Genomic DNA, 104,994 nt, shown 5'->3' with positions numbered 1-104,994 from the left:
ACTCAAATCCGAGGAGTAATAGTTTCTTTCTCTGTTAGACATCAAGCTTCATAAGATGCAGCAAGCTTTTGTGCTGTTGTAGACGCTCATTAATTTTACAGGAGGCTGACTTGAATGTCTACCCATCATCAGTCATTGCTGAACAATAATTGGTTACTGAATATTCATAATAATAAGTTAATTCACTGTGTGTGTGTGTGTGTGTGTGTGTGTGTGTGTGTGTGGATGGGTGGGTGGGTGGGTGTGTGTGTGTGTGTGTGTGGGTGTGTGTGTGTGTGCGCGCGTGTGTGTGTGGGTGGGTGTTTGTTTGAGTCAGTGAGTCAGTGAGTGAGAGAAAGAGAGAGAGAGAGAGAGAGAGAGAGGGACATATATGTAGAGAGGGAGATAGAGAGGGTGTTAATGAGAGAGAGTGGAAGTAGTGAGAGAGAGAGACAGAAGGAGGGTGGATAGTGAGAGAGAGATAGGTAGGGAGAATGAGAGAGAGAGAGACAGAGTCAGAGAGAGCAGGAGAGAGAGAGAGAGAGAGGGCATGAGAGAGAATAATAAGTATAAGATTGATATAGAGAAGGAGAGAGAGAGTGTGATTATGAGAGAGAGAGTGGAGGTAGTGAGAGAGAGGGACAGAAGGAGGATCGGATAGTGGGAGAGGGTGATAATGAGAGAGAGAGAGAGAGGTAAGGAGAGGGAAAGTTAACCAAAGAGAGCAAGTGAGGGGGAGAAGTAGGGAGAATGTAGTGGAAAGGTAGTGAGAGAGAGGTAGGCAGAGAGGGAAAGAGAGAGAGGGCCTGAGAGAGAATAATAATATACAAGATCATGTCAAGCATTACCCTTCTTCTGTGGTGGGTTCACTTCGGACGGCCTCTCCACGGGTCTCTTGGGTTTCTTGGGCACATCGAAGGTGTCCTTCATCTGAGACACTTTGGTGCTCTGGCTGTGCTCCGCCACTGCCGGCGGAGGCCGCCCACCTCCGTCCGGCCTCGATCCGCCCGGTCTCCGGCGTCCTTGGTGAAGCTGGTTGGTCTCTTTGATGAGCTCCGCCACGGGCTTGTAGGAGCTCCCCTTGTCCTCGGGTTCCACATCCACCCGCGGCGGCACGATGCCCTCAACGGTCCTGCGGCGGTCTCTGGACCTCTGCACCTGTGGGACGTCACACCCCGGCTCAGGCTCCATGCCCCGCCTGCCCGAGACCACTGGCAGCCTCGATGGCGGTGCTTCTTCGTCCTCGGTAGGTTCAGGATGCGTCGGTGTCTCTGGGGGGGTGAGCGGCCTCCGGGCTGTCCTCCGTGCGAGACAAGGCGGAGGAGAAGGAGACCCTTCGTCTCTTTGCAACCTGTCCTCGAACAGCTCTTCTTGCAGCATGTCGATGTTCCTCAGCTTGCAGTCCGGGGACAGCTTCTCCATACGACTGCAATAGTCGAAATTGATCATGTCCCTGAACTGATCGTTGATTTTCCGCGGCCTTTGGCGTCTCCCGGGTTCAGGGTGGCAGTCGACCGACTGGCGTCGCGCGTCGGACGGCATGGTGTATGTGCCCATGTCGTCCCAAAACAAGGCCATATCCTGATTGGTCACCACATCCCGCGGAGCCATGCCTGTGTTGAAATCCACCGTGTGCCTCCGCTTCACCTTCTCGTCCTTATCCGCGTGGCTCCTGCCTCTCCTCTTGACCTCGCTGGTGTTCAGCTGGGCCATGCGGAGCTTGATAAGGGAATTCTTAGGTTTCTTGGGAACAGGTGGAGGCGGGCCTTTCGCTTTGGCCTTCTCTCTTATCTTGTCTTGCGAGTCAAGTGAGGTGTCTGCATCCCCTGGTGTTATCACTAAACCGTTCTTATCAACGACTGTCGGACGCAGCTCGTGAACGGAAGGTGGCTCGGTCACCATCGCAGAGAATACAACAATGTGGCCCTCCTTCTTCAAGCTGGCTGTCTGTATCTGCTCAGTCCAGTTCCCATCACAGTGCTCTGGTAGTGGACATACAGTGAGATGGCCTGGTTTGGATGAGGATGTAGGATGGCCTGATGCTTGTGATACAGAACAGCTATTGCACTGAGCCAGAGGAGGGTGAGGGTCGGCTCCACACGGCCGAGGCTCATCGCTTACCTCCTCTCTTTCCCTCCTGCACAAACTCATGCTCCCCTGAACGTCCTCTTTGGCTCTCTTCGAGACAGCATCCGCAAATGAGCTCCTCACGCATCGATTGCTTCCCTCGTGTTGTTGCTTGGTTCTACCATACGACTGATGACTGTCTCCTCTTTTCTGCTGAGCTTCGCCCAAAGAATCCTCCAAACTTTCCGAGTGGCCTTCAGACTTCTCTGTGGATGCGTGTCTAATTTCCCCATCCTGATCTGAGGAGTCAGTGCTTTTTAATTGCGCTATAGTGTTTTCCATATCTTTGGAACTCTGCCTGTGGGTTCTGGCCAACCCCCCTTGCATCTCTGTTGATTGGCATTTCAGAACCGTCTTCCCAGAAGCAAGTCCCTGGCTGTGGATTGTTGGACCCTGCTGCGTGCTGCATGGTGTATCTCCTCCACCACTATGTTTCTGAACATGGCCAGCTCTAGTATTATTGGCCCTCTCCGTCTGACACCCGATGCCCATCTCTTCAGACGAATTTAGCTCCATTACGGACCGTGAGGTCAGGCTTGTAACATTTTCCGCCATACAGTTGACCGCGGTCGAAATAGTGTCAGATCCCAGACTTTGACTTCCGTCCCCATCACCAGTTCTGTGTAGTCTGTTTCCGTTGGATTTTTCAGCACACCTCTGGGAATGACCGGATTTTAATCCACCTGCTTGTGGAAGTCCATTCTCGTCCCCTTTTGAAGGAAGCGACTCAATTTGTGAATCAGCTTGGTGACTCTCCGGTCCGTTGTCATCACTACAATCACTCTCACATTTCCCATCAGATGTAAACCGAATATCATCCTTCTCCAAAACCACAAAGTCCTCTTCGTTAGCATGGTCAGTGGAAGCGCTTGGATCTTTCTTGTGCATCCTGCGGGTCAGACCCCTGGCTCCCATGGTGCCATGGTGGGTTTCACCCTGCTCCTCCATTTCAATCTTGGTGGTCCTCGCTCTGGCAATAGCCAAATCCCAAGTGGTCCGCGCTTCCCTTCCCGCAGTCCACCCCAAATGTTGCGCTGTATCCACTGGACGTAAAACAGTGCCGGTCCCCCGTGCTGCTGGTGACAAGGCAGGACCTTCTCTGACCCCACCCTCATGAACTCCTCTAGTTTTGAAAGAAAGGTTCTCCCTGTGAGCTGGAATAGATTTCATTGGCTCCCTGCTTTGGGGGTCTATTCTTGCAATAGGGGCTATGAACTCGGCCTGCTCAATGGCTAGGTTACTGACACTGATCCCGCAAGTGTGGCCCGGAGACGCCCCATAACCGTTGTTGCCCTCTGCCTGACTTGTGGCCTCTTCTCCTCCTTCTTCCTCTACATGCAACGAGGGTTCTGTTTCCCCCGACTGCTCCAGACTGTCTGAAACAGCCATGGGCCGCCCCTCTCTCGCCAGCCCCTTGTCCAGTTTCTGCCCCATTGGGGTGGTTGATGCGGCTGCTGCTACGTTCTCTGCTCACTGTTAGAAAAGGAGAAAGACAAGTGGAAGAATAAACATTCGTATTTTTCATAAAACATTAACATGCTCAGTGGGATATCGAGAATACTATGTTGTATAAAATAAACCTAATTATCGACTTTACCTTGATGTATCTTTTAATATTCATTTTCAATATTTAAAGGTGAAATTGGTCAAACTCGTTTAATTTGTTCCTGAACAGGTCTCCCACTTTCCCTCTCCACACCATCCTCTTTATCTCTTCCCATTCTGGCCTGGTGGAATGTGGTGGCGGCTAAAATTAACGCTGGTCTGATGACCCACCCCCAGTGAGTCACACTGCCAAAACAGAACCACGACAAGTGGAAAATAATAGACCAATCCTCAGGTGTCAAGGTCATATTTTATCCTGATTTCATCCCCACAAATACCGCTAGACTAAACAACACCAAATAACGTGTCCTTTTAAGGGTGCAAAAGTGAATACGTTTCACAACTCATATCTAAACTCATCCTGTAACATAATCAGAGCTAGTCTGGTCCAGGGCATCATGCAATCCCAATTACTGCTTTGAGGATCAGGGCGGTCCGTCCTGTGTCCGACTCTTTTAATTGAGTGCTTGTGATTGTTTTGTTTACTGGCGACTGAAGAAAGTTTGCCTGGAAAACTGAATCCGAGTCACAAGATAGGTTTCGTTTGGCCGGATTGTCCTCTGGTCTCAGACTTGTTGAGAGGATTCTCTTGCAACATGATTCATGGTTGACGAGTGATCATAGAGGAAAAAAGATTCCCAGGCTTAAGACAGGTATGGAGTAGATTAAACCCCTAGGTACTAAATGTTCTAATGTTAGTTGTATGGAGCAACACAACCGCGTCTCCAAATAAACAGTCAACAGTTAGGTTGACTTCAGTGTACCACCGTTTGAGACAGACAGTAATCAGGAAGCAAAGGCTAAACATTCTTTGTGGATTACCGAGGAAAGATGATAATGATAATTATGAGAATTTATCTTGTCTGTTTGGCTCTTTTTTGGTCCAGAAAATCAATAACAAAAAATCCTTGAAAAGCTGTACGATTGAATCGAAATGATCTTCTCTCCTCTGTCTAGTAAAACCCACATTCTATGTTGAGTGCCATTTTCTGAATGGAGACATCACTTTCTCTCAAAGTTAAGTTTAATCGTGTTTAAGATTTGAAGCAGGGTTTTATAGTCAGCAGGTCAGAAGGTCATATGCTAACCTACTTCTATTTTTATTGATTCAACTTTCTTTATTTCAATTGGACAGCCAGGGTCGTAAATGGTGAACACCCCCCGACTAAAAATAGATCAAGTGTTTGCATCTGGTATCTCGATGACATCATTACAGTATGCCGCGAGCCATGCAGGCCGGACTCACGCCTCACCCTATCTAACTGTTATTTTCGGATGGATCTCTTCAGGCTCTTACAATGGGCACAGCTGTGCATTTGGGAGGCAATGGCATTTCTGGTCATTTTGTTTCTCTCTCTCTCTCTCTCTCTCTCTCTCTCTCTCTCTCTCTCTCTCTCTTTTAACCCTCCCCTCTACACTCCCTCAACCATTATGTGCACATTTATAGGAGACTTGTGACTTGACTACATGAACTATTAGCCACGCCAAGGTTATCTTTCTTCAGAGGCTAAAAACAACAACACCGACACTTTGGAGGGGGACTTGTTAGGTCTGAGTACAGCTCACAGGCAAATGACAGAGGCTGAAGAGGAGATATGCAGATGCTGGGTTCAGCTGGGCATTAAAATTGTTACACAAGATTGTGTGCCCTGAGATATCGATGCAAATCAGTGTGCCGGGAGGCAATTGAGTTTGAAAACATAAAATAAGAGTAAGAGTTGGACCACACTGCAACATATATTCCTAAAATCTAAAATGTGAAATATATTGTGTCACAGTATTTTGCATTATATTCTATTTTGCATTAAGTAGAAGACAGAATAAGAGTTGGATATCGTCTCCCTGAAGATCAAAACTGACCCTTTAAAACATAAAGTGACAATAGAAAACTAATTCAGAAAGATGCAACGCACCTCGTTATCAACAGAGTTAAACCCTCCATAAGAATGCTACATGGAAGCTCATTAGAGTCTAATTGAGTTTAAAAATGATTTTCTAAGCCACTAATTGTAATGCTCTTGCAAAAAATTGCATCACATAAAACTCAAGCATATGACTTCACTTGTATTCTACAAAGAAGTCAAATACATCTTCTTAACCTTCCATCATGTTTGCAATTTAACCAACCATAACCATAACCATTTAAAATCCCTCAATACATTTGGCATGATATCCTTACATCTTCCAATGTGGCAGAATGTTTTGAATCCTATATTCATGTTAATGGTACATTTAATCACTGTTTGTATTGATTTAAAACTGCTTACCTGTGTGGAAGGTGTGGCTGTGCTGTTCCTCTGGCCCTGCTATGGTCTTCAACTCCTGCTTTCCTGCGTTGCCATGTTTAAAGCTGCCCCGTGATGTCAGCACTACTTCATTTGACTAACTCAATAAAAGAAGCCTCATGTAATCCAGCAGACAACACTCAGAAACAGACACAGTCAGGTCCTGAGTGAGTGAGTGAGTGTGTTTGTGAGATATTGGGTTTGTGACTAAGTGTGTTTGTGAGTGATTGTGTTTGTGAGTACTTGTGTTTGTGAGTGAGTGTGTTTGTGAGTAATTGTGTTTGTGAGTGAGTGTGTCTGTGAGAGAGTGTGCTTGTGAGTGAGTGTGTTTGAATACCTTTAAACAAGTCTTTATCCGTTTCATAGGACTTATATACTTTAGATTTCACGTGTTGTTATCTTTACTTTAAAACAGTTTATGTCGACACTTCATAGCAAAAGGTAAAATTTATTAAAATGTTAAACTTTGTCCTTCACTCGTCCAGTTCAAAGGTCAAATAGTAACCAATGTTGTGCAAATGATTAAATTACTGATGTCTCAATTTGTTCTCCTTCAGTCATTTTTATTAACATTTGCATTAACTGTGTTTTAAAAGAAACAAAACACAGACTTGAACAAGGAACAGCACAGTGCACATATAAACAAACTGAATAAAAACCCTTTCTTTAACGCCTGACACAATCCACTCTAAATAAATCAAACCAAAGCATCTGTGGAAAGAAGACCGTTTTCAGAGTCAATATCTTCCCTCCTCATATGTCCCACAAAGTAGCTTTGACCTCTGGCTTTTAATAGGATTGTCAGTAAACGCATTTCGTCCTAGTAAAGGCCTATGAAGGAATATAATTGGGGACATTCTGAATGAGGCCCAAAATACCTATCTCCCCGTTCAAGATCTGCACCACATGATGAACACAGATCTAATTAATACAATTAATTAAAAACTTGCTTAAGACCATAGCTTTTCAACTGATCTTTCTGACTTCTGAGGCCATGTGCCATCAACGTAATCGTTGTAATTACAAACCAATGTAATGTTCGGGCCAGAACAATGCATCACAATTTTTACAATTTTTACAATATCAAACAGATACAATACTGATAGAGGCTATTCATAAATTGCAAGTGTTCCAAATACATGTGCGTAAGGTTGTATGATCCAGGGTTGTGTTTGCATACAGCAGTCGAGACGAACACTGTGAGAACGTAGCGGGGTGATTTTGTGGGGTTGAGAGGGCAAGAGAAGCACAGTCACAGCATTCACAACCACTCTAGGAAGCCTGTGGTCCAACGTAATAGCATTAAGGTCAAGGTTAAGGCACTTAAATACTAACCCAACACAAAAAACATCTCATTAACGAAACACACAAAACAGCAGCAATCCGTGAACAACCCTTCACTCAGGAGAGAGGTTTTGATAACCCATTCATAAATATGAATTAGATGAAGTGGCAGCAGAGTAGGCCGATAGCTTACAGCTCCGCATAATTACGTGGGTGATCAGAGGATAGGGTCAAAAGTATCAAACCTGAGCCCCAAGTAGGTGACTTATTCAACTTATCTCATTCAAGTCACAACAATAAATTGTAGCAGTAGCAGGGGGTATTAAACGCAAATGATAAGTATAACGCCATAACTTATACTTAGAAAGTGTGCTTTCAGTAAACCTTCTTACTGTGCATGGATAACCCCTATCTCATGGATCCCAGAGAGCTCAGGCGTTACATCTTCTGTTTTGATTTGAACTGCTTATTTAAAAAATGTGTTTTGATATTGATTTCCTTCGGCCATCTTGTTTCAACACTTGTTTCAACACTCCTGCTTGTGGTTAATAAGTTGCCTATTACATGTTTTATTATGAAGTGTTTGACTATATCTCAAAACAAACATGGTATATAGTTTCTAGAAAAAATAAAAAGAGACATTCTTCTTAAACCCCTTGTCTAATAATGTACATTTGAAGTACATTATGCGAGTATTGATAAATCAAATTTGACAATATTCGAAAATGATTAAGTTGAAATTTACATTCCCTTCAACAAAGAGCATAAAAAAGGAAGTTCCTGTGAAATACTTAAATAATCGTATTTATTCATCACCTTCATCATCCTCTCCAAAGACCACAGCATGCATATGATGCAAGGATATAAGTGAATTATCAAGGTATACAAAAGAAACATGATGAGGATCATCATGGCGTGCTCACTACTTAATTAACATCTGGGATATGGCGACATGACAATAGTCAATATTTCAATTAGGAAAAAAAATCCACTTCAACGTGAAGTGAAGCCAACTTTCTCAAGCAGCTTTCCCCTATAAGTATATCCTACTTAGGAAAGGTAACACGACTCGCGGTATTCAAGAGTCCCAATATACTCCAAACGCAAAGTTAAATTGGCGAGTTTGCCACTCTTCAATCGCCTCAGTGTGTGTAGGGCGCTCAGCTGAACGAGCCAACCACTCCCACATGTCCCACAATGCACTGCTGGTTGCAATCGGTCGACAATACCACATGAAGGATTACATCCCCTGTTTTCCCCCGGGCTGGGCCCGCACGACAGTGTGTTCGATAGCCTACAGAACACGCCAATTTGGATTTAATTAGTTTATCGGGTTGTTGACGTACAACGCGATCACAGTTGATACATTGATGGAAGGAGCCGCCTAAGAGCCACACAGAAAGCTTAGACACAAGAGGACCTTTGTCGAATGGTTGACATCTCATGGAGAAGGATGAGGGCGTCCGGGAATGACTAGATGATCACAGATCACTGGGGATGCTGGGATGGGCTCGCAGTTCAACGCCACTTTCGAGAGACTACTTCTTTTTTCAACGTTTTGTACACAGTACACGTATCCGGTATACAGCCAGAAACGTTCAGCCTCTTTGTCGTCGTCGGGCGGCCAAGGAAACGCTCTCATTCGCTATCAAAGTTTTGACAAAAAGTGTCTCTTCAAGGTGGCAACATGCACACTCACACGCTCACACCCAGTTGGCTCTACTTGACGAGGGAACAAGACAGGGAGCCGTCCTGGAGGGCGGAGTGCGCCGCTGACCCCACACACACAAGCCGGTCGCCAGCCAGCTCCGTGCGGCCTGGACCTCCCTCCTCCCCCTCGTACTGGATCTCCTGCGCTCCGTCAGGGACCTCCGGCCGGGACGACGCGCCTGCGGCTGACGCTGATGCTGCTGCTGCTGCCGTTGCCGGGGAAACGCAGACGCCCTGGACGCACGTGGTGCATCTGCAGCGATGGCCGCACGGCAGGGTGCAGCTGACGGAGATGGGCGCGGCGGCGGCCGCGGCGGAGGAGGAGGTGGTGGTGGTGGTGGTGGTGGTGGTGGTGGTGGTGGTCCCGGGGGGGTCCAGCGTGATGGAGGGCACGGCGCCGTGGCGGGAGGTGTAGAGGCGGTGGGTGCGCCCCGCCCCAGGCCGGTCGCACAGCCAGCCCTGGGGGAGGCGCAGGCACTCGGCGCACGACTGGTAGGACGGCTTCACCTTGAAGGGGTTCTGGGAGCCCAGGCTGTCCTGCAGCCCCCAGGGTAGGGGGGGGGGGGGGGGGGGGGGAGAACACGCAGTCAGCCACAGGGTGAATAGCGTGGAGTTTGTGTGCGTGTTGATCAGGCTGTCGCTTGTAGTACTCTAACCAGTTTCTATTTCGGCTCGTTACAACAACAGCTCTCCCATGATGCGTTTGAATAAAAGACAGAATAGGATAAAATAAAATAGTCAGCAGGGCTGTACTCACGTCGAAGGCGGCGGGGCAGCTGCGCTTGCCGGCCAGACGGTTGCTGTTATTGGTGTTGAGGTTGGCCAGGCCCAACCGGCCCTCCGACTCGCCCCCCCCCGCCGCTGCCCCAGACCCCCGGGCCAGGGCGGCCATCTCCTCCTCCTCCTCCTTCTGCGCCTCCTCCTCGTCCTCCTCCTCCAGGGTGCTGAACTCCAGCCGCAGCCTCACGTCCTCCATGGGGTCCAGGCGGCCGCAGGAGGTCTGCGCCGCCGTGCCCTCGCCGGCCGGCGCCAGGTGGGCCACGGGGAAGCCCTCGTCCTCCAGCAGGGCGTCGCGCTCCACGTCCTCGATCTCGATGAAGACGCGCTCCATGCCCAGCAGGGGGGGGCCCCGCACCGGCGTGGAGGGGCCACTCTCCAGCGCCGAGTCCGACAGCCGCCGGAAGTAGTAGTTGTAGTTGAGGGGGTCCAGGGGCTCCACCTCCAGGCTCATGCCACTGGAGCAGCCCCACGCCTCCTCCTCCTCCTGGGAGGAGCTGGTGAGCACCGGGGTCTCCTCCCCAGAGACCTCCAGGGCGTCGCCGCCCGACGCCTGCCCGTCGTCGGAGGTCTCGGGGTCCGCCTCCGACCGCCAGCCCTTGTTGCGCCGCTGCTTGCTTCAGGCGGGAGGAGAAGGGTTAGCTGATTCCTTTGTAAGCTTGGGATGTGAGGTGTTGCTGTTTTGGTGACCCAAACGTCAGGCTGAAGGGGTTGAACCTGGTCTAGTCAAACCAGTTGTCGATGAGGGTACGCTTACACTGGAACCTTTATGATTACGCGTTGGTGTGTGTTGTTCGAAAAATGAAAGGAGCTTTCTTGACGGGTGAACCTCATGACTGCCTCAAGTTCATTTAACATCTCTGCGTTTAGATCCATGTTGAGGTAAATCTAGACAAAGGTCCACGTGAAAGATCTGAGTTGGGACCATTAAAGATAAAACACTAGCTTTTTCCAGGAACTTTGTGTATGGAATCATTCTTGAAAATGACCAGTGACAAGATATCAAAAATCAGAGTTAAAATGTTGTCATTTAAAATACCCCTGCAATTAAACAATAACACATCCATATCAACCGGAAAACACTTAAAGGTCACATATTTAACCACCAGGTGTGAGTGTGGTTAGACGTTACAAGCCGTTTTGAAAATCCGCCTCTTCTGACATCACAAGTGGGCGTGTCCACCTCCATGTATGAGGGATAGATGAGCAACGTTTGCTACAGTCCACTGGGTAGACTGGTAGGCTGATCTATCCAGCACACATCTAGGTGGACACGCCCACCTGTGATGAGAGGCAGATGTTCCAAACGGCTTGTAACGGCTAATCACACTCACAGCTGTGGTACAATATGTCACCTTTAGAGTCATTTGGGAAAAGGCAGTGGGAAATGCAGTGACGTCAGGTCCCTGTCCCCACCGCGGGGGGGTCATGTGATCACCTGGGGTTCAGGATCCCCTCGTACTCCGCCAGCTGCCTCATGAAGGCGGCGTTGGGCTGGGCGGCGGCGCGCTTCTGCTTGACATAGTTGAAGGCCTCGTCCAGGGCCCAGCCGTACTCCTTCATGGCGTAGGCCACCACTGTGGCCACTGAGCGGCTCACGCCCATTTTGCAGTGCACCAGGCACTTGGAATGGTTCTTCCTGCAAGGAAGGAAGAGATGCGGGAGATCCTGTGAGTACTTTTGTGTTACGTTGCCAGGTAGATCCCGGTGTTACAACATCCAGCCGGTCCTGGTGAATGGAGGAACCACGCGTTGGTAGTGGGTAACTTATTTTTAGCTTTGTCGTTGTGTCATGTTCTAGGAATCGGGCACACACTGTACGTTGGGCAAGCTACAGATGAATGAATGGAGTCGGCCATGAAAACAAAAGCACACACTCGGGATAAACAGATGTCTGAAAACAATATCGAAGTGAATACATCGATTTGGTTCGATGTTACCATTATTTTCATTTCTTAATACATTTCTTAATTGACAAACTAACAATATAATTATTATTCAGGTTTTTTTATATACTAAAGATGAATAATTGTAATCAGCAATGAGTGCCGGAGACCCATGTCCAACCCCTGGGGATCATTATGTCAGCTCTCACCTGGCCTTGGCGATGAAGCTGTAGGTGTCATTCCAGTGCGCCAGCAGGTCTGTGGACTCCTCGTCGTAGACCAGCACGTTGTGGTAGCACAGCGTCCCCGGGAAGAAGTTGTCAATCTCCCGAGCAACGTTTAAGATGTACCCAACCCTTGGGAAACAGACACACACAGGCAGGCACACACTAAGTCAATGCCATTTTTCTAATCAATCTTTACACTCCTGTGAGTTGGCTTTGCTTTCATAAACTACTTTGGTGAATTGAACCGTCATCTAAATCAAACTATTAACGCTAAAGCGATCGTCAAGCACTATGCCCTTACAGGTGTAAAGATAGATCCCTGATTGTGAAACCACTTGCTTACCCACAATCTTGAAGTTCTTCTAGGTTGGAGGCGTTCCACTCTGATCCCTGTATGAACGGAAAGAAGCCGCCCAGTATGGTTACGTTGAAAACCTTTCATAGTAACAGATGCATTGCGCTGGTCAAACTTATCATAGTGCTAACAGCAGCACCTCGACAAACTAGCATTACTATGGCATTTACGTTTGGATGCTGCAGCCAGTAGGGTTCTCACCAAGTAGAGGTGGTCAAAGATGAGCGTGGGTTTGTCCAGTTGGCCCAAGACCAGCAACATCTCCTTATCCATGAACTCCTTGAACTCCTTCAGGCTGAAGCTCATGTGCTGCTCCAGCAGGCTGCGGATCTGAATCGCATCATCATCGTTTTTAGCATTATATAGTTTCTCACTCATATGTATACCAAACAGTTAGACAGTACAGTAGTTGCATTTTTAACTATTACTGCAAATTGAAAGGATTTTTTGATTGAGTGAAAGCAATTTTATAATTAAATTCAATATTTATTCATTAACCCTATTATTTTATGATGTGGGTTTTTGTTATACAGTTTGAGGGAACTGATTTTCAGTGGTAGGAAACAAGTGGATCATGGAAGATGCAGGTCGTTGTGTGACCCTCAAATGTCTTTGTGTTCATTAACTACAGACTCAGGAGCACAGTGCTCACAGTGCAAAGTCAGCTTGGATCCCTGTGGGTGGATACATGGTACGACCCCATCAATTACCACAACACAACACTAAAAGACTAAGACTATGTTATGTCCTGGCGCGTGTGGCAGTCGAAGCATCGCAATGACACTACATCCGTTCAACAACGAGTATTTTGTTGCTACGTACCTCTTTAGATGTAACATTCTCCAGGTCTTGGTCCATCATGATGCTACGTAGCTTAGCTTTGATCAAACACTCCGCCCTCTCCCTTTCGGTGGGCCTGTGGTGAGCATCACAGTGCAACACACAATCAAGGATTGTGTGATAGTGTGGACAAAAATAACCCAAAGTGAATCATATAATAGTTATCAAAGCATTCCATCTTCAATCCAGTCCCATTTGAACACCAACACTCAATGCTACGATACAGCTCCTTTGACTTGACATCCCCAGCAGTAACACTGGTCATCATCCATCAACAGCACTCATAACGTCATAGGTGTTATTCAGTACACTCACAGCTTGCTCGTGAAGACAGTTGGTCTACTGTGTTTGTCTAGGTTCTACTCCATCTGCCAATTAGTCCAATGAGTCCATGCAATAATTCTGGAATGAAGGTTTAAATGCTATTGGCCTACTATTATCTTATGAACTGCTAGATGTGATCCGTGATCCGCTCATTGAAAATGTAATAACAGTCAAATGTTTGTGAAACAAAATGTGATCGTATGGTATGTGTGTGTGTGTGTGTGTGTGTGTGTGTGTGTGTGTGTGTGTGTGTGTGTGTGTGTGTGTGTGTGTGCGTGCGTGCGTGCATGTATGGCACGTGTGTGTGTGAGTGTATGGTATGGTGTGTGTGTGTGTGTGTGTGTGTGTGTGTGCGTGCGTGCGTGCATGGCATGTGTGTGTGTGAGCGTATGGTATGGTGTGTGTGTGTGTGTCTTACTGGTCCACCGCCATGGCGGGTGAGTCCGGCCGTATGGACTCCAGACCCGTCGTGGCGTTCCACTCGTTGACGCAGCTCTGCTCCGAGGACACGCGGCTGTCGTAGAAGGCGGTCCAGGCGAGGGCCCCGCTGCCCGGGTAGTGGTGGTAGCGGCTGGCCGCCTCCTGGGCCTTGTGGAGGACCTGCAGGGCGGACCTGGGGGACGCAGAGCAGAGAGACACAAGGTACCCATGGGGGGATTGGATGGGTGATATTCAGAGCTTCATGGTGGTTTAACAAAGGGATTGTTTCCATACGTGCACGTGGACGTAGACAACATCGCAAAAAGGTTCCGATCGACAGCAGTACGAAAGGAGCAGCGTTTCTTACTGTTCATTTCTGAACAGTACCAATATGTTCATATCTGTTTGTGAGGAGCTGTGTTGCTGTGAGGGATGCCAGCCACGTCTTTACTTTAGGTACAATTACTTATTTACTTGATTATTATTAAAGCACCAGTCCGATTTTCAGATCCCTGGCACAACCTGTTTTGAAATATGACTTTTTGAAACTGATTGGTTTCCTGATATTGCAATTACACTTCCTGGACTATTCAGACACTTTTCTGTCTGACTACCAGATGGTAATAAATTGTTGGAAAAGATTTTAAATGAACTGTAAACTCTCACCTTTGTGTCATGGCTTGTCCCAAGTTTAGTTCGACAAACATTACATAAAAATGTCCGCCCCTCTTCTACACCTCTTCCCAGTGTGGGTAGAGCTGGAAAACACCGTAGAAAACACCAGAAGGAGGTGTACACAAAGAGGGACAGCCATTTTAGGCAGAGAAACTAGACGGACAAGCCACACAGCAATAGGATGTTGATTTCAACCATTGGTTTAAAGTGTAAGCATTCACCAGGTTCAACACATTGCCAAATTATCAGGATTCCTTTACCACCTGATGTCTAAATCAAGAAAATGGTTACCGTGTTTCCAACATCCCACAAAGTGGACTGTAAACTACAAACACTGAGGAACATTTACTTCGGAAACCAACTTAGATATGAATCCACTTCAAAAGCCATCCAACCGCAATTTGTTAAGTGCATGGTTGTGAGAACCATGTGGAAATTGGTAGAGAACAGTATAGAAGGATACAACAAGGACCGACAAGCAGAACATTTCATTCATGTTCTGTCGGTGTACACCACACCAGTCAGGTTCAACACCATGAGAGACACGGGTATCCAAGTCAACCACAAGAGAGGGACTTCCACGAGAGACAGAGACCTCCACAACTCACCACATGGCTTGGACAGACACAGGCTTGAACAGGTGCGACCGCCCCCCTGCGGTGTTTACACTGAATCCTCTGGGGGGGAGAAGAGACAGGGGCAGAGGTTAGGGGCTGTCTGTCTCTCCATTGGGCGAGGTGCAAGGTTACTATCGTAAACGAAAAGTGACAGATTACCGAACTAGGTGCGAGAAAATATTTGCGATATCTGAAATAAAATAAAAAGTTGAGGCTTTACAAAAAAGAAAACAGCGCAACCGTATGGTGTGTTTAGAAAAACCTTTAGTGTGAATTTCTATTCTGTGGATGGCAGTTCATCTCTATGACATTCGGTGGAGTTTTTATGACCTTTTTGAATCTTTAACTAAACTAATCTCTTTAAAAACTTAAAAACTTAAAGTCAAAATGAAATAGAAATAAAGCTGAGTCAGAGTGTGTGAACAGCACAAAGCCCAGGGGCTAGTTCACCAGCCTGGGCTCCCATTCATAACACCAGAGACTAGAACATTCCTCCAGCCCACACACACACACACTTTCCACCAGCTCAGCAATAACTAAACTGACACACACACACACACACACACACACACACACACACACACACACACACACACAATTTACTCAGCTGCTTTCAAACTGAAGGCAAACTGAAAACTCTAAACAGCCCAGTCCTAATCCTTATTTCATGGCATGCGATAAAGAAATATTAGAGCATCCTCGCCCAAAATGTATTTTGTTATACAAAACTTTTAATTATGAAAATAAAAAAAAGGTAGCCTTTTTTTCTAAGTAAAAGGTAATTGGTCGACTCGTCGGCTCTCATTTGTTTTCTTTAAAAAGTAAATGCGTTGCCGCGGTGACGGGTCTCTCCCGTCAGCAGGGCGCCACGTACCCCTCCCCCTCCAGGCGGACCGCTGTGTCGCTCCACAGTGGCAGCACCAGGCCCACGGAGCACGTCTTACTGTCGGGGACAACGGCAGACACACACACAATGTCCCTTTGGATCAATCCAAACAAACACAATGCATCGATCGGGAAATCCTCCTGAAAGGGTCAATCGGAAGATGGGCACGGCCGGGGCGGGGGGGAGGTCCCTTACCTGTCTGTATCCGACAGGAAGTCCATGCCCAGCAGCACGTTCTCCTCTGCGTCTTGACAGCCGTGTGTGTAGACCACCAGCAGGTAGCGCACGCGGTCCGTCCAGCTGCTCTCCAAGCGAACGGCCTGCAACGGAAATGCAACGTTAACCCGGAGGGGAACCCCCGTGGGGGTCGAGCACGACGCAGATGAGAAGCGCCTGAATGGCACAACGTTATCATCTGCCAGGGGCCCGGGTACCAGGAACATAACACGGTGTGAGAGAGAGATGGTTTATTGAGGTTTGAGGGCACGTCTGAGTCATACTGACCAGTCTAACGCTATCTTCAGACCGAAGCATCTTCATCATGACTTCCAGGTGTTGAATTAAGTCACCTGAAATTATGTAAAGCAGGAAGTTACAGAAGTCCCAGAATTTCCTGCAACACTTCCATTTCTCCAGGCTGGAAAGGGCGACACTGTAATCATTTGCAGATCCATACTGCAGTGTTTCCGTGGGAGGTCTGTGGGGGACCGTACCTGTAAACGAGTGGTGCGTTGGGGTCGGAGGTCGGTTCCCACAACCCTCCTGCCGCAGGAAGAGAGCGGCTCCCTTGACCATGACAAAGCTGGTCTGGAGGAGGCTGTGGAACACATGCAGGTGGGGTTCACTGTCAGAGCGCCTGGCTTTGGTACAGAAACAACGTAAGCGTAGTTTGGACTGGACTAGCCTCGGAACACATAACCGGTCCTTGGTCAGAAAAAAAGCGCATCAATAAAAATTGCATTCTCCTTGAACCGCAACGGCTCTCTCTCTGGCAAGAGAAACTGTCCTCGAACTATTCTGTTGGAATTCTGTGGATTTTTTTTATAGCTAGAACCATTCATTCAAATTTGTTTTCTTGAGAGTGCATATGTGTACTGTTTGGAAAACAAACACACCCAATCCAAACTAATTTCAATATAACCTTTCAAAACTTGTGATAACATTTGAGGAGAGGGAGGGTGAAAAGTCCACCCACTCATTTGACCAGCTACTTAACACTAACCCTTTGGGCCTAACATGCAAGTAAATGCAAATACAGACACTTGATTCTTGCGTCCTAAAGTATGGCTCTCGTCTATTCGACGTCTCTAAATTCCTCCGAAAAACATTCTGCCATCAGTGTTAAAGGTGGCAAACCTTGCATTAGCAACGGTCATAACATAAAAACTTTATGAACTGAACTATGGCAATCTTCTCTTATGATGGCGTGACCTTTCCTAGTAGAAACAAATCGGAAGTCCAGATCTCATTGGCTCTGAAGGATCTCAGCTCTTCTGCTGTGACTGCTACCCACAGACAGAAGCTTATCTCTCCTTCCCAGCTCGTGCTCGGCCAATCAGCCGCCCGGCTACCTCCTACTCCACAATGGGCCTTATTCACCTAGCATCCATCTTGGTTCTGAACACTTGCTGGGTGGGAGGAAACTGAATGCAGAAGTTTGTAATCAGGACCCCCACACTTGACTGTAAGGCAAAGTTTAAAGCTTCCAACTCTGGCTCGCAAGATTTTATATAACTAAACTTCAAGTAAAATCTCACCGAATTCAATGCAATTAAATTCAAACTTACCTCTGGTTATTTGTCTGGTCGTCATCATTCCCAAAACCCTAAAGAGGCCAGAGATATTTAATGAGTAATCATGAGGTTGAGCAAAGCCATTTTATAATAATGTTTAGTTGACATTGATGGTTCACATGGCGCCAACAGCCCAGCAGGTGAGCACACCTAGTATGAAGTAAGTAGGAAGGACTTACAACTCGTCGTGGGGTGTAGTTGTAATGTGCACTTATAAATCTCATGTGATTAAATATTGCTTAAAAAAGGGTTCAATGTTGAAAAAAAGAGTAAAAACATTGTATTACAAAGTAATACAGTGTGATCAAAGCTCTGTGACACATTGTTGCACAATTAATGAAAAACGTCATAAACCTTGATTCAGTGTGGATAATTAGCACGTATACAATCAGGTAATTATCTGGTTTGGACTATTGGACTATCAACTACTTATACATTCGCCACTGTGCTGTTTAGAAAAATGTTTCAAACTGAATATTATCCTACCATAATAAGCATGCATTACCAAATGCCATACTTGTTATCTCCATGTAAATAGACTCAATAAACCCAATACGTTTACAGTCTAATTTATTTTTCTTTTTTGAATACGATTTAATGGCAGATGGAAAATGCATCAAATATGAATACAATTCACCATAAACCTTTTAATTTAACATTACAAAACCAACATAGACCAATCACAACTCAAATCAAATGTGTTGACTTTGTACATTGTCGTTTGGAGGATAACATGGTCTGGAAATACATGCTTGATGACAAGGCAAAGTGGATGCAAACGCTATTAGAAAGGGCTGTGATGCACACAAGGTGGATGTATGGGCGCCACCTAGAGGCGATCGATGGTCAGTGCCCCAGCTCCTATCTGCTATTCGGGCCACGTGACGCAGAAACTTGAACCCGTCACCTGCAGATGGCTACTCAGCAGAACGCTCTTCTAGCCCAGAGATCATGACATCACCTGGGCGCACTTCACAGGACATTGCAGCTTACTACTTATTTCAACGGTGACGTAAACGTTGCATTGACTGAGGGAAACGGGGGCGAGATTCTTTTTTTTTTACTTTTGGGCTGTCTTTTAATTAGGGCAACTCACCCACTGTCGCAGAAGGTAATTGCCACTTTGTTTTGGTAGTCCCTCTCTTGGTATAATTCTGTTTAAAAGCCACACTATAATTTCCCTGCTGCCAAATCGGTGCACAATTCGCCCTTTTTCTTTTCGTTGAACATGTGTGCCCCTACTCTGGTTCAAACTCTATTGTATAGCTCTATGACACCCGCCGACAGAATGATATTTCCAAATAGGATGTTTATTCTCTGCTAGTAACGGAGTCACGACTTGCCCAGATGACTTGGCGCTTGTGCGGTCCACTCACCTCCCCGGTGTTACTGGTGCTGATGCTAGCCGAGGATGCTGCGTTAGAGACGGGGGTGCGCTGCAGCGTCACCAGGGCCATGGTAGGGAAGCGAGGGCCAGTGAAGATGTGCGGAGATTGTCTCTGTCACCGGGGAGAAAATCCCAACCCAGGAAAGCATCAAGTAGTACCTGAAGAGAAATCCCTTATTTTTCGTTCCAGTACGGTAGACGCGGTGTTCACAAGGTAGTCCTGATCAACGCATACTTGTGTAGGCTTTCGATAATTTCTCCATTTGTATAGCGATGCTTTCAAATAGAGAAACAAAACATTGCGGGTTGCATGCGGCGCATAAATGACATGCAGCTTTGAGGAACGCCTGCGATTGGCTGGCCGAAAGTGCGCGTGGGCTGTCATTGGGCCAATGTCGTCAAGGTGACTGTGGACAGACTAGATACCAGATAAATAATAACAACGCTAGAGAGGGATGAAAAGTCACATAAAAACATGTTTAAAACGCACAAATATCGCCAAATGCACCCAAAATTTATGGTCGTTTTTTCAAAATTAAGCATCACAATTTTCAATCCATTTTCTATAATAATTTCTTTAAGAAAGCGTTAATGCAGATAACGCAGATAAATCCACCAATAATATATTTATAATTATAAAAACAACAAATGATTACAACAAAACATTGATGAAAATTGTTTATTTCAGATTGTTTTAAATATGTTAGTTCATGATAATAATAACAAATATATACAATCGGGTTTGTGTCAAAGGGATCTCTCCAGGGCTCACAGGAAACCATTCGATATTTAACAGAAGGCTAATGAGGAATAACATAATTGAACCAAATATGTTATCTTGTCCCATATTCAATCAAATATGTAAGGACGCTGTGGGCTCCCTGGTTTCTCAGTGGCCAGTGGAGCCAGAGCTGTGGTGTGGCATTGGTTGTCATGTTGCGTTAGCGTGTGGCCTATGCATCAGTGTGTTGGTCCACTGCGGGTCATTGTGAGACTCCTGCAGAGTCAGACCCCGGCCGGTGGTCCCGACGGGTAGACACACCGACGCCCGTCCTGGTGTGTAATGTAACCCGATTTGAACAGGGACAATGTACAAAATAAACATTAACCTTGTTTAGAGCAAGGAGAGAAACATTGCACCAGATTTGAGCAAATTGAAGATGTGCTGATCAGCACCTGCATGAGCCAACGCATTCAGTGATCCTATATCCTTTTTTTATTCAAAAAAAAAAATCGATCTATATTTTCTATGTATCCATATGGCTTCTGTACCCCTTCTTCAACACAAACCAGAAACTACCCACTGGATCCTTGCTAATGTCTTGATAGCTCAGGAGAGCTAGGTGGTGGAAACAGACTTTTAATACCCGTTGGAAGGTAGCTTCTTCAACAGCTGGTGCACATCTGTGACAGCCCAGCGACAGTGCAGCTCTCTACCAATATTTAATGTTAAGTACAACATACTGCACTTTATTCTACTGTCATAGTCAACAAAATAAATGTAAAATATTTAGATGTTGATTGTATCAGGACAATGATTCATCCATCCAAGTGAATATAGAATCAAAATATCAAACACATCAACTTTACTTATCACAATCTATTAAAAGACAACGAATAAGCCAACATGCAGAGCCCATAGGTAATCATCAGGAAGATGGTTCTGTGTACAATTTAAAATGATGTGGTGTTCCTAATTAGATTTTTCATCTGCATGCAACCATTGATGGACAACTGAAACTACACCATATTTTTCTTGTGTGGTTTTGGCTCACATGCAACAATCCAATTGAAAGAAGGTGTACTTTGGTTTGTATGTGTGAGGTGCTACCAAAGCAGAAGGCGATGTAGAGCACAGAGGGTTCAGTGCCCAAGTAGCCATCTTCAGCCCAGAGTGGCCATGAACAACATGGCCAGAACCACCTCGAACATTGCACCGTTGGCCCAGGAGATTTGGAATATTCAAGGTAATCAATGAAGACATTAAGTAGCGTAAAAAGATTTCCAAATTATAATCCATGAAGTACTAACCCAACGACCACTGATCACTGTGCTCAGTATTGTGAAGATGGCTCTCGACCTCTTGGGGTGGGATTCAGAGTACAAGGTCACTCTGAAAGTAGGGTTCCATAACTCATTAAACACAAGCCGCCTGTTTGTCTTTATACACAAATACAGAATGCCAGTAAAATCCTATATTGGTGGGTTTTCCTACTCGTAAGACTGAATGATTCTGACTCGTAAGACTGGACGAGGAGGTTATGTTAACATTTAAGTAATTTATAACCTTAAATCTTATTCATAAATCTTTTTAATCAGTCCATTTAGGTGTAGCTTCAACATGGCAGAGCCGAGTCCTCAAACTCTGAAAACCTGGAGCGTAGTTATATAATAGTCAGCTCATGTCGTGAGTGCGTCGTGCACGCGTTGCCAGGGGTTACAGACTTACGCCTGTGGGACCGGTCTGATCCCCATGCCCACCAGGCCTTGCGGAACCAGGATCCAGTTGTACATCGACGCAAAGGCACTGAGCAGTCCATAGTAGAAGGTCCACACCAATTTCATCGCCAGGCCTGGTTTAACAGGGAGGGGAAACACGACGCAATTGTAGCCAATTCATGGCCATGGTACAATGATGCACTGAATTTAACCAGGAGCCGTTCTTGGACACAGGTTGTAACGACTCTTGAACGGTAGGTAGTTAGAGGCAGGGTCTGGAAATCGATGCTTAACAGATGGGCAACCAAAAGTCTTCTGGAATGAAAGACCTGGTGTTAATATCGGGTTGCATATAAAAGCAGAAAACGCTTGCTGAACATCCATAGTATCAACATTAGCATCCATGCAACCTGCTGAACCAGCAAAACAACCTGATAGGCTGGCAGCGACTCTGGAAGCGACACATGATCTGGTTATGGACCATTTGGATAGTTTTGCTGGCTCACTAGTTGGAGCTGTGCAGTCAAGATTAGGCTACAGCCTCTTCCTCATCCGGATATTCATGTCTGCGTTTCTAAGTGAAGATCACGAAATGCAAAGGAAAATGTTGGGTGCTGGGTCAGGATGGTCCCGCGTGGAACAAGCACAATTGAAAAGAGAGAATGCAATGCAGGCCTTAAATGTAATGTTTAAGGAGTGTTCATATTTCCAAACACTGGAACACACAGATTTTTTTTATTTAACTTAACTTAATGCAGTGCTATAATCTAGCCCAACAGCTATCATTCGTCATGGAATTATTTCCAAAGTACTGTATATACATGAGTTATAAGACTCATTCATGACCGCTGGCTCCAAATCTGGACAAGATAACCTAAAACTAACAGTCAGTAACCTATTTGTGGAGATCTGGTGTAAGTTGTGTCTATGTCTGTAACACTCCTCTGCACCCCTGCAACAAGAAATTAGGTTAACCTTAGAAAAAAACAAAAAAGAACAACTGAAAACGAGGACACCACGACGGCATGCAGGGGCAGTTACATTATGGGATGGTCATGATGCAGGTGTCCTAAATGGTAAGGTAAGTCCCCCCTCGGCTCTCTGCTCTCTCTATCCTTTCTCTCTCATCCATGTCCCCTTCTCTCTTGTGTCCCTCTCTTTCTCAGGTCTCTTTCCTATGTCTCCATCTCTTCCCCCTTTCTCTGTCTCCCCACTCTCTTTCTCTCTCTCTCTGTCTGTCTGTCTCCCCACTCACTGTCTGTCTGTCTCCCCACTGTCTGTCTCCCCATCTGTCTGTCTGTCTGTCTGTCTGTCTGTCTGTCTGTCTGTCTGTCTGTCTGTCTGTCTGTTTGTCTGTTTGTCTCCCTGTCTGAGAGAGAGAGGATCTGTCTATCCTCCCTCTCTCTCTCTCTCTCTCTCTCTCTCTCTCTGTGTCAATGCGACGCTGAGCCTTGCCAACTTCTTCAATGCTCCAACCTGCTGGGGTCCGTCTATCTCTGGCCCAGACCACCGCTCCACGGTCCCACCCTGGTCCCACCCTGGTCCCACCCTGGTCCAAGGACGACTGGCCGACATTGAGCAGGAAGCAGTGGGGGTAAAACCATTTGCAAACCAGCATCAACAACATGTACAGGCTGTACTCAGAGGTACGTTTTGATTATTATTATTATTATTAGTAGTAGTAGTATTATTATTTATCATTGGGAGTATTGGAAATGTTGGTGGTACAAATTATGCATGATTAATTATTGATTAAAGATTGTATTTATAGAAAAGCATATCTATACAGGTCATGGCCCTCAGGGTCATTATGCTTGTTCCGATTTATCCAAATAAATGAATAAAGTATTAGCGGTTTGAGACGAGTGGAGCCATAAGATACCAATTATTCTTGTTATCCACTTTGTTCTCAACCCATAAGTTGCAAATGCTCTTTCAGTCAGCCAAGTATGATGACCTCGTATCTAGTATTTGTACAACACATCACTGAGTGTTATTTTACAAAGCTGAGAATTTCCTTCCTGAAAGGATTTAATGAGATTTGAAATCTATACAAACAAAACAACATGGGCCCTTTATGGTCTGAGATTACAAAACATTAACCATTGAACCATTTAACCATTTAAGTGTGAGTGTGTGTGTTTGTGTGAGTGTGTGTGTGTGTGTGTGTGTGTGTGTATTATGTTTATCGCTGCAGCAATGATGCTCTATTATCATGATTGGTGTTTTTAAAAGGGTTGTGGGTTTGATTTCACCAGTAGCAGATACAGATAGCAGGGTGTGTTGAATCTAAGACAACAGCGCTCCATCCTAGATGAGTTCTGTGTTTGTAATTAGTTAGAAATGCATCCGCCTAATCAAAGATCAGTAATACAACACCTCCGGCTGTAACGCTGTGTAGAGGAGCTGGAGGAGGCCGGGGGCACGTGTGAGGAGGGTCTGCGGACAGATTGGGTTACCGCATCCTTGTGTTACATGCAAACACACACGCATACGGACACACACAAACCGCATAATGTATGCACATACGGGCATAGTCGGGCGCGCACACACACCTGTATGACACGACACACGCACACACACATACACACACACACCGACTACACACACACACACACACACACACACACACACACACACACACACACACACACACACACACACAAACACACACACTCAAGCACACACTCCACCTTAAACGGTCCAGGCTGGTGGACTAAGGTGGATTGCTGGAACAGCCTCCACTGCCGGCCGGTCATGAATGTTTAACCACCGCCGGGCTCCCAAAGCCAGAGACGGCCTCACCTGCTCATTACCGGCGATGTGGGAACCCGTTCCGGAGGTCCCGTCCCGCTCCTCCCATCCTCTCTGCTCCGTCCACACGGACAGACCTCCGCACGCTAACGGGTCGGGGACTCTACTGATACGAGAGGTGAAGTGCGACGCAGAATACCCGGAGCTGAACACCCGGAGCTGTACACCCGGCGGTGAAGGGAAAGGGGACGGGTGCTAGCATGGGAAGAGTCTCTTTTTGCTTAATCCAGCCCTGAGGAGTGCTGTCTACACAGCGGGATCTATAAAGTTGGGATTTATAAAGTTGGACACAGCAGAGTTTCCACCATGACGCACAAGCCGTTGGAAAGGAAAGAGGTATGCCTTTTATGGTCTCCTTATATTTTTTAACAGGATAAACATTTGTTTGTAAATTGCTGCACTATTTAGATATTTAATAGAGACTATACTGACATTAACGGTTTTACTGGAAGGCGTTTCTTTTTGGCCTTCTCACGCTGTACACACACGCATAGTCACACAAACTGAACTGCCCTGCAATCTTTACCAATTCACCTCTTGCGACCCCAAGCGATTCTGCAGCACCCGGGCTGCAGTTCCCGGGTGCTGCGGTTCTCTGCGTGGTTCCTCTCTGCGTCGCCACCGGGGGGCCACAGAGGGGCCGTGCCGCTGTACTGCTGCCGGTGCCGGGGCCTCGCTCAGGTTGCCCCAGACACCTGGAGCCCCCTAAACGCGTGCGTTGCCCGGGGTGACGTGGTGACAGGCGGAGGCCCCCGAGGAGCGCTATCTCTTTCAGGAGCCCGACGGCCACTTTGTGGTGGAGTAACAGGATCTGAGCTCCATAGTGGAGCCATGGTGTGATGGGTGGGAGGGGGACAATGAGGCGACCGCTCGGGTGATGGGCCCTCGTCTCTGATAGATTGTCCTGTTCGCGTATTGGCCCTCCTGATTATTTGGGGTGTTTTGTGTCTTGTGGACTGGGTTGGCGAGTCTCCTCGCTCTTCTGCTTGTTGGTTCCCGTCCTTTTTTGTCCCATATCTGTTGTCTGGTTTTCTGCTATTGGGCTTGTACATCGTGACTTCACATTGCAATGTATAGGAGCATAGGAATGTTGTTGGTAATAGTAATGGTGTTTTTGTTCATTGTTTAGTTATTAATCATGAATGGATTTGACATCATTGGGAGTCATTGTTGCTATTTGAAACAGCCAAGGCGTTTCTCATTAAAGATGTGGCAAACAAAGCCATTTGTTTAACAAAGCCACTGTAACCAATGCCATTGTAACCAATGGCATTGGTTACAGCATATTTACATTTATTAAGGATTTTACATTACTATGTTTCTCTTGACTCATCACAAAAAGGAGAATTGCCATTTTGCGTTCTGTAATGCATCCTAATGTACAACCCCTGCAGCTGGTGGTGAATTTTAGTCCTATTTACCATTTAGCAGACCACTGAGATACACATCATCAAGCTGCAGCAGTAGGGGTTAGGCCTCTTGCTCAAGGATTCCTACAGTTAGACTATGTACATCAAGAGGTTCAAACCCACAACCTCACGTCGAATACTCGCAACCTCACGGTTGGCTCACATTACATCTGCATTTACATTTAGGGCATTTAGCAGATGCTTTTATCCAAAGCGACTTACAATAAGCACATTTGTCATAGAAAAGTGAAAAAATATATCGCTGTCGGTAAAGTACAGTGTCACATGCCTCACTCTCTGCTGCTGTCAGGTTAAGGTCAGACGTCCAGGTTTGCAGGAAGAGTCTCCTCTCTTGTCCTTCTGACCCGGAGCCAAACTGTCCATTACATTGGGCCGCATCACTTCCTTCCTGGTCTGTCCATCATGGGGATGAGGTCATGTTTCCCCTGGACGTGGACCACGGAATCTGTGCCATGCTCTCGGGTACCCTTCCAGCCGAATGCCCAGAGTCCCCTGGCACTGAGGGGTGAACAGTAAACCAAATCCCTTGCTCGACATAGTCCACTATCAGATTTTATAAAGCACTGGGGGACTCATTTAGTTTTTTTACGTTTCTGTTCAGGCATTTCACTGTCTTCCTATTAGGCTAGCGCATATAGACAATACCATTGAAGATAAATTAATAAATTGAATGAAATAGCATCCATTTGGACACAAAACATTCATTCTTGATGATTATCTCCCTAAGCATCTAAGTATCGTTAAGTAGGCTTACATCCCAAAAGATAATAATTATATGTTCATTGTTTTTGTTATGTCATTGTATATTTAGAATTTCTCTATAATATCCCGCTCTCTGTATTTAGTTCTGATCGCGGAGTTGAGGATGTAGAGGATGTCATCTTTTGGACACAAAAAAAAAGTCCTCTCTGTCACCTTTCTGTCACTCCGTACCAACAATGAATTTCTCCTGAAATGAACTCATGAAATGAAGTCATTTTCAGGTTTTAAAGCCATCATTGATTAAAAATGCAAGCAAAACAGCAATCCTGAGCACAAGATTTGAAAATTATGTTTCTTCTGAAACATAATTTAAACCAATACGATACCACATTATTCCATCTATTCCAATATGATCGCACAAATGACCCAAAAAAAGACACATGCTCAACTAATAGTTCTAGGTGTAGGCCTAAAAACACACACTCAGGCTCACACACACACACACACACACAAACACACACACACACACACACACACACACACACACACACACACACACACACACACACACACACAACACAGAGAGCATACCTTCCGATTATTTCCTCCTGTCACCCTTATCCACAGAGTTATTTTGGAGGAAATGGTATGGATATCAATGTTTCCTGTCAAAAAGACCCTCCTTTCCCCTCAATATAAGCAGATGTGCAGTTCTTTAGAAGAAACTTGGACATCCAGCTGCCCCGAAGGTATGGAATGCATTCCTGAAATTAATTCTTAAATTTCTCCAAATGCATGTTGATTATCTGTTATTATTACCGTTCTTCCGTCTTGTGTTGATAATTTTTGGTCGTCAAGAGGAAAACGCTGTTGTTACTCAGAAACCCTTTGAGATTAACTGCGAGAGAATCCTCTCAGAGTGTTTTGTGTCGCTCTTTTGTTCTCTCTGCCAACTTGGCAGCCGAGCTCCTGCCACTGAGGTACGCTGTCGAGTGGCGCATCCATAGCTCTGTAATTAAAGTGCAAAGAGTCGGCCGATGATTTGACCTAATACATATTCAATAGCGTGCCGCCAGCTACACAAAGAGGGACAACTCCCCCGAGAGGGGGAGTGTGTTTCCATGTCATGCATTTTTATTGAATTTTGTATATTTCGGATATCTTACTTTTTACTTTTGTTTTCATTATTTTTAAAAGGCCGAGAAGTTAAGGGAGGTTGTATTTCAGAATGTTTCAGTCCCTGATTGTGACTTGAGAGATGGGTCGCTGTACATTGTGGAGGATGGGGAAACAGATGAGATAGTGCTGAGTGACATTAGATCGGTGATGTGGAGGATGTGAGCAAGGACATACAGCGTCCCACTCGTGGGAAGGAAACTGCTTGGCGACTGGGAATAAATGGCTTGTATGGGTACGTAAGGTTGAGGACAAACAATCTCACACACTCACACAGACGCACACAGACACACACACACAAACACATACACACACACACACACACACACACACACACTGCGTATCTGCGTGTCAACTAAAAAATGCCTAAACAGATAACCACGAAGAAAACAGGACAGAGAGAGGGATTTGTTCTCTCCCACAGACATGAAGCCAGATAAGCCATACACTAAAATAGATTCCTCTTTTCATCGACGACAGCGTGTGTACCAGACAACAATGGCACGAGCAGTAACCCACACTGTTGTTCTGTCCGGCCGTAGACTTTACCGGACATGTATCATTACTTTGTCGTGTCGACGGGCCAAGCTGACCTTTGACCCCGCCCCTTGTTTGTTCCAGAGTCTGGAGGAGCGGTGCAACCGGATCCTGCGGAACATGGAGGGCGCGCTGACTGCTAGGGACCGCGTGGGCGTCCAGGACCTGGTCCTGCTGGACGCCCACACCAGCGAGAACGCCTTCCTGGACAACCTGAGGAAGCGCTTTCACGAGAACCTCATCTACGTGAGAGTCCGGTCCGCTCTTTTCCCGCGAGGGACACTGTACCTTTATTATTTTACGCCAATTGTATCATTGCTGGTTCCTTGTCTTGATGTAACAAGACAAGGAACTTGTGTTGAAAAGTGCTTTACAAATCACTGTATCCCTGTGAAACAAGCATGAACTAACATTCTGACGGAAATGCTACTTGAAACGCCCTCTGAAGAGACACAGGGACAGCAATTACACGTCGTAGAAATATATCTCAACTATTATAGTTGGGATTTTTGTTCTGAATGTGTGCAGTGCACATGGCTTGTGCTTACCTGTGTCTTGTCCGTCCCGCACAGACCTACATCGGAACACTGCTGGTCTCACTCAACCCTTATAAGGAGCTGGACATCTACAGCAAGAAGCACATGGACACTTACATGGGGGTCAACTTCTTTGAGCTCCCACCTCACATGTGAGACACTGGAGAAAATGTATCATCATCATCATGTGTTGACATGTGAACATAAATGAGACTCTGAATTTCTGGTCTACAGCACACCTACTCATAAAAAACTTTTATACTTGAAATGTTTCATTGAAGAGCCAAAGAAGAGTGTACATTACTCAACCTTGTTTGGAGAAGATATTCATTTCATTGAGATCTACTATGTAGCCTTGCAGGAATAATACCTTTTGCTTTTCTGGCATTTTATTATATTCTAATTTTATATACTCTGATGCCCTATTGTGCTAAACAGATAAAATTACCCTAGCTTGGTGACTGATTTAATTGATGTAAAACAACCTATATCCAGCCTTGTTGGTCAGCCACATTCAATCACTGAACGAGATGATGGCTGGCCATGATGAAGTATGTCTGTGAGGCTCAATAGGTTGCTGACCCCTGCCCTGTCCCCGCTCTGTGTGTTGCTTCCAGCTACGCTCTGGCCGACAACGTGTTCCGCACCATGCTGAGCGAGTTCAACAACCACTTCATCCTCATCTCGGGGGAGAGCGGCGCGGGCAAGACGGAGACCTCCAAGAAGGTGCTCCAGTACTACGCTGTCAGCTGCCCCAACACCAGCCTCCTGGACAACGTCCGCGACCGCCTGCTGCTGTCCAACCCCGTGCTGGAGGTCAGAGGGGTCATCAGTTATAGAGTGTTAGCTAGCTCCCATGTCAGGGGCTGAGCAGCCGCCTCCTCACAGCAGGAAGCTCGGTCCTGGGTTCGAGGGTGACCACTGCCCACTAAGGGTGGAGGTTCTGGGTTCGAGGGTGACCACTGCCCACTAAGGGTGGAGGTTCTGGGTTCGAGGGGTGATCACTGCCCACTGAGGGTGGAGGTTCTGGGTTCGAGGGGTGATCACTGCCCACTAAGGGTGGAGGTTCTGGGTTTGAGGGGTGATCACTGCCCACTAAGGGTGGAGGTTCTGGGTTCGAGGGGTGATCACTGCCCACTAAGGGTGGAGGTTCTGGGTTTGAGGGGTGATCACTGCCCACTAAGGGTGGAGGTTCTGGGTTCGAGGGTGACCACTGCCCACTAAGGGTGGAGGTTCTGGGTTCGAGGGTGACCACTGCCCACTAAGGGTGGAGGTTCTGGGTTCGATGGTGACCACTGCCCACTAAGGGTGGAGGTTCTGGGTTCGAGGGGTGATCACTGCCCACTAAGGTTGGAGGTTCTGGGTTCGAGGGTGATCACTGCCCACTAAGGGTGGAGGTTCTGGGTTCGATTGTGACCACTGCCCACTAAGGGTGGAGGTTCTGGGTTCGAGGGGTGATCACTGCCCACTAAGGGTGGAGGTTCTGGGTTCGAGGGGTGATCACTGCCCACTAAGGGTGGAGGTTCTGGGTTCGAGGGTGACCACTGGCCACTAAGGGTTGAGGTTCTGGGTTTGAGGGGTGATCACTGCCCACTAAGGGTGGAGGTTCTGGGTTCGAGGGTGACCACTGCCCACTAAGGGTGGAGGTTCTGGGATGGAGGGTGATCACTGCCCACTAAGGGTGGAGGTTGTTGGCTATAGAGGCTTTTTTCACCTCTGGTCGTTCTGTGTGAAGTTTATTTTTCTTGAGTTTTGAGTCGTAACAAATGTATCTTCTTTTCTTTCAGGCTTTTGGAAATGCCAAAACCCTGAAGAACGACAACTCAAGCCGGTTTGGAAAGTACATGGACATCCAGTTTGACCATCAGGTAGGTTTGAATACATGACGTGAAAACACAATATACAACTTGTTGCCAGATTTGGGATAAGAAGACAAAAGTATTGCTGACAGGGAGGAGCCGTGGGGGGCCACATCCTGAGCTACCTGCTGGAGAAGTCGCGGGTCGTGCATCAGAACCACGGAGAGAGGAACTTCCACATATTTTACCAGCTGGTGGCTGGGGGAGATGACGAGCTCCTTCGCTGGCTGGGCCTTGAGAGGAACTGCCAGACCTACAGTTACCTGGTACAGGTAAGGATAACTACATTGACCATGGTTCCCCTCCAGCCTCCGACATGGTTTTCTCTTCCTCATGTATTTATAACTGTTTTAAAGGCCGGTTCTTTTCTTTTTTCTATTGCATGTTGTTTAGTGATTTTGGCGCTATGCACCCTTTCTGATAATCAATTTGTAATTTTTTGCTTGAAAAGCAATATATATATATTTTTGGGATTTATATATAAAACATTCCTTACCCATGTTCTAATCCCTAGATCCCAAAAATGAGAGCATTCACTTTCTGATGTTATGATGGTGCCCAAGTCAATAAGCCTGTATTATTGGCAGTACTGTAATCCTGTTTGAACTGCAGGGGGATTGTGCCAAAGTTACCTCTATCAATGACAAGAGCGACTGGAAGATCGTCAGGAGCGCCCTCTCCATCATAGAATTCAGCGAGAAGGATGTGGAGGTGATGTTTTGCATTAAATTAATTAGTAATTATTATTGTGTAGTTGGCAAAAAGTAAAGGGGAAAAATGCTCCCAATGCATGCTTTATCAATACCCATGACATGAATGTGTTGTAATGTACTTGATATTACTCTTCTCTCCTGATACAGCAACTGTTTGCTATAATTGCAAGTGTGCTTCATCTGGGGAACGTGAAGTTTGCAACTGACGCTCTGGGATACGCTGTTCTCAAAAACGTTCCAGAGCTACACTGGCTGTCAAAGGTGAGACTAAGACTAAACATCCAGTTGTTAAAGGTGCTGTAGGTAAGATTCGAGACTTGTACAGGGAGAGGGCAAAATTGAGTAGAAGACATAGGGATTCTGAACCCTAACAACTCCCGACGTTTCTCTGCCATTCAGAAGGGTTGTATTTTACTCACCTGTGATTGACATGCAAGATGGATTTCCTGAACCAATCGGGGATGAGATGCCCTGATTGCTCAGAAATGAGAAATCACTAGAAATAACCTCACGGCGCATTTCACTCCCTAATAGCCGTTTAAGTAATTTATCACAAATGATACTCAAATATTATCACTTGAATCTCCCCTACAGCCCCCTTTAAAACAACCATTGAATAAGTTTGTACTTATGCATGTATTTTTGTGTTCTACTCGGCAGCTGCTGGGGATTCCTTCACAGGTGCTGCAACAGGGATTAACTCACAAGAAGATTGAAGCCAAAATGGAGGAGGTGCTGCAACGACAACAACAAGATTGTCTTAAATAACAAGTACCACTAGATGTGAACATCCTTCACTGAGTAAACGTTGTTTACAGGTGTACAGTCCTTTTGCTGTTGACCACGCGCTGTACGCCAGGGACGCCCTCGCCAAAGCCATCTATGGCCGAACCTTCAACTGGCTGGTGAACAAGGTCAACGAGTCATTAGCTAATAAGGTGTGTGTGTGTGCACAACTAGTACATAATTAGAACATAAATGCTGAGACAGCGTTAATGATAATCAATCAGGACATGAGTAAGGATGGATTAAAGCATACAACTATATCAAAATGTTTTTAGCTACTCCAATTGATTGCTTTTGCTCAGCTCCATTTGCATGTTGTTTGTATAGAAGTGTAGACTGCTAAATGTAAATGAATGTAAACAAAAGTGTAATCTTTAAGATTAATTCTTGCACAGGACTCGTCTAGGAAGACAGTGATTGGCCTATTGGACATTTATGGGTTTGAGGTTTTCCACGTGAACAGGTAAGCACTTACACGGAGGAAGCTCACCAGTAATGAGTGGAAGGGAACGGACCATAAATGTATCACCTGTATCCTTATTTTTGTTTAGCTTTGAGCAGTTTTGCATTAACTACTGCAACGAGAAGCTGCAGCAGTTATTCATCCAGCTGACGTTGAAGTCCGAGCAGGAAGAGTACCAGATGGAGGGAATTGAGGTAAACAGTACCCCGAGTCTTCACTCTTATATACCATAAATGAAGACCCTGTATTAGTCTATGAGTCTTTACACTCTTTCTTTTTCTTTTCTAATCTCCAGTGGGAACCTGTGCCATATTTCAACAACAAGATCATCTGTGACTTGGTGGAGGAGAAGCACAGGGGGATCATCTCTGTATTGGTGAATTGATCAGCAGAATTCCGCACATAATAATGCAAGAATGCAACACCAAAGCCAAAATAGGTTGATGGGCTCATCGTGGTCATGATTGATTCCCGCTGTGAACCAGGACGAGGAGTGTCTGCGTCCTGGGGAGGCCACAGACCTCACATTCCTGGAGAAGCTGGAGGAGAAGATGGGAGGCCATCCTCACTTTGTGACGTGAGTTCCTCTGCAGATGCTCTGTATCCCGGTACAGATGCTCTGTATCCCGGTACAGAATGTCTGTACCGGGATACAGAGTGCCTGTACTGGGATACAGACGCTCTGTATCCAGGTACAGACATTCACTTTCCTGGTACAGAGTGTCCGGGTACAGTGTCCGGGTACAGACTCTCTGTGTCCAGGTACAGACTCTCTGTGTCCGGGTACAGACGCTCTGTGTCTAGGTACAGAAATGTTGCATCCGGGTTAAGAGTAACAAGAGTAAAAAAGTAACAAATTGGCTAAGGCCGTCAGAGACAAAGAGTTCAAGCTTCTCCTCAAATGCTCCTCCTCCTCCCTGTCAGACTGGCCTCAGAGTTGAACTGCTAGTGAGACAATGAATGTTGGCTCATATGTGAGAACATGACAGTTGTTATTATTTATTGTAGACATAAACTGGCCGATCAGAAGACCAGAAAAACCATGCAGCGAGGGGACTTCCGCCTCCTGCACTACGCAGGGGAAGTGACGTACTGTGTGGTTGGTGAGAGATCAATTCCAGTACTGTGATACTGTTCCAAAATGTTAGTGTCCTTTCTTGATGTTATTTTATTATGATTTTTTGATTCATTGTATTTCCAGGATTCCTGGACAAAAACAATGATCTGTTGTATAGGAATGTTAAAGAGGTAAGTTTGCCTATGAGTTTGCCTATGACACATTCATCTAACAATAACACATTCCCTATTCAAATCAACCAATTTGTTGAGGTTGTTGAATGAAATGATTCAAAAGACGTAGATGTATCATCATCATCATCATCATGCATGACATTTGATTGGATGTTTTTTCAAATGTGTCCTACACCTTGAGTGCTAACAGTTCTAGCATTGGCCCCATTAGGAACCAAAAGCCTTAGCCGTGGTACTCTGTATAATGATTGGCTCTACCAGTGGAGTGAGACAGGCTCACATACTCCATTGCACTACGGCATTACTGACTTGATGGATGGTTGACAGACAGGTACATGGTACCTGTCTGTCAATCATCCATCTACTCAGTGACTCCGACATGCCCCTTCAGGTCATGCGGCAGTCCAAGAACGCCATCATCAAACACTGCTTCCCTTACACGGAGCCGGACAGCAAGAAAAGACCAGAAACGGTAAGATTGAGAACCCGTTGACAGCTCCAAGCACGTCATGCTGTATTATGGGATGTGCTGGTGAGCCCATATTCATAGTAATCTGATGCCACTCGATCAGGTGGTGACCCAGTTCAAGGGCAGCCTGGCGGGCCTGACCGACGTCCTCATGAGCAAAGAGCCATGGTACGTCCGTTGCATCAAGCCCAATGACGGCAAAAAAACAGGTGAGATCCGGTAGGACCAGGTGAGACCCTGTAGGACCATCAAGGACCACATACATAACTAATGTACTCATAATGATTATCAAGGGGTGCATAAAAAGATGATGCTCTATGAATTCCATTGCAGACTCATGTCATTTCAGTCTCTTCCTTTCAGTCTATTCCTTAAAGACAATGCAATGCGCAGAGTCAGTTTTCCCTCCTGCCTTGTTGCCCAGCTGGGGGCCGTCGATACTGTTTAGCTAATGAAGATTTGTCGTCCTTCGGACAAAACCCCAGCTGTTTTGACCCATGTCTGTTCAGAAGGCATTATTAGGGCGGCTCCATGAATACTGCACGTTGACGCTTTGTCCGTGGCGGTGTCTCTTGTCCAGGCCGCTTCGACGACGTGTTGGTGAGGCATCAGGTCAAGTATCTGGGCCTCATGGAGCACCTCCGGGTCAGGAGGGCCGGCTTCGCTTACCGCCGCAAATACGACATCTTCCTCGCCAGGTGACTAAGCTCAGTGTTTTTGATCTAAACTGCCTCGTCTCGGTTGAAACCGTAGACTTTACTAAATATGGACTTAGTGGCCATCTCGGCAGCCGTTTGTTTACACACACCCGTTATCAAGCACTAGATTTCACTTCATGGGAGCTGCCAAGTCTCATTGAGGAATGTCTCATCATCACACTGGAATGTGTGTGTGTGTGTGTGTGTGTGTGTGTGTGTGTGTGTGTGTGTGTGTGTGTGTGTGTGTGTGTGTGTGTGTGCCTTCAGGTACAAGCCCTTGTGTCCGGACACTTGGCCCAAATGGAAAGGTTCGGCCTCTGAAGGCGTGCTCTGTCTGGTCAAACACCTGGGCTACAAACCCAATGAATACAAGATGGGCCGGTAAGCACTTACATATTTCTTGTTGGTGTATCGGTGGGGGAAGAGTGCTCTCTTTTCACACTGCTTTGTTCTCGACCTGTTTAGGACCAAGATTTTCATCCGCCACCCCAAAACACTGTTCGCTACGGAGGACGCGTTTGAGCTCTGCAAGCATGACCTGGGTGGGCTTTTGTTTTGTTTGTTTATCAAAGCAATCAATACCGATTTTGATAGCTACAAAACCGATTTTGAAATATGGGTTAAAATATAATTCACTGCTACAGCGACACGGATCCAGGCCAAGTACAAAGGTTACCGGGCTAAAGGAGACTACCTAAAGCAGCGAGAAGCCGGTGAGTATTTTTTATTTGTGCTTTTTGCCTGCTTTATTCAAATGACAGCTATTTAAAGAAAGCTGTGGACCGTGAGGATAACCACTCCTGCTGGCTGCTAGTCACCTCCTGTAGCCTCACCGCTAAAGGAGGTCATGCCACTCAGGCACGGTACTGCAGTCTGTTCTTCTTTTAACGGCCAGCGGGCGTTTCACATCTCTCGCTCTGTCATCGCTCTGATGCTACCAATGTGATTTTTCTCTACGATACAAATTGACCCTGTGGTGTTCCCAACACAGAATATTAACCAGCAAGGACGTAGTAACCTGGGGGGACGGAGGGGACATGTCCCCTCCAATATCGGAGACAGGCACATTTGTCCCACCTAAAAATTATACCGGATCTGTCAGGTTTCCGATATGTGTCCCCCCCAATGTTAAACTCATTCCTATGCCCCTGTTAACCAGTATGGTTTATCAGTTTTGTATGTACACAGATCAATGTGATTGGTACTTAATAAGGTGGCGGTCATCTATTGGGTGTTCCTGAAAAAAATAAATATATGGCAGAATCGCCAACAGAGGACTCTCCTGGTACTCCGTTCTACCCTGGAAAGCTACGTGCTGTGTTGTTACGGTGTTAGAATAAATGATCTTACGTTATAGTCATAAGTCTGGCGTGTGCGCTTCCAGTTGTCTGCTAAAACAGTTAGAACTATATAAATACACAAAAGACACAGTAGTGTATACTGCCCGAGACTCTCGGTTCTGTACCCAATATCCTCAGCCCTACCCGGAGGCCTTCTTGAGAAGGACACCCGACCCCCTGCCAGCTCCGACTGTATCGTCTGTCGCAGTTGCTTGGTTTCAAAAAGCAACCATAGTAAATTGTCTGTTTTTTTGTATCTTCTAAAAAAGCCACTAAAATTGAGAACTGTTGGAGAGGGATGATGGCCAGGAAAGAGAGGGACAAACGTGCATGGGCTGTCAAGGTGATCAAACGGTAGGTGGAGAGATGCGGCCAAAGACACGATGGAGATCCATCCACATAGTAAGGCCCTGATGCCTTTGTGACACGTTGCAGGTTCATCAAGGGTTTCATGATGAGGAACCAGCCGGCTTGCAGTGACAACACAGAGTACCTGGCGTTTGTCAGACAGAACTACCTCACCAGGCTGAAGGGCAACCTGCCCAAAACGCTGTTGGACAAAAACAGCTGGCCGACCCCTCCTCCCATCATGCAAGAGGTACGCGGTACATTGGCGTTTTATTTACGTTTTTATTATGCATCTATGGTTTTAAGAAACAGCTTGCTTGTTGTGGAGGATTCACACATTTATTCGGAGGATGTCATTTTCAAGGCATTGATGAAGTTGAAAACAGGCAAAGCAGTAATTGATATTTGCTTAATTCTTTTTTTATATACAGGCTGCAAAACTGTTGCACATGCTTTACATTCGCCACTTGGTACGGAAGTACGTTCGCAGTATACCTGCCCAAAGAAAGACTCAGGTATTGGTCGCGGCAAACTTTAAAATGACATCATGTGCACTTTCCATTATCAATCTCTAGTAGCTAGAGTTGTAGCTGTTTTAGCTGTACAATATTATTAGAAAGAATAAAACAAATTATAGAGAAAAATGTGGATGGGCGCATTTAATTAACATTTTCTGTTTTTTAAGCTTCAATTTAAAGCGCTCACCAGCTCCATGTTCAAAGGGAAGAAGGAAAACTATCCTTTCAGTGTTTGTAAACCGTTTCAGGACACCAGGATAAGTAAGTAGGCATACATTTTTGTTTATATAAGATTATCGCAATCCACAGGTACTTTTTTTGAGAAACTAGTCGTTACGATTCACAAACTAAATCAATGTTTAGCAATAACCATTTCCCTGCCACAATATGCTGCAGTATTTCAAATCTTTGTCAACATCTCCACCATCCAATCATTTAGTAACTCTTCTTGATTTCCTCCAGGTGAGGGAGACATCAACCAAAAGGTGCTGCAGACCATTCGCCACGAGGGCATCAAGGTAGACGGTTGGCCAGGGCTTAACGTACTTAACACAACCTGTGTTATGTAACAGAGGTGACCTGTGTAATGTAGCACTGACCTGGGTAATGTTATGTTTGTGACCTGTGTAATGTTATGGTGGTGACCTGTGTAATGTAGCACTGACCTGGGTAATGTTATGTTTGTGACCTGTGCAATGGTATGTTGGTGAACTGTGTAATGTTATGGTGGTGACCTGTGTAACGTAACCTGTTATATGTAACAGGTTACGTGGTGAGCTGTGTAATGTTACAGTGATTTGTTTTATGTAACGGTGGTTAACTGTGTAGTGTAGCCTTCAAACAAAAGCTCAGCCCACATCACTGATTGACCCCGCTCACCCCATCCCCGTGGCAACCCTCTGGCTCCCTACAGTACAGCGTGCCCTTGGTGAAGTACGACAGGAACGGCTTCAGGCCTCGTCTGAGGCAGCTAATCCTGACGCAGGCCGCCGTCTACCTGGTGGAGGAGGCCAAGATCAAACAGAGGATCGACTTCAACTCTCTTAAAGGTGAGATGGACACAGTGGAGATAAAGGGGGACATCAACTGTGGTCAGCGTGTGTGTGTGTGTGTGTGTGTGTGTGTGTGTGTGTGTGTGTGTGTGTGTATGTGTGTGAGTGTGTGTGTGTGTGTGTGTGTGTGTGTGTGTGTGTGTGAGTGTGAGTGTGTGTGTGTGTGTATACAACAGGATCTCAAAACACCTTACGTCGCCTTAATGGAAGTTTGCCGGAATGTATTTACTGTCACATACAAGACATGCATAAATGTATATAAATATATATATATGCTTATATATGCCCTCATAATCAAGCAATGCCTTTTACTCAGGTGTGTCAGTCAGCAACCTGAGTGACAACTTCCTGATTGTCCATGTGGCGTATGATGAAACCAAGCAAAAGGTAAATCAAATCATTAACTTTAATATACAAGATCTTCATACAAGTGTACCAATCCATTGGTGTGTATGTCTACCAATAGCAGAGATAGAAATTTGTATTAAAACTCAATGCTTTGAAACTCAGAGCAAAGCATCTCCAAGAACAAATAATAAAGAATAAAAAATAAAAAAGGCCCAATGTTGAGGTGACAAAATTGCCAGTATGATCTTCGACCTGGGATTTATATCCACTTTGAATTGAGCCTGGCCAAGGAAAACGGAGCATAGATGGATGGATATTAAAAGTAACAGTCAATACCAAACATTTAAGGTTCAGGACTGCACAAAATAAATAAATAAGAAACATAATGGCAAAGTTGTTACGCTGTGATTCTAAATAGCTAACAGAGCTCTACTTGTTTTCAGGGGGATCTGATTCTACAGTGTGACTACCTGTTTGAAGCCTTGACTAAGTTGTCTCACATTAGCAACAAACAAAGCTGTATCAAAGTGATCCAGGGAAGGTACATGCTAATGTTTCTACTACATTGTTAATATGGCACAAAAAGTTTGATTCTTACACACTGTAATGTTTCCATTTCACTAATTGTGTGTGAACTCTTGTAGCGTGCGTTTTGATATCCAGCCCGGCAGAGAGGGGTTCATTGACTTCAAGAGCGGTCAAGAATCTATGATTTACAGGTCGAAGAACGGCCATTTGATGGTGGTGCGTATGAATGGTGAAATCGCATTATTCAAGTTGTACACCAATACGACGGGGCATTTCAAATCTCATCGATTCTCCTGTGTCTCAGGAATCAACCAGAACCAGGTCAAGATGATCTCCATGACAACAGAGGGATGGAGCTGCTCTTCTTCTAAGGCCACCACCAACTTCAGAAACAGCCATGTTCACTCTGCCATTCTGCCCAATAGCTTGTACTGCTCAAATGTAAATCCAAAACGTGTAAACAAAGTAAAAACCAGTGTAAAAATGACCACCAGTAGCTTAGCTATAGATGGGCAGAGAAGACTTCCATAAGTCAGTCTGATCCGACAAAATTACTCTTCAATGTATCCTTACTATTACTATTCAATTACTATTCAATGTATTCTAGACACTTATGCTTAGTAGCCACTCCAGCATCACAGTCGGCAGAGTTTAGGCGTCATTGGAAGCAGAGTATTTTTTTTTTTTACCTTGGAGAAAAATAATGAGCAGTGATATCAATGTAGAGATACACAACTGTGTTTAGAACTACCTTAGAACCTTTTTGATGTCATTTTATTATTTTATAGGACTAAGTAGTGCTGGATAATGTTAAAAAGTAGTATGAAGCCACATTCGACAATGTTAAAACTTTTGTAACTGCATGTTCATCTTTACATTAAACAATACTAATACCTATACATTAGCACCTATGTGAGTTGTATATTACGTCATTCTTGGAAATGCGATTAGCTTTTTAAAATGGTATTGGACATGGAGAGCAACAGTGTTTGGGCTCTCAGATTACTTTTTTATGTTATAACAAGTAATGTAGCGTGTTAGCTTTGCAATTCAAGTAATCAGTTATGTAGTACCCTGTTCAACCAAACAATCCCAGACGCATTTGCACTGTTTCCTTCAGACTCCTGGTTTGATGGCCGCGTACGGTGCATGTGTAGTGCCGTACCATTTCATAAAGCAGTACAAATACAACCATGTGGCACTTTAGTGTTTTTTATTGGTGATGTAGGGGTTAGGGTAAGGAGTAGGGTTAGGGTCCATAGTGCAGTAGGGTGCATTGGAGTTAGGGTCTGTGGGATGAGTCTGTGCAGCAGGCTTGGTTGGGGTCTGTGAGGAGGGTCTGTGAGCAGGCTGGTGGGAGGGTATCCAGCAGGCCTCAGGCTCTTGCCATCCTCCTACAGGTGATCGTCCTGCCTTGGGTGGGGGTCCCGCAGTGCTTTTCACCTCTGAGGGTGAAGGAGGCGGAAGGGAACTGTCTTGGTTCAGGAACATGTCTGCCTACTTGGGCTGTGGGCCAGCGTATGACCTGACCGAGCCCTGAGCCGCCAGGCCCCGATGCACTCCCCCATATGCTCCGACTCTCTGAATCTGTCTTGTCCTGGCTTGACAACAATGAGGGAGGCTTGTGGTGTCTGGTCCTGATTGGCTGGCCTACGACTAGGGGTTTTGAACCACTGAAGGGAAGAGCGGGGCCAATAACACGGCGTAACCCACCCATACCGAGTCCTTCAAAGCCTCCGCTGGTTTGCGCCTTGCGAACGCCTTCAGCCAGCAGACCCAGCTTGAACAGCGCGGCGGGCATGAGCTCTAGGGGGGGCATGATTAAGGGAGGCGCCACCTTCTCCTCAGCCCCAGGTTCCCACACAACCCCACACGCACATCTTAGGTTGAAAAGAAATCCAGATCTGCAGTTGCAAAGACATCTAGTGGATGGCAGTGGCATGCGCAACCCTTGGACCAGCCAGGTTCGCTTCCAGATCCTGGCTGGTCTGGGCTCCAGCGGCGGGAGGAACCGCGCACAGTTATTTTGGTTTACAGCCCTGACCTCCAACCCATACACTTTGCTTGCTTCTACACCTAGGCCCGGGACTCCTGTGAGGTCGCCACGGTTTTCCTCTGGCTGGGGGCAAACTGTGTCGGCAGGTGGACCACGCTTGAAGAGCATGGCTGGTATGGAGCCCAGGGGCGGAAGGCACCAGGGAGGCACCCTCTCCCTTTCAGCCCCAGAAGAACCACTCACCAGCCGGGCACGCTTGAAGAACATTTTGACCTGGGCTGGTCTTGGTTCCTTGGGCGGAAGGAAGCAAGGAGGCGCTGTCTTCTTGACCGCTGGCTGCTCCTCTCTCTGCTTTGCTGGGCCAGCAGCTAGAGGCGTGATGGTCATGGGCCAAACTCCTGGGGCTTGTGGTCCATCTGGGAAGGCCTCAGTGGCTGCTGGGAGCCTCATCGTGTTCCTGTCAGTCCATTGGCTTTCAGTTAGAAAAACAACCTTACCATTGCATCATTCATAGAACTAAATTACATTTATTGGTCATCTTAATTCAATTTAACTTGGGTTATTTCCTACTACTTTATATACTACCGCATATATTGCATAAAAAAATATAAACTAACTTAATTAACTCGATTGACCTACTGTTTAATGCAAATAGAAAAATATCACAGTAAAATTGTTATTTTAGAGTTATTTTTATACAAAATATATGTGACTTCTTAATTCAGAAGACGCCTATTAAAGAAAAAGGTCACTTTATTCGGGAGGATTACCACTGCTTACCAGCCGCCCGTCACGTCGCGATGTCTTCAGTGCTGGTAGGACTGCTCTAAAAAGCAGGTCATACTAAATCTAACAAATGTTTATTGGCAAATAATTGTGTATGCACAAAAACCCGTGGATTGTTGTTATTTAAACATAAGACTTTTCAAATAACAACAATTGCTATTGTTATTATTTTATATATATATTATAATATATATTATATTTATTATTATTATTATTATTATTACCCATGCACAGTGATTTTTTATGTATTTGTCAGCTTTGTGCTGAATAATCTTTGGACGCATTTTGTCTGTTTTTGCGAAAAGTACCAGAGCCGTGGACGGGGTCAGAGAGCATGGGTTGCTCGCTGCTGCTGTCATAATGAATGGTTACCGTTTGAAATGATACTGCATCACATTTCTTGAATATCGCGCCACCTTTCCACCTGTTCCCTTTCTTCTCAGACAGGGGAGGAGCGTACTCTGGTTGCGTCGTCGCTGTATCCTGGAGGTTATTAGCCTACTTTTCGGATTCGTTTCTATCCTAGTATGGCCGGTGAAAAAGGAGCATAATGTCGATTGAACACATAAAGCTACTGTTAGCAAACGTGAGAAACCTAACAACAATATTGAGATGAGATCAACGTTCATTCCATGCAGAGGCGGGGATGCCCAATCAAAGAGTTGGGGTATGAATGCTATCACTCATATTATTGTATATAATTATATATAAACTCAATGTGAACATTTTGAGATGAGATCGACGGCAGAGATGTCTTGTAAACTATTAGGTTGCTTATTGCACAGAATTGTGATAGCATAACATAACTTCATACACTAACATGAAGCCACTAAACATAAGTGAAACATCAGATTATGTTACATTCGATTAGCCTGTTAATCCTTGGCCGGCAAGTCATGCAAATGTATTATGATCTGTCAAATCACAATATAAAGGAAACGCTCCTATTTCAGCAATTATCAATAAATTATAATTGCTGAATTTGATTCCGATATAGACTACCACTAAATTATACGAATGAGTCATCAGAGACAGAGAATAGCGTCACAGTTGCTTTGATAGGTCCTTCATATATCCACATTTCCACACCGAGAATAAAAAGTGAGAAGTTAAGCACCTGCTCTGAAAGTTCCATATATTCATATACGAATACACAAACACACATACCCATACACTATACTGTATCTATATAACATTTCACTAGCCTACAGATCCATTGTGTTTATGTCTTAGGTTTGACTGCAGATAAAGTAGAGAAAAAACATTGGATATCTTCCGACTGACCGCTGCAGTTTCACAGTACCTCCAGATGGGGACACTATAGTCCACGGAATAGCCTAATCACTGACGCGTAATGCTCCCAGGCCAAGAGGTCGCAGTGTCTGTTGTGGCAGTGGGCTCAACGAGACCCCAACTGAGCTGAAGTAAAGCAACACCTGTCTCATTCAATCTATACTCAATAGTCACTCGGACTTCCTCCATGCTTACAATTATCTTGGGTGACACCATCACCCCGCCAAGGTTGGACGTCACACATACACAAACACATGCACCCGCACTCGCACACTTACACACACGCACGCACCCACGTACCACACTAGAGCCCCGTGGTCAGAATGCATGGGCCACTCGTTGCTGCTGTGATAATGAATGGTTACCGAGTTAAATGACACTGCAACAAATTTCTTGGTCCGGATATCGTGCCACCTTTCCACCTGTTCCCTTTCCTCTCAGACTGGAGAGGAACGTCCTCTGTTGGAGGTCTGTTGGTGTCATCGCTGTATTCTTTGAGGTCATGTAGCCTACTTCGATACGTTTCAATCTGAGTATGGCCAGTGAAAAAGTAGCATAATGTCTATCGAACACATAAAGCAACAGTAGATGAAACGTTGGAAACCAAACAAAAATATTGAGATGAAATCAACGTTCAATTCATGGAGAGGCGGGGATGCCAAATCAAAGAGTTGGGCTATGAATGCTATCCTTCATATTATTGTATACATGTAATTACATATAAACAATGTATGTATTAAATTCATACACTAACTGATGAATGAATTAACATACGATACATAAGTGAAACATCAGATTATGTTACATTCGATTTGCCGGTTTTAAGTCATGCAAATGTATTATGATCTCACAATCACAATATAAAGGAAACAGTCCCATTTCAGCAATTATTAATGATTTTATTCAGATATAAACAACCATTCGATTATACAAATGAGTCATCAGAGACAGAGAATGGTGTCACAGGTGCTTTAATAGGTCCTTCATATATCCACACTTCCACAGCGAGAATCAAAGTGAGAATTTAAGCACCTACTCTAACAGTCCCCTATGTTCATATACGATTACACACAGACACACAGATACGCCCCCCCCCCCCCCCACACACACACACACATACACACACACATTAGGTGTGTGTACTGTATATATATATTTAGTATATGCTACACGTGAAACCTCCTATATATTTTTCCTATATAATTTATGTGATAGTACACAAACATAACACTAGCCTACAGATCCATCATGTCTTAGGTTTGACTGCAGATAAAGTAAAGGAAAAACACTGGATCTCTTCCACTGACCACTGCAGTTTCACAGTACTTCCAATGGGGGGCACTATAGTCCACTGAATACCTTAATCACTGACGCGTAAAGCTCCTAGGCCAAGAGGTCGCAGTCAGGGGCGTAGCCAGGATTTTATTTCTGTGGTGGCCAGCCCGGGCCAGTCTTATCTTTGGGGTGGCACTTGATTGTCAAGGGAGGCAGAGATTTTAAGTGCAATATTTATTCATAACATTGGTTTATAACACTTTAAATAAGAATGATAAATCAAAGTTAAATCACACTAATAGTGCATATATTTAAGCTTTTTTTAGACTGTTTCCGTTCTGTTTCCCCCCACGTACGCCTCTGGTCGCAGTGTCTGTTAGGTCTGGTCTCAAAGTCGGTCACGAGACCCCAGCTGACCTGAAGTAAAGCAACATTTGTCTGGGTCAATCAATACACAATAGTAACTCGGACACCCTCCATGCTAACAATTATATTTGGGTGACTCCTCGACCCGCAAAGGTTGGAAGTCACAAATGTACATACGCACGCACCCGCACTCGCACTCACACACGCACGCACGTAACACGCTGGAGCCCCGTGGTCAGAATGCATTGGCGGCTCGCTGCTGTCATAATGAATGGTTACCGATTGAAATGACACTGCAACACATTTATTGGATATCGCGCCACCTTTCCACCTGTTCCCTTTCCTCTCAGACAGGAGCGGAACGTCCTCTGGTGAAGGTCTGATGGTGTCATCTCTGTATCCTTGGAGGTCATGTCGTCCACTTTTCGGATATGTTTAGATCTGAGTATGGCCAGTGAAAAAGGAGCATATGTAGAATGAACACATGGAGTAACAGTAGAAAAACGTTTGAAACCTGACAACAATATTGAGATGAGATCAACGTTTAGGTCATGGAGAAGCAGGGATGCCAAATCAGAGAGTAGGGGTATGAATGCTATCCCTCATATTATTACATAAATATAATCATATATAAACTCAATGTGAACATATTGAGATGAGATCGACTGCAGAGACGTCTTGTAATCTATGAGGATGCTTATTGCACATAATTGTCATAACATAACATAACAAAATACACCAACTCATGACCAAACTAAACACTAAACATAAGTGAAACATCAGATTATGTTATATTCGATTTGCCTGTTATCCTTGGACGGCAAGTCATGCAAATATATTATGATCTGTCAAATTACAATATAAAGGAAACGCTCCCATTTCAGCCATTATCAATCATTTTATTCAGATATAGACGAACACTAAATTATACAAATGACTAATCAGAGACAGAGAAATAGTGTCACATTTGCTTTAATAGGTGTTTCATATATGCACACTTGCACTGAGAATAAAAAAGGGGGGAACTTAAGCACCTACAATAGTCCCATATATTTATAAAAGATTACACACACACACACACACACACACACACACACACACACACACACACACACACACACACACACACACACATATATAGATATACCGTGCATATATACATATGGGGCTTATGTGATAGTACACTGAAATTACACTAGCCTACAGATCCATTATGTCTTAGGTTTGATTGCAGATAAAGTAAAGAAAAAACATTGGCTATCTTCTACTGACCACTGCAGTTTCACAGTACCTCCAGAGGGGCGCACTGTAGACCACTGAATAGCCTAATCACTGACCCGTAATGCTTCCAGGCAAAGAGGTCGCAGGTTCGGTCGGCCAGTGGGCTAAAAGTCGAGAGACCCCAACTGACCCAAAGTAAACAACACCTGTCTTTGTCAATCAATTCACCTCCATGAGACCTCCATGCTCACAATTATTTTGGGTGACACCTTCCCTCCGCAAAGGTTGGACGTCCCACACTACACATGCAGCCGCACCTGCACACGTACACATTTTAATACTTTTATTCGGATCTTAACTTACATGGAAAGATCACTGATCCAAACATTGACGGAAGTATGTTACAGTTTTTAGTAAGGGGCTGCCCAAACATAGAAAACTTTATGCCAATCAATTTTTATCTGCATTATTTGTTATGGATAAACATTGCACCTTGGTCTTCAGATTGATAGCCTATTATGGCAGAGATGGAGCAAGACTTTTAAACTCTCTTTGCATTTGGTCACCTTAGTCCACAGAGTTGTAACCCATGCAATACCAGTTTGTATACATGTCCAAGGCTCCCAAAAACAAGAACAATTAATGTGCAATTAAAACATAACTTTGTGATACTGTTTAGAGTGGTTGATATTTTAAAAGCTTAGCGTTAAAGTCGATGTCTATATACAGGTCAAAGCAACATCCCAACTCCACATTAGTCACATACTTACTAGAAACATCTACAATGGTGATATCAGGGGTACTTGGGATATTACTGAAGTATGTAATATTCAGATATTCACAGTTGAACCAGTCCATTTTTACTGCTGAGTGTTTGTGTATCTTTGTTTCCAATTGCACTTCTTTGATGCCGTGTTACTAGGTCCACTAATCTGTAATGCCTTACAATGTAAAGGCCTTTGTAAAAATTGTGTCCGTTTAGGACATGTGCTGTGGTCTCATTTTATCGGTGGTAGGGTGGAGAATGCAGTGTGGACCGTGACAGGGGTATCAAGTAGACAAGTTGGATTTCGTTGGAAGAACTTGGAGGTGGGCTTTGATAGTAAAATTGAAAACATCCTTGCCAATTGACACTATGGGGCGAGAAAGGGAATGATTTGCAGATGGTAAGCACGCTAATTTTCCTTGGAGACTTTTTCCTTGTCCAGTGTGCACACCTGCACACACACACACCAACACACACACACACACATACACACACGCGCGAGCGCTCGCACACACACACACACACACACACACACACACACACACACACTCACACTCACACACACACACACACACACACACACACACACACACACACACACACACACAATCAAGGTTTTGCTCAAAAGGTTTACTCAAAATAATATATCTGAATAACCTTTATAATATATGAATAGGCCTAGGCCTATAGGACCATTCCCCTTCACGCTGCTTATATTGTTATAACAACAAGTAAGTACGTCAAGTAAAACAGTTTGCGCTCCATAGCCCAATGCGTCGGATAATATGCAGATGGAAAGCGACCACTAGATGACACCACACAGCAATAAGTAACTGCGGCTATTTAGGGTGACGTTTCAATTTTGACCGTGCAACTGCTACATTTGAATTACCATGTCTTTGGTTGCGTGGAAATAGGTGTCTTAAATGGCTTACATTGACCACTAATAACTTTGGAACGGGACAGGCTGCAAAGTCCAACAGGACGTTTCTGTCATAGCTGACGGTCAACACCTCCTACCACTTGCCATCCAGGGTAGACCGTCAATCTATTTTGTACGAGCGTATTGCTATCTCAGCTGGCGGCCCTCCACATTCCTCTGGGTTCTGGCCGCGTGTGAACTGTTTACTGCGTGCGTTATTATTAGACATGTTCAAATTGGCAAGCTTCTGCAGTGCCGAGGCTGAAGCGTTCAAAGAGGAAATTAGTTATCCACCTTTGTTTCACCCCTCATATTTAAGATAATGACCGGAATTATTAGGCTACGAAACGCTTTCCTTTTTTAAAACTTAAAAAAAATATTTATATTTCTTATTTTCTATTTTTATAATCCAGAACGTTATAATCTCCCCTAAAAGCATCCATAATCGTAATAAAATATATTAGCCTGTGCATTCAAACATAATTCACAGTAGCCTATATTACACCAGAGCTAACCCCATAACTATCCTTGTTTTTCATTTGCTTATTCACTCATTAATTTGTTCCTCCATGCTATCCTTAGGTCTAACAATAGCGAGGTGTGTTTTGATGAATGGCAGATTCCCATGGGTTTCTGTGCACTCTCTCGTCTCCACGAGACCTTTGTCCCATAGCTTAATAGTGTTGGTAAGAGCTAGTAATAAACAACGGGTCAAGGTTTGTGAAGTGCTGAGTCCTCGCCTCGGGCTCACACGCTGAACACACATTCAAGTGAGCACCACGGGTTTGATCCGGCGCTGATTATCCAGCTGCACCAGCTCACCATGGGCCCACATGCCGGCCACGCACTGACTTTTATTCTCCTGTTGTCATGCGTTGTCACAGCGCTGGGTATGTATTCTCCACTTCCTACAGGGGATCGAACAATCAGGAAAGATCGAAGAAAACCCGGTTCAAATAGCACACGATTCAGCCGAAACAAAACAAGTTTTTTTTTTGTTGACACTAGTGGTGGTGTTGTTTCAACAGGCCAGGCCTGTGAAGGCCGGTGTGGAGAAAGGTTGGAGTCCTGCTCTTGCCATCCAACGTGTGCGTCTCTGAAGACATGCTGTGGAGACTATAAAGTGTACTGTGTGGAAACCCAGCCTTATTCAGGATCCAGTTTTGGTGGGACAGATTTCACTATCCTGCATGCAACTTTCAATCAAACTTCACAGATTGTATGCCGGTATGTTATATTCTTTCCCCTCACAATGTGTCTGAAGTCCTGTTCTTACCAGAAGTTTTCTTTACACGCCGTGTCTTGTTGGTTGCAGGTTCAACGATGCCGTCAACACGGTTGGATATGTGGACGAACACAGCCGTGCTCATTGCATTTCGCCCTTATTGTACCAAACTGGATGGGTCCCCTTGCATATCTCTGCAGATAATGGCACAACCTTTACACAAACTGGGGCCTGGCTGTTAGGTACAACACACACACACACACACACACACACACACACAGACACACACACACACACACACACACACACACACACACACACACACACACACACACACACACACACACATAAAACAAACAAATGTACATATGATGACATCCCCAAAACACACACCAAATCATCAATCCATTATTCCAAGTAACTCTGCATATCACATTATAGTCTTGGGATAGTAATGTTGTTCATAGCTATTAAAAAAAAGTATGCATGTGGTGTGTATATATGTATAAATTCATTTATTGGTTCCTACAGTACATACCGGCAAGTTGGATGCTGGCTTCAAAGCCGTGTTGGAGAACGCAACCCAGTGGCAGTACTATGGGACCCCAAATGTAGGAGGCCCCCTGAAGATGGAATGGAACTCATCTCTGGTCACAGCAGAAACGGTCAACATAGAGCTATGGGGCTACAGCGAGACAGGTGAGCGGGTCAGCACCAAACAAGACACCCCTATCTATACAGCTCTAGAATAGATATAATAGATGACCCTGTGTTTGTGTCTCGGTGTTGGTAGGTGAGCCGTACTCTGAGGCCTGGCAGGGGAAGTGGGAGTACCTGTACTCCCTGGCCAAGAGTCAGCCCAACAACGGCGCGTTTAGTTTTGTGCCTCAGCCGGCACAACATGGTTTCTCTGCCTGGGAGCTGGGCAGCGTACGCATCAGTCCCAGCACCTATTCGGACGGCATGTGGTGAGTGTGACCACATACCCAAACACACACACACCCTTTAGGGCTGTGTTCCCATCTAAGCCGGAGACAGCTATTAAATATTTAGTTTTATGTTTTGGCACTTGCTTGCTTGGTAGTAGCCGGGACACATGTCAGCAAGCATATCGGATTTTAAACAGCACGTGTTCGGAATACATATTCCATGTCAACAGCAGGGGGGGTATGGATATCGCCACTAGCATGGGGGAATTTAGCTTGCAGTAGTCAGGACAGCAAGGTTAAACCCAAGGTTCCGAAACCCCATCACCAGCCGAAAACATGATATTACCTCGTTAGTATTACCGTGCATAACATTACATTATAATGTTATGCACGGTACTAGCATGGGGGAATTTAGCTTGCAGTAGTCAGGACAGCAAGGTTGAACCCAAGGTTCCGAAACCCCCTCACCAGCTGAAAACATGATATTACCTCGTTAGTATTACTTAGTGTTCAGGTGCAGCCACTTAAAGGTCAACTGTGGCTGAAGATGACTGGATGGTTCCGTGACCCAGGAATGTGCACGCCTTGTGGACCGAGGACCACGCTCTGGCCTGGCACCTGGGTCAGGAGTTCAGGCAAAACTCAGCCGACTGGGCCCTGGGGAAGTGTCTGGCGTGGGACGCACTGGAGGGCCGGCTGCCTAACTTCCTGGAGGAGACCATCGACTGCCCCTGCACCCTGGCACAAGCCAGGGCCGACACGGGCCGCTTTCATGTAGGTATGGGGAACGCCGAGAACAGTAGACTGAGAAGGAGGGGAGGAGATGTGCTTTATTAATCCCTGTGTTGCACGAGGGCCTGCAAAAGCTTGAGGCATGATGATTGAAAAAGATCCATATTAGGTGCTTCCTGCTCTATGTAATGCCTGGTGCATCCCTTGCACATCAATTAATGCTTGGACTATGTAATGTTATGCACGGTAGTCATGTTATGTCTCAGAAGGTTGGATGAACTACAGTTTCTAGTTCATAGCAAGGATGTAAAAAGTTTTACACTTGCAGATAACCTTCTTTTAATCACACTGTTGTATACATTGGTATTGCATACTTTACCCTGGGTCAAACTATGTTGCTGCACGTGCTATTCCTTTATTGAAACGCAACTGCATTATCTTTATTGTATACACCATACGTCCATCTATTCTGGTGTTAAATGATTTATGAATGAATACTGGTACTTTATAATGTGTCAATTTCTCAGACCGACTATGGCTGTGATTTGGAAAAAGGAAGTGTGTGCACTTACCATCCAGGAAGTGTCCACTGTGTCAGGGCTATAAATGCGAGGTGGGTTCAATAGTTTAACTAAACACAAAAACTCATATTTACCTGCTTAGTGTGATCACACAAGTTAACATACTCATATTTACCTGCTTAGTGTGTCCAAACAAGTTAACATGCTCATATTTACCTGCTTAGTATGATCTGACAAGTAAACATACTCATATTTACCTGCTTAGTGTGTCCAAACAAGTTAACATACTCATATTTACTTGCTTAGTGTGATCTGACAAGTAAACATACTCATATTTACCTGCTTAGTGTGTCCACACAAGTTAAAATACTCATAATCACCTGCTTATTGTGTCCACACAAGTTAACATACTCTCTTTACACTAGTCTAAGTCTGTACACTTGTCTATGTCTTATCTTATACTAGTGTTGTTGTTCTTTACTCTGCCCTGTAAGGTGACCTTGGGTGCTCTGTAAGTAGAAGTAGATAGAATAAATAAAATGAACTATTATTATTATTATGCTACTCTGAGTCTAATTCTATGTGTCTTTCTGATAGTCCAAAGTATGGAGCAGGCCAACAGTGCTGCTACGACCACTCAGGGGCCCAGGTCCTCACGGCCGACTCCATCGGGGGGAGCACCCCGGACAGGGCCCACGACTGGGGCTCGCCCCCCTACCGGAGCCCCCCCCGGGTCCCGGGCGTGTCCCACTGGGTCTACGACGTCCTGAGCTTCTACTACTGCTGCCTGTGGTCGGACCACTGCCAGTACTACTTCAAACACCGGCCCTCCAGTGACTGCAGGACCTACCGGTCGCCCCGATCAGGTGACGGCCCCACTCTGTACGACCGTATTGTTTCCCCTACCTTATACCACCCGCAGCATTTTGAAACACATGACCCTGGACTGGGGGTCACCCTAGTCATTACGTTCCAATGGTGTCCATTATTTTGGAGTGTCGGGACACCTCTGCCTTTTTACGGTTCAAAATCTATCTTCCTTGACAAACCTTAATAAACCATGAATAAACATTGCGTATTCATGTTCATGTTCTGCATATTCACATGAACTCATGGATTTGAAATCCTCATTCACACCACCATGCACACTAGCACCGCCAGGTATTATCTTCTTATCAACATGAAATGCATTTAATGACATTCAAATTTTACCGGTAGGTTTATTATTTGATTTGATATATTGTTTATGAAGGAGTATTTATATTGTAGTTATTACCATTTATATTCTCGTATTCTTGTATTCTTTTGTTGTCTTATATTTTCGACGCAAAAACAATATGGCCGATAGTAAATAGATGAAAGTAACTCATATCTAATCACGGCGGTTAACTGTGGCATACGTCTGTGCTCTCCTGTTATTGGAATGTAAACCATGACACGGGTGGTGGTCCTTCAATCCCCTCCAGGGGTATTCCATACACATTATCGCCATGGATATTAATCCTGTTGCTGTGTCCCATGGACATGCCCAGGCGCTGTGTTCGGAGACCCCCACTTCATAACGTTTGACGGGGTGACCTACTCCTTCAACGGCAAGGGGGAGTATTCCCTGGTTGTCTCGGAGAGCAGGGGGCTGGTCATCCAGGGTAGGACTGCACCCGTCTCGCTCCCGGACGGTAAGGCTGCGCAACACGCTGAGTGGGTAACCAGTAACCAGGGACACTGAACCAGTTGCAAGGAACCAGCAACCAGTACCTAGGAACCAGTAGCCAGGAACCAGTAGCTAGGAACCATGAACCAGTAGCCAGGAACCAGTAGCTGGGAACCATGAACCAGTATCCAGTAACCAGTATCCAGGAACCATGAACCAGTAAGCAGGAACTATGAACTAGTAGCCAGGAACCATGAAGTAGTAGCCAGGAACCATGAACAAGTAGCCAGGAACCATGAACAAGTAGCCAGGAACCATGAACAAGTAGCCAGGAACCATGGACAAGTAGTTGGAATCATGAACCATTAACCAGTAGCCAGGAACCAGTAGCCAGGAACCAGTAGCCAGGAACCACTAGCCAGGAACCATGAAACAGTAGTGCGGAAGCAACCACTAACAATTCCTGGCTGGATGGGAGCTACAATCAAAACAAGAATACAAAATCATCATAGCATAAGACCTCCTAAATAAACAATGCATATTCATGTTCAGGTTCTGCATATTCACATGAACACATAGTTTTGAAACCTTCATCCATACCACCGCAGGGGCCTCGAGGTATTATCTTCTGATCACCATTGAAATGCATTTAAAGACATATTCTAAGTTTACCTTAAGTTTATTATTTGATTTGATATATTGTTTATGGAGGTATACTTATATTGTAGTCATTACCATTTTTATTCTTTATTGTATTCTTATATTCTCTTGTTTATGCTGCTGTAAGAAACTTCTGTGAACGCGACAAAGCTGTCAGCCGTGGCCATGAGGGAGGCCTCCTCAGATGTGATCGAGGTGCGCCTGGGGAGGGTCGGGGACCGGCTGGAGGTCCTGCAGAACCAGAGGGCCCTGTCCTTCACCGAGCAGAGTTGGATGGACCTGACTGGTGAGAAGCCCCGGGCTCCGGTTCTGTCTCCCTCTGTGTCGAGCTCGTCTGTCACTATCGGATGCTGTGGTGAGGGTAGTTATAAGGGTAGTTATAATTCAATAGTTATAAGAAGGGAATCTGCCATTGCCAGTGCAGACTCAACACTAAAATTGGCTTGTTTGATCAGATGAATGTCGTGGTTGGTCTGGCTCACATCAGACGGCACCCCAGGCAAGATTATCAATAGCGCCTCCAAAATATGTGCCTTTATTCTGAAGTGTCAGAGCAGTGAAGTTCCCATTCCAGATCCAATCGTTAATCATTCACTGCTAAATGCAATTGTGAAATGTGACAAATGATATCGAGATAAGCACTTCACTAAAAGGACGTTTGATAATCTTCATTTCAATTGGCATCATTAACCTTTGGATCATCGGTGACTCATCAAGCTTGTGGGGGATAGCAGGGAACAACAAACATACACACACACTCTCGCAAAACAGTGCACTCAAATCATACGGTTAATGGAAAAATAACTAAGCTTAACTAACAAAGTAAAGCCAAATAAATTTAGATGTTACATCACTATGGTCCTTTCCACTTCTGGAGAATCAGTCGCCTGATTAAACTTGGACCTATCACTGAAACCCTGACATTAACTGTGTTCCAGGAGTGTTTGTGTTTTCTCCCAACACCAACAACGTGACGGTGATGTTCCCGTCCGGAGCCGGGGTGGAGCTACGCCTCCGACAGGGAACCTTGACGACCACGGTGCTCCTGCCAGAGGACTTCCAAGGTGCCACGCTGGGCATGTTGGGAAAAATGAACGGCGACCCTTCCGACGATCTGACCACCCCCGACGGCCAGACCGTGTCCATTCAGAGCACTCCCCAAGAGTTGTTTGAATTTGGACGCCACTGTGAGAGACTTCTAGAAGTATATTTCAGATGAGTTCTCATGTTCTCACGATGTAGGTGTCATATTTCACTCTGTGTCGTTGGTCTTTCTCTGCATGTGTTTCCAGGGGCTATTGCCAACGAGTCTTCGTTGTTGACCTACGATTCCAACTATCTTTTGGACACATACTTCTACGCTCCCCGGCATGACCCTAGTTTTATTCCTGCGTTTTCTATCCCCGATAATGAACATGATCCCCTGAAGGAACAGGCTTCCAAGATATGCACCGGAGATGGTGATGCATATTGCAGGTATGACATCACTGTCCACGAAACCCTAGGGCTGTCCTTCACATTATCAGTTACAAACTATCACTGAACGCTATTGTTTCAGCATTGAACGTTACCACGACATTAGCACGGAAATATTAACACCCTTCAGTGTCTACCTTTTTCTTTAAAAGCAGATCTACATAATCTAAACATAATGATATATAAATATACATACCTTAGCTATACCATTGACAAGGGCTCTGTTATTATCTGTGCTGTAGGTATGATGTGCTGGTGGGCCGCAGTCCAGCTCTTGGGAACGCCACTAAGATATCCTACATGAGTCACCTGGCCCTTGTGGATGACCTGAAGCCAGGTGACCACAAAGTGTTATGGTGCATTGTGACTGACTCAAGGTTGTTTGAGCCAGTAGCTGCGTTTCCATCCCCCTGATTTTATGCAAATTTTGAAGTATCGAATCAGTATACGTGATGGAAACACCAAAATTTGCATAAAAGTTTATTCGCTCGCTTGAGGTGGTTTTTGAGAAATGCGAAAGAGAGTAAATGCGCAAAATTGGAGATGGAAACACACTTTTCGAAACAGCTGTGACGCAGCGAACATTGAACACACAGGACTTATGGTGCTTTTTAGTATTCTCTGCGAACCGACTCGGACCTCGGATGTGACGTCACGCGCACCCTTCAATCGTTTTATTATGTTTCGCTCAGCCGTTGGAGAAAACTATTGGACTGAACTATTTGGAACAGAATCTGTATGTCTGTTTTCTTTGCACTTTTCTGAGTATTGTTACAATTTGTGTTATTTTTGTGTGTTCTACCCCCTGCTGTGGTGCACACTTGGCCAGGTCATACTTGCAAAGGAACCAAACATTAACAAAACGTATATTTTTAAGCCTTTAATTATTGATGAATCATAATCATTCACAATGCATTAATACACATTTGTAGATGAATAATAAGTGCTATGTTAAATGGTCCCTAGTTTACCACCAGGTTCGATGTTGACTAGCCGTTAGCCTCATCACAAGTGGCAGTAATCACCCAGATGTATGATGGATAGATTAACCTACCAGTTGGTACAGCACTCTGGATATGCTGGTAGGCACTTATTTATCATCTACAAATATATCTTTGTTTTGTAAATATTACGTTCATCGTTAACTAAGAGCTTATAAACAAATTATGACTGAATGTTTCTAGTCCACGTTGGCTGGCTTACCAGAGGAACCAATCGTCTCGTGTTGTTTGTGTAGTGGTTTCCTGTGGCCATCTGTCCCCGCCAGCCAATGGGAAGAAGTTAGGGACCCGCTACCTGGTGGGAGCCACGGTGAACCTGTCATGTGACGAGGGCTATGGTATGAGGGGCTCCGCACAGCGAACCTGCCAGGAGAACGGACTCTGGTCGGGGGACACCACTACCTGCGTGGTTCCAGGTACTGATGTACCATGTTCAGAATGATGTAATCTAAAAAGTAATCTGACTCGTGTCGTAGAGCGGCCAAACCGCCCAATCACAGGTCAAGTGCGACCCGGCCAGCCTGCCCAAACTCTCAAGGTTTTCCATCAGGTTTTATGCACAACTAAAGGGTCACAAGAGAGTCTGAAATCAACACTAGCTGATCAGTGAAAGTATGACTGGATGACTTAGATTTAGGAAAGAAACAAACTCATACACAAGATGCTATGGATGGTACCAGACAGGAAAATGGTTACAATTATTTTTCTTATTTCAGATAACATCACTGGAATTGTGGTTGGATCAGTCATAGGAGGAATCGCACTGATCCTAATAGTAACAACACTCATACTGAAATACAGAGAAAAAAGGTATGGTAAACTTTATAGCTCAAAAAATACAGTTATGTTTATATAGATACATCAATACTAAGTTCTCTATATGTTCCGTAAGTTAAAAAATATATATACAGTATATATTAAAACAGTTAGTCAATAATATTGTAAAAGAATATAAAAAAAACACTTAAAATGTATGGTTCCTCATGTGTTTCTGTTTTTTGTTAGCTCATTCTGTACGGCAGATCCGGACATGGTTGTGACTGAGGCCTTCTAAACAAGATAAGAACATGTTTTTATCTCACACGTTGAAGATGAAAACTATATGCACTGTTTAAAGTTACGTTTAACAAGCTGGTGGAGAACCGAAGTGAACGTAAGGCATCTGGATATTGGATAAAATATCCTCCACGTCTAGATTTACTATCATTAACACTCACTGATTAATGCTTATTTATTTAATATCAGCATATATTTCTATATTTCTTGGTATGAAAATAGCAAAGAACTATCTCCGTAGCTATTGGAGCTTTTGGAGTTTCTGGAGAAGTATCACTCTGGTTTGCTTGGTCCGATCTACGATTTGAGATTCATTGTAAAAGTTTAGAATTTTCTACAAATGGTTAATTAAGGCTTTAAGGCTTTTTTTTTATAAAAATGAAATAAAAATATATTGAATGCTTATGTTTTGTATTTTTTCTGACCAGCTTTATGTGAAATCAGTGAAATCAAGTGAAATCAAGTGGAATCAAGTGAACACACACTGTTCAGAAAGTGTGGAGTGTTTGTTCGAGTAATGCCCAATTGTGAGTCCCATGTCTGAACTCAATCAGCCATTTTCCATGTGGTTTTCTGAAGGCATCGGCTCACCTCAAAGCACCTCGACGACCTTTGCTTTACAACGTTTATCTTACTCAGCGATATATTTCACACTCCATCTTGATCTTCCAGATATAAGAGGTGCCATGCCCAGCCGTTAAAATGAAGATTAATACTGTTTTGTGAAGCAGGTATACAGCTTTCAGAGGACTGACCGATCCACATTCTGATTGACATATGGCCTTCACTTAAACACATAAAAAAACAGATTTATTATTTGTATTACACTACCCAATGTTTATACTTTGCATTGTCATCAATTTTAGTTTCAATGCAACAAAGTGTAATCTGTCTATGGATTGCTTCAGGTTTTCATTGTGATCTCATAAGGGTAAAGCAGTCTCTCCATATATTAACATACATCCAAACAGGCTGTATGATAATTTACAGCATATTGGTACACATTAAAACGTTCATTGCTTTATCGCTGCAACAACGAATGACGACAGCATTGTATAAGATCTCTCTCTACCTGATCAGACTGACTCAGATGCACTGAGATGTTTTTGCCCTGAGCTACAGCTCTCCATAACAAATTCCACACAACCTTTCAACCGCGTCAGCTATCCCGCCTCAATTCTTTCACTCGTCCACGATGTCACCCAGGGGTGCTGTTGTGTGTATAACCCGACCCCGACCTCTTCCGCAAGATGCCTAGCACATGTGGGGTGTCAACCGTGTTCAGGGATTCAGGATTAGTATTGTACATAGAAAGGTGCTCTGTTCTTTTCTCTGTTGTGAGGCCGTTAAACTGAGTGCATACTCTGCTCCTTCACAGAGCACCAAGACCAGAATTGCTATGGCAAAACAACAAAGACCGCCAGTATGTGACCGGACTGCAGAGGACATGCACTGAATGCGGTTCCTTAGTCATTCAGCAACAATTTGCCATGCACACCCTAGGGTTATAAATATAAATAATTAGCATTATCCCATTCTATGTGGTCAATGGAGGAGTAATGTGCGAGCCCATGACATAATACCTTATGCCATAGGTGAGGTTTTCTGCTTCAATTCTACGTGTTAGAGTAGATTGGTTATATAAAGAGTGGTTGTCATCTACAGTGCACAAAGCTGGCCAGAAACCTCTCCATTCATTATGTGGTAGTTTCAAAGGACTGTTTGGGAAAGAAATATAGCTGCCTGGTTTTATAGTGTTAGGGCGTTAATCTACGCGAGGACATTCTGTTGATCAGGGTGGTGCTGGGACATCTAGCAGGTCGTGTGTTGTGCTATCGTCCAATCCTCACGGTTGTTCCCTGAACATGGGGGAGCCACAGAACAAGGTGTTATCCCGTCCCATATTTCGCCGTGATTTGGGCTGGGAGCCTTTCCCAAACTGGACGCAGCCACACCGCATCTTCAATCAGGACTTTGGCCTGCCGCCGCTGCTCGAGCCCAATGACCTGACATGGATCGACTGGGCAAAGAGGAGGCTCTCCACCTTCTCCTGGCCCGGGTACACACAGTCCCCCATGCTGGCCCCATTCAACGGCCAGCCTCCACTGCAGAGACAGCTGTCAGGGGGGTTGTCTGAGATCCAGTCAGGTCAGGAATGCTGGAGGATCAGCCTGGATGTCAATCATTTCTCTCCTGAGGAGATCACCATCACAACCAAGATGGGATACTTAGAGGTATCAGGTACTGGAAATCACTTTCTTTGTACTTAAACACAAACATAAATTGACATCAGTGTGAGCTAATTTCATGCTGTTAATTTCAATGGATCAAGACTATAGAAATATTAATAATTGTATGTAATCCATTATCGATGACCCTAATGTTGAGTTGTTTACGATTTTTGATTATCATATATTATGATCAGGAAAACATGAAGAAAGACAGGATCAGCATGGATCCGTTTCGAGGAATTTCACCCGGAAATATAAGTGAGTTTAAATAATGCAACAAACTGAAAAATCTAAAAAAATATTAAATTCAACAGTTTTAAAGTACTGCCTCTTGACGTGTACAATGCATGATGTCAAACTGCCTGTCAAGTCGATGGTTGTTGATCTTCTTTTGGATGTAATTCCTCAAGGCTACCACTGGGGGTGGACTTGCAACACATCAGTTCCCTGCTCTCTGGAGACGGAGTGCTGTCCGTGGAGGCTCCGGTTCCCGGGATAGCGACCAGTCACCCAACCACGGAGATAGTCATTCCCATACAGACCAGTGAAAGTTGTAGCCAGAATATGTAGCTATAAACCCAGCGCGGAAAGCCAAACACAAAACCCAACTCACATAGCGGTCCGACAATACACCACTTAGTGTTACATTTTTACTAGAACTTTTGAGTCAAAATTAACTCCTACTTAATTATAATAACTTGCTCTTATGTTTATTTCATACTAGCACCAGTAGTTAATTAGGATGTAATGCTTTATTTCACAATGGCATTGTAATGCACTTTTTCTTTCATTAAAATTACAACATTAAGACATATTGTTTCTTACAAAACTAAGAATGTGTGTTTGAAAATACGTCCTATACAAGCTAACCATCACAGATTTGAACACTTGTTTATGATACATCTTAAGGTTAGGCCTAGCAATGGAACCAGTTGGACCCAAGAATGACTCTTCTGGAAATTACGTCCTAATTTTATTAAATTAGAAGAGATTTGTCAATGTGATTGTTTAAATAAAACACACAAGAGTGACTGATGCACATACATAGTCTTAATGTTAGGCCTCCTGTACAACATAATATTTTGATATTTGTATTGTTTGTGACTTGACTGAAAGAAGGTATTATGCAATTAAATAATAATTAATTCAGTTGGCTAAGATATCTGTTTGGCAGTACCCTGTTCTGATGAGGAAACATATCATCCCATGACTTAACTATAGCATTGGGTGTTGTTTACTCTGAGCCGAAGAAAGAGGACTAACATACTCCAACTCCTTAGCACTGAGTGTTCTCAGCTAATAAAGTATGAAATACATAACGTGCCCGTGTTATCTAATGCCACGGTGTGAAGGGCTGCCCAGGGTGCCTGGGTTGAGTCCCGTTGGCCCCAAAAGGCCCCTGGGCCCGGGCCCAGACTGAACAGGAGACGCATGGGGACGAGGACATTGTCCCCCTCCACAACCCCTCTCCACAACGAGTGTATCAAGTAGCAATGGAACACGGCCACCACCGGGTGTGGCCATTGTAATTTAATACAGTTGTTGCGCCTTCTATCACATCAGGTTGTTCATGCTGCCCCTAACATTGATAGGAGTCTGCACAATACCCCAAACGGCGTGTATGGGGGGGGGGGGGCATGCAATTCTATATTTAACGAGCACGGCTAAATAGTTGCTATCAAACTATGGCTAGATATTGAATACTATAAAATATTTTGTCATATTTATCAGAAATGTATGCAGTAGGTTTTCATAATTAAAGGCGCAACGACACGACGCCTTGCACTGTTAGTAAGCTGCATGGAACTGATAGTCCTTACCACATAGTGAATGAGACTGTTCACCGGGCGGACAGGAATAGCATGTCTCTTCACTGGCTCTCTGGATGGCAGAAGGGTTGGCAAGTGTCCGGTTACTTAAATAAACAAGTATCACTGACGTCTCGGTATCTAAGTTATGCAATGCTTCAGACTAGAAGAGGACAATTTTCATTCAGAATATAACTTACATGTTGATTTGACAAGGTCATAAAAACCTTTGCCAGAGTATTTAAGCTTCTGGTGGACCATTCTCCGATGTCTTCCAGAGCCAGGGACACTTCTCGGCCCTCTAACAACAAGATGCAATACTTCTCCATGAGCAGTAGTGCAGTTGTAACTGATGAGAGATGATATTTAATGAATAATTATGAATGCATATATTGAAAAGAAGCATGTTTGAGAAATCTACAGGTAAACAGACAGACAGATTTGTAGATAGATCAATAGATTTATAATTGATAGATCGATAGATCAATCAGCAGATAGAAATCTCAATAGTAGTTGATTAATCAATAAATAGATAAACCAATAGATTGATCAATCAATGGTTAGAGAGATTGACTGAAAGACAGATAGATAGAAAGATACATCAAGACATCCCACCATCTACCATAGCCCCTGCTGGTTCTCAGTGGCAGAAGTGATATGGCGCTTTTATGGATGTTGGCAGTGGCACCAGTGTCTTTATGGCTGTTGGCTCACACCCGATCTGTCCCAGGGGCTCCAGAAGGTTGCAGAATGCCACACGGACATGGTGGTGTGTATGGTATGCCATTAAGGGCTTGGATTAAAGTCCCTAGAGCACATTGTGTGATCACTGGGATAGAAGACTAGGCCATTAAGCGGCCAGTAAATGCCATCTGTCAGCAGAGACAAACTTCCTGAAGAGACAACTTGGACCCAGTGGCCAGATTCTCATGTTCATGGCTGGTCTCGGCGCGCACGTCAGTCCGAACACATTGCAGTCTATTTTTGAGATGCTCCAGATTGGAGTCTCTTGAGATTGAAAAAAAACAGTAGGATTTTAATAACCTATATCTTCTCAAGTCAAGTAATGATTTTTCAAATATGGTATCATGATCTCCTGATTTCGAGTTGCAGAAGCTAGAATATGTTTGAATTGAGGCACACATACACACTGGCACACACACAAGCACACACGCAGTTCTTGGGAGCAGTAGCTGGCTAGTTATTTGGCAAGGGGGCGAAGAAATGATCTTTGGGGCATAAGTTTCAATTTGTAAAGTAGATGAAAGTAGATGAAAGTAAAGAACAAGATTCATTACAAATAAATACATTAAATTCACTAAAAGGTATGCCCTTCCATGTATAATACCTTTATAGCAAATATACCCTATTTTCGGTCTGTCACTGTTGGCGGGGGATCGCCATCCCCTCTAATGGTGACAGACCCCTTTCTTAGGGGGGAAACAGGGTCCAGGAAGAGCATGGCGTTTGTATTCCAGATTTCCTATGTTATCTCACATTGTTAATGCTGACGAAAACAATATTATATTTCTTGAATTTCCTCCTAATTCCAATATCTCTATTGTTGTTTGGTAGTTTCCATTTTTTAAAGGATCATACAAGTTAAGACGATGATAACTTATATGATTTCAATATGACATAAAGCAACATATAGTATTTGTATAAATACATCTGAAAAAGTAATGCATTCAGGGCTTTAGTTGAAAAATGTGTGTGTGTCATCTGTCCAATTTATTTATTTTCATATTCTTTGTATATTCAACAACAACTCTTCAACATTAGTTAGATGGTGACATCTGAATGCCATTCACAGATTGAGTAATGGGATTTTAAAAAGTATATACAAAAAAAGGGTTTGTCAGGTGCAATGGTCACCTACTAGAAGCCTAGAAGCTACTTATTAACCTAGCTCACTATTTTACTATCTTGTAAGATCTACATGCAAGTTTTATTCAGAATAAATAGCCATCAAACATTAAAATTGATGCCAAAGGATTGGATATGGATTAACAAATCCCAATTTAGTATTGCTACTCATATTGATTAATTATCTTATTTTGACATGTAACTTCAAATGTGAAAACAACAGTACTTTTAAAGAACAAGGGAGTGGCCACGATAGAAGACATCTATAAATAAAGGCAATATAGGAAATAGTTTGGTATGCTTGGAAGTTTTATGACACCATACCAAAACGATCAACTTCCACCAGGCACCTTTCTGAGAGGCTTATATTACATATTATGTATTATGTTTTTACATTATTTGTTACCTTCCATGTATGCTATACATCTACTTTAATGTTACACAGTGGATAATATGCTTGTATTTACTATAACAACTGTACATCATAGCTCTCTTCATGTGTACAAACAGCCGAAGACAACACTTTTGTCACGTTTGTTGACTGTTTGGAAATAGGTCAAATATTAAATAAGGTTGAAGGAAATATTATTTAAAAAAGTGATGCCTATGGATAAATTGTCAAATCAATTCTAATAAGATTATTTCCAATAAATATATGAATAGACTCATTCAATATGTTTATTATTGTCTCTCTAGAACTACAGCAGCACAGTTATGAATCATTGATCACTATCTGCTCATACATATGTATTCAATCCTACAGCAATCAGAGCCACCGGACTTCTCAAAGGTCTGTGCTTTCATTCATATGTATCTTCATAACCTGATGAGCCTAAGTTAAAACTTTGACTTTTGCGCATAACAAGATCTGCACATAATTGTATTTTGTTTCATTATTACCCTGTAATTTTCAAATAGATTTTTTGTACATGTATCTTTATGAATATATAAAAATTAAATATCTAGCATTTTCTATCTTCCTAGAATATTATGTCTGACTATGTTCTGTAGATCTGACAATAAAGGACTTGAACTTGAGCTGAAACACATATCCTAAGTAAAGGAACATTTTAAAAAATGTGCTCACAACTATTATGAACTTAAAATAACAGCCATCGGTTCAGCTCAGTTTTCAGATCAGAGTTTAATATTTCCAGTTTAAATTTGTTCTAAATGGTCTTGACTTTTTGACTTTACTTTTTGACTTTACACTAACCAATGCACGCCTTGCCTACAACAAGAAACCTTGCACAATTAGACCATCGTTAATTTATGACAATCATATTTTTAGCCAGGTTCAAGTGAGTTGGCTGCCAAAAAAAAGAAGAAAATGGTGAATGAGGTGCATATTGATGTTGTAGCCTCTATGTGTGTGCCCAATGTTTTACAATTCTACCAGGGGCAGTTGGCATATTATTTTTACCATATCAAATAGCAACTATAGTGTACTAGCAAGAAATTCTAATCTGTGCCAGCTAGATTACTAGCTATATAAAAGTTACTTAGTATTATATAGCTTAGTATTATAGATTATATTATTTTATACATTTATAAATGATATAGGCCTACAGGTAGACATATCTGTCATATGAACATACGCTGTATGTAGTATATGTATCCATATAGTAGATGTCATTGCAAACACAGACCTTCAATATTGTATTTTGTTGCGAATGCGAGACCAAACACATTATGAAGATATTGTCATCCTGATCAATGCAAACCAGTCAGTTGTTCTCACACATTTATATCCAAAACAATTCCAAACAATCTTTTGTTTTAGTTTTCAATTTATTGCAGCTCAAAATAACATCATTTTATGACTATTTCTGATGTGATGCCTTGCAAAATATTCCAAACAAACTTTAGCTGGAGTTTTCGAATTATTGCAACTCAAAATAACATCATTTATCGGCTTATTCAGATTTGATGCAATGCAATACTTATTCAGCAGGGTCCTTTCCCTGTAGGAAGAAGAAATATTATACCATAGTGTGTCTTGTTATATTGGAGTTATTTCTGAGTTCCTGTGTAATAGTTGAATCTACCTTGCCACCATCACGGCTCTTAGACCTCAGCTTGTTGACCTGAGTCTCAGCGATGTCAGCACGTTCCTCAGCCTCCTCCAGCTCATGTTGAACCTTCCTGCACTTGGACAGGTAAGAGTTGGCTTGCTCCTCCTGTTGAAACATTGTGTTGTGTGCAGTGTTATGTGATATACACAAAATAAGTTATATTTTTTCGTTTGTATATTTAATGAACTTACCGCTTCCTCAGCCTGCCTCTTGTAAGCCTTCACCTTCAGCTGCAGCTTGTCTACAAGATCCTGGAGTCTGGCACCATTCTTCTTATCCTCCTCAGTCTAAAGTAAAGAAAACGATTATGCATTACAATTTGAGTATACTATTTTTGAATATTCACTGATCTTTTAACACATACCTGGTAGGTGAGTTCCTTCACCCTCCTCTCATATTTGCGGACACCCTTAACAGCATCTGCTCCACGTCTCTGTTCACCTTCAACCTCTGTTTCCAGCTCACGCACCTTAAGAAATCAAATATATTCAATAAATATACTTTACTTTTAATGAGCTGGAACTGTATGGATATCCTTTTGTGACATTATCTTACTCTGGACTCCAGTTTCTGGAGCTGCTTCTTGCCACCCTTCATGGCCAGGTTCTCAGCCTCATCCAGGCGATGCTGCAGGTCTTTCACTGTGACCTCCAGGTTCTTCTTCATCCTCTCCAGGTGAGAGCTAGTGTCCTGCTCTTTCTTCAGCTCCTCAGCCATCATTGCAGCCTAGAAAAACCAAGGATTTCTTGATTCATTTTCTCCAATGAGTCAAACTTTCCAATATGCAGACAATAAAATAAGAATGTACCTATTTCAGATAACTTTTAGAGAGAGGAACATGACAGGGGAAGTGTTTCTTAGCTATTAATATTTAAATATGAAAAATCTATAAAATATTTATGAAACCTATCAAGAATTCCATGACAAGAAAGATCCAATTAAAGCAAACTTACATCAGTGATGGCCTTCTTGGCCTTCTCTTCAGCATTCCTGGCTTCCTGGACGGTGTCGTCCACCTCACCCTGGACTTGGACCAGGTCAGTCTCAAGCTTCTTCTTTGTGTTCAGGAGGCTTGTATTCTAAAATCATTTACAAAAAAACAATCAGCTTGTATAGTTGTCATAATGGCATGTGTGTATATATATATATATATATATATATATATATATATATATATATATATATATATATATATATCAAATAAAGTTTATTAATTAATTATTGGAAAAGTGTTCTTGTTTGTTTACCTGAGAGTGCAGCAGTCCAACACGCTCACTGGCATCAATCAGCTCTTGCTCAGCCACTTTGCGGCCTCTCTCTGTCTGTTCCAGAGCTGCCCTCAGCTCCTCAATTTCAGCCATCATGAGACCGTTCCTACGATCCACCATGAGAGCCTGCTCCTTCAGGTCCTCACCTCCTCTGACAGCATCATCAAGATGGAGTTGGGCATCCTAATATCATAAAATAAATACGTAACTCACAATGTGGTTGTGATTCAACACAATTTGCCAATAGAGTGAGACTGCGGTTTGGCCGTACAATACAGCAGTTTTGAGATGTACCTTCAGTTGTCCCTGGACATTCCTCAGCTGCTTCTGGGCCTCAGCAGCTTGGCGGTTAGCATGACTCAGCTGGATCTCCATCTCATTCAGGTCTCCCTCCATCTTCTTCTTGATTCTCAGGGCATCATTCCTGCTCCTGACCTCAGAGTCCAGTGTGCTCTGCATGGAGTCCGTGATCCTCAGGCTGTTCCTCTTGATCTGCTCCATCTCCTCATCCTTCTCAGCCAGCTTCCTGTCAACCTCACCCTTAATCTGGTTCAGCTCCAGCTGGACACGCAGAATTTTTGACTCTTCATGCTCCAGAGTTCCCTAGGTATTGAAGCAATTATAGACTCAGTTCTTGCAAGGACATATTTTAATCCAGTAAAAATCCAATGAAAAAAATTATATAAGAGCATTAAAACATGTTTATTGTATTATTTTCACCTCAGCTTCCTCAAGGGCAGTTTGGATCTCAGTCTTCTCTGTCTCCACTTGCTTCTTGGACTTCTCCAGCTCATGGATGCTCTTTCCAGTCTCACCAATTTGTTCACTCAGGTCAGAAATCTCCTCTGCAGTGAGTTTCATGTTAATATACATAATTTCATTTCATTCATTGTAATGGGGCTTTATTAAAGTAAAATTATTTAACTCACGTTGGAGGTTCTTGTTTTCACGCTTCAGGGTCTCCAGATGATCCAGAGCTTCTTCATAGGAGTTCTTCATCTTGAAAAGTTCAGTGCTAAGAGAACGAGCCTCTTTCTGAGTTCCTTCAAGCTCTGCCTGGCCCTCCTCGTATTTCTGCTTCCACTCTGCCAGAACCTGTCCATTGTCGATGTGAAAAATGTGTCTGGGTTTGTCATGGATCAATGCAAATGTTCAGCATTCCTGAATCTCAAAAATATCCGCAGCCACACACCTTATCAAAGTTCCTCTGTTTCTTGTCTAGGTTTGCAGCCAGTCCATTGGCCCTCTCCACATCAACCATGAGGTCCTCCACCTCACCCTGGAGTCTCTGTTTGGTCTTCTCCAGAGATGCACACTTTGAGTTCACAGCCTCAATCTGTTCCTCAGCCTCCTGAAGGCGCTGGGCAAGCTTTTTCCTATCAAAGAAAAACATGGCTCAATTTGTGTGCATTTATCAAAGAGAATGTGCTCTTTAGCGAAAGTATTAAATGTGTGACTCACTTGGACTCCTCAAGCTCCTCAGTGCGCTGGATAGCATCAGTTTCATACTTGGTCCTCCACTGAGCCACCTCACCGTTGGCCTTGGACATTCCACGCTGCAGCTCAGCCTTGGCCTCCTGCTCCTCCTCAAACTGCTCCCTCAGAAGGTCACAGTCATGGCGGGCTGATTGCACACCATGAGCAAGAGCATTCTTTGCCTACAAAAGGTAATGACAGAATTCTCTAATTTAATTAAACTGAAAGTCCTAACTTGCAATGAAATAATGCAACCATCATCTAAATGTTTTTGTATGATTGTATACCTTAACTTCCTCCTCAATTTGCCTCTTCAGCTCCTCGATCTGTTGAGTATAAGCCTGCTTGCCTCTGGTCAGCTGGGAGACAAGAGCTTCTTTCTCCTCAAGTTGACGACCAAATTCACCTAGTTTAAGAAAAATGCATGAATTATATTAAAATGTAAGTAACTATGACTTATGTTCGAGTGCCATTCTGTGTTTCTTTGGCCCCCAAGCTATGTGAATTTTGCAATTAAACATACAATAATAATATAAAGAGTCCATTTGACTTGAAAATAACGAATCAAACTTTCACTCCTTAAAAAATGAAGGGCAGTGTCATTTAAAATTATGAAAAATCCCTTTAAATAATATCTTCAATCAAATTTTTTCAGTTATCAAATAGTCCAGAGAAGTTATTTACTTCATATCTCCATTGACAAACCAAAGTCAATCCATACTTGCCATTTTCTGTCAACAGCCTTGCTCTCTGAGCACTGATGTCATTTATCTGGCGACTGTTCTCATCACTCTTTGCCTTGATTTCACTCAGCTGGTCCTCCAGGGTACGGCACATCTTCTCCAGATTCCCCTGGTGTTTAATTTTTTAAAAGTTAGCAAAAGTGCTTTCCTTCTAATTAGGTTCACACTATATAGATATTAAAAAAATATTTCACCTTGGCCTTAGCAACTGCTTCCATGTTGCTTGAGAGGTCGTCAATCTCCATCTTGTACTCGCTCTTCTCCTTCTCAAGCTTCTGCTTGACACGCTGGAGGTTGTCAATCTGCTCTCCCAGCTCTGCTACACTGTCAGCCTGCTTCTTACGCAGAGCAGCAGCAGTGGCTTCATGCTGCAGGGTGGACTCCTCAAGGTCACGACGCAGCTTCTGGAACTCAGCCTCACGCTTCTTGTTCATCTCAATCTGAGCAGAAGTGGCTCCACCAGCCTCCTCAAGCCTCTCACTGATCTCTTCCAGTTCTCTGGAGAGATCAGCTCTCTGCTTCTCAACCTTGGCACGAGCAGCACGCTCAGCCTCAATCTCTTCCTCCAGCTCTTCAATGCGGGCCTTAAAGGGAGTAATACCATTATTTTAAAAAATATATACCAAGTAGGGATATTTTTTGTCAAGTGACAGTAAACATTATATTACCTGAAGCTCCTTGATCTTCTTCTGAAGCTGAGCAGCCAGGGACTGCTCATCCTCAATCTTGCTAAGAAGCTGACTGGTTTCAAAGTCCTTCCTGAAGATGGAATCACATGCAATCAATTAACTTAACCTAATACCTGTGCTAATCTTTAATATGTGTAAATCATAATGAAGATCATGCTATTATCAAATTCGTCATCACATTACTTTTTGATTTTCTCATCAGACTGCTGTTTGTCATTCTCAAGATCCATTATGGATTCCTGTGCCAGTTTCAGATCACCCTCAAGCTTCCGCTTGGCTCTCTCAAGGTCCATACGGAGCTTCTTCTCTTGCTCCAGAGAACCTTCAAGCTGCAATTTTGTAACGTATAATAATCATTGATTTGGATTAATTTGTATTAAAATGTATAAATATGTTCCCCAATTGTACATAGTATGTAACCTCACATCATCCACTTGTTGTTCAAGCTTCGTCTTGGCCTTGCTCAGAGTGTTGACTTTGTCTTCTTCTGCCTGCAGGTCATCAAGGGTCTGTTGGTGTGCCTCTTGGAGGGCTTTCTTCTCCTTTGTCAGCTTAGCAACACTCTCATCCTGAGAGGCCATCTCCTCAGTCAGGTTCTTCACCTAAACAAAACAGAAGAATGGGACATGTGCTTTTTGTTACTTTGTTATTTGTCCTCTTTTGTACATTCTTCTGACATTGCAAACTTTACAAACCTTGTTCTCAGTGGCATGTTTCTCTTTCTCCACTTTGGCCAAGGTGAGTTCCAGGTCATCTATGTCCTTCTTGAGCTCAGAGCACTCATCTTCCAGTTTCCTCTTCTTGGCAGTCAGCTCAGCATTCATTTCCTCTTCATCTTCCAGTCTCTCAGTTGTCTCCTTGAGTCTGGCCTCCAGCTGGATCTTACTCTTGATGAGTCCCTCACACCTCTCTTCAGCATCATTCAGATTCTCTCCTTCCTGTCAATATTCATCCCCACATCAGTCATATCTCATGTTGTATTACATGTATGTTACTGTGTGTACATGTTATCACAAAAATAAATAATTGTTTTGTTTACTTACAGAGGCCACTTGCAGCGAAAGATCATTCTTCTCCTGCAGGAGAGAAACCATTTTCTCCTCCAGTTCCTTCTTCTTTGCCAGGGCAGTGGCCAGGTCTGTCTTCATCTTCTCATAGTTCTCCTTCATCGCAGAGAGCTCCTTTTCAGTTTCAGCGCTCTTCAGAAGAGGCTTGATCTTGTAGTACACTTTCATCCATGGCCAGGTTTTGACATTCATGAATGAGCGGATGTTGTACTGAATTGTATATACAGCCTCTCTGTGAAAAAAGAACCATTATATTAAATATTGCTTTTCAGTATTGTACCAAACAATAATATTCCAAACATGCCTTCTCTCCATCATCTTCTTGAACTCCTTCCTCATTTGGAAACCACGGCAGAGAGCCTGAATCATTCCGACCAGAGTTGCAAGCTTCTCATCTCGCATCTCCTCAAGAGTACCCAGAAGACCGGCTTTGAAGAACACCTTTGAATTGGTTTTGGAAATTCATTATTATTATCATCTCATAATAATCAAGGACATACCACAACTATGTGTATTATTCATTCGGAAGAACACATACCTTGGTGTGTCCAAATTTGTACTCTTCATGATTGACATCAATTGACCCAAGCAGTTTCTCTGAAGCTTTCTTGTTGTCAATGAACTGGCCCTCAGGGATTACACTGGCATTCAGTACTTTGTACCTGTCAGAGTGGGTTGAGGTTGATTTTATTATTCAGATGTATTTCTTAAGGTTTATTTCAAGTGGTTGATTGTTAAATGAGCGCATACCTCTGCTTGAAGTCAGCATAGAGGATTCTGCTGGGGAAGCCCTTTCTGCAGATTCTGATTCCCTCAAGAACACCATTACACCTCAGCTGGTGGATAACCAGGAAGTTCTCCATCAGACCTTTGAGAAGTTACCACTCTGATTATTAAAACAGATTATCATAAAACCCACAAAAAATATATGGAGAACCGAATTGGATTCTACCTGGAGTCTTTGACTCATTGGGAATCAGGCAACGCACAAAGTGAGGATGGGTGCTCCTCAAGTTTGTCATCAGTTTACCCAAGTTCTCCTATAGATGTTAAATATACATTTAAATTAAATGTTACCGGGGAAAATCTTTTGTCATCAATCACAAGATTACGGTTGTCCAGAATTCTCACCCTGAACTGTGAAGACACAGTCTGCATTGAACCACCCTTCTTCTTTCCTCCTTTCTTGGTACTATCTATGAATTAAATATTGATCAACACATTGAATGAAAACATCCATTTCAACATGTATCTTACAAATGTTAACAGGCATGGTTTAATAGTCGAGGACAAACAAGTTTAAATGTCTATGTCATGATGATATTATATTATGAGCATTGAAATATGAATAAACGGTCCTGTTTCCTATTGTGGGGATGTAAGACCTAATATAGGAATTTTACCTTCGGAAGCTACAGGTGGGTACAGGACAGGCAGCAGTTTCACTCCAGATTTCTGGTATAGTTGAACAACAGAGTCATTCAGAGGATCCTTGTTCTTGTCCAGCCAGCCAGTGATGTTGTAGTCCACGGTACCAGCATAGTGCACCAGGGAGAAGTGGGCCTCAGCCTTGCCTTTTGCAGGCTTGGGCTTCTCAAATGCCTTGGTCTTGCCAAGATGCTGGTCATAAAGCTTTGCCTTGAAGGTAACGTCTGAGGCCTTGGGGAACATGCACTCCTCCTCAAGGATGGAGAAGATGCCCATTGGCTTAAGAGAAAAAGGATTGATGAAACATAAGTAAAAGTAACTTTTCAGGCAAACAAAGAATGAAGATATAGTTAGCAAGTCACCTTCTCAATAAGCTCAATGCAGGCAGCCAAGTCCATGCCAAAGTCAATGAACTCCCAGATGATACCCTCCTTCTTGTACTCCTCTTGCTCAAGGACGAACATGTGGTGGTTGAAGAACTGTTGCAGTTTCTCATTGGTGAAGTTGATGCACAGCTGCTCCATGCTGTTGTACTAATAGGGAATGTGAGTTTAGATAACGTTCAGCCACTACAACATGGCTATGTCCTAAATTTTGAAATTACTTACATCAAAGATCTCAAATCCAGCAATGTCCAGCACACCAATAAAGGATGATCTTGGCTGTTTAGTGTCAAGCATCTGGTTGATACGGATGACCATCCAAAGGAACATCCTCTCATAGATAGACTTGGCCAAGGCACTCACTGAGTTCAGCACCTATAGTCATTTAACATTATTATTATACGAAATACAGGGTAGACTATTCATTGAGGACAGATTATAATTCCCTCTTGACAAATTATTCAAGGTGTTGAACCTGAAATACTAAATTACTGTTAATTATTCCATAATCATTTGCTTACCTGAGGTACAGTCTGTCCCTTGGTGACATATTCATTTCCGACCTTCACTCTTGGGTAGCACAAACCTTTCAGCATGTCAGCAGAATTCAGACCCAGCAGGTAGGCGACTTTGTCAGCATCTGAGAGTTCATATGAAAATATGTTGTACATTCATGAGATCCTTCAGAACACGCGAAAAACCTGTTAATAAGGGATTATTAATAAACCTCTTAAAATATAGCACTTTCAACTAACCCTCTGTGCCTTCTGGCTCAGCTTGCTCCTCGCGCTGCTTCTGCTTGAACTTCATGTTACCGTGGTGAAGCACAGCACCAGTAAGCTTATAGATGCCCATCTTCTCATCATTATTGAAGCCCAGAATATCAATAGCAGTCTGTATGGAAAATAAGTATAATGCTTATGACATGTTATCACTTTCATATACAGTATGTCCTCCTAGAAAATGTAATAAAAAGACTACATTCACTGACATCAGTAGCAACCAGCTCCTCTTTGTCATCAATGCTGGCCACAGTGATCTGACCCATGCTGCACATGGGGAAGTCGTAGGGGTTGGTTGTGATGAGGGTCATTTCTGAGGGATAAAACAAGTGTCATTTCCTGCCCGTATTTTATTCAAATTAATTTCTCACCTGTTTTTTGCAATCTAACAGATACCTTTTGAATCAAAGATTGAAATTCTTGCTTCGCACTTGCATGTATTCAAACTTTCCCCTTAAATAGCTGAACTTCAGTAGGACTATTTTTTTTTCCTATGTCTAACTATTACACAAGCTCACCAATGATCTCAGGTTTGTGGTTGGTCATCATCTGGTAGAAGATGTGATAGCCTCTCTCAGCAGGAAGCTGGAATGTCACTCTGGACTTCTCCAGCAGATCTATAAGGCCCATTCATGAATCAAAACCTATGCTACCAATAATGAGAGTTTATTCATTGGTATTTGGTTACTAGATACCTACAAGTCTCAATGTCAGCACTGGACAGTTTACCAGAGGTCCCAAAATGGATTCGGATGAATTTTCCCTGTTTGGGAAAGCATTATTCATAACTTGTTTAAAGATCCAGTATTTAATTGTGGGTGGTATTAAATGATACAATTATCAACAAGTCTTTACTTACAAAACGAGAGGAGTTGTCATTTCTCACAGTCTTGGCATTACCGTAGGCCTCCAGAAGGGGATTGGCTGCAATGATCTGGTCCTCCAGTGACCCCTATGATAAACATTACAAAGTGTTTTAATACCAATAATAAGGATTTCATAATCTTTATGACTCACTGAATTTTATTTTTAAACATACCTGTATCTTTCCAGCCCCTACGTCCTTCTTCTTGTCCCCACCCACTGAGATGGTAGCAAAGTACTGGATGACACGCTTGGTGTTCACAGTCTTTCCAGCACCAGATTCTCCACTATAGATAGCAACAATACATTAAGTTGTTGCATATAATTTTTTTTATATTTCATATTATATCATGACTGTAACCATTATAAAACTTACGTGATCAAGACAGACTGGTTTTCCCTATCTAGGAAGGAAATATGAAGGAAATACTTATGTTAAAATAGTTTAACATGAGTAGCAAATCTCTTTGCCGAACACTGATAAAGTATATATCAACTTGGCTCGTAGGCCTACATACCAGTGAGCATGAACTGATAAGCATTGTCAGAGACAGAGAAGATGTGGGGTGGAGCCTCCATACGCTTCTTGCCTCTGTAGGCACAAACAACATGCTGGTCGTACACTGGGAGCCACTTGTAGGGGTTTACAGTGGCACAGAACAGCCCAGAGTAGGTCTGAAATAGAAAACAGTTATAGTAAAATTTACTAATTTACTAATATTTAAGATGGGATCTCAAATATATTGCGCCTTACTATGTCCTTTACTCAAAACACATCTTACGTAGATCATCCATGCTGCATAACGCTCTTTGAGGTTATACAACACAGAGGCTTCATTGAGATGGGTCATCATGGCCATGTCCTCAATCTTGTCGTACTTGGGAGGATTCATGGGTGTGACATCATCATCTTTGACGGTCTTTTCCTGAAAGGGAAACCAATTTTTAGTATTTGTTCCCCTGTTACTATCGCTGCCCTTGAATAAAAGAACTGCAGCCTACCTCCTCTGTATCATGAACTTTGACGGTGACTTTGCCACCCTCCTTCTTCAGGATGGTACACTTGAGGTAAAGTTCCTTCACATCAGCCACATATGCAGCACTCTTGGCATCGAAGGGCTTGCTCTGGGCCTCAAGCCTCTCCTTTTCTGGCTTCCGGAGGTAAATGGCAGCCTGGCCGTAAACGGCCATCTCTGCGTCCGTACTCATGATGGAGGCTTATTTCATGCAAAACATATACAGATATTTCATCACCTGTTTTAAAATAAATTGTAGATGATGAGAATGTTTCGTGTTAAATATCCCTTACGCTTTTCTTCCACTCAACCAAAGAGGAAATTGGTTCACTAAAATTCAAGATAGTTTAGATTAAATAAAATGTCATGTTTTTTTCACCCTCAATGCCATGGAAATAACCAGCATTATCTGAACATAAACTCAGAAAAAAATAGAAATAAACCTGAACCTATGACTAATGCATCCATCTCGATAGTAAGTGTTGGATATGGCTAACCTTATGTTAAATTACAACCCCAACACTTTGAAAACACAAAGAAAAAGAAAGCCACTCTATACCATGAGCTTTTCTAAGGATGATGGATGAATGATCAGTCAGACTTACCACCAGTTGTAACTTCTTCTTCTAATGTCTCAATCCCTTCCTGGGCCTTCTTATATAGAGGATTGTGTGCATGGCATACGCTGAATATGGCCATGCCATTGAAATCTATTTTGATTTACATTTGACAGTTCATTGGAACTTCTCCAGGTACATGCCAACCTCTATTTCGTTTTATGTATGGATAATAAAAAAGTGCTTTTTAGTACTGTGTCTCATCCAATATTTACATTTTCATGAAGCCAAGACCAATTGTTTTGTTCGGGATATTGTACAAATAAACAAAAAGACAACAATAGTTTCCCTATTCTTTAACCATAACCGTGGCAACAGCAGAGGACTGTTTAACAGAAGGGCAAGGTTAAAAAGAATCTATAAATAGAAACGTCTGTGGCATGTACATTGTCATTGCCGGAATAGGCAGACGGTTTGAAATACTTTGGAGTTTTATGACATCATTCCAAGTCATCTTCAACCAGGAACTTGTGACCATGACCTTTCAGAGGTGCTTATATCACATGTATTTATAATTTTTAGTGGTTACATTTCAGTTACTTTTTGGATAGGACATTTGTAACACACACACACACACACACACACACACACACACACGCACACGCACACGCACACACACACACACACACATTAGTATTAATCAAATCAATGATACTAGATTGACAGTTTTGCAGAACGTTGTGAATAACACTGCAGCAATGAATCATGATTGAATACAGAGTACATTCAAAATGGCTAAACACCTGTGGGTTAGCTAATGTTTAGCAACACTTTTTTGAATCTTATAATGTATTTCCCTCTTATTTCCCCTACACACTACACTTTGTTGATTGTCTCAAAATCCAAAGCCAGTGCGTAATTGAAAAAATGATCCAAAATATTACTATATTTACCTCTTAATATTGGTTCAGAAAAAGTCTGTTCAGTCTGTTGGTCAGTGAGTATTCTCTAGAGCCAAGCAATGCCCTTCACACTGACATGTCTATTTGTCAGTGAAGATCTCTAGACCGAAACAATGCCCTTCACAGTAACATGTCTGTTGGTCAGTGAAGATTCTCTAGACCACAGCAATGCCCTTCAAACTGACATGTTGGTTGGTCAGTGAAGATTCTCTAGACCCCAGCAATGCCCTTCAAACTGACATGTCGGTTGGTCAGTGAAGATTCTATAGACCCAAGCAATGCCCTTCAAACTGACATGTCTGTTGATCAGTGAAGGTTGAATAGGCCGAGGCTACGCCATTCAAACTGTGGATTGACATTCAAATTGCAATAGTATTAATGTTTGAAAACAATAAATAATATTTGACTAAAGCATCAAGAAGCAGTCGAGTAAATGGAAGAATACGGAAACAGGTCCATGCAAAAAATAAATAGATACCCTCAACAGCAATCCATCAAAATAGCTCAAACAAATACGATTCTCTCCAATTTCAAAGGGACCTCAACTTCCTGACATATGTTCCGTACACACAACAGTCCAAATCCTGCCAGAAAAATGGACAAATGGGTTTTTAGAGTGATGAAATCTTTGGGGATGAGTGCAGATGTGGCCATTTTAATAAGTGAGTATCATAGAAAGGCGGTTTTGAGAGTATTCTTAATCTAGTACTGAAAGTACTGGAAGTGCAATGCATTGGCCACTCCGCCAAAGGGCCATCGAAGACCATCCTATAGCCTGATATAGCAAACAACAATGTCAATGCCACACCAGTGAGCGTGGTGTTAGATAGCTTGGCTGGGGGGGGCTTTTGATATTTTGTGTCCACAGCTATTCATTTGCATCATACTTTGCTATGCCGTGCTTGACAGGCTGTATTTCTTGCAGGGCAATGGGTTTTATGTGTGCCACATTATACAAACTCAAACGGAATGTAAACAAAGTACTTTTGTGAACATACAATATTGTAAGCATTGTTTGTTTTATCAAATTATTTATTGAAAAATTAACAGTTTAATATATAATATTTCATTATTGTATAGGCAACACTTGAATAACCCTCTCAACAGCCACCTACTTTTTTATTCTCACAAAAATATACATATTGAAGTGCTCTTTCAGATTGCTTAGCCCTCAGATACGCTCAATGAAAAGGCCAACCTCCCTCCGCAACCTCAAGTAACAAAAACAACTCAAATGTATTGATTAAACGCAAATGTATTCATATCAACGACAACCAATCCAGCAACATTTAATGTTTGACTCAATCAAAGCTAATGGATAAGTAGCTACAAAAGAGCTATACATTATTTATTAAATTTGAAGTGTGGTCTTCATCAAGGATTACGAGGATATTATCAAATAGAACTCTGACAGAAGTGAAATAAACTGTGTTCAACAGTGGCTGAACTGAATAGTTTGAAAGCCTTAGTGAAAACAGCTACTAATATTATCAAACAAAAGGTTAGGTCCAAAGTAATTTCCAATGTGGCTTGGCCCCCAAGGCCAGCAACCGAATGTGTGTCTGTTGAAAACCCTGCGGCTGCAAGTCACGCACATGAGAAGGGTGAGAAGGGTGACCAGTAACAGCTAATCAAATGAGGCAATGTGTTCCTCTGAGCCTTGTGATATAGAGGACTCCTGCGCGCTAGATAGAAGAAGACTATGCTTGATTAAATACCTGTCATTGACATAGTGGGCTGCGATTGTTTCAACTGCAATGAGACTAGAATATAACTTGTCTTCACTTGTGCTTTTTTATGGTTGGTTATTGGTTAATGAAGACGTTGTGGTTAGTACACTTCTAGATGGTTATTCCGGGACTCACAGGTAATCTTAATCTAAAACTCTAAAAATAGCTAAAAACTTTCTCATAGATGGTTTGCCTTGAAATCAATGATCAAAATGAATAAATTATATTTAAATTATAAATTATAAATTATATTTTAGTAGTTATTGTTTTTCAGTTCTATCACTTAAGATCAAATAATCATCCTTATGTTTTATTCATTATGTTAGTTGATAGTTGATATAGTTATATGTAGCGGATTTAACTCTAATGATGGAAGTGGTGTATTTGTTGCACCTGGTGTAACAAGCCCCTCCACCCCCCTTGCTTTTGTCCTATCAAAAAATGCTGTGATATTACAGATTAATTTGTGCCTTGTCATGACTCTTAAGGATTGAAGAATACTGATAGCCAAGATACAGTTGGCAAACCCACTCACCTTATTGGCCAATAACACCACCACCATTTTGGACTTATTCAATACAAAGTTCTTATTGCCTGGACCCAATGTACAGCTGATTGTCATATCCTTGTCCTATCTCACTCAGTTTTAAATAGATGACGGTGAGCTACTGACAGTTTCAAACATAAATGAGCAAACCCACAATGTTTCTATTATGAAGTGCCTTGAACTTTGCGTTGCGTTATGTATGGTTTCTTTTGTCCAAAATGGATTTAATTGTTATACATCTGTGATGTACCCAGTCAAAAAATGACCAAACAGAAATTAATGCATTCATCACACAGATGAAAAACACAACATACACACTCACACACACACACACACACACACACACACACACACACACACACACACACACACACACACACACACACACACATATACCGGCACACACATTAGTGGTAGTAAGGAATAAACAACTTGTATTTCTTTTGTTTACTAGTCGCATTAATTTTTTTTTTATTGTTTATTGCTTTATTGTTGACACTTGCATTATAGATTGTCATCTACCACTAAAATAACTAGATATAACCTATATACCTTAACTAAATTGTCTAATTGTCTGCTGAATAATTAAATTAAAATGATATGAAAGGTTAAACAGGAAATACTTCAGATGACGACCTAATATAACATTTCATGTACATAGATGTATGCGTGAGTATGTTTGCAATGGCTTAATATTAAATTTCACTATTATTGCTTTGTATGTTAAACAACAATAATCACCATTTTTCCATTGTTCTGTTACAAGCGGATATCTATCTATCTATCTGTCAATTTGTCCGTCCATCCATCCATCTATCTTATCTATATTTGTTGAACATACTTATCAACAATTTTTACACGCATTTTACGTTACATACGTTACTAAAATGACTATTAAACGTTACTAAAATGACTACTATTAGCAGCCAATGCAATGGTTTGGATAATCCTTGCTTGATTAGCGCGGGAAATTGATTGTTGCCCATGCGCAGTGCGGTAATCGTCAGTGAAATCAGTTTCACCGGATTTATGTGGCTATCAAGATCAGTCATTAGCAAAGGTATAACCGTCATTAGCATAGTGAGAACATGAAAATCGCAACCGAGGAAGTGTGTCCCCACATTGATGGACATTCGGTAATGTTAACTGACTTAATGACAAAAAAAAAGCTGAAGTAAGCCGGTAACAGTTTAATAGTAGATGTAATCCTTCAGAGCTACCAGAAGGACGACTGCTCTTGCAAGGGGTCGGATCCAGTTTGTGTTATTGCATACAAATACAAAAAGCAGCGGGAAGAAAGCCAAGAAAAACGGGGATTTGAAGAAAGTGAGAGAACAAAGCCACGAAAAATACTGGTGAGCAAAATGTGAGCGGTTGAACTATACAAACAAAACAAGTTAATCGAAACGCAATTGACTGAAGTGATCGAATTAACATAACAATGACACGTGTGATTACTGAGTGTAGAAAAGTACTGAGATGCTCAGCTGAATGAGTGATGGATTTCTGGTTCATCTCGCACTAACAATTTTGTATGTATTTAATGTTTTGATTAAGTTGTTACTTATCTTGTTTCTAGGGATTTCCACTACACTTTTTTGTTAATAGTAATGAGTGTACAAGGTTGTGTCTATTAAGAAAAATGTATTGCTTGTGGAAGGCCCAGGTGTGACATGCCACCATTTCATCTAAGGGGCACAGAATACTATGGAGAGCATCACGGGAAGGAAGAGACGGGAGCCCAGGTTCAACCAATTATGCAGTAAGCGCCCCATACACCGCACAACTATGGACTGCCTTTATTCATCACCAACATCAAACATGGAAAACAGCGCACCCAATAAAGGAACACGTCATTCTCGGTGAGGGTGGCGGCAATGATACACACAACATGTCAACACTCAACAACACACAACTAAATAAGTACCCCAACCCATTAACCCCACTCAACCCAGCAACCACACTGTCCCCGAAAGGGTCCAAACCCCCAGGATAAATGAACGCCCCAGAATCCCTTGCGCATCTGAATGAGTGTCTACACCTGTGGTCGCCACAATACTTTATGCATCACATTTCTGAAGGGACCTTATTTTATGTCATCACTCCTTTATGCCTGCTTCCGCATCATTAGTCTGAAATAGGTTTAATTTTACTTTATTGTATACTTTGTCGGCCAAGACCCCCGCCACTAATAAGCCTTCTAGGCGACTATGAGGGGTCAGACTATGAGGGGTCAGGTCATTTTAGAAAGCAAACAGTTAAATTTGCTTTTAGATATCAGTATATATATCTGTTGATAAAATAGTAATTTTAATTAGAGGAATTATTTGATCATTTTGGTTCATTGTTGAAAAATGTAGTGAAGCAAAAGGAATAAAACATAAACAAATCATCATTCTTTAAAGATTTTATTGAAGATAATTGGTTATAAGGGCACAGATCTCATTACAACTTAGGGGGAACCACAAACATGGCATTTTTAAATACATATATATTAAATATATATTTAATATATATATATAATATAATGTATATTAAATATATATTTTCAACTTCATAATTTATTTGTAAATAATTCTTATTGGGGGGAAAATTTCATGCTTTTCGAAAGTTCTCTCCCCGGGATATGTGCCCATGTTTGTGTTTTTTCAAAATGAACAATGATTCAAAACTAAACTTATTCAGCAGCATCCTTTCTCTATTGAGAAAAAAAAAATAGCAATGCTGTTACCATCTGTATTTGTTCTATTGTATTTGTGATTAAATATGAAGTTAACATAGTTGGTCAGTTTACCTTGCCACCATCCCGGCCCCTGACCCTTAGCTTGTTGACCTGAGTCTCAGCGATATCAGCACGTTCCTCAGCCTCCTCCAGCTCATGTTGAACCTTCCTGCACTTGGACAGGTAAGAGTTGGCCTGCTCCTCCTGTAGGAACATTTGTATTGTGTTAGTTTGAATAAGATGTACTTATTATTGATGCAATAACCTGATATGTAGTTTCAACTTACCGCTTCCTCAGCCTGCCTCTTGTAAGCCTTCACCTTCAGCTGCAGTTTATCAACAAGATCCTGGAGTCTGGCACCATTCTTCTTATCCTCCTTAGTCTAAAGTGATGAAAATGGTTATACGAAATTCGACTATAATATTTTCTGATATTCAATAATTTGAATATTATTTTCAATATAAGCATGGTAAACCTGGTAGGTGAGTTCCTTCACTCTCCTCTCGTATTTGCGAGAATTGCGAGTTGACCCTCAACCTCTGTTTCCAGCTCACGCACCTTAAGAAATCAAATATATTCTATAAATATACTCTTATTATACTGTAACTATATAGAGATCCATGTGTGACATTATCTCACTCTAGACTCCAGTTTCTGGAGCTGCTTCTTGCCACCCTTCATGGCCAGGTTCTCAGCCTCATCCAGGTCTTTCACAATAACTTCCAGGTTCTTCTTCATCCTCTCCAGGTGAGAGCTAGTATCTTGCTCTTTCTTCAGCTCCTCAGCCAACATGGCAGCCTAATCAAAAATAAAATGTTTTAATATAGACTTCAATTTTTAATCCATGAATGAACAAATCCAACCTACATCAGTGATAGCCTTCTTGGCCTTCTCTTCAGCATTCCTGGCTTCCTGGACGATGTCGTCCACCTCACCCTGGACTTGGACCAGGTCAGTCTCAAGCTTATTCTTTGTGTTCAGGAGGCTTGTATTCTAAAATGAAGATCAATGTTTGCAAGCAGTTATGACCTGCAATAATCTTGCTAAATATTTTGGGAAACTTTTCTTGGAAGAATCTGACTGCTGCCGTACGCAGACAGAGCAGAGCGCACTGAGCTTGGCCTGCAGCATTCTGAGTAGAGACAGCAGGCTGTAACACTGAATTTAAGCCCTCCTAGTTTTCTGATCAGCCATAAGTCCCAAGCCATTATTTTGTCCGAGTCAGTCCCTGCCTGTTAAAAAGACTACCTAAGGTAGTTCTTCACACTGACTCACATCAGTAGCATCCAGCTCCTCTTTGTCAACAATGCTGGCCACAGTGATCTGACCCTGACTGCACATGGGTAAGTCGTGGGGGTTGGTGGTGATGACGGTCATTTCTGGAGAAAATAAATGGATAAAATTATGGTTATTTGAAAAACATAAATTTGTACTTCAGGGACATCCATTACAAACTTCAATTACATTTGGTACTTCAAATACAGATTGAAATAAGTTAAAGGCAACGCCTTTAACTTATTTGCTGTATTACAGTACATCTAACAGTAACATTTATTTATCACAACTACACCATCTTACCAACGATCTCAGGTTTGTGGTTGGTCATCATCTGGTAAAAGATGTGGTAGCCTCTCGGCAGGAAGCTGGAATGTCACTCAGGACTTTTCCAGCAGATCTATAAGGCCCATTTACGAATCAAAACCTATTCCACCAATAATGACAGTTTATTTATTGGTGTTTGGGTACTAGATACTTACAAGTCTCAATGTCAGCGCTGGACAATTTACCAGTTGCACCGAAATGGATTCTGATAAATTTACCCTGTTTAGAAAAGTCTTATTTCAGTTTTTGTCAAAGATCAAGGATGTCATTTCATTTTTTGTCATACTAAGTTTGTACTTATGAAACGAGATGAGTTGTCATTTCTCACAGTCTTGGCATTACCGTAGGCCTCCAGCAGGGGATTTGCTGCAATAATTTGGTCCTCCAATGACCCCTATGATGAAAGTTCCAGTATTCCTCCTCAGTTCTCAGGGCATCCCTACATCGCTTGTGTGTTGCGAAAAATGATTTCATTTACGTCTACATCATTTGCTTATACATACCAGTAAGCATGTTCTGGATGGCATTGTCAGAGACAGAGAAGATGTGGGGTGGAGCCTCCATACACTTCTTGCCTCTGTAGGCATTCACAACCTCCTGATCGTACACTGGGAGCCACTTGTAGGGGTTTACAGTGGCACAGAACAGCCCAGAGTAGGTCTGAAGGAAATCATTCGGAGATTATCATTAATATGATCTGTGATATTGTTAAGTAATAATTAACTTCATGTAGTCTGAGAAATATCTTACGTAAATCATCCAAGCTGCATAACGCTCTTTGAGGTTATACAACACAGAGGCTTCATTGAGATGGGTCATCATGGCCATGTCCTAAATTTTGCCATGCTTGGGAGGATTCATGGGTGTAACATCAGCCTCCTTGACTGTCCTCTACTAAAACAGGAAAAAAGAAAATGGTTATCTTTGAAACATGTGTCAAACTGTTTTCTACATGGCAATAAATGAACTGAGCCTACCTCCTCTATTTCCAAAAGTTTAACAGTGACTTTGCCACCGTCCTTCTTAATGATGGGACACTTCATGTTCAGCTCCTTGACATCAGCCACATATGCAGCACTCTTGGCATCAAAGGGTCTGCTCTGGGCCTCAATCCTCTTCTTTTCTGGCTTACGGAGGTAAATCGCAGCCTTGCCGTAATAGGCCATCTCTGCGTCCGTACTCATGGTGGCAGCTTACTGTCAGACAAAGACAGGAAATATTTTTATGTATCTCAAATGCTATTGTCCTCAGATTCTTCTCATAGAGATTGGTATGGCTGACATAAAATAGCTCTTACCTTGTGCTTCTTCCAATGAGAAATCTTCAAGTTCAGCCCTGAAATTGAAAGACAAAACATTGTCAACAGTCAAGTGTGTAACCTACTTCGGAAAGTACTTCAGGAAAGCTTGCCAACATTCAACGAGGAAAAAAATATTTACTTGTAAATGCAGATTCATAGTCAGAAAAATCCAATAACACAGGATGTCATGCATGTGTCATGCAATGTAATATTTTTGCTTAGAACAATCTCTAAACTTAACATCAATATCGAGTGAGAGTCAAACTATGCATGGAAAATTTGAATAATTTAGATCTGTTACATCACTCTGCATTACCCTCTAGCCTTAAGTGGTTCAACAAAATTGTTTGTTCTTTGTGAATTGTCAAAACAGGCTGTAGCCCAAAAACATAGTGTGAATTCAGCAATATGGCTATAGTAATACGGCACATAACTTTTTTGAGCACGTCAGTCTCATCAATCACGTCAGAATGTTGTTCCACCTTCATGATTAAGAACAGTGTATATATTGTAATGACAGGTTTATCAAATCTCTGTTATACCTCTAAATTAAACGTTTCAAGTGAAAATCAAACATAGCATCAAAGTTTTGAATGAAAGAGAGCTTTCGCGTGACTCTGACTTACCACCAGTTGTTTCTTCCTCAACTGCCCTGCAAGCTGTTCATCCCTGTTAGGGTCCTCTTATATAGCAGACCACAGGTTAAGTACACGCTAAATATGGGCATGAGATGCAAACCCGCTTATAGATTTGGTTTTCTTTTGCTATGTGTTCTGTACAAACTATTGGGCGGATTTGCAAATAGCAAATGAACACATGCAATGAAGAACAATTAATATTATAACAGTTTTAGTGTGATGTAAGATAATAATAATAATAATAATAATAATAATAATAATAATAATAATAATAATAATAATAATAATAATAATAATAATACATTTAATTTGTAGAGACCTTTACATTCAGAAATCTCAAAGTGCTACCGAGTTTAAGAGAGAGAAAAAATAGAATGAAAGGGGTTGTTAAAACATAAAATACATAAACAGTAAAAGGGAAATTAGCAAAAGGCTTTTTTAAAAAGATAAGTCTTAAGTTTTTTTAAAAAACAGCTGTAGTCTGTGGGGGTTTCAGGTGGTCAGGGAGGGCATTCCATAGTCTTGGGGCAGCAGCGGAGAAAGCCTGATCGCCCATGGTGCGGATCTTGGTCTTTGGTGGTCTGGGTGTGTGCTGATGCAGAGCGAAGGGTGCGTGAGGTGTCTGGAGGGTGAGGAGCTCCTGGAGGTAGGAGGGAGACCTTGAATTCAATTCTGAATGCGACAGGGAGCCAGTGAAGGGATTTGAGGATGGGGGTGATGTGTTCAAATTTGTGCACCCTCATCAGGATCCTGGCAGCGCTGTTTTGTATATGCTGTAGCTTCTGGATGCTCTTGCCAGAGATCCCGATGAGGAGTGCATTGCAGTAATCCAACCTGGAGGAGACGTGGACGAGCCTCTCTGAATCTGCCAGGGTGAGTGTAGGCCGGAGTTTTGCAAGGTTTTTGAGGTGGTAGAATGCGGTCTTGCGGAGGTGATTGATGTGGGTGTCATAATTTAGTTGCTGGTCCATTTTAACACCCAGGTTGGTGACAGATGTGGAAGGGGGAATCTTTTGGCCAGAGAAAGTGATATTGGTGATGCGGGAGGAGCGGAGCTGATGTGGAGTGCCGATGAGGATGGCTTCTGTTTTAGAACTGTTTAATTGCAGAAAGTTGAGCTTCATCCACGCCTCTATCTCCTCCAGGCAGCTGGTCAGTGTGGATGTTGGCGGGGGGCAAGAAGAAGTGGTGGTGGTTCTGAGGTACAGCTGTGTGTCATCAGCATAGCAATGGTAAGATAACCCATGCCTGCTGATGACGCTGCCCAGGGGAAGCATGTAGATGGAGAAAAGGGTGGGGCCCAACACCGAGCCCTGGGGGACAGCGCAGGTGACACTGTGGGTGTGTGATTTTGCTTTGCCCAGGGCGACGTGCTTGGTTCTGCCGGTGAGGTAAGAGGTGAACCAGTTGTGTGTATTTCCTGTGAGTCCAATGGTGTATTGCAGGCGGTGTAGGAGGATATTGTGGTTGACTGTGTCAAAAGCAGCTGTTAAATCCAAGAGGATGAGAAGTGATTGGGAACCGGTGTCTGCTGCCAGGAGGTCGTTGGTGACCCTGACCAAAGCAGTTTCTGCACTATGGCCAGGGCGGAAACCAGACTGAAATTTCTCAAACAGATTATTTTGTATGAGGTGATCCTGAAGTTGTGCTACAAGTGTTTTCTCCAGAGCCTTTGACAGGAACGGAAGATTGAAGATGGGCCTGTAGTTTGAGAGAACTTCTGGATCCAGGGTGGGTTTTTTCAATAATGGTCTGCCAGCAGTTTTTAATGCAGGTGGGATATGGCCGGCCAGGAGGGAGTGGTTAATGATCTTGGTGATGAGTGGAGAGACGGCAGAGATGTTGGTCTTCAGCAGGGCTGAAGGGAAGGGGTCCAGTGCACAGGTGGAAGATCAGCGTAATCTATCTAAACATTTAGCCCTATAAACTATTTGATGTATTCAGTTGATTTACTGCGCAAGATACACATGATGATCTATTTTATACTTCTTAACATTTCTCTTTGACTTTGCCAATTTATATATGTCCCCTATCTTAAAGATACTTGAACACCAAGAATGACGAAATATATAAATAAGACAATAAAACGTTTTTCTATTATTAAGACCATAACTGGATGCTTACTGCTTACAACGCACTGGACTTTGTGTTTCAATGGGGAAATCTGACTCTTTCTATGGATGTAGTGTTGCAGTATGTAAATAGGATTTTTGAGATTTCAAACCCATCACTATTTCTATCTTATCCATCTTGTCAAAGATTTATTCTAATAAATGTCTGCCGAAATATTGGTATTTGAGAAAGGATGAAAAACGCCAAAAAATGTCATTCATATCCCCAATGCCATGAACTACAGAGGGACGCAGATTGTTTTTAAGTTCTGATTATGGAAAGTAAAGAAATACTACAAACTCACAGAAAAGACAATGTCAATTGAGTCAAATTTAGAGCACAGGCAGTATATTTACAAATAATGTTGTTTTTCATATACAGACAATTTATTCTTGACTTTAAACCAAGTGTAGAAACCACCGCACTAGAAGTTTCAATTATGTTTCTTTTATTTAGACTCTGTTTCGTTGTCTGATGTGTCTGGTCAAAAGTACATTGATATATTTGATGAAATATAATCAAACATCGAGAGCACACGTTGACTTCAACCAATCAAGCCAGTCCCTGAGGACGTAATCGTCAAGGTGGTTCATTATCAACAAGTTTGTGAGAGATGTATTTGGATCCAGCGTTCGTAAAGGATTTAAAGCTGACTCATTTTTGGCAAATATAAAAAAATATATTTTTATTGATACATTTTTTTTTCATTGCTTCTGCTGAAAATAAAACTCTGTTAGATTCAATGGTTGAAAATGGTTTCCATAGCAATGGTCTATTTAAAGCAGAGTTATTTCTGCTATACAGAAATAACAGAAGGCTAAATTCGACAAAGCCGTGCAATCAAATAAATATATCAAAAGTTACCACTTTACAATAAGGGTACAATAATTAACCATGAAATAATATTAGCTAATGCAGATATATGCATTAACTAACAGTTAAGTTCATGTTTATTAATCGTATTCATGTTCTTCACAGAGAAACACACCAAAATCCCTGGCCTCCTACACATTATACAAGGGAACTGCAAATCAGGACTGTATTGAAGCAATGATTAATGGATAATTAATCTATTAATCGCACAGCCTTATAGGGCTGTGTGATATGACCATATATATCGGGAGATGGAAAAAAAAAAAAAAAAGTGTTTCAATCTATATTACTCTCTATTTGGATGATCGTGTCCGAGAGAGGGTTGGGCTTCTTAGTATAAAGATACGGTGTATGTGGATGTGTGGTGCTCCGTCTGAGTAGCGCCTTATTCTGATGTTCATGTCCGAGTGGGGGTTTAATTTAGTATAATATATATATATATATACATATATATATATATATATATATATATATATATATATATATATATATATATATATATATATATATATATAAACGGTTAACTTGACTTGAAACGCCTTTCAAGTCAAGTTAAGTTAATTTATTGTCAAATGCACAACTTTACAGGCAAAGCAGTCATAGCTGGCAATGAAATTGTTGTGTCCCAAGCTCTCCTTAACAATATAATAATAAAAAAAATAGTATAAGATAAGAGTAAAAAGAGTAACAAAGAACAAAATAGTTTAAATTAAGTTTAATTAAAGCTAGAATATGTACAGTGTATATATATATGTGTGTGTGTGTGTGTGTGTGTGTGTGTGTGTATATATATGTATATATGTGTGTGTGTGTGTGTGTGTGTGTATATATATACATATACATACACACACATATATAAATGCATATATGTATGTACGGCACATACAATATAACAATAACAGTAAGTGTCAATAAAGTGTCTCAGTCAGCTTATGTAGTGCAGTGTGCAGTAGTAGTAGTAGTTATTGTGTGTGTGTGTGTGTGTGTGGGGGGGGGGGGATGCAGGATCTTAGGGTTAACAGTTCAAAAGTCTTGTGGTGCTCGGAAAGAAGCTGTTCTTGAGCCTGGTGGTTCGTGTTTTGATGCTCCGATACCATCTGCCTGACGGTAGCAGAGTGAACAGTTTCTGCCTAGGGTGGCTCTGGTCCCTGAGAAAAGTCTGTGATTTTCTCCTACATCTCGAGTGTAGAGGTCCTGTAGAGATGGCAGATCAGACCTGGTGATGTGTTGTGCAGTTTGCACAACCCTCTGCAAAGCTTTGCGGTCGCGGTCATTGCAGTTCCCATACCAGGTGGTGATGCAGCCAGTCAGGATACTCTCGATGGTGCATCTGTAAAATTTGCAGAGTACCCTGGAGTCCATACCAAACCTCAGTCTGCGGAGGAAGAAGAGCCGTTGTCTCGCTGCCTTCACAATAATGTTGGTGTGGTGTGACCAGGACAGGTCCTCAACATCACTCATCACTCAACATTATAACGCTAATACACAACGACGATACAAAAAATGTATCACAAAGTTGCCATGGGTCGCAACACGCCCCCCTCCTTCCTAGAACAAATTAATTTTTTAATCGTAATTCCACTAGTGTTCGAATTCCAGCTGAAACAGTGGGTTTACTTACAAAATAACAACGGACCAGTGGACGAGCCGAGTTGCGCCAAGTACTTGCTTATTGGATATGTGCTGGAGATTTCTGAAACTTGAAACTTGAATATTTTATATTGATAATATACTTATTCGGTTTACTGGCTTCAGTACTTGAGATTTCTGAACCGGAGTGAAGTTTAGTTTTTATTTTCATAAACATATGTTTATTTGGTGCACTATTGGAGATTTCTGAAACATGAAACAGTGTTTTTTACTTTAATTATTTATTTAGTTTTTGATATGATGAAAGTTCTTCTCAACATCACTTCCAAATAAAAGGACAAAAGAGAAAGGTAAAGTTAAAGTTAATTTGTATTTAGTTGATAGGATTATTAAAAAGTTGTCATGAGGCTTGTGGTCATTCTGGGTGGACATTTATTCATAGAATAACCTCATTGACAGAAAATGTACTATTTTGTGATATATATCTTAATCGATATATGAAATGACCCATATCGTGGTAGAAGATTTTTCCATATCGCACTGCCCTAGGATCACCAAGCCATTTAACATACTTCCCATTAGATTGAACATAAGTGCATTTGTTTGGGCCAGTGTGATTATAGAAGACAAGGGTATCAATATTTAGTTTAAGAAATTGTTTTTTGGTTCATGGTTTCCCTGTATGAATTGTTATCTCGTCTTATCTCTAAAATATACAGTAAACCTTCTCCATGGCACACCTTTTGAATCATGTATACATGATTCAAAATACACAACTAAGGAATCTACATATAATATTTAAGTGAACATTTATTTCATAGCACCCATTTCAGAGTCATGCTTATCTGTACAGTTCTTTTTTCGTGTCATTGATCTCAACTGAGTTGTTGAAATGTTAATGAATGGTCCAATGTTATTCAATTAATCATTGAATCTACCAACAAAAAAAGAGGCTTTGGAATAATATTTATTTCCATTTACAATTCACAATAAACATGAAGTCATATTTTATGACATGTCTTACTAAATGTACAATGATTCAATACAACTTATTCAGCTGCCTCCTTACCCTGGGGAAAACAAAAGTAAATGAATCATTAAACCAACCGTATATATTTTTTGCATTTCATTTCATTCTAAGTGAACGGGCTTATACAGTGATGAACTCACCTTGCCGCCATCACGGCTCTTGGACCTCAGCTTGTTGACCTGAGTCTCAGCGATGTCAGCACGTTCCTCAGCCTCCTCCAGCTCATGTTGAACCTTCCTGCACTTGGACAGGTAAGAGTTGGCCTGCTCCTCCTGTAGGAACATTACGATTTTGTTTAAATAAGTACAAAATTTATGCAATAACTTTATTTTTATTGTGTCATTTCTACTTACCGCTTCCTCAGCCTGCCTCTTGTAAGCCTTCACCTTCAGCTGCAGCTTATCAACTAGATCCTGGAGTCTAGCACCATTCTTCTTATCCTCCTCAGTCTAAAGTGATGTAAATGTTTATGCCCCAGATTCTTAACTGTAATCTTTTCTGATATTCATTGATTTTAATATTATTATTCAATATAAGCATGGCATACCTGGTAGGTAAGTTCCTTCACCCTCCTCTCATATTTGCGGACACCTTTTACAGCATCTACTCCACGTCTCTGTTCACCCTCAACCTCTGTTTCCAGCTCACGCACCTTTGGTAATCAAATATATTAAATTAATATAATTTAATTATGCATCTTTTACTGTATATACATCCATAAGGGACATTATCTTACCCTGGACTCCAGTTTCTGAAGCTGCTTCTTGCCACCCTTCATGGCCAGGTTCTCAGCCTCATCCAGGCGGTGCTGCAGGTCTTTCACTGTGACCTCCAGGTTTTTCTTCATCCTCTCCAGGTGGGAGCTAGTATCCTGCTCTTTCTTCAGCTCCTCAGCCATCATGGCAGCCTAATAAAAAATATAACGTATTTACGAGGGTAACATGAATGTCCAATTCAACAAATTAACAAATAATAGCAAACCTACATCAGTGATGGCCTTCTTGGCCTTCTCTTCAGCATTCCTGGCTTCCTGGACAGTGTCGTCCACCTCACCCTGGACTTGCACTAGGTCAGTCTCCAGCTTCTTCTTTGTGTTCAGAAGACTTGTATTCTAAAATGAAGATCAATGTTTGCAAGCAGTTATGACCTGCAATAATCTTGCTAAATATTTTGGGAAACTTTTCTTGGAAGAATAGAGTGTTCTTGTTGTTTTACCTGAGAGTGCAGAAGTCCAACGCGCTCGCTTGCATCAATCAGCTCTTGCTCAGCTACTTTGCGGCCTCTCTCTGTCTGCTCCAGAGCTGCTCTCAGCTCCTCAATTTCAGCCATCATGAGACCGTTCCTACGGTCCACCATGGCAGCCTGCTCCTTCAGGTCTTCACCTCCTCTGATAGCATCATCAAGATGCAGTTGGGCATCCTAAAATGAACATAAAAACCCAACAGAAAAGGTCACAACATGATTTGAAAGCAACTATATTTTATATTTGCTGATTACTTTTTTATTTTACCTTAAGCTGTCCCTGAACATTCCTCAGCTGCTTCTGAGCCTCAGCAGCCTGGCGGTTGGCATGACTTAGCTGGATCTCCATCTCATTCAAGTCTCCTTCCATCTTCTTCTTGATTCTCAGAGCATCATTCCTGCTCCTGACCTCAGAGTCCAGCGTGCTCTGCATGGAGTCAGTGATCCTCAGGCTGTTCCTCTTGATCTGCTCCATCTCCTCATCCTTCTCAGCCAGCTTCCTGTCAACCTCACCCTTAATCTGGTTGAGCTCCAGCTGGACACGCAGAATCTTGGATTCCTCATGCTCCAGAGTACCCTAAATTATAAAACAATGTTAGAATATTTAATTGAAAGGACATATTCTACTTCTCAATCAAAAGTTATAGCTGTATTATTAAATTATCATCACCTCAGCTTCCTCAAGAGCTGTCTGGATCTCACACTTCTCAGTCTCCATCTGCTTCTTGGACTTCTCCAGCTCATGGATGCTCTTTCCAGTCTCACCAATTTGTTCAGTCAGGTCAGAAATCTCCTCTGTGGATAGGGTTATATATACATATTGTTATCATTCCTTTCAATCTTTATGTGTAGTAATCTTAGGGTGTATTCAGAACTACCTTGTTTGGTTCGAACCAAACCAAAAAAATCGCTGGTGCAGACCTTTTGGGCTGGTGTGAATACAAACCATCGAACTCTGGTGCGGACCAAACAGCCGGTCCGAGACTCAGCCGGAGAGGTGGTCTCGGTTCGCTTCCAAACAAACCCTGGTGTAGTTCGCTTGAGTTGTGAAAGGGATCGCGCTCGGTCCGACCCAGTTCTAAAAATAATTTGCCTTTTTGGACGCAACAGGCTCCCATTGCTGCTTGTTTATTGATATTGTTTGATTAGCGCGGTAAATTCAAAGAATAACGTCACGTTATCAAACCGGCATCACGTTATCAGACCCGTTAAAAATGAGTCGTGGCTCAAAATGGAGCGAAGAGGAGACGAAATGTCTTTTGGATATTTGGGCAGACGCCAACATAAATAGTATGTTGGAGAACAGTTTTTAAAATTCCGATGCATTTAATACATTCAGTACAAGGATGGGGAGAAGGCGTTCGAGCGGTCCGCTGAAAGCATAACATCATAAAATCGACGTTGTGCCAAACGCCTCTGATGCACCAAAAGTACTGCAAATGTTTGTAACTGTATGAAACCAATCAGTATAAGCACAACGAGGGCAGCACGCTGAATCTCCATAATCTCCAGTTTGTTTACTTTTTTAAAATTATTTACTTTTTTTTTATGCGTTAACTCGCCCCCCGACCGTCTAGTCCAATGATTGAACGATGTATGCACACAGACAAATTCTTGAGAAAAAATGCAATGTGAAAAGGAACCGCACCAAACCATAAAATAAACATTGCGGTTTGGTCGGGACCAAAGAGATCGAATTAAGGACTTTCCTGGTGTGAATATGCCCTTAGAAAACGTTGATGCCAATTTGAACAGTTTAACTCACGTTGGAGGTTCTTGTTTTCACGCTTCAGGGTCTCCAGCTGATCCAGAGCTTCTTCATAGGAGTTCTTCATCTTGAAAAGCTCAGTGCTAAGAGAACGAGCCTCTTTCTGAGTTCCCTCAAGCTCTGCCTGGCCCTCCTCATATTTCTGCTTCCAGTCAGCCAAAACCTGCACAATATTGTTTATAAAGTGGTACATGTTAATCACTTGAAGAATAATCAAAGCATAATACAATTTAAACGGCCATCTCAATGAATGACAACACACCTTGTCAAAGTTCCTCTGCTTCTTGTCTAGGTTGGCTGCCAGTCCGTTGGCCCTCTCAACATCAACCATGAGGTCCTCCACCTCACCCTGGAGTCTCTGTTTGGTCTTCTCCAGAGAGGCACACTTTGAGTTCACAGCCTCAATCTGTTCCTCAGCCTCCTGAAGGCGCTGGGCAAGCTTTTTCCTGTTAACGTGTCACATGGTTTAATTTGTGGACATTCATCAAATTGTTTATTCTAGCTAAGGTATTAAGTATTTGACTCACTTGGACTCCTCAAGCTCCTCTGTGCGCTGGATAGCATCAGTTTCATACTTGCTCCTCCACTGAGCCACCTCACCGTTGGCCTTGGACATTCCACGCTGCAGCTCAGCCTTGGCCTCCTGCTCTTCCTCAAACTGCTCCCTCAGAAGGTCACAGTCATGGCGGGCTGATTGCACACCATGTGCAAGAGCATTCTTGGCCTGCAAAAGGTAATTGACTCATTTAATTAAAAAAATAGAACCTGCATGACATAATGGATCCAGGGAATTAAACAATTTGAATGATGTCATACCTTGACTTCCTCCTCATTTTGCCTCTTCAGCTCCTCAATCTGCTGAGTAAATGCCTGCTTGCCTCTGGTGAGCTGGGATACAAGACCCTCTTTCTCCTCAAGCTGACGACCAAACTCACCTAGGAGACGAAATAAATTGTTTTCTATGAAATATAGCAATACCACATTATTCCATATATATGAATAAGGTTAGCCTGCATTTGCTTGAGATTAGTGTTAAAGTTATATTGGGTGATGGTTAGGGTTATTCAAATATGCAGCATTGTTTTTAGTTAATTGTGAATTCTAACCATTCTCTGTCAAAAGCCTTGCTCTCTGAGCACTGATGTCATTTATCTGGCGACTGTTCTCATCACTCTTGGCCTTGATTTCACTCAGCTGGTCCTCCAGGGTACGGCACATCTTCTCCAGATTTCCCTGGTGATACAACGTTTTAGTTTTTGGCACTAGTGGTTGCTTATACGAATTATACTGTATTATTTTCATTTTTTATTTTAAAAATATTTCACCTTGGCCTTAGCAACTGCTTCCATGTTGCTGGAAAGGTCGTCAATCTCCATCTTGTACTCGCTCTTCTCCTTCTCAAGCTTCTGCTTGACACGCTGGAGGTTGTCAATCTGCTCTCCCAGCTCTGCTACACTGTCAGCCTGCTTCTTACGCAGAGCAGCAGCAGTGGCTTCATGCTGCAGGGTGGACTCCTCAAGGTCACGACGCAGCTTCTGGAACTCAGCCTCACGCTTCTTGTTCATCTCAATCTGAGCAGCAGTGGCTCCACCAGCCTCCTCAAGCCTCTCACTGATCTCTTCAAGTTCTCTGGAGAGATCAGCTCTCTGCTTCTCAACCTTGGCACGAGCAGCACGCTCAGCCTCAATCTCTTCCTCCAGCTCTTCAATACGGGCCTAATAAGTTAGTAACACATCATATTTTGTACAAATGTAATATTATTTAAGGGACATTGATGTGGGATTGTCATATAAATTGCTTACTTGCAGCTCCTTGATTTTCTTCTGAAGCTGAGCACCCAGGGACTGCTCATCCTCAATCTTGCTTAGAAGCTGACTGGTCTCAAAGTCTTTTCTGATGAGGGAACAACACAACTTAATGATAGAATCCTTGTATGGATGTTTCTAATAAGAAGCAGGATTTTGTTTAATCACATTACTTTTTGAGTTTCTCATCAGACTGCTGTTTGTCGTTCTCAAGATCCATTATGGATTCCTGAGCCAATTTCAGGTCACCCTCAAGCTTACGCTTGGCGCGCTCAAGGTCCATACGGAGCTTTTTCTCTTGCTCCAGAGAACCTTCAAGCTGCAATTAAAGAACATATGTAATTACACTGCATTTCAGAATTTTTTATGTTTTTTCTAATGTCATATAAAATGTAACCTCACATCATCCACTTGCTGTTCAAGCTTGGTCTTAGCCTTGGTTAGAGAGTTGACTTTGTCTTCCTCTGCCTGTAGGTCATCAAGAGTCTGCTGATGTGCCTCTTGGAGGGCTTTCTTTTCCTTTGACAGCTTAGCAACACTCTCGTCTTGAGAGGCCATCTCCTCAGTCAGGTTCTTCACCTAAAGAAAACAAAATAACGTATTATACTTTCTAATTTGTAATGTGGTAGCTTCTGTGTATAATTTTGTTCACGTGCTGACAATCTTGACAAACCTTGTTCTCAGTGGCATGCTTCTCCTTCTCCACTTTGGCCAAGGTGAGTTCTAGGTCATCAATGTCCTTTTTGAGCTCAGAGCATTCATCCTCCAGTTTTCTCTTCTTAGCAGTCAGCTCAGCATTCATTTCCTCCTCATCCTCCAGTCTCTCAGTTGTCTCCTTGAGTCTGGCCTCCAGCTGGATCTTACTCTTGATGAGTCCCTCACACCTCTCTTCCGCATCATTCAGATTATCCCCTTCCTGTTTACAATGTGTCGTCATATCAGTCATATCACATGCCATATCACATGTATCTCAATTTGTGTACTTCTTGACGCAAACAATTGTTTACTTACAGAGGCCACTTGCAGAGAAAGATCATTTTTCTCCTGAAGGAGGGAAACCATCTTCTCCTCAAGTTCCTTCTTCTTTGCCAGGGCAGTAGCCAGGTCTGTTTTCATCTTGTCATAGTTCTCCTTCATCTGAGAAAGCTCCTTTTCAGTTTCAGCAGTCTTCAGAAGAGGCTTGATCTTGTAGTAAACCTTCATCCATGGCCAGTGTTTGACATTCATGAATGAGCGGATGTTGTACTGAATAGTGTAAACAGCTTCCCTGTGGAAAAAAATGCAGTACATTTAATACACAATTATTGAATTTACTAAATAGGCATATCTTCTTATGAATCTAAACATACCTTGTCTCAAGCATCTTCACATACTCCTTCCTCATGAGGAAACCACGACAGAGAGCCTGGATCATTCCGACCAAGGACGCCAGCTTCTCATCTCGCAACTCCTCAAGAGTACCCAGAAGACCAGCTTTGAAGAACACCTTAAGGTAAGAAAAACATAGTCAGATTGTAACTTCTAATCATGTATAAAAATACTTTTGACAACATTAAGCATACCTTGGTGTGTCCAAATTTGTACTCGTCGTGAGGCACATCAATGGACCCAAGCAGTTTCTCAGAAGCCTTCTTGTTGTCAATGAACTGTCCCTCAGGAATGACACTGGCATTCAGTACTTTGTATCTGTAGGAGTGCAATGTGAAGTGTTTAAAATAAAAGTTATTGTACAAAAGTTATATATATCCGAGGTCATCATTTTAAAATTGTGACAGTATAATTGTGCAGTCAATGAGGCCAAACCTCTGCTTGAAGTCAGCATAGAGGATTCTGCTTGGGAAGCCCTTCCTGCAGATTCTGATGCCCTCCAGTACACCGTTGCACCTTAGCTGGTGGATAACCAGGAAGTTCTCCATCATTCCTGTGAAATGTTATAGATTTCCTAGCATTTAAAATGACATTAATTTTTCTATATTCTACTACAGCGCCAACCTGTAATGTAGAAAGTATTTAAATAGGTATTACCTGGAACTTTTGACTCATTGGGAATGAGACAACGCACAAAGTGAGGATGGGTGCTCCTCAAATTCGTCATCAGCTTGCCCAAATTTTCCTGTTCAAGTGAGATATATATATATATATATATATATATATATATATTTAAATTGAAAGCGAATACAAATACATTTATTTCACTTATGAACTTCAGTTTCCTCTGAATGCTTACCCTGAACTGTGAAGACACAGTCTGCATGGAACCACCCTTCTTTTTGCCACCTTTTTTGGCACCACCGCCAGCCTCTAAAATATCACATGAACATGAAATGAGAGTTACAATTCCATAGAAACATTGAAATATGCAAAGTCTCATTACTTAAAGGGGACATATTATACCACCAGGTGTGAGTGTGATTAGCCATACTAGCCGTTTCAAAAATCTGCCCCATATGACATCACTAGTGGGTGTGTCCACCTAGATCTTTGCTGGACAGATCAGTCTACCAGCCTACCCAGTGGACTTAAGTAAATGTTGCTCATCTATCCAGCACAGATCTAGGTGGACACGCCCACTAGTGATGTCATACGGGGCAGATTTTCGAAACGGCTTGTAAGGCTTATCACATAATATGTCCCCTTTAAGACCTCAAAAAGATAATTTACCTTCAGCAGAAACAGCTGGATACAGAACAGGAAGCAGTTTGTTTGAGGACTTCTGGTACAACTGAATGACAGAATCATTCAGGGGATCCTTGTTCTTGTCCAGCCAGCCTGCGACGCTGTAGCCAACGGTACCAGCATAATGCACCATGGCGAAGTCAGCGTCAGCCTTGCCCTTCCCCGGCTTTGGCTTCTCAAATGCTTTGTTTTTGCCAAGATGCTGTTCATACAGCTTGTTCTTGAAAGAAGTGTCTGAGGCTTTGGGGAACATGCACTCCTCTTCAAGGATGGAGAAGATGCCCATTGGCTATTTCGAAAGAAATATTAGGAAACATTATGATAAGATAGTTTTGAATCATACAGAGAAAAGTGATTTTTTGTTTTACATGTCATGTTTACCTTCTCAATAAGCTCAATGCAGGCAGCCAAGTCCATGCCGAAGTCAATGAACTCCCAGATGATACCCTCCTTCTTGTACTCCTCTTGCTCCAGGACGAACATGTGGTGGTTGAAGAACTGTTGCAGTTTCTCATTGGTGAAGTTGATACACAGCTGCTCCATACTGTTGTACTGATGGAGAACATTAGTTTAGCAAATGTTCATCCACTGAGACACTGCTTTGCCTTTAAGTCAGCAAAACTATTATTGTAAGAAATGCAAACTTACATCAAAGATCTCAAAACCAGCAATATCCAGCACACCGATGTAGGATGATCTTGGCTGTTTGGTGTCCAGCATTTGGTTGATACGGATGACCATCCACAAAAACATCCTCTCATAGATAGACTTGCCCAGGGCACTCACTGAGTTATACACCTAGAGCAGGGTGGAAGATTAGATATACATACAAATGGCTACTATTGGATTCACTTCTTGATATTTATTCCATGGTATTTTCATACCTGAGGTACTGTCTGTCCCTTAGTGACAAACTCGTTTCCGACCTTCACTCTGGGGTAGCACAAACCCTTGAGCATGTCAGCAGAGTTGAGACCAAGCAGGTAGGAGATTTTGTCAGCCTCTAAATTGTTTATATGAAAGGAATATGATTACAATTTTGAAGGAATTTTGGAACTGCTACACATTTTTACATTTTGTAAATACAACTATATACAGCAAACATAGACTTTGAAAATGTCTGTTGGTTGGTTCAATACATTTTCAACTCACCCTCATTGCCATCAGGCTCAGCCTGCTCCTCACGCTGCTTCTGCTTGAACTTCATGTTACCGTGGTGAAGCACAGCACCAGTAAACTTGTAGATGGCCATCTTCTCCTCAGTAGTGAAACCCAAAATATCAATAGCAGCCTGTAGGAAAACAAAGTATATCATTAAACAATAATTTCAAAGATGTTGATACAAATGACAGACCCCCCCCCCCCATACCTCGGTTAAAAACATGCGAAGCATAATGGAATCTGACTGCTGCTGTACACAGACAGAGCATAGTGCACTGAGCTCGGCCTGCAGCATTCTGAGTAGAGACAGCAGGCTGTAACACTGACTTTAAGCCCTCCTAGTTTTCTGATCAGCCATAAGTCCCAAGCCATTATTTCGTCCAAGTCAGTCCCTGCCTGTTAAAAAGGCTACCTAAGGCAGTTGTAAACACTGACTCACATCAGTAGCATCCAGCTCCTCTTTGTCATCAATGCTGGCCACAGTGATCTGACCCTGACTGCACATGGGGAAGTCGTAGGGGTTGGTGGTGATGAGGGTCATTTCTGGAGGAAGAAATTGAAAAAAATATGGATATTTTAAAGATTTGTACTTGAAACAAACATTACAACCTTTAATTAAATTGAGTACTTCAAATGCAGATTTAAATAATTTAAAGGGAACCCTTTATACATCTACAAATTACTTTTATTTCTCTCTGCTACACCATCTTACCAACGATCTCCGGTTTGTGGTTGGTCATCATCTGATAGAAGATGTGGTAGCCTCTCTCGGCGGGAAGCTGGAATGTCACTCGGGACTTCTCCAGCAGATCTATATGGCCCATTCATGAATCAAAACCTATTCCACCAATAATGACAGTGTATTCATTGGTGTTTGGGTACTAGATACTTACAAGTCTCAATGTCAGCGCTGGACAATTTACCAGTTGCACCGAAATGGATTCTGATGAATTTACCCTGTTTAGATAAGTCTTATATCAGTTTTTGTCAAAGATCAAGTATATAATTGAGGTTGTTTGTGTTATTAAGTTTGTACTTACGAAACGAGATGAGTTGTCATTTCTCACAGTTTTGGCATTGCCGTAGGCCTCAAGCAGGGGATTGGCTGCAATAATCTGGTCCTCCAGTGACCCCTATAATGCAAGTTCCAGTATTCCTCCTCAGTTCTCAGGGTATCCCAAACACTATTGTGTGTCGTGTGTCTTTTATGATTCTATTTTTGGAATATAGTGTGCTGATTATTTTTTAAACTTACCTGAATTTTTCCAGCGCCTTGGTCCTTCTTCTTGTCACTACTCACTGAGATGGTAGCAAAGTACTGAATGACACGCTTGGTGTTCACAGTCTTTCCAGCACCGGATTCTCCACTGGGTATGAAAAGAAGGTAATTAACAATTTCAGATTCTTTGTGAGATATTTGTGTGATACGATTTTTATTTCTGATGTTAAATAATTTAACTGAACATCAAGAATGGATATAAACTTACGTGATCAAGACCGACTGATTCTGTCTATCTGCAAAATAAATGAATGAAAGGATCACATTTATTCAAACAATTCAACCCAAAATTATTTAATTTACGTCTACATCATTTGCCTATGCATACCAGTAAGCATGTTCTGGATGGCGTTGTCAGAGACAGAGAAGATGTGGGGTGGAGCCTCCATACGCTTCTTGCCTCTGTAGGCATTGACAACCTCCTGATCGTACACTGGGAGCCACTTGTAGGGGTTTACAGTGGCACAGAACAGCCCAGAGTAGGTCTGAAGGAAATCATTCAGAGATGATCATTAATATGATTTGTGATATTGTTAAGTAATATTTACATTTATTTTATATGGGGAAAATCTTACGTAGATCATCCATGCTGCATAACGCTCTTTGAGGTTATACAACACAGAGGCTTCATTGAGATGGGTCATCATGGCCATGTCCTCAATTTTGTCATACTTGGGAGGGTTCATGGGTGTAACGTCATCCTCCTTGACTGTTCTCTCCTAAAACAGGCAAACAATAAAATGGTGAACTTTGAAACATGTGTCAAACGGTTTTCTACATGGCAAATGAACTGAGCCTACCTCCTCTGTCTCCAACAGTTTAACAGTGACTTTGCCACCCTCCTTCTTAATGATGGTACACTTCATGTACAGCTCCTTGGCATCAGCCACATATGCAGCACTCTTGGCATCAAATGGCTTACTCTGGGACTCAAGCCTCTCCTTTTCTGGCTTACGGAGGTAAATCGCAGCCTTGCCGTAATAGGCCATCTCTGCGTCCGTACTCATGGTGGCAGCTTACTGTCAGACCAAGACAGGAAATATTTTGATGTATCTCATATGCTTTTGTCCTCAGATTGTTCTCATAGAGATCGGTATGGCCGACATAAAATAATTCTTACCTTAGAAGTCTTCAAGTTCAGCCCTGAAATTGAAAGACAAAACATTGTCAAAAGTCAAGTGTGTAACCTACTTCGGAAAGTACTTTAGGAAAGTTTAGCAACATTCAACAAGGAATAGTATATTTACCTGTAAATGCAGATTCATAGTCCGAAAAATCCAATCACACAGGATGTCATGCATGTGTCATGCAATGTAATATTTTTGCTTAGAACAATCTCTAAACTTAACATCAATATCGAGTGAGAGTCAAACTATGCATGGAAAATTTGAATAATTTAGATCTGTTTAGATCTGTCCAGATCACTCTGCATTACCCTCTAGCCTTAAGTTGTTCAACAAAATTGTTTGTTCTTTGTGAATTGTCAAAACAGGCTGTAGCCAAAAAACATAGTGTGAATTCAGCGATATGGCTATGGTAATACGACACATAACTTTTTTGAACACGTCAATTACATCAATCACGTCAGAATGTTGTTCCACCTTCATGATTACGAACAGTGTATATATTGTAATGGCAGGTTTATCACATCTCTGTTATACCTCTAAATTAAACGTTTCAAGTGAAAATCAAACATAGCCTCAAAGTTTTGAATGAAAGAGAGCTTTCGCGTGACTCTGACTTACCACCAGTTGTTTCTTCCTCAACTGCCCTGCAAGCTGTTCATCCCTGTTAGGGTCCTCTTATATAGCAGACCACAGGTTAAGTACACGCTAAATATGGGCATGAGATGCAAACCCTCTTATAGATTTGGTTTTCTTTTGCTCTGTGTTCTGTACAAGCTATTGGGCGGATTTGCAAATAGCAAATGAACACATGCAATGAAGAACAGTTAATATAATAACCGTTTTAGTGTGATGTATGATCAGCGTAATCTATCTAAACATTTAGCCCTATAAACAATTTGATGTATGCAGTTGATTTACGGCGCAAGATACACATGATGGTCCATACATTTAATTTGTATTTTATACTTCTTAACATTTCTCTTTGACCCTGCCAATTTATAAATGTCCCCTATCTTAAAGATACTTGAACACCAAGAATGACGAAATATATAAATAAGACAATAAACGTTTTTTTATTTTTAAGACCATAACTGGATGCTTACTGCTTACAACGCACTGTACTTTGTGTTTCAATGGGGAAACCTGACTCTTTCTATGGATGTAGTGTTGCAGTATGTAAATAGGATTTTTGAGATTTCAAACCCATCACTATTTCTATCTTATCCATCTTGTCAAAGATTTATTTTAATAAATGTCTGCCGAAATATTGGTATTTTCACACAGAGAACGGGTGAAGGAAGACAAAATATGTCATTCATTTCCCCAATGCCATGAACTTATAGGATACAGAGGGACGCATATTGTTTTTAAGTTCTGATTATGGAAAGTAAGGAAATACTACAAACTCACAGAAAAGACAATGTCAATTGAGTCAAATTTAGAGCACAGGCAGTATATTTACAAATAATATTGTTGTTTTTTGTATGCAGACAATTTATTCTTGACTTTAAACCAGGTGTAGAAACCACAACACTTGAAGTTTCACATCAATTATGTTTCTTTTATTTAGACTCTGTTTCGTTGTCTGATGTGTCTGGTCAAAAGTACAGTGATATATTTGATGAAATATAATCAAACATCGAGAGCACATGTTGAGTTCAACCAATCAGGCCAGTCCCTGAGGACGTAATCGTCAAAGTGGTTCATTATAAACAAGTTTGTGAGAGATGTATTTGGATCCAGCGTTCGTAAAGGATTTAAAGCTGACTCATTTTTGGCAAATATAAAAAATATATTTTTATTGATACATTTTTTTTCATTGCTTCTGCTGAAAATAAAAGTCTGTTAGATTCAATGGTTGAAAATGGTTTCCATAGCAATGGTCTATTATTCAAAGCAGAATTATTTCTGCTATACAGAAATAACAGAAGGCTAAATTCGAGAAAGCCGTGCAATCAAATGAATGTATCAGGAGTTACCACTTTACAATAAGGGTACAATAATTAGCCATGAAATAACATTAGCTAATGCAGATATATGCATTAACTTACAGTTAAGTTCATGTTTATTAATCGTGTTCATGTTCGTCACAGAGAAACACCAAAATCCCTGGCCTTCTACACATTATACAAGGGAACTCTAAATCAGGACTGTATTGAAGCAATGATTAATGGATAATTCATCTATTATTCGCACAGCCTTATAGGGCTGTGTGATATGACCATATATATCGGGAGATGGAAAAAAAAGTGTTTTAGTCTATATTACTCTCTGTTGTTGTTTTCGTTAATTAACTTTACGGATATGTGAAGCTCGTTCTGGACAGTCCTTGATTTGGATGATCGCGTCCGAGAAAGGCTTCTTAGTATAAAGATACGGTGTATGTGGATGCGTGGGGCTCCGTCTGAGTAGCGCCTTATTCTGATGTTTATGTCCGAGTGGGGATTTAATTTAGTATAATATATATATATATATAACAGTGTGTGGCGCCTTTCAAGTCAAGTTAAGTTCATTCATTGTTAAATGCACAACTTTACAGGCAAAGCCGTCATAGCTGGCAATGAAATTGTTGTGTCCCAAGCCCTCCTTAACAATATAATAATAAAAAGAAAATATATAAGATAAGAGTAAAAAGAGTAACAAAGAACAAAATAGTTTAATTATATCTAGAATATGTACAGTAAATATATAGTAGTAGTAGTAGTAGTAGTAGTTATTGTGTGTGTGTGTGTGTGGGGGGGGGGGTGCAGGATCTTAGGGTTAACAGTTCAAAAGTCTTGTGGTGCTCGGAAAGAAGCTGTTCTTGAGCCTGGTGGTTCGTGTCTTGATGCTCCGATACCGTCTGCCTGACGGTAGCAGAGTGAGCAGTTTCTGCCTAGGGTGGCTCTGGTCCCTGAGAAAAGTCTGTGATTTTCTCCTACATCTCGAGTGTAGAGGTCCTGTAGAGATGGCAGATCAGACCTGGTGATGTGTTGTGCAGTTTGCACAACCCTCTGCAAAGCTTTGCGGTCGCGGTCATTGCAGTTCCCATACCAGGTGGTGATGCAGCCAGTCAGGATACTCTCGATGGTGCATCTGTAAAATTTGCAGAGTACCCTGGAGTCCATACCAAACCTCAGTCTACGGAGGAAGAAGAGCCGTTGTCTCGCTGCCTTCACAATAATGTTGGTGTGGTGTGACCAGGACAGGTCCTCAACATCACTCATCACTCAACATTATAACGCTCATACACAACGACGATACAAAAAATGTATCAGAAAGTTGCCATGGGTCGCAACACGCCCCCCTCCTTCCTAGAACAAATTAATTTTTTAATCGTAATTCCACTAGTGTTCGAATTCCAGCTGAAACAGTGGGTTTACTTACAAAATAACAACGGACCAGTGGACGAGCCGAGTTGCGCCAAGTACTTGCTTATTGGATATGTGCTGGAGATTTCTGAAACTTGAAACAGTGTTTTTATATTTGTTTTTATATTTTATACTGATAATATACTTATTCGGTTTACTGGCTTCA

The 104,994-nt window shown here is 42.6% G+C and overlaps 6 protein-coding genes across 9 annotated transcripts; 3 read left to right on the top strand and 3 right to left on the bottom strand.

Moving 5' to 3' along the window:
• Window positions 1-8,999: 8,999 nt before the first annotated feature.
• Window positions 9,000-21,742, bottom strand: LOC307075192 (protein phosphatase Slingshot homolog 1-like; the record flags this gene model as incomplete). The annotated part of the gene is made up of 17 exons (XM_079735698.1): window positions 9,000-9,527; window positions 9,748-10,384; window positions 11,206-11,406; window positions 11,863-12,009; window positions 12,224-12,270; window positions 12,437-12,565; window positions 13,058-13,151; window positions 13,818-14,012; window positions 15,103-15,171; window positions 15,986-16,054; window positions 16,193-16,317; window positions 16,502-16,566; window positions 16,711-16,814; window positions 17,785-17,822; window positions 19,167-19,289; window positions 21,209-21,290; window positions 21,627-21,742. 17 exons carry the CDS (start codon window positions 21,740-21,742, stop codon window positions 9,000-9,002), a joined length of 2,769 nt encoding a protein of 922 aa, XP_079591824.1.
• Window positions 21,743-24,736: 2,994 nt separating this feature from the next.
• myo1hb (myosin IHb) lies at window positions 24,737-39,515 on the top strand (the record flags this gene model as incomplete). The annotated part of the gene is made up of 32 exons (XM_079734811.1): window positions 24,737-24,766; window positions 28,360-28,521; window positions 28,848-28,963; window positions 29,429-29,627; window positions 30,599-30,679; window positions 30,763-30,942; window positions 31,283-31,381; window positions 31,531-31,644; window positions 32,044-32,115; window positions 32,202-32,321; window positions 32,565-32,632; window positions 32,721-32,826; window positions 32,928-33,008; window positions 33,118-33,209; window positions 33,641-33,735; window positions 33,834-33,880; window positions 34,275-34,355; window positions 34,456-34,561; window positions 34,933-35,050; window positions 35,318-35,431; window positions 35,516-35,592; window positions 35,695-35,763; window positions 36,660-36,744; window positions 36,826-36,988; window positions 37,170-37,253; window positions 37,424-37,517; window positions 37,719-37,774; window positions 38,170-38,305; window positions 38,625-38,695; window positions 39,100-39,197; window positions 39,301-39,400; window positions 39,489-39,515. 32 exons carry the CDS (start codon window positions 24,737-24,739, stop codon window positions 39,513-39,515), a joined length of 3,141 nt encoding a protein of 1,046 aa, XP_079590937.1.
• Window positions 39,516-48,632: 9,117 nt separating this feature from the next.
• Window positions 48,633-57,048, top strand: LOC307075191 (sushi domain-containing protein 2-like; the record flags this gene model as incomplete). Its single annotated transcript, XM_079735697.1, has 16 exons — window positions 48,633-48,699; window positions 48,838-49,036; window positions 49,125-49,276; window positions 49,566-49,733; window positions 49,828-50,002; window positions 50,536-50,737; window positions 51,223-51,308; window positions 51,814-52,082; window positions 52,749-52,892; window positions 53,655-53,813; window positions 54,466-54,714; window positions 54,820-55,003; window positions 55,246-55,340; window positions 56,241-56,420; window positions 56,721-56,814; window positions 57,027-57,048. 16 exons carry the CDS (start codon window positions 48,633-48,635, stop codon window positions 57,046-57,048), a joined length of 2,445 nt encoding a protein of 814 aa, XP_079591823.1.
• A 1,877-nt stretch (window positions 57,049-58,925) lies between these two features.
• On the top strand, window positions 58,926-59,861 carry LOC307074497 (heat shock protein beta-1-like; the record flags this gene model as incomplete). The annotated part of the gene is made up of 3 exons (XM_079734665.1): window positions 58,926-59,301; window positions 59,486-59,549; window positions 59,702-59,861. The coding sequence occupies 3 exons, from the start codon at window positions 58,926-58,928 to the stop codon at window positions 59,859-59,861; spliced, it is 600 nt and encodes a 199-aa protein (XP_079590791.1).
• A 5,047-nt stretch (window positions 59,862-64,908) lies between these two features.
• LOC307075210 (myosin heavy chain, fast skeletal muscle-like) lies at window positions 64,909-74,949 on the bottom strand (the record flags this gene model as incomplete). Its single annotated transcript, XM_079735720.1, has 39 exons — window positions 64,909-64,929; window positions 65,014-65,145; window positions 65,232-65,327; window positions 65,405-65,509; window positions 65,596-65,766; window positions 65,994-66,119; window positions 66,288-66,491; window positions 66,603-66,911; window positions 67,029-67,153; window positions 67,238-67,403; window positions 67,501-67,684; window positions 67,770-67,966; window positions 68,072-68,190; window positions 68,510-68,636; window positions 68,722-69,111; window positions 69,196-69,286; window positions 69,400-69,545; window positions 69,642-69,818; window positions 69,912-70,154; window positions 70,260-70,515; window positions 70,588-70,724; window positions 70,822-70,945; window positions 71,034-71,151; window positions 71,236-71,323; window positions 71,415-71,479; window positions 71,687-71,990; window positions 72,074-72,244; window positions 72,320-72,469; window positions 72,616-72,734; window positions 72,850-72,988; window positions 73,086-73,189; window positions 73,395-73,493; window positions 73,576-73,639; window positions 73,736-73,828; window positions 73,916-74,027; window positions 74,117-74,144; window positions 74,259-74,415; window positions 74,523-74,666; window positions 74,743-74,949. The coding sequence occupies 39 exons, from the start codon at window positions 74,947-74,949 to the stop codon at window positions 64,909-64,911; spliced, it is 5,808 nt and encodes a 1,935-aa protein (XP_079591846.1).
• Window positions 74,950-90,439: 15,490 nt separating this feature from the next.
• LOC307075205 (myosin heavy chain, fast skeletal muscle-like) lies at window positions 90,440-101,358 on the bottom strand (the record flags this gene model as incomplete). 4 transcript variants are annotated; one of them, XM_079735711.1, is made up of 39 exons in its annotated part: window positions 90,440-90,460; window positions 90,561-90,692; window positions 90,774-90,869; window positions 90,968-91,072; window positions 91,157-91,327; window positions 91,406-91,531; window positions 91,636-91,839; window positions 91,931-92,239; window positions 92,333-92,457; window positions 93,428-93,593; window positions 93,693-93,876; window positions 93,958-94,154; window positions 94,247-94,365; window positions 94,537-94,663; window positions 94,756-95,145; window positions 95,233-95,323; window positions 95,409-95,554; window positions 95,638-95,814; window positions 95,909-96,151; window positions 96,247-96,502; window positions 96,585-96,721; window positions 96,798-96,921; window positions 97,039-97,156; window positions 97,261-97,348; window positions 97,463-97,536; window positions 97,897-98,200; window positions 98,293-98,463; window positions 98,560-98,709; window positions 98,796-98,914; window positions 99,064-99,202; window positions 99,512-99,615; window positions 99,785-99,883; window positions 99,966-100,029; window positions 100,113-100,205; window positions 100,328-100,439; window positions 100,560-100,587; window positions 100,680-100,836; window positions 100,927-101,060; window positions 101,130-101,358. In XM_079735711.1, 39 exons carry the CDS (start codon window positions 101,356-101,358, stop codon window positions 90,440-90,442), a joined length of 5,829 nt encoding a protein of 1,942 aa, XP_079591837.1. The 4 variants fall into 4 exon arrangements, with proteins under 4 accessions (XP_079591837.1, XP_079591838.1, XP_079591840.1 ...); XM_079735712.1 differs by having other exon boundaries at window positions 100,927-101,070; window positions 101,152-101,358; XM_079735714.1 differs by having other exon boundaries at window positions 100,334-100,439; window positions 100,927-101,070; window positions 101,152-101,358.
• Window positions 101,359-104,994: the final 3,636 nt, after the last annotated feature.

The sequence above is a fragment of the Pollachius pollachius genome, assembly GCF_949987615.1.
Source record: "Pollachius pollachius genome assembly, chromosome: 4".
Classification (NCBI taxonomy): domain Eukaryota; kingdom Metazoa; phylum Chordata; class Actinopteri; order Gadiformes; family Gadidae; genus Pollachius; species Pollachius pollachius.
Note: the sequence above shows the minus strand (reverse complement) of the source record. Positions and strands in the feature narration are given on the sequence as shown.